We start from the raw sequence: 144,179 nt of genomic DNA, 5'->3' as shown, positions 1-144,179 counted from the left end.
TAGTGGATATTTTCACAAAAAAGTGAAATTTTCAAAAATTCAGAAAATTGGCTGAAAACGACTAAATATCAAGGACTCATCGGGCGAATCGCTCTGGAACTGAAATCGGAACCCTCACTGACATTTCCCCATTCTGAAAGTCTGATAAACACTGAAAAAATGCCGAAGTCCAAAAAAAAATTTTTTTAAACTTTTTTCAATTTTACCACCCTGGGATATATATTCTACCCACACACATTTGGAACTCTCCTGGCGTACCCTCACACATTTTATTCCCTCATTTAGTGGATATTTTCACAGAAAAATAAAATTTCAAAAATTCAGAAAATTGGCTGAAAACGACTAAATATGAAGGACTCATCGGGCGAATCGTTCTGAAACTGAAATTGGAACCCTTACTGACATTTCCCATTTCTGAAAGTCTGATAAACATCTGAAAAATGACTAAGTCCCCAAAAATTTTTTTTAAACTTTTTTCAATTTACCCCCGTGGGATATATATTCTACCCACACACATTTGGAACTCTCCTGGCGTACCCTCACACATTTTATTCCCTCATTTAGTGGATATTTTAATAAAAAAGTGAAATTTTCAAATATTCAGAAAATTGGCTGAAAACGACTAAATATCAAGGACTCATCGGGCGAATCGCTCTGGAACTGAAATCGGAACGCTCACTGACATTTCCCCTATCTGAAAGTCTGATAAACAACGGAAAAATGACTAAGACCAAAAAAAAATTTTATTAAACTTTTTTCATTTTTACCTCTGTAGAGTTCTACCCACACACATTTGGAACTCTCTTGGGGTACCCTCACACATATTATTCCCTCATTTAGTGGATATTTTCACAAAAAAGTTAAATTTTCAAAAATTCTGAAAATTGGCTGAAAACGACTAAATATCAAGGACTCATCGGGCGAATCGCTCTGGAACTGAAATCGGAACCCTCACTGACATTTCCCCTCTCTGAAAGTCTGATAAACGCTGAAAAAATGCCGAAGTCCAAAAAAAAATTTTTTTCAACTTTTTTCAATTTTACCACAGTGGGATATATATTCTACCCACACACATTTGGAACTCTCCTGGGGTACCCTCACACATATTATTCCCTCATTTAGTGGATATTTTCAGAAAAAAGTGAAATTTTCAAAAATTCTGAAAATTGGCTCAAAATGACTAAATTTGAAGGACTCATCGGGCGAATCGCTCTGGAACTGAAATCGGAACGTTCAATGACATTTCCCCTATCTGAAAGTCTGATAAACGCCGGAAAAATGACTAAGTCCAAAAAATTTTTTTTTCAATTTTAGCCCCGTGGGATATATATTCTACCCACACACATTTGGAACGCTCCTGGCATACCCTCACACATATTATTCCCTCATTTAGTGGATATTTTCACAAAAAAGTGAAATTTTCAAAAATTCAGAAAATTGGCTGAAAACGACTAAATTTGAAGGACTCATCGGGCGAATCGCTCTGGAACTGAAATCAGAACGATCACTGACATTTCCCCTATCTGAAAGTCTGATAAACGCCGGAAAAATGACTAAGTCCCAAAAAATTTTTTTTTCAATTTTAGCCCCGTGGGATATATATTCTAATCACGCACATGTGGAACTCTCCTGGGGTACCTTCACACATATTATTCCCTCATTTAGTGGATATTTTCACAAAAAAGTGAAATTTTCAAAAATTCAGAAAATTGGCTGAAAACGACTAAATTTGAAGGACTCATCGGGTGAATCGCTCTGGAACTGAAATCAGAACGCTCACTGACATTTCCCCTATCTGAAAGTCTGATAAACGCTGGAAAAATGACTAAGTCCAAAAAAAATTTTTTTTCAATTTTATCTCCGTGGGATATATATTCTACCCACAGACATTTGAAACTCTCCTGGGGTACCCTCACACATATTATTCCCTCACTTAGTGGATATTTTCACAAAAAAGTGAAATTTTCAAAAATTCAAAAAATTGGCTGAAAACGACTAAATATCAAGGTCTCATCGGGCGAATTGCTCTGGAACTGAAATCGGAACACTCACTGACATTTCCCCTATCTGAAAGTCTGATAAACGCCGGAAAAATGACTAAGTCCAAAAAAAAATTGTTTTCAACTTTTTTCAATTTTACCCCTGTGGGATTCTACCCACACACATTTGGAACACTCCTGGGGTACCCTCACACATATTCCCTCATTTAGTGGATATTTTCACAAAAAAGTGAAATTTTCAAAAATTCTGAAAATTGGCTGAAAACGACTAAATATGAAGGACTCATCGGGCGAATCGCTCTGGAACTGAAATCAGAACACTCACTGACATTTGCCCTATCTGAAAGTCTGATAAACGGCAGAAAAATGACTAAGTCTAAAAAAAATTTTTTTTCAATTTTACCCCCGTGGGATTCTACTCACACACATTTGGAAATCTCCTGGGGTACCCTGACACATACTATTCCCTCATTTAGTGGATATTTTCACAAAAAAGTGAAATTTTCAAAAATTCAGAAAATTGGCTGAAAACGACTAAACCTCAAGGACTCATCGGGCGAATCGCTCTGAAGCTGAAATCGGAACCCTCACTGACATTTCCCCTATCTGAAAGTCTGATAAACGGCAGAAAAATGACTAAGTCTAAAAAAAAATTTTTTTCAATTTTACCCCCGTGGGATATATATTCTACCCACACACATTAGAAACTCTCCTGGGGTACCCTCACACCCCTGGGGTACCCTCAATAATGCTCAATCATTTAGTGGATATTTTCACAAAAAAGTGAAATTTTCAAAATTTCAGAAAATTGGCTGAAAACGACTAAATATGAAGGACTCATCGGGCGATTCGTTCTGAAACTGAAATCGGAACCCTCACTGACATTTCCCCTTTCTGAATGTCTGATAAACGCCAGAAAAATGACTAAGTCTAAAAAAAAAATTTTTTCAACTTATTTCAATTTTCTCCCTGTGGGATATATATTCTACCCACACACATTTGGAACTCTCCTGGGGTACCCTCACACATATTATTCCCTCATTTAGTGGATATTTTCACAAAAAAGTGAAATTTTCAAAAATTCAGAAAATTGGCTGAAAACGACTAAAATTGAGGGACTTATCAGGTGAATTGCTCTGGAACTGAAATCAGAACGATCACTGACATTTCCCCTATCTGAAAGTCTGATAAACGCTGAAAAAATGACGAAGGCCAAAAAAAAATTTTTTTCAACTTTTTTCAATTTTACCCCCGTGGGATATATATTCTACCCACACACATTTGGAACTCTCCTGGCATACCGTCACACATTTTTTTCCCTCATTTAGTGGATATTTTCACAAAAAAGTGAAATTTTCAAAAATTCAGAAAATTGGCTGAAAACGACTAAAATTGAAGGACTCATCGGGCGAATCGCTCTGGAACTGAAATCAGAACGCTCATTGACATTTCCCCTATCTGAAAGTCTGATAAACGCCTGAAAAATGACTAAGTCCCCAAAAAAATTTTTTTCAACTTTTTTCAATTTTACCCCCGTGGGATTCTACCCACACACATTTGGAACTCTCCTGGGGTACCCTCACACATATTATTCCCTCATTTAGTGGATATTTTCACAAAAAAGGGACATTTTCAAAAATTCAAAAAATTGGTTGAAAACAACTAAATATCAAGGTCTCATCTGGTGAATCGCTCTGGAACTGAAATCGGAACGCTCACTGACATTTCCCCTATCTGAAAGTCTTATAAACGCCGGAAAAATGACTAAGTCCAAAAAAAATATTTTTCAACTTTTTTCAATTTTACCCCCGTGGGATTCTACCCACACACATTTGGAACTCTCCTGGGGTACCCTCACACATATTATTCCCTCATTTAGTGGATATTTTCACAAAAAAGTGAAATTTTCAAAAATTCAAAAAATAGGCTGAAAACTACTAAATATCATGGTCTCAACGGGCGAATCGCTCTGGAACTGAAATCGGAACGCTCACTGACATTTCCCCTATCTGAAAGTCTGATAAATGCCGGAAAAATGACTAAGTCCAAAAAAAAATTGTTTTCAACTTTTTTCAATTTTACCCCTGTGGGATTCTACCCACACACATTTGGAACTCTCCTGGCGTACCCTCACACATATTATTCCCTCATTTAGTGGATATTTTCACAAAAAAGTGAAATTTTCAAAAATTCAGAAAATTGGCTGAAAACGACTAAAATTGACGGACTCATCAGGTGAATCGTTCTGGAACTGAAATCGGAACGATCACTGACATTTCCCCTATCTGAAAGTCTGATAAACGCTGAAAAAATGCCGAAGTCCAAAAAAAATTTTTTTTAAACTTTTTTCAATTTTACCCCCGTGGGATATATATTCTACCCACACACATTTGGAACTCTCCTGGCGTACCGTCACACATTTTTTTCACTCATTTAGTGGATATTTTCACAAAATAGTGAAATTTTCAAAAATTCAGAAAATTGGCTGAAAACGACTAAAATTGAAGGAGTCATCGGGCGAATCGCTCTGGAACTGAAATCGGAACGCTCACTGACATTTCCCCTATCTGAAAGTCTGATAAACGCCTGAAAAATGACTAAGTCCAAAAAAAATTTTTTTTTAATTTTTTCAATTTTACCCCCGTGGGATTCTACCCACACACATTTGGAACTCTCCTGGGGTACCCTCACACATATTATTCCCTCATTTAGTGGATATTTTCACAAAAAAGTGAAATTTTCAAAAATTAAAAAAATTGGCTGAAAACGGCTAAATTTAAAGGACTCATCGGGCGAATCCCTCTGGAACTGAAATCGCAACGCTCACTGACATTTCACCTATGTGAAAGTCTGATAAACGCCGGAAAAATGACAGTCCAAAAAAAAATGTATTGCAACTTTTTTTCAATTTTACCCCCGTGGGATATATATTCTACCCACACACATTTGGAACTCTCCTGGGGTACCCTCACACATATTATTCCCTCATTTCATGTATATTTTCACAAAAAAGTGAAATTTTCAAAGATTCAGAAAATTGGCTGAAAACGACTAAATATGAAGGACTCATCGGGCGAATCGCTCTGGAAATGAAATTGGAACGCTCACTGACATTTCCCCTATCTGAAAGTCTGATAAACGCTTAAAAAATGACTAAGTCCCCCAAAAAATTTTTTTCAACTTTTTTCAATTCTACCCCCGTGGATATATATTCTACCCACACACATTTGGAACTCTCCTGGGGTACCCTCACACATATTATTCCCTCATTTAGTGGATATTTTCACAAAAAAGTGAAATTTTCAAAAATTCAGAAAATTGGCTGAAAACGACTAAATATGAAGGACTCATCGGGCAAATCGCTCTGGAACTGAAATCGCAAGGCTCACTGACATTTCACCTATCTGAAAGTCTGATAAACACTGAAAAAACGACTAAGTCCAAAAAAAAATTTTTTTCAACTTTTTTCAATTTTACCCCCGTGGGACATATATTCTATCCACACACATTTGGAACTCTCCTGGGGTACCCTCACACATATTATTCCCTCATTTAGTGGATATTTTCACAAAAAAGTGAAATTTTCAAAAATTCAGAAAATTGGCTGAAAACGACTAAATATGAAGGACTCATCGGGCGAATCGCTCTGGAACTGAAATCGCAACGCTCACTGACATTTCACCTATGTGAAAGTCTGATAAACGCCGGAAAAATGACAGTCCAAAAAAAAATGTATTGCAACTTTTTTTCAATTTTACCCCCGTGGGATATATATTCTACCCACACACATTTGGAACTCTCCTGGGGTACCCTCACACATATTATTCCCTCATTTCATGTATATTTTCACAAAAAAGTGAAATTTTCAAAGATTCAGAAAATTGGCTGAAAACGACTAAATATGAAGGACTCATCGGGCGAATCGCTCTGGAAATGAAATTGGAACGCTCACTGACATTTCCCCTATCTGAAAGTCTGATAAACGCTTAAAAAATGACTAAGTCCCCCAAAAAATTTTTTTCAACTTTTTTCAATTCTACCCCCGTGGATATATATTCTACCCACACACATTTGGAACTCTCCTGGGGTACCCTCACACATATTATTCCCTCATTTAGTGGATATTTTCACAAAAAAGTGAAATTTTCAAAAATTCAGAAAATTGGCTGAAAACGACTAAATATGAAGGACTCATCGGGCAAATCGCTCTGGAACTGAAATCGCAAGGCTCACTGACATTTCACCTATCTGAAAGTCTGATAAACACTGAAAAAACGACTAAGTCCAAAAAAAAATTTTTTTCAACTTTTTTCAATTTTACCCCCGTGGGACATATATTCTATCCACACACATTTGGAACTCTCCTGGGGTACCCTCACACATATTATTCCCTCATTTAGTGGATATTTTCACAAAAAAGTGAAATTTTCAAAAATTCAGAAAATTGGCTGAAAACGACTAAATATGAAGGACTCATCGGGCGAATCGCTCTGGAACTGAAATCGCAACGCTCACTGACATTTCACCTATGTGAAAGTCTGATAAACGCCGGAAAAATGCCTAAGTCCAAAAAAAAATTTTTTGCAACTTTTCTTCAATTTTACCCCCGTAGGATATATATACTACCCACACACATTTGGAACTCTCCTGGCGTACCCTCACACATATTATTCCCTCATTTAGTGGATATTTTCACAAAAAAGTGAAATTTTCAAAGATTCAGAAAATTGGCTGAAAACGACTAAATATGAAGGATTCATCGGGCGAATCGCTCTGGAAATGAAATTGGAACGCTCACTGACATTTCCCCTATCTGAAAGTCTGATAAACGCTGAAAAAATGACTAAGTCCCCAAAAAAATTTTTTCAACTTTTTTCAATTTTACCCCCGTGGGACATATATTCTACCCACACACATTTGGTACTCTCCTGGGGTGCCCTCACACATATTATTCCCTCATTTAGTGGATATTTTCACAAAAAAGTGAAATTTTCAAAAATTCAGAAAATTGGCTGAAAACGAGTAAATATGAAGGACTCATCGGGCGAATCGCTCTGGAACTGAAATCGGAACGCTCACTGACATTTCCCCTATCTGAAAGTCTGATAAACACTGAAAAAACGACTAAGTCCCAAAAAAAAATTTTTTCAACTTTTTTCAATTTTACCCCCGTGGGACATATATTCTACCCACACACATTTGGTACTCTCCTGGGGTACCCTCACACATATTATTCCCTCATTTAGTGGATATTTTCACAAAAAAGTGAAATTTTCAAAAATTCGGAAAATTGGCTGAAAACGACTAAATATGAAGGACTCATCGGGCAAATCGCTCTGGAACTGAAATCACAACGCTCACTGACATTTCCCCTATCTGAAAGTCTGATAAACAGTGAAAAATGACTAAGTCCCCAAAAAATTTTTTTCAACTTTTTTCAATTTTACCCCCGTGGGATATATATTCTACCCACACACATTTGAAACTCTCCTGGGGTACCCTCACACATATTATTCCCTCATTTAGTGGATATTTTCACAAAAAAGTGAAATTTTCAAAAATTCAGAAAATTGGCTGAAAACGACTAAATATGAAGGACTCATCGGGCGAATCCCTCTGGAACTGAAATCGCAATGCTCACTGACATTTCACCTATGTGAAAGTCTGATAAACGCCGGAAAAATGACAGTCCAAAAAAAAATGTATTGCAACTTTTTTTCAATTTTACCCCCGTGGGATATATATTCTACCCACACACATTTGGAACTCTCCTGGGGTACCCTCACACATATTATTCCCTCATTTAATGGATATTTTCACAAAAAAGTGAAATTTTCAAAGATTCAGAAAATTGGCTGAAAACGACTAAATATGAAGGACTCATCGGGCGAATCGCTCTGGAACTGAAATCGGAATGCTCACTGACATTTCCCCTACATGAAAGTCTGATAAACACTGAAAAAATTACTAAGTCCAAAAAAAAAATTTTTTCAATTTTACCCCCGTGGGACATATATTCTACCCACACACATTTGGAACTCTCCTGGGGTACCCTCACACATATTATTCCCTCATTTAGTGGATATTTTCACAAAAAAGTGAAATTTTCAAAAATTCAGAAAATTGGCTGAAAACGACTAAATATGAAGGACTCATCGGGCAAATCGCTCTGGAACTGAAATCGCAACGCTCACTGACATTTCACCTATGTGAAAGTCTGATAAACGCCGGAAAAATGCCTAAGTCCACAAAAAAATTTTTTCAACTTTTTTCAATTTTACCCCCATGGATATATATTCTACCTACACACATTTGGAACTCTCCTGGGGTGCCCTCACACATATTATTCCCTCATTTAGTGGATATTTTCACAAAAAAGTGAAATTTTCAAAAATTCAGAAAATTGGCTGAAAACGAGTAAATATGAAGGACTCATCGGGCGAATTGCTCTTTAACTGAAATCGGAACGCTCACTGACATTTCCCCTATCTGAAAGTCTGATAAACACTGAAAAAACGACTAAGTCCCAAAAAAAAATTTTTTCAACTTTTTTCAATTTTACCCCCGTGGGACATATATTCTACCCACACACATTTGGTACTCTCCTGGGGTACCCTCACACATATTATTCCCTCATTTAGTGGATATTTTCACAAAAAAGGGAAATTTTCAAAAATTCAGAAAATTGGCTGAAAACGACTAAATATGAAGGACTCATCGGGCGAATCGCTCTGGAAATGAAATTGGAACGCTCACTGACATTTCCCCTATCTGAAAGTCTGATAAACGCTTAAAAAATGACTAAGTCCCCCAAAAAATTTTTTTCAACTTTTTTCAATTCTACCCCCGTGGATATATATTCTACCCACACACATTTGGAACTCTCCTGGGGTACCCTCACACATATTATTCCCTCATTTAGTGGATATTTTCACAAAAAAGTGAAATTTTCAAAAATTCAGAAAATTGGCTGAAAACGACTAAATATGAAGGACTCATCGGGCAAATCGCTCTGGAACTGAAATCGCAAGGCTCACTGACATTTCACCTATCTGAAAGTCTGATAAACACTGAAAAAACGACTAAGTCCAAAAAAAAATTTTTTTCAACTTTTTTCAATTTTACCCCCGTGGGACATATATTCTATCCACACACATTTGGAACTCTCCTGGGGTACCCTCACACATATTATTCCCTCATTTAGTGGATATTTTCACAAAAAAGTGAAATTTTCAAAAATTCAGAAAATTGGCTGAAAACGACTAAATATGAAGGACTCATCGGGCGAATCGCTCTGGAACTGAAATCGCAACGCTCACTGACATTTCACCTATGTGAAAGTCTGATAAACGCCGGAAAAATGCCTAAGTCCAAAAAAAAATTTTTTGCAACTTTTCTTCAATTTTACCCCCGTAGGATATATATACTACCCACACACATTTGGAACTCTCCTGGCGTACCCTCACACATATTATTCCCTCATTTAGTGGATATTTTCACAAAAAAGTGAAATTTTCAAAGATTCAGAAAATTGGCTGAAAACGACTAAATATGAAGGATTCATCGGGCGAATCGCTCTGGAAATGAAATTGGAACGCTCACTGACATTTCCCCTATCTGAAAGTCTGATAAACGCTGAAAAAATGACTAAGTCCCCAAAAAAATTTTTTCAACTTTTTTCAATTTTACCCCCGTGGGACATATATTCTACCCACACACATTTGGTACTCTCCTGGGGTGCCCTCACACATATTATTCCCTCATTTAGTGGATATTTTCACAAAAAAGTGAAATTTTCAAAAATTCAGAAAATTGGCTGAAAACGAGTAAATATGAAGGACTCATCGGGCGAATCGCTCTGGAACTGAAATCGGAACGCTCACTGACATTTCCCCTATCTGAAAGTCTGATAAACACTGAAAAAACGACTAAGTCCCAAAAAAAAATTTTTTCAACTTTTTTCAATTTTACCCCCGTGGGACATATATTCTACCCACACACATTTGGTACTCTCCTGGGGTACCCTCACACATATTATTCCCTCATTTAGTGGATATTTTCACAAAAAAGTGAAATTTTCAAAAATTCGGAAAATTGGCTGAAAACGACTAAATATGAAGGACTCATCGGGCAAATCGCTCTGGAACTGAAATCACAACGCTCACTGACATTTCCCCTATCTGAAAGTCTGATAAACAGTGAAAAATGACTAAGTCCCCAAAAAATTTTTTTCAACTTTTTTCAATTTTACCCCCGTGGGATATATATTCTACCCACACACATTTGAAACTCTCCTGGGGTACCCTCACACATATTATTCCCTCATTTAGTGGATATTTTCACAAAAAAGTGAAATTTTCAAAAATTCAGAAAATTGGCTGAAAACGACTAAATATGAAGGACTCATCGGGCGAATCCCTCTGGAACTGAAATCGCAATGCTCACTGACATTTCACCTATGTGAAAGTCTGATAAACGCCGGAAAAATGACAGTCCAAAAAAAAATGTATTGCAACTTTTTTTCAATTTTACCCCCGTGGGATATATATTCTACCCACACACATTTGGAACTCTCCTGGGGTACCCTCACACATATTATTCCCTCATTTAATGGATATTTTCACAAAAAAGTGAAATTTTCAAAGATTCAGAAAATTGGCTGAAAACGACTAAATATGAAGGACTCATCGGGCGAATCGCTCTGGAACTGAAATCGGAATGCTCACTGACATTTCCCCTACATGAAAGTCTGATAAACACTGAAAAAATTACTAAGTCCAAAAAAAAAATTTTTTCAATTTTACCCCCGTGGGACATATATTCTACCCACACACATTTGGAACTCTCCTGGGGTACCCTCACACATATTATTCCCTCATTTAGTGGATATTTTCACAAAAAAGTGAAATTTTCAAAAATTCAGAAAATTGGCTGAAAACGACTAAATATGAAGGACTCATCGGGCAAATCGCTCTGGAACTGAAATCGCAACGCTCACTGACATTTCACCTATGTGAAAGTCTGATAAACGCCGGAAAAATGCCTAAGTCCACAAAAAAATTTTTTCAACTTTTTTCAATTTTACCCCCATGGATATATATTCTACCTACACACATTTGGAACTCTCCTGGGGTGCCCTCACACATATTATTCCCTCATTTAGTGGATATTTTCACAAAAAAGTGAAATTTTCAAAAATTCAGAAAATTGGCTGAAAACGAGTAAATATGAAGGACTCATCGGGCGAATTGCTCTTTAACTGAAATCGGAACGCTCACTGACATTTCCCCTATCTGAAAGTCTGATAAACACTGAAAAAACGACTAAGTCCCAAAAAAAAATTTTTTCAACTTTTTTCAATTTTACCCCCGTGGGACATATATTCTACCCACACACATTTGGTACTCTCCTGGGGTACCCTCACACATATTATTCCCTCATTTAGTGGATATTTTCACAAAAAAGGGAAATTTTCAAAAATTCAGAAAATTGGCTGAAAACGACTAAATATGAAGGACTCATCAGGCGAATCGCTCTGAAAATGAAATCAGAACGCTCACTGACATATCCCCTATCTGAAAGTCTGATAAACGCCGGAAAAATGACAGTCCAAAAAAAAATGTATTGCAACTTTTTTTCAATTTTACCCCCGTGGGATATATATTCTACCCACACACATTTGGAACTCTCCTGGGGTACCCTCACACATATTATTCCCTCATTTAATGGATATTTTCACAAAAAAGTGAAATTTTCAAAGATTCAGAAAATTGGCTGAAAACGACTAAATATGAAGGACTCATCGGGCGAATCGCTCTGGAAATGAAATTGGAACGCTCACTGACATTTCCCCTATCTGAAAGTCTGATAAACGCTTAAAAAATGACTAAGTCCCTCAAAAAAATTTTTTCAACTTTTTTCAATTCTACCCCCGTGGATATATATTCTACCCACACACATTTGGAACTCTCCTGGGGTACCCTCACACATATTATTCCCTCATTTAGTGGATATTTTCACAAAAAAGTGAAATTTTCAAAAATTCAGAAAATTGTCTGAAAACGACTAAATATGAAGGACTCATCGGGCAAATCGCTCTGGAACTGAAATCGCAACGCTCACTGACATTTCACCTATCTGAAAGTCTGATAAACACTGAAAAAACGACTAAATACAAAAAAAAATTTTTTTCAACTTTTTTCAATTTTACCCCCGTGGGACATATATTCTATCCACACACATTTGGAACTCTCCTGGGGTACCCTCACACATATTATTCCCTCATTTAGTGGATATTTTCACAAAAAAGTGAAATTTTCAAAAATTCAGAAAATTGGTTGAAAACGACTAAATATGAAGGGCTCATCGGGCAAATCGCTCTGGAACTGAAATCAGAACGCTCACTGACATTTCCCCTATCTGAAAGTCTGATAAACACTGAAAAAACGACTAAGTCCAAAAAAAAAATTTTTTCAACTTTTTTCAATTTTACCCCCGTGGGACATTTATTCTACCCACACACATTTGGAACACTCATGGGGTACCCTCACACATATTATTCCCTCATTTAGTGGATATTTTCACAAAAAAGTGAAATTTTCAAAATTCAGAAAATTGGCTGAAAACGACTAAATATGAAGGACTCATCAGGCGAATCGCTCTGGAACTGAAATCGGAACGCTCACTGATATTTCCCCTATCTGAAAGTCTGATAAACACTGAAAAAACGACTAAGTCCCCAAAAAAATTTTTTCAACTTTTTTCAATTTTACCCCCGTGGATATATATTCTACCTGCACACATTTGGAACTCTCCTGGGGTGCCCTCACACATATTATTCCCTCATTTAGTGGATATTTTCACAAAAAAGTGAAATTTTCAAAAATTCAGAAAATTGGCTGAAAACGAGTAAATATGAAGGACTCATCGGGCGAATTGCTCTTTAACTGAAATCGGAACGCTCACTGACATTTCCCCTATCTGAAAGTCTGATAAACACTGAAAAAACGACTAAGTCCAAAAAAAAAATTTTTTCAACTTTTTTCAATTTTACCCCCGTGGGACATTTATTCGACCCACACACATTTGGAACTCTCCTGGGGTACCTTCACACATATTATTCCCTCATTTAGTGGATATTTTCACAAAAAAGTGAAATTTTCAAAAATTCAGAAAATTGGCTGAAAACGACTAAATATGAAGGACTCATCGGGCGAATCGCTCTGGAACTGAAATTGGAACGCTCACTGACATTTCCCCTCTCTGAAAGTCTGATAAACGCTGAAAAAATGACTAAGTCCAAAAAAAAAATTTTTTCAACTTTTTTCAATTTTACCCCCGTGGATATATATTCTACCCACACACATTTGGAACTCTCCTGGGGTACCCTCACACATATTATTCCCTCATTTAGTGGATATTTTCACAAAAAAGTGAAATTTTCAAAAATTCAGAAAATTGGCTGAAAACGAGTAAATATGAAGGACTCATCGGGCGAATCGCTCTGGAACTGAAATCGGAACGCTCACTGATATTTCACCTATGTGAAAGTCTGATAAACTCCTGAAAAATGACTAAGTCCAAAAAAAAATTTTTTGCAACTTTTTTTCAATTTTACCCCGTGGGATATATATTCTGCCCACACACATTTGGAACTCTCCTGGGGTACCCTCACACATATTATTCCCTCATTTAGTGGATATTTTCACAAAAAAGTGACATTTTCAAAGATTCAGAAAATTGGCTGAAAACGACTAAATATGAAGGACTCATCGGGCGAATCGCTCCGGAAATGAAATTGGAACGCTCACTGACATTTCCCCTATCTGAAAGTCTGATAAACGCTGAAAAAATGACTAAGTCCACCAAAAAAATTTTTTCAACTTTTTTCAATTTTACCCCCGTGGATATATATTCTACCCACACACATTTGGAACTCTCCTGGGGTACCCTCACACATATTATTCCCTCATTTAGTGGATAATTTCACAAAAAAGTGAAATTTTCAAAAATTCAGAAAATTGGCTGAAAACGACTAAATATGAAGGACTCATCGGGCGAATCGCTCTGGAACTGAAATCAGAACGCTCACTGACATTTCCCCTATCTGAAAGTCTGATAAACACTGAAAAAGCGACTAAGTCCAAAAAAAAAAATTTTTTCAACTTTTTTCAATTTTACCCCCGTGGGACATTTATTCTACCCACACACATTTGGAACACTCCTGGGGTACCCTCACACATATTATTCCCTCATTTAGTGGATATTTTCACAAAAAAGTGAAATTTTCAAAGATTCAGAAAATTGGCTGAAAACGACTAAATATGAAGGACTCATCGGGCGAATCGCTCTGGAACTGAAATCGGAACGCTCACTCATATTTCCCCTATCTGAAAGTCTGATAAACACTGAAAAAACGACCAAGTCCAAAAAAAAAATGTTTTCAACTTTTTTCAATTTTACCCCGTGGGACATTTATTCTACCCACACACATTTGGAACTCTCCTGGGGTACCCTCACACATATTATTCCCTCATTTAGTGGATATTGTAACATACCTGGCGGCGTCCTTGCATAGTGGTCCATCTCCCACTGTGCAAGAGCGCGCACTTGATCTCCAATCCAGAATGTCTCTCTGGCTTCCCTCCATGCTGTCTGTTTGCTTCTGTGTGCTGCTGCTTAAGGGCGGCGCCCGATCGCTTCCTGCTTTTTATACCTGCTGCAGGCACACCCCTTGTGCGTCCTCAGCCTATTGCTGTCTGTCATCTGGTATTTAAACCAGCTGCTCCAATTAACCCATGCCTGAGCATTGTGTTTCATTCAGTGTGTGCTTTCACTCTGAATGTGCCAGGTCCCTTTCTGTGTTTGCTTGCCTTTCCTGTAGGCTGTATTTCCAGTCCTGTCTGAACATGCTCCTTGCCTGTTCGTTCCGCCCTCTAGGGGCCGCATACCTAGACCGGCTCTCGTATCTTGTCTGTCCTGTCTGAACACGCTCCTAGCCTGTTCCTCCCGCCCTCTAGGGGCTGCATACCTAGACCCGCTCCTGTATCTTGCTGCTGTGTCTGTTCTTGTCTGTATACTCTCCTAGCCTATTTTCCTGTGTTTCTCTATGTCCGTTCCTTTCCTTTTTCTGCAGAGTCTGAACTCGTACCTAACTCCTGCTTGTTGTCTCTGTACTCCCGTTTGTGAGTTTGTGGTCCACTCGCTACTTCACTGCAACTACCCTGTGGGTATCTGGCTCTGCCTTTCCCTTCCTGTCTGTTCCGTGTGAACAGAGCCTTGTCCCCCCTGCTCTACCTTGCTCACCGCTCCGGCGGTTCTAGCCTGCTCTGCCTTGCTCACCGCTCCGGCGGTTCTAGCCTGCTCTGCCTTGCTCACCGCTCCGGCGGTTCTAGCCTGCTCTGCCTTGCTCACCGCTCCGGTGGTTCTAGCCTCCTCTGCCTTGCTCACCGCTCCGGCGGTTCCAGCCTGCTCTGCCTTGCTCACCGCTCCGGCAGCCTTGCTCCGCTCTGACCCTTTTGCTCACTGCTCCGGCAGTCTCGCTCCGCTCTGACTCCTTTGCTCACTGCTCCGGCAGTCTCGCTCCGCTCTGACTCCTTTGCTCACTGCTCCGGCAGTCTCGCTCCTTTCGGACTCCTTGCTCACTGCTCCGGCAGTCTCGCTCAGCTCTGACCTCTTGCTCACTGCTCCAGACGGCCTTGTCCTGCTCTACTCTTGCTCACTCCCCCAGGTGGCCTTGTCCTGATCTACTCTTGCTCACCGCTCCAGGCGGTCTCGTCCTGCCCTGCTCTCGCTCACCTCTCTGGGCGGCCTCACTCTGCTGTGTTTGTCCACCACATCTGTGGTTCTGTTCCTGAGTCCCAGTGTGTACTGGGTCCTATCCCGCCTGTGTTCCTACCTGCTAGTGCCTCCCTGTCTGCACTCTAGCTGTGCTTGCCTGTACCCCCCTGCCTGCATACCCGCCTGCCTGCATACCAGTCGTGCCTGCCTATACCCACCAGTCTGTGTGCCAGCCTAACCAGTCTGTTCCTGTATTTCCCTGTGTGGGTCAACAGCCGTGTCAGGGGTCTGTCCTGGAGTAGCACCTGGTCCCTCTGCTCAGTTCCTCCTTGGTGCACTGGCGTCGTATGCCATCGTGCGACCCTGGTCGGATCGGGTGAATACCTAGTTACGCCCCTCCAGGCATTCACTGTCCGGCACGGTCCAGTGGAATCACACGCACACGCCGCTCAGCCCGGGCGTGTGCATTACAGCATGCTCAGGACATGGTTCCCGTTGAGCCCCACAGCCTTCGCTCTCTGAGACGTTTTCCAGTGAATACGTGCATTAAAAATAAATAAATAATATTTTTTTTCTCTAGCTGAGTTCCAGGCGAATTACGCACCCGTCCAGATGGATCTTTCTGCACTCGTTCCTGCGGATCCGCCACGGTACTATGGGGATCCAAGTCAGAGTCGTGCATTTGTGGAGCAATGCATGCTACACTTTAAGGCCTACCCTCTCTATTTTCCTTCCGATTGGGCTAAAGTGGCCTTTATGATTGACTACCTAGCGGGTGATGCCTTGAAATGGGTCACCCCCCTATGGGAAGCATGGGATCCTGTCATACTTGACCTGCAGGCCTTCCTGGTGGCCTTTTGTATGGTCTTTGAGGACCCTAACCCTGAAGTCCCTGCCGAAGCTTTTCTTCCCAGTATCCCGGAGCAGCCCCGACGGGTAATGTGCGTGGGTAGCGCAACAGTTCTCCTGCCCGAAGAGACTGCTTCCCACCCAGAATCCACACCGGAGGACCCCCTGTTGCCTCCTGAATTCCCCGGGATACCACTCGATGACAATTGGAGAGAGACTTCCCTATACTCTGCACCTGATACCTCGCCCGCTTCGTCCAGTGAGTCCGACCTAGTGTTCTCCGAAGCAGAGGTTACCCCCGAGTCTCCGCACCCCTCCGATCAGGCGGAGGATCTCCAGTTGTCTCCTGAACCCTTTGGGGTGCTGCCTGGTAGCGAATGGACAGAGACTTTCCTATACTCGGTACCTGATACCTCGGCTGCTCCATCCAGTGAGTCCGACCTAGTGTACTCCGAAGCAGAGGTTACCCATGAGTCTCTTCACCCCTCCTACCTGGCGGAGGACCTCCAGTTGTCTCCTGAGCCCTTCGGGGTGCTACCTGGTAGCGAAATGACAGAGACTCTCCTATACTCTGTGCCTGATACCTCGCTCGCTTCGTCCAGTGAGTCCAACCTAGTGTACTCCGAAGCAGAGGTTACTCCTGAGTCTCTACACCCCTCCGACTAGGCGGAGGACCTCCAGTTGTCTCCAGAGCACTTCGGGGTGCCGCCTGGTGGTGAATGGACAGAGACTTTCCTATACTCGGCACCCGATACCTCGCCTGCTTCGTCCAGAGAGTCCGACCTAGTGTACTCTGAAGCAGATGTTTTCCCCAAGCCTCTTCACTCTTCTGACCCGGCGGAGGACCTCCAGTTGTTTCCTGAATCCTCCGGGGTACCACCAGATAACAAAGAGACAGTGACTTTTCCTCACCCTGTACCTGATAACCCGTCTATTTCTTCCTGTGAGCTTGACAAGATGTACCTCGAAGCAGAGATTACCCCCAAGTCTCTGCTCCCCTCCAACCCGGTGGAGGACTTCCAGTTGTCTACTGTACCCTCTGGGGTGCCACCTGAAAATATATGGAGAGAGACTTCCTTGTGTGCTGTTCCTGGTACTCCACCCATTTCGTCTGTTGCTAAGGGTGGCTGGATGGGAGGTAGCATCCTAGCTACCCAGAGGAGACCAGTTTTTCCGGTGGACAGTGGAAGTGATCTCCTTGAAGTGAAGGATTGGCCCTCGAATTCCCTGTGGAACATTCTGGCAGGCCTGAAGAAGAGGGGGCGTAAGGGGGGGGGTACTGTAACATACCTGGCGGCGTCCTTGCATAGTGGTCCATCTACCACTGTGCAAGAGCGCGCACTTGATCTCCAATCCAGAATGTCTCTCTGGCTTCCCTCCATGCTGTCTGTTTGCTTCTGTGTGCTGCTGCTTAAGGGCGGCGCCCGATCACTTCCTGCTTTTTATACCTGCTGCAGGCACACCCCTTGTGCGTCCTCAGCCTATTGTTGTCTGTCATCTGGTATTTAAACCAGCTGCTCCAATTAACCCATGCCTGAGCATTGTGTTTCATTCAGTGTGTGCTTTCACTCTGAATGTACCAGGTCCCTTTCTGTGTTTGCTTGCCTTTCTTGTAGGCTGTATTTCCAGTCCTGTCTGAACACGCTCCTTGCCTGTTCGTTCCGCCCTCTAGGGGCCGCATACCTTGACCCGCTCCTGTATCTTGTCTGTCCTGTCTGAACATGCTCCTAGCCTGTTCCTCCCACCCTCTAGGGGCTGCATACCTAGACCCGCTCCTGTACCTTGCTGCTGTGTCTGTTCTTGTCTGTATACTCTCCTAGCCTGTTTTCCTGTGTTTCTCTATGTCCGTTCCTTTCCTTTTTCTGCAGAGTCTGAACTCGTACCTAACTCCTGCTTGTTGTCTCTGTACTCCCGTTTGTGAGTTTGTGGTCCACTCGCTACTTCACTGCAAGTACCCTGTGGGTATCTGGCTCTGCCTTTCCCTTCCTGTCTGTTCCGTGTGAACAGAGCCTTGTCGCCCCTGCTCTGCCTTACTCACTGCTCCGGCGGTTCTAGCCTGCTCTGCCTTGCTCACCGCTCCGGCGGTTGTAGCCTGCTCTGCCTTGCTCACCGCTCCGGCGGTTGTAGCCTGCTCTGCCTTGCTCACCGCTCCGGCGGTTCCAGCCTGCTCTGCCTTGCTCACCGCTCCGGCGGTTCTAGCCTGCTCTGCCTTGCTCACCGCTCCGGCGGTTCTAGCCTGCTCTGCCTTGCTCACTGCTCCGGCAGCCTTGCTCCGCTCTGACCCTTTTGCTCACTGCTCCGGCAGTCTCGCTCAGCTCTGACCTCTTGCTCACTGCTCCAGGCGGCCTTGTCCTGCTCTCCTCTTGCTCACCGCCCCAGGCGGCCTCGTCCTGCTCTACTCTTGCTCACCGATCCTGGCGGTCTCGTCCTGCCCTGCTCTCGCTCACCTCTCTGGGCGGCCTCACTCTGCTGTGTTTGTCTGCCACATCTGTGGTTCTGTTCCTGAGTCCCAGTGTGTACTGGGTCCTATTCCTCCTGCGTTCCTACCTGCTAGTGCCTCCCTGTCTGCAATCTAGCTGTGCTACGCTGTACCCCCCTGCCTGCATACCCACCTGCCTGCATACCAGTCATGCCTGCCTATACCCACCAGTCTGTGTGCCAGTCTAACCAGTCTGTTCCTGTATTCCCCTGTGGGGGTCAACATCTGTGTCCAGGGTCTGTCCTGGAGTAGCACCTGGTCCCTCTGCTCGGTTGCTCCTTGGTGCACTGGCGTCGTATGCCGTCGTGCGACCCTGGTCGGATCGGGTGAATACCTAGTTACACCCCTCCAGGCATTCACTCTCCGGCACGGTCCAGTGGAATCACACGCACACGCCGCTCAGCCCGGGCATGTGCATTACAGATATTTTCACAAAAAAAGTGAAATTTTCAAAAATTCAGAAAATTGGCTGAAAACGACTAAATATCAAGGACTCATCGGGCGAATCGCTCTGGAACTGAAATCGGAACGCTCACTGACATTTCCCCTATCTGAAAGTCTGATAAACACCGGAAAAATGACTAAGTCCAAAAAAAAAAATTTTCAACTTTTTTCAATTTTACCCCCGTGGGATATATATTCTACCCACACACATTTGGAACTTTCCTGGGGTACCCTGAGACATATTATTCCCTCATTTAGTGGATATTTTCGCAAAAAAGTGAAATTTTCAAAAATTCAGAAAATTGCCTGAAAACGAATAAATATGAAGGATTCATCGGGCGAATCGTTCTGGAACTGAAATCGGAACGCTCACTGACATTTCCCCTATATTAAAGTCTGATAAACGCTGAAAAAATGACTAAGACCAAAAAAATTTTTTTTTCAACTTTTTTCAATTTTACCACCATTGATATATATTCTACCCACACACATTTGGAACTCTCCTGGAGTACCCTCACATATATTATTCCCTCATTTAGTGGATATTTTCACAAAAAAGTGAAATTTTCAAAAATTCAGAAAATTGGCTGAAAACGACTAAATATGAAGGACTCATCGGGCGAATCGCTCTGGAACTGAAATCGGAACGCTCACTGACATTTCCCCTATCTGAAAGTCTGATAAACGCTGAAAAAATGACTAAGACCAAAAAAAAATTTTTTTCAATCTTACCCCCGTGGGATATATATTCTACCTACACACATTTGGAACTCTCCTGTTGTACCCTCACACATATTATTCCCTCATTTAGTGGATATTTTCACAAAAAAGGGAAATTTTCAAAAATTCAGAAAATTGGCTGAAAACGACTAAATATGAAGGACTCATCGGGCGAATCGCTCTGGAACTGAAATCGGAACGCTCACTGACATTTCCCCTATCGGAAAGTCTGATAAACGCCGGAAAAATGACTAAGCCCCCCCCAATTTTTTTTTCAACTTTTTTCAATTTTACCACCATTGATATATATTCTACCCACACACATTTGGAACTCTCCTGGGGTACCCTCACATATATTATTCCCTCATTTAGTGGATATTTTCTCAAAAAAGTGAAATTTTCAAAAATTCAGAAAATTGGCTGAAAACGACTAAATATCAAGGACTAGTGTTAAGCGATACCTTCCGATATCAGGAAATATCGTATCTGATTGGATCGGACCTATACTCAAAAAGTATCGGATATCGCCAATTCCGATACCGGAAACCAATGCAAGTCAATGGGACACTAATATCGGAATGAAAATACACCCTTTCTTTCCTTGTAGGTTAATTCTACATGAAGTAAAACAACTAAGAATAATGTAGAATGTATTATGCGAAAAGCCGGCAATTCATCAGCGGAATACACCGGTACCCGACAATTTACAACAGAAAGAATAGAGCTTCACACATAGATTAGATAGATAGAAACATGTCAGTCACATATATATGAAGTACAGTGACAGTGTTGCTTACTCTACTTGTCACTTAGTGTAAAGGATTTATTTAAAAAAATAATAGTGTTTTCATGCACCGTCTCTTTAAAAAAGCCGGCCGGCAATTCAGCAGCGGTACCCGACAATTTATAACAGACAGAATAGAGCTTCACACATAGATTAGATAGATAGAAACATGTCAGTCACATATATATGAAGTCCAGTGACAGTGTTGGTTACTGTACTTGTCATTTAGTGTAAAGGATATATTTAAAAAAATAATAGTGTTTTCATGCACCGTCTCTTTAAAAAAGCCGGCCGGCAATTCATCATCTGTACCCGACAATTTAGAATAGAAGGAATAGAGAATCATACATAGATTAGATAGATAGAAACATGTCAGTCACATATATATGAAGTACAGTGACAGTGTTGATTACTGTACTTGTCATTTAGTGTTAAAATAAAGGATTTATTTAAAAAAAAATTGGCGTGGGGTTCCCCTTAATTTTATTCTCTAGCGGAGGTTAAGCAGACGGCTGGGGCAGATGTTTGAAGCCTGGGAAGGGGGTAATACCCACGGAGCTTCCCAGGCTACTAATATCAGCCCCCAGCTGAATACATAGACTTTACTAGCTATTAAAATGGGGAACCCCACCAAAAAAATGACGTGGGGTCCCCCCTAATTTAATAACTAGCAAAGGCTAGGCAGATAGGTGGGGGCTGATATTAATAGCCCAGGAAGGGAACCATGAATATTAGCCCCCTCCCAGGCTAGAAACACCAGCCGTCAGACGCCCCAGAAATAACGCATCCATAGGATGCACCAATTCTGGCTCTTAGCCTCGCTCTTCCCATTGCCCTGTAGCGGTGGCAGTGGGGTAATAGGGTTGGGGTTGATGTCAGCTTATAATGCCAGCTGACATCAAGCCCAGGTTAGTAATGGAGAGGCGTCTATAAGACACCCCCATTACTAACCTCATAGTCAAAGTTAAAAAAAACACAAACACTCAGAATAAAGTCCTTTAATTGAAATAAACACACAATTCTTTATTGTTCTAAATTATACCATACTTACCGTCACGCCCATTCCAGCTGAAGCCAACGATCTCCTGCAATAAAAGAAAAATAATAAAGCAACCTCATCCTTACCTTTCCATGGTTCCCACGACGGCTCCAGCTCTGCTACATCGAGATGACAGGCTGGACCGCAGCAGAACGCTGCCATCCAGCCTGTCATCCCGCAGACACTGAGAAGCGCAGGCATGCTTGCGCTCCTCAGTGGCTCTCTGTGACGCCATCCAGACGAGCCGACAATGAACTCAGCTCACCTCATGCACGTCACTGACAGTGTGGGAGAATTCTCCTGCACTCAGTGCTTCAGCGTGAGAATTTTCCCACGCTGTCAGTGACATGCATGAGGCGAGGTAATGTCCAATGAACTCAGCTCACCTCATGCACTTCACTGACAGCGTGGGAGAATTCTCACGCTGAAGCGCTGAGTGCAGGAGAATTTTCCCACGCTGTCAGTGACGTGCATGAGGTGAGCCGAGTTCATTGGACATGACCTCACCTCATGCACGTCACTGACAGCGTGGGAAAATTCTGCACTGCTTCTATGAACGCGGCATTTTCCGGGGCGGCTGCGGACTGCAATTTGCAGCGGGTGGGGCCCAGAAAGCTTGGGTCTCCCTGCGCTGCAGATTCCAGCCCCCAGCTACCTAGTTGTACCTGGCTGGACACAAAAATAGGGCGAAGCTCCACGAATTTTTTTTTTTTAATTATTTCATGTAATTCATGAAATAATTAAGAAAAAAAGGGCTTCCCTATATTGTTGTGTCCGGCCAGGTACAAATAGGCAGCTGGTGGTTGGGGGCAGCCCGTTCCTGCCTGCTGTACCTGGCTGGACACAAATATAGGGCGAAGCCCCACATCAATTTTTTTTTAATTATTTCATGAATTTCCTGAAATAATTTAAAAAAAAAATACGTGGGGCTTCTCCCTATTTTTGTGTCCAGGCAGGTACAACTAGGCAGCTGGGGGATGGAATCTGCAGCGCAGGGAGGCCCAAGCTTTCTGGGCCCCCCTCGCTGCAAATTGCAGTCCGCAGCCACCCCGGAAAATGGCACGTTCATAGAAGCTGGATGCTGTACCTGGCTGGCATACAAAAATATGGCAAAGCCCACGTCAAAATTTTTGGGAAAAATTACTTAAAAAATAAATAATAATTTAGGGACTGCATCTTTATTAACTCCTCAAATGTCATTTAGTGTTAAAATAAAGGATTTATTTAAAAAGAAAATTGGCGTGGGATCCCCCATAATTTTAGTCTCTAGCGGAGGTTAAGCAGACGGCTGGGGCAGATGTTTGAAGCCTGGGAAGGGGGTAATACCCACGGAGCGTCCCAGACTACTAATATCAGCCCCCAGCTGAATACCTAGCCTTTACTAGCTATTAAAATGGGGGACCCCCCCAAAAAAATGATGTGGGGTCCCCCCTATTTTAATAGCTAGCAAAGGCTAGGCAGACAGCTGGGGGCTGATATTAATAGCCCAGGAAGGGTGCCATGAATATTGGCCCCCTCCCAGGCTAGAAACACCAGCCGACAGCCGCCCCAGAAATGGCGCATCCACAGGATGCGCCAATTCTGGCACTTAGCCTCGCTCTTCCACTCTGCCTTGGTGCGGTGGCAGGGGGTAATAGGGCTGGGGTTCATGTGAGCGCCAGCTGCCAAGAAGCCCAGGTTAGTAATGATGGGCGTCTATAAGACACCCCCATTACTAACCTACAAAGTGTTAAAAAGAAAAAACACACACTACACCCAGAAAAAAATAATTTATTTGAAATAAAACACACCATTTTATTTAATTCTTAGTTTACTAAAAAAAAATAGTTACCTGTCCACGTTCCTGCGCTGATCTCCCATGCACAGCTGTCACATCTGGAGATGGTGACAGCTGTGCATGGCTGCTATAAGCTCACGCTGCCGGGAACACGTCCGCTCCCGGCAGCGTGAGCCCCTGACTGAGGTCACCGGAGTGCATTCAGTCAGCGCAGCTCCGGAGACCTCCTTTACGGCACTGCTGTACCGTGGGAATTTCTCACGATACAGCAGGGCCGTAAAGGAGCTAACCGGAGCAGCGCTGCCTGAACTCTGGCGAACCCGCTTATGCAATGATTGGGGCTGCTTTACGGCTCCATCATTCTAGCGGCAGCAGCGGTTTAGAGCGGTCACATTCTATGTGGCTGCTCTGAACTGGAGATCTTCGTATGACACTCGTGGACTACTACGGAGGGGTAAGGATAAGGTTGTGGTTTATTATTTTATATTTTATTACAGGAGATCGATGGCTTCGGGGAAATAGGTGTCTAGGTGAGTATAGGTGTAGTTTTTTATTTTTTACTTTATTTTAGGTGGCGATCGGCGGGGACAGGTAATGTATGAACTAATTTATTGTAGGTAACCACTGGCCACCAATGACATGTATTTAAAATTTATTGGGGACACAGTAGGGCAATTTAAATAGCAGGATCAGGCTGATTGGAACTACTGCTCCCATCGAGCTGATCCTGCTGGCACGAGTGGACGGGGGACAGACATAGGCCGATGGGAGGAGTAGTGTCACATCGGCCTATGTCTGCCTGCACGCACACACCCCCAGACATCGCACAGACACCGCACGCACACACCCACAGACACCGCGCACACACCAATCATGACCGGTCTGATGGTCTGGGAGGTGAGGCTGAACTGTGCGGCCGTGGGAAAGTTCATGTGAGTTTATGCAATGCAGTCAAGCATGAACTCACATGAACCCTCTGAGGGCACCGGGGCGATATCAAATGAACAGTTGATCGGCATCACCTGATACCTCAGCTGTTCATTTGAAATAACCGGCGGGAAAGCGCAGCACAGAACGGGAAAGCCGGCGGTGAAGTCTTTTCACTGCCGGCTTCCCCGCCCGGGTCCTTTGCTCCCCGCTCCATGGTGCTGCGCTCCCCGCCCGGTCCTAACTTACGATCAGGATGGGAGGTGGCGAGGGGAGCGGAGGATCGGGGTGGGAGGCTGCGGGGAACCAGTATGGGGCTGTGTGATTGTTTAAAAGCCGGCGGCTTTTCACCGCCCGCCGGCTTTTAAACAATCAGGAGAATTCTCTCAAGCTAGGATGGCATTCTGATGACAGGCTGGATCTCAGCTGAGCGCTGTCATCCAGCTTGTCATCCTTCATAGACACTGCAGAGCGCAGGCATTATGGGAACTTCCAATTCCGGTATTCGATATGGTAAAAGTATCGGAATTAAGTATCGGAATTCCGATACCGCGAATATCGGCCGATACCCGATATTTCAGTATCGGAATGCTCAACACTATCAAGGACTCATCGGGCGAATCGCTCTGGAACTGAAATCGGAACGCTCACTGACATTTCCCATATCTGAAAGTCTGATAAACGCTGAAAAAATGACTAAGTCCAAAAAAAAATTATTTTCAACTTTTTTCAATTTTACCCCAGTGGGATATATATTCTACCCACACACATTTGGAACTCTCCTGGGGTACTCTCACACATATTATTCCCTCATTTAGTGGATATTTTCACAAAAAAGTGAAATTTTCAAAAATTCACAAAATTGGCTGAAAACGACTAAATATGAAGGACTCATCGGGCTAATAGCTATGGAACTGAAATCGGAACGCTAACTGACATTTCCCCTATCTGAAAGTCTGATAAACGCCTGAAAAATGACTAAGTCCAAAAAAAATTTTTTTTCAATTTTACCCCCGTGGGATATATATTCTACCTACACACATTTGGAACTCTCCTGGGGTACCCTAACACATATTATTCCCTCATTTAGTGGATATTTTCACAAAAAAGTGAAATTTTCAAAAATTCAGAAAATTGGCTGAAAACGACTAAATATCAAGGACTCATCGGGCAAATCGTTCTGGAACTGAAATCGGAATGCTCACTGACATTTCCCCTATCGGAAAGTCTGATAAACGCCGGAAAGATGACCAAGTCCAAAAAAAAATTTTTTCAACTTTTTTCAATTTTACCCCCGTGGGATATATATTCTACCCACACACATTTGTAACTCTCCTGGGGTACCCTCACACATATTATTCCCTCATTTAGTGGATATTTTCACAAAAAAGTGAAATTTTCAAAAATTCAGAAAATTGGCTGAAAACGACTATATATGAAGGACTCATCGTTCGAATCGCTCTGGAACTGAAATCGGAACGCTCACTGACATTTCCCCTATCTGAAAGTCTGATAAACGCTAAAAAAATGACTAAGACCAAAAAAAAATTTTTTTTTAACTTTTTTCAATTTTACCCCCGTGGATATATATTCTACCCAAACACATTTGGAACTCTCCTGGGGTACCCTCACACATATTATTCCCTCATTTAGTGGATATTTTCACAAAAAAGTGAAATTTTCAAAAATTCAGAAAATCAGCTGAAAACGACTAAATATCAAGGACTCATCGGGCGAATCGCTCTGGAACTGAAATCGGAATGATCAATGACATTTCCCCTATCTGAAAGTCTGATAAACACCTGAAAAAATGACTAAGTCCCTAAAAAAAAATTTTTCAACTTTTTTTAATTTTACCCCCGTGGATATATATTCTACCCACACACATTTGGAACTCTCCTGGGGTACCCTCAAACATATTATTCTCACATTTAGCGGATATTTTCTCAAAATAGTGAATTTTTCAAAAAGTCAGAAAATTGGCTGAAAACGACTAAATATCAAGGACTCAACGGGCGAATCGCTCTGGAACTGAAATCGGAACGCTCACTGACATTTCCCCTCTCTGAAAGTCTGACAAACGCCGGAAAAAAGACTAAGTCCAAAAAATTTTTTTTTCAACTCTTTTTCAATTTTACCCCCGTGGGATATATAATCTGCCCACACACATTTGGAACTCTCCTGGGGTACCCTCAAACATATTGTTCCCTCATTTAGCGGATACTTTTACAAAAAATTGAAATTTTCAAAAATTCGGAAAATTGGCTGAAAACGACTAAATATCAAGGACTCATTGGGCCAATCGCTCTGGAACTGAAATCGGAACGCTCACTGACATCTCCCCTCTCTGAAAGTCTGACAAATGGCGGAAAAATGACTGAATCCCCCAAAATTTTTTTTTTCAACTTTTTTCAATTTTAGCCCCATGGGATATTAAATCTAACCACACACATTTGAACTCTCCTGGGGTACACTCACACATATTATTGCCTCATGTAGTGGATATTTTCACAAAAAAGTGAAATTTTCAAAAAGTCAGAAAATTGGCTGAAAACGACTAAATATCAAGGACTCAACAGGTGAATCGCTCTGGAACTGAAATCGGAAGGCTCATTGACATTTCCCCTCTCTGAAAGTCTGACAAACACAGGAAAAATGACTTAGTCCAAAAAAATTTTATTTTCAACTATTTTTCAATTTTACACCCATGGGATATATATTCTACCAACACACATTTGGAACTCTCCTGGGGTACCCTAACACATATTATTCCCTCATTTAGTGGATATTTTTACAAAAAAGTGAAATTTTCAAAAAATCAGAAAATTGACTGAAAACGACTAAATATCAAGGACACAACGGGCGAATCGCTCTGGAACTGAAATCGGAACGCTCACTGATATTTCCCCTCTCTGAAAGTCTGACAAACGCCGGAAAAATGACAGTCAAGAAAAAATAATTTTTCAACTTTTTTCAATTTTACCCCCGTGGGATATATATTCTACCCACACACATTTGGAACTCTCCTTGGTTACCCTCACATATATTATTCCCTCATTTGTGGATATTTTCACAAAAAAGTGAAATTTCCAAAAAGTCAGAAAATTAGCTGAAAACGACTAAATATCAAGGTCTCATTGAGCCAATCGCTCTGGAACTGAAATCGGTACTCTCACTGACATTTCCTGTCTCTGAAAGTCTAATAAACGCTGGAAAAACGACTAAGTCCAAAAATAAAATGTTTTTAACTTTTTTTCAAATTTACCCCCCCCCCGTGGGATATATATTCTACCCACACATTTAGAACTCTCCTGGTTTACCCTCACACATATTATTCCCTCATTTAGCGGATATTTTCACAAAGAAGTGAAATTTTCAAAAATTCAGAAAATTGGCTGAAAATAACTAAATATCAACGACTCAACGGGCGAATCGCTCTGGAACTGAAATCGGAACACTCACTGACATTTCCCCTCTCTGAAAGTCTGACAAACGCAGGAAAAATGACTAATTCGAAAAAAAAAATTTTTTTACTTTTTTTCAAATTTACCCCCGTGGGATTTATATTCTACCCAAACATTTGGAAGTCTCCTGGGGTACCCTTACACATATTATACCCTCATTTAGTGGATATTTTCACAAAAAATTGAAATTTTCAAAAAGTCAGAAAATTGGCTGAAAACGACTAAATATCAAGGACTCAACGGGCGAATTGCTCTGGATCTAAAATTGGAACGCTCACTGACATTTCCCCTCTCTCAAAGTCTGAAAAACGCCGAAAAAATGACAAAGTCAAAAAAAATATATTTTTTCAACTTTTTTCAAATTTACCCCCAAGGGATATATATTCTACCCACACATTTGGAACGCTCCTGGTTTACCCCTCACACATATTATTCCCTCATTTAGTGGATATTTTCACAAAAAAGTGAAATTTTCAAAAAGTCACAAAAAAAAGTTGAAATAAATTTTTTTTTGGACTTAGTCATTTTTCCGGCGTTTGTCAGAGTTTCAGAGAGGGGAAATGTCAGTGAACGTTCCGATTTCAGTTCCAGAGCGATTCGCCCGGTGAGTTCTTGATATTTAGTCATTTTCAGCCAATTCTCTGAGTTTTTGAAAATTTCACTTTTTTGTTAAAATATCCGCTAAATGAGGGAATAATATGAGTGAGGGTACCCCAGGAGAGTTCCAAATGTGTTCGCAGAATATATATTCCACGTGGGGAAAATTGAAATTTTCAGACTGTCATTTTTCCGACGTTTGTCAGACTTACAGAGAGGGAAAATGTCAGTGAGGCATTCCGATTTCAGTTACAGAGTGATTCGCTCGATGAGTCCCTGAAATTTAGTCACTTTCAGTCAATTTTCTGACTTTTTCAAAATTTCCCTTTTTTGTGAAAATATTCACTTAATGAGGGAATAATATGTTTGAGGGTACCCCAGAAGAATTCCAAATGTGTGTGGGTAGAATATATATCTCAAGGGGGTAAAATTGAAAAAATTTTAAAAATTTTTTTTTTGGGACTTAGTCATTTTTCCAGCGTTTGTCTGACTTTCAGAGAGAGGAATTGTCAGTGAGGCATTCCGATTTCAGTTCCAGAGCATTTCGACTGATGAGTCCTTGATATTTAGACATTTTCATGAACTTTTCAGAAATTTGAAAATTTTCCTTTTTTGTGAAAATATCAGCTAAATGAGTGTATTACATGTGTGACGATACCCCAGGAGAGTTCCAAATGTGTGTGGGTAGAATATATATCCCACCGGAGTACAATTGAAAAAAAGTTGAAAAAAAACATTTTTTGGACTTAGTCATTTTTCCGGCGTTGGTCTGACTTTCAGAGAGGGGAAATGTCAGTGAGCGTTACGATTTCAGTTCCAGAGTGATTCGCCCATTGAGTCATTGATATTTAGTCGTTTTCAGACAATTTTCGAAAATTTCTCTTTTTTGTGAAAATATCCGCTAAATGAGGAAATAATATGTGTAAGGGAACTCCAGGAGAGTTCCAAATGTATGTGGATATAAAATATATCCCACCGGGGTACAATTGAAAAAAAGTTGAAAAAAAAAATGTGGCGGACTTAGTCATTTTCCGGCGTTTGTCAGAATTTCAGAAAGGGGAAATGTCAGTGAGCATTTCTATTTCAGTTCCAGAGCGATCCGCCTGATAAGTCCATGATATTTCTTCGTTTTCAGCCAATTTTCTAAATTTTTGAAAATTTCAATTTTTTGTGAAAACATCCGCTAAATGAGGGAATAATATGTGTGAGGGTACCCCAGGAGAGTTCCAAGTTTGTGTGGGTAGAATATATATCCCTCCGGGGTACAATTGAAAAAAATTTGAAAAAAAATATTTTTGGGGACTTAGTCATTTTTGGGCGTTTGTCAGACTTTCAGAGAGGGGAAATGTCAGTGAGCGTTCCGACTTCAGTTCCAGAGAGATTCGCCAGTTGAGTCATTGATATTTAGTCGTTTTCAGCCAATTTTCTGAATTTTTGAAAATTTTACTTTTTTGAGAAAATATCCGCTAAATAAGGGAATAATATGTGTGAGGGTACCCCAGAAGAGTTCCAAATGTGTGTGGGTAGAATACACACCCCTCGGGGTAAAATTGAAAAAAGTTGAAATTTTTTTTTTTTTCGACTAAGTTATTTTTCAGGCGTTTGTCAGGCTTTCAGAGAGGGGAAATGTCAGTGAGCATTCCGATTTCAGTTCCAGAGCGATACGCCCGATGTGTCCTTGATATTTCGTCGTTTTCAACCAATTTTCTGAATTTTTGAAAATTTCACTTTTTTGTGAAAATATCCGGTAAAGGAGGGAATCATATGTGTGAGGGTACCCCAGGAGAGTTCCAAATTTGTGTGGGTAGAATATATATCCCACGGGGCAAAATTGAAAAAAAAAAAAATTGAAAAAAATAAAAATAAAAAAATTGGGGGGACTTATTCATTTTTCCGGCGTTTGTCAGAATTTCAGAGAGGGGAACTGTCAGTGAGCATTCCGATTTCAGTTCCAGAGCCATTCGCCTGATGAGTCCTTCATATTTTGACGTTTTCAGCCAATTTTCAGAATTTTGGAAAATTTCACTTTTTTGTGAAAATATCCGCTAAATGAGGGAATAACATGTGTGAGGGTACCCCTGGAGAGTTCCAAATGTGTGTGGGTAGAATATAAATCCCACGGGGGTAAAATGTAAAAAAGTTGAAAAAAAAATATTTTTTTTGACTTAGTCATTTTTCCGGCGTTTGTCAGACTTTCAGACAGTGGAAATGTCAGTGAGCGTTCCGATTTCAGTTCCAGAGAGATTCGCCCATTGAGACATTGATATTTAGTCGTTTTCAGCCAATTTTCTGAATTTTTGAAAATTTTACTTTTTTGTGAAAATATCCGCTAAATGAGGGAATAATATGTGTAAGGGTACCCACGGAGTTTTCCAAATGTGTGTGAGTAGAATCTATATCCAACGGGTGTAAAATAGAAAAAAAGGTGAAAAAAACAATTTTGGGGACTAAGTCATTTTTCCGGCGTTTGTCAGAGTTTCAGAGAGTGGAAATTTCAGTGAGCATTCCGATTTCATTTCCAGAGTGATTCGCCCGATGAATCTTTGATATTTTGTCGTTTTCAGCCAATTTTCAGAATTTTGGAAAATTTCACTTTTTTGTGAAAATATCCGCTAAATGAGGGAATAATATGTGTGAGGGTACCCCAGGAGAGTTCCAAATGTGTGGGTAGAATATATATCCCACGGGGGGTAAAATTGAAAAAAAGTTAAAAAAATTTTTTTTGGACTTAGTCATTTTTCCGGCGTTTGTCACACTTTCAGAGAGGGTAAATGTCTTCGTTTTCAGGCAATTTTCTAACTTTTTGAAAATTCAGTTTTTGTGAAAATATCCCCTAAATAGGGAATAATATGTGTAAGGGTACCCCAGGAGAGTTCCAAATGTGTGTGGGAAGAAAATATATCCCACCGGGGTAAAATTGAAAAACAGTTGAAAAAAAAATATTTTTTGGACTTTGGCGTTTGTCTGACTTTCAGAGATGGGAGATGTCAGTGAGCATTCCGATTTCAGTTCCAGAGCGATTCACCCGTTAAGTCCTTGATATTTAGTCGTTTTCAGCCAATTTTCAGAATTTTTGAAAATTTCACTTTTTTGTGAAAATATCCACTAAATGAGGGAATAACATGTTTGATGGTACCCCAGGAGAGTTCCAAATGTGTGTGGGTAGAATATATATCCCACGGGGGAAAAATTGAAAAAAGTTGAAAAAAAATTTTGGACGGACTTAGTTATTTTTCCGGCGTTTGTCAGACTTTCAGAGAGGGGAAATGTCAGAGAGCATTCCAATTTCAGTTCCAGAGCGATTCGCCCGTTGAGTTATTGATATTTAGTCGTTTTCAGCCAATTTTCTGAATTTTTGAAAATGTCACTTTTTTGTGAAAATATCCGCTAAATGAGGGAATAATATGTGTAAGGGTATCACAGGAGAGTTCCAAATGTGTGTGGGTAGAATATATATCCCACCTGGGTAAAATTGAAAAAAGTTGAAAAAAAAAATTTTTTGGACTTAGTCATTTTTCCGGCTTTTGTCTGACTTTCAGAGATCGGAAATGTCAGTGAGCTTTCCGATTTCAGTTCCAGAGCGATTCGCCCATTGAGTCATTGATATTTAGTCGTTTTCAGCCAATTTTCTGACTTTTTGAAAATTTCACTTTTTTGCGAAAATATCCGCTAAATGAGATAATAACAAGAGATGAGCGGTGTTCGACTCGAACTGTTCGCCAATCTCAAATTCGAGCTGTTTTGGGCGGTGTTCGAGCCGTTTGGCGAACACGAACGATTTGAAAATAATTCGGCTGTTCGAGGTTATGTTCGACAACTGCTCATGCACCAAAATCATAACTGGATTTTTTCTCAGTAATGCTGAAAATTAATGTTAATACGCAGTTTGAGTATACAGCGAGGCGGGGGGAGGGGCAGGGGATGGATCTCTGCAGGAATAATGAAGATCTCCATTTTTTTTTCTCTTTCCCGTATTTACAGTGTTGAGGTGCAGTCTGTCAGCCTATCAGCAGTAGAGATGAGCGTTGTTCTACTCGAACTGTTCGCCAATCTCAAATTCGAGCTGTTTTGGGCGGTGTTCGAGCCGGTCGGCGAACACGAACAATTTGAGAAAAATTCGGCTGTTCGAGGTTATGTTCGATAACTGTTCGTGCACCAAAATCATAACTGGATTTTTTCTCAGTAATGATGAAAATTAATGTTAATACGCAGTTTGAGTGTACAGCGGGGCGGGGGGAGGGGCAGGGGATGGATCTCTGCAGGAACAATGAAGATCTCCATTTTTTTTTCTCTTTCCCGCATTTGCAGTGGGGAGGTGCAATCTGTCAGCCTATCAGCAGCGCACACACGGAGCGAAGTGCTTTTTTTCGCACAAGCAAGGGCATGTGTGATTGGCAGTGTATGTCACATGTCCTTGCCCTATAAGACCAAGCCATTTTCCCCGTCGCCACCATTTTCTCACTGCTGCAGCTGCGTGTTAGACGGCACCGCTGTTGCTGTGTGCGCTATACCTTGTTAATTTCAAGCCAATTTTCGCACAAATATACAGATAGCTTGGGAGTAGGGAATAGTTGTGATTGCAGTCCTTTTAAGGACTAGGTTACAGCATTTCCTACGACTTTTATCAGGCAGGTCTGTGCTCTTAAATAGATAGATTGTGGGAGTAAAGACTAATTGTAATTGGAGTCCTTTTCAGGACTAGGTTACATCAGTTCCTATCAGTTTTTGCCAGGCAGGTCTGTGCCAGTGCTGTGCAAGTTTTTTTCACAGCATTTGGCTGAATCTAGCAAAGCTAATCCTTTTTGGCCTATTGCAGAGTGTGTTAGTCAGTGGAGTAGCCTATCTGTGTTGCAAGATATACCACCTGTGTATAGAATACCAATTTTTTTACTGCACCTAGTGAAGTAAAATCTTTTGGGCATAGCATCATTCTATTAGTCCATCTATACTGACCTCCATCAGGTTGCAAACTGAATATAATTTTTTTCTGCATCTAGCTCTGAAAAAATATTTGGGCTTCTAGCAGTGTGTGGGACTTGGTCTATTAGTCCATCTATACTGACCTCCATCAGGTTGCAAATTAAAAATAATTTTTTTCTTCATTTAGCTCTGAAAAAATATTTGGGCTTCTAGCAGTGTGTGGGACTTGTTCTATTAGTCCTTCTATACTGACCTCCAGCAGGTTGCAAATTGAATATAATTTTTTTCTGCATCTAGCTCTGAAAAAATATTTGGGCTTCTAGCGGTGTGTGGGACTTGGTCTATTAGTCCATCTATACTGACCTCCATCAGGTTGCAAATTAAAAATAATTTTTTACTGCATCTAGCTCTGAAAAAATATTTGGGCTTCTAGCAGTGTGTGGGACTTGGTCTATTAGTCCATCTATACTGACCTCCATCAGGTTGCAAATTAAAAATAATTTTTTCTTCATTTATCTCTGAAAAAATATTTGGGCTTCTAGCAGCGTGTGGGACTTGTTCTATTAGTCCATCTATACTGACCTCCATCAGGTTGCAAATTAAAAATAATTTTTTTCTGCATCTAGCTCTGAAAAAATATTTGGGCTTCTAGCAGTGTGTGGGACTTGGTCTATTAGTCCATCTATACTGACCTCCATCAGGTTGCAAATTAAAAATAATTTTTTTCTGCATCTAGCTCTTAAAAAATATTTGGGCTTCTAGCAGTGTGTGGGACTTGGTCTATTAGTCCATCTATACTGACCTCCATCAGGTTGCAAATTGAATAAAAAAAATTTCTGCATCTAGCTCTGAAAAAATATTTGGGCTTCTAGCGGTGTGTGGGACTTGGTCTATTAGTCCATCTATACTGACCTCCATCAGGTTGCAAATTAAAAATAATTTTTTTCTGCATCTAGCTCTGAAAAAATATTTGGGCTTCTAGCGGTGTGTGGGACTTGGTCTATTAGTCCATCTATACTGACCTCCATCAGGTTGCAAATTAAAAATAATTTTTTTCTGCATCTAACCCAGCCAATAGTTTTGGCCTAATACCACAGTTTGGCCACTCAGCTCTGCTCGGTTACCATCCATTGTTTTTTTGTGCAAACAACTCCAGAGTTGTGAATTAGTTAACCACCAAAATGAGTGGAAAAAGGCCTGCTGCTGGTGGAAAGGGGAATAGGCGTGTTGGGAAGGGGAAAAAAGGTTGTGTCCGTGGGGTAGGTGCAGAAGAAAGACCATCTTCCAGCCAAACTAAAATGTCTACTTCTTTTAGCGGACAATGTGATAAGATCCCTTTCTTACGGCCACGCCAATCGCTACAAATTCCAGATGAGGCACAAAAACAGCAGGTGCTTCAACGGATATCAAGTGCTCCTTTAAGTGGGCTCTCCTCCACATCAACTTCAACATCACAAATACTCCAGTCCTCAAAGGTGTCACCCAAATCGCACTTGCTTCCTCACAGCTCCCAAATCTCCAGCTGCCCGTCTGAGTATGAGGTAGAACAGATGGTTGAGTCTGCAGAGCTGTTTACTCATACTATAGCCTGGGAATCAGAGGTCGACTCCAGCGCTTCTGTGAATCCAGACGAGGAAATGATCTGCACTGATGCCCAGAATCTTTATGAGTCGGATCCAGGACCAGACGCAGAAGGTTCTGACCATAATGTAGACCCTCATTCCCAAACTGTAACTCCTGTTGGTGGAGACAATGAGGAAGACGATGATAAGACTCAAATACCTGATTGGAGCGACAACTTTAGTTTTTTGTCAGGGCAGGAACAGGTTGGCTCTGAGGACGACGGGTGTGATAACGCACAGGGTGATGATGATGAGGTCGGAGATCCCACTTACTGTCAACCCACAGTCAGCCAAGAGATGAGGTCAGCAGAGGAGGTGGAGGAAGATGCTAGTGACGACGAGGTCAGGTTGCGCCTTCCTGGACAGAGACGTAGTACTGGAAGCACGTCAACAACTGCATCCTCAAACACAACTCTGCCTCTCACCACAAGTCGTGGTGGCTCTTCAGGTCGCATGGGTGCTAAGCCTTGCATAGCCTGGGCATTTTTTCAGATCGATAAAGATGACCCAACTCGTGTTATCTGTAACATTTGTCAGCAAAAGCTAAGTAGAGACCAAAAAATACATAGTTTGAGTACTTCATGCATGAACCGGCACATGGACATGAAGCATAAGTTGCAGTGGGAAGCTCAGTGTGCTACAATGCGGTCTAGCCGGCCGGGCCAACCACCGTCTGCCATATCTTGTGCATCCGCGGCCTCTTCATCCTCTGTGACTGGGGGGACAGCAGTCACACCTGTTTGGGGCGCAGACCTGCCACCTCTTTACCCGCAACAGCCAGCGTGATTGGCAGGTCATCATTTTCTTTGGAGGTGGTAACACCAGCTGGTCTTGAGCGCTGTCCGACATCGATAGCACCACCTTTGGATCAAGGCAACCTAACATGTCCGCCTGCATCTTCCTCACAGACCGGCAGTTTGCCGGGGACACCCTTATCAACCCCGTCTAAGCACAATAGCCAGCCCTCGGTCCCTCAGATGTGGAAAAGTAAAAGACCATTTCCTCCTAGCCATGAGAAAGCTAAGAGGTTGAATTTCACCATCTGCAAGCTCTTGGCTACAGAAATGCTGCCTTTCCGCATGGTGGACACAGAGGATTTTCGAGACCTTATGTCCGTCGCAGTGCCCCAGTACCAGATGCCCAGTCGGCACTACTTCTCAAAGAAAGGTGTGCCTGCGCTCCACCAGCATGTCGCACACAACATCACCGCTTCTTTGAGAAACTCTGTGTGTGACAGGGTGCATTTCACCACAGACACTTGGACGAGTAGGCATGGACAGGGGCGTTACATGTCGCTGACTGGGCACTGGGTAACTATGGTGACAGCAGGACAAGGGGCTGCTGTCCAAGTCTTGCCGTCCCCACGAGTTGTGCGTCAATCCTCTTTATGTCATTTTTCCTCCACTGCTTCTGCCTCCTCAACCTCCTCTCGGTCTTCCACCTGCACCCAAAGCCTGTCTGGTCATGCCACAAGCTTTCTAACTGCGCAGAAGGGATCCTGCACACCTCCTTACTATGCTGGCAGTAGGGCTCAACGTCATCAGGCGGTTTTTACATTGAAATGTCTGGGAAATGTGAGTCACACAGCTGAGGAGTTGTGGTCAGCTCTGGAGAACCAATTTCATGAATGGTTGTCTCCACTGGACCTGAAACCAGGGAAGGCCGTGTGCGACAATGCTGCAAACCTGGGTGCGGCCCTTCGCCGGGGCAATGTCACACATGTGCCTTGTATGGCTCACGTGTTGAACCTGGTTGTCCAGCAATTTTTAGCCCACTATCCCAGACTAGATGGCCTTCTGCAGAGGGCACGGTCGCTGTGTGCTCACTTCCGCCGTTCGCATCCCGCAGCTCAGCGACTTACATCTCTACAGAAGTCGTTGGGCCTGCCACTTCACCGGCTAAAATGCGATGTGCCTACCCGGTGGAATTCAACTCTGCACATGTTGCAGCGACTGTGGCAGCACCGACAAGTCCTGGTGCAATACGTTCTGACGTATAGCCTGGGCCAACGAGATTCAGAGGTGGGGCAAATCACGCTGGAGGAGTGGTCTCAGATCAGGGACCTATGCACCCTTCTGCACAGTTTTGAAATGGCGACGAAGATGTTTAGTGCTGACGATGCCATTATCAGCATGACTATTCCGGTGATTTACATGCTGGAGCACATGTTAAACAGAATTCGGAGTCAGGTGGTGGCACAAGAGGAGGTAGAGGAAGTAGAGGAGGAGGAGTTGTATGCGGAAGGGCTAACATCTGCAAGGTCCAGACGGTCGGCAGCACCAAGGCGGCAGGCATGTGAGGGTGGGGGAGATGATTTTACCAGGGCGCATGGTAGCAGCCAAACTAGTGAGGAAGGTGCAGGAGCCCAGGAAGAAGTGGAGGACGAACTGATGGAAGACTCATCAGATGAGGGAGACCTTGATCACATTTCTGTTGTGCGAGGTTGGGGGGAGAGGACAGAGGAAGGAAGCATGATTGCTACCTCGCCACCAACACAACAGGGACTTGGTGCTCCTGGATGCGCAACACACATGAGCGCCTTCTTGCTGCACTACCTGCAACATGACCCTCGAATTGTGAGAATTAGAAATAATCCTGACTACTGGGTTGCCACACTGTTAGATCCCCGGTACAAAAGTAAATTTGCAGAAATTATTCCTGCCATAGAAAGGGATGCACGCATGCAGGAGTATCAGCAGAGACTGTTGCAGAATCTTACATGTGCTTTTCCACAAAATACCAGTGGTGCACGTAGTGAATCTCACAGTTCCAACTTGCCAACCGTGGGACCGTCAAGTGTTCAGCACTCAAACCGTAACAGAACCACAGTATCTGCTGGTAACATCAATTTTGCGGAATCATTTCACCACTTTTTTAGCCCATCCTTTGCAAGGCCACAGGAGACAAGAAGTCTGACACATAGTCAACGCCTAGAGACGATGGTACAGGAGTATCTCCAAGTAAACATTGAAGCCACGACTGTGTCACTGGACCCTTGCTCTTTTTGGGCTTCCAATCTGGATAAATGGCCGGAGCTAGCCACTTACGCCTTGGAGATCTTGTCATGCCCCGCAGCCAGCGTTCTGTCTGAACGTGTGTTCAGCGCTGCTGGTGGTGTGCTGACAGATAAGCGCACGCGGCTCTCCACTGATAATGTAGACAGACTCACGATCATAAAGATGAACAAATCATGGATCCGAAACGACTTTTCTACCCCTGTGTCATCCTGGGGAGAGTAAAAGCTTGATGATTGGTTAAAATCACCCTACCAACCGTTTTAAGCTTTCAAATTACTAATCATGTTTATCTGTATCTTGACTGGAAAATAATTTGGGCTTTGTAGCAGTGTGCAGCACTGATCCTATTAGGCCATCTATAATAAGCTTCACCAGATTTAAAATTAAAAATAATTTTTAGCTGCATCTAGCCCGGAAAATAATTTTGGGGCTCCGAGATGCGCAAGACACATAAGTGCCTTCTTGCTGCACTACCTGCAGCATGACCCTCATATTGTCAGAATTCGAAGTAATCATGACTACTGGGTTGCCACACTCTTAGATCCCCCAAACTTTTCGATCAACCTTTTCATTTTAATAAAGACCAAAAAAATGGTCATTTTTGAAATTATAAGCATTAGCAGGTTGTTAGAAACTGAAATCAAACAGTTTTCAACTCAAAACTTTATTCTAGGTGATGTTACATTTTCACATAGGACCCCTTGTTCGAAAGGAGCTTCTGAACTCTCTCGTCCATTGAATTTGTCAGGTTTTGGATGGTTTCTGCTTCAATTGTTTTGCATGAGGACAGAATACCCTCCCAGAGCTGTTGCTTAGATGTGAAGTGCCTCCCGCCATCATAGACACTCCTTTTAATGATGCTCCAAAGGTTCTGAATGGGGTAGAGGTCAGGGGAGCATGGGGGTCACACCATAAGTTTGTCCCCTTTTATGCCCATATCAGCCAGAGATGCAGATGTTTTATGTGCAGCATGAGATGGTGCATTATCATGCAGAAAAATGATCTTGCTGTGAAATACACGGTTCTTCTTCTTGAACCATGGCAGGAAGTGCTGTTTGAGAAAATCCACATACATTATGGAGTTCATCTTTAGCGCCTTCAGGGATCCTAAAGGGGCCGACAATCTCTCTCCCCATGATTCCAGCCCAAAACATTACTCCACCTCCTCCTTGTTGGCGCTGTAGCCGTGTTTGCGTGGGGTGTCCATCAACCAGCCATCCTCCACTCCATTCATCTGGACCATCGAGCGCTGCACGGCACTCATCCGTGAACAAAACAGTTTTGAAATCAGTCTTCATGTAATGTTTGGCCCACTGGAGCCGTTTCTGCTTGTGTGAAGTGGATAGAGGAGGTCGACAGGATGGCATATGCACAGCTGCAAACCTCTGAAGGACCCTGCATCTTGTTGTTCGGGGGACGTTGGAGGCACAAGCAGCTTCAAAAACTTGTCTGCTGCTATGACAAGGCTTTTTTGCCGCTGCTGTTTCAACCTGACGTAATTGCCTGTAGGAAAGAGTCCTCAATTTGCCCTTATCAGCACGCACACGTGTGTACTGTGAATCAGCTACATACTTCTTGATTGCCAAGACACTTCATCCTGATCATCGCACAATGTTGATTGTAGTCATGCCTTGACCTAAACACTCCACAATTTGTTGCTTCTCAGCAGCTGACACATCCTTTTTCTTTCCCATTTTGGCAGAAAATGTAGGCTGCTTAATAATGTGAGAGAGCCTTCTTAAGTAGTCTTGCCTTTCATTGGACACACCTGCCAAACTAATTAGCACAGGTGTCTGCAATTGCTTACAGTGATATAAAGAGCCCTGACACACATCACCATCAATGAGTTTAACTGACAAACAAACAAATTCTTCCCTTATCACTCCTAAACACTTTTTGCATAATAATTTGGAACGCGGTGTACATGTGCTTTTCCACAAAACACCAGTGGTTCACGTAGTGAATCTTACAGTTCTAACTTGCCAACCGTGGTCTGTATGGAATTGTTCAATAAAGGGCCCAAAATTAAGATAACATAGATGGGAGAGGTCTCTATGAATAGGAATTCCTAAGTATTTGATACCCTGTGAGGGCCAGGCAAAGGGAAAGTTGGACTGGATGGAATCCTATATGGATTTAGGGAGGGAGACATCGAGGGCCTCAGACTTCGCTGCATTGATTTTAAAATTTTACCATGTAACAAAGTGATCTATTTCAGCCATAACAGCAGGGATGGATATATGTGATTGAGTGATATATACTAGGACATCATCAGCAAATAGCGAGCACTTGTACTCGGTGCCTCCCACCTCAATCCACCTAATATTGGGGTTATGGCGAATTGATGAGAGCAGGTGCTCCGTCACTAGGATGTATAAGAGAGGGGACAGAGGACATCCCTGCCTTGTCCCATTGGTGATTGTGAAAGGTGATGAAAATGTTCTGACGCACCCCCTGGGCCTTAGGACACCCGGAGCCGGACCCTTTTTGGTGGATGCTGGTGGTTGTAGTCTTCGTGGCGGCGATCCGGTTCCGTGGCTCAGGGCGGTCAAACCAGTGGCGGAACTATTTATGTGGTTTTGATGTTTAAATGTCCGACTACGCCACCCGTGGATTGCGGTCAGAGTGAACCGCCGCTACAGGGCAGACCACTAAGGCTGGTGTTGTGGGTGCAGCAGAGCGTAGCATAACTCCCCACGGGAGGAGTATAGCCTCAGGGCAGTGTATGCGGAGGATGGGGGTGATGGTGCAGGGCAGCAGCAGTAACGACACGGAGTCAGTGATGCAGTTCAGGGCCTTTACTCACAGTTCTTATTATCCAGACCACGTCTGCAGGTAACGGCTGCCCACGTCGTACTGTGCTCACCAGGTGAGGGGCTCAGACAACTCCCAGATAACTTTGGAGCGCTTCACAGGACCCCCTTTGTGAGTCCTTTGTCTGGCCTTTCTTACCAACACTTCTGTCCGGCTGCCTCGGGCCTCCTCTTGGTAAACTTGGCGCCAGTTTCCCTGACCCTATGTGGTGCCTTCCTAGCGGGTGGAGCAAGGGGCTGCGCCACATAAAATGTCAGAGCCTCCGGTTTCTAGCTGAGGGTCGTTTCCTGCCTCCACTAGTTCGGGGACCGGTCTCCCCCTTTGGCCTGACCCCTCCACGCAGGTGGATTCGGGCGTGCGGTGGCGACTCGCCCGTCCGCACCCCTGGGATCCCTTCATTCCTCGTTCCTGGAGCCTTCTCCGCTCCTCTTCCTTCCTTCTCCCTCTTGCAGGCCTGGGCCTCTGTTACTAGGCCCGCCTCCGGAGCAGAGCTCATGCAGAGCCCCTGCTCCCTGCCACTTCTGCTCAGACTTCTCTGCACTGAACTAAGATGGTGCCCACCTTTTATACTCCCTTCTCAATGCACCCAGGAACTGCTTCCTCCCTGCTCCTGCACTGCAGGGTTCCCCTTCCTCAGTGTTCCCTCCCCCCACTCCAGCCAGGGACAGGGACTGTCGTGCCCATCTCAGGGGCATATTGGTCGCCCTGCCCCACGGCAATGTGGTGTAATGCATGCAGGTGTCGGGTCCTGATCCACACTCCATCCTTATCTGAGAGTGAGATATCACACCTCTGGGTGAGGTGCAATACGTCTGTAGCAACCGAGCCCTCGGTGCTACAGTTCCATTTATCTTCAGCCTAGGTGACGTATTGTGATACAGGGCCGTGATTTTGGCTATTAAAGGGTCCCCTAGACCCCTACCCCAAGCTTTTTAAGAGAATCATATATGGCGTGCCAGGAGACTCTATGGAATGCTTTCTCAGCATCCAACGAGAGTATCTACTTACAAATTTTTAACTGCATCTAGCCCAGGAAATACTTTGTGCCTAGTAGCAGTGTCTGCTAGTCAGCAGATTATCCCGGCTGTTAAGCAAGCTACACCACCTGTAGTTTGGACACTTAATTTTTTCAAAGGAAATGCTTCGGGACCACGGGATACTTAGTGAAGAGCATCAGGAGGCACCCCAAGGCATAGGGGCTGGGACTGGCACTAGGATGCCTTGCGGTGGACAGCCGAGCTCGATCCTTATAAAAGCTTTTTAACTGCAGCAGCTTTAGTGGACGCTACTGGAGCTGGAATTACGCGGCTGCTGGCATGAGACTTGCCCTCCAATAGATCCTTGTAAATGGATTTAAAGTGTATTCATTCAAATTAGAGGGACAATTTAAATTAAAAAGCTTAGAGCTGCCTCCACCACAGGGGGGCTCTCTCGACCCACCAGCGGACAGGCACCAGTATTGGGAGAGGGGGGCTGGCCGTCAGGGTTCACCGCGGCTCTGGCACAAACCCGGCGACACGGAGGTGGCACGGGCAGGAGCGGACTGGCCGTCTCGGCTTCTCACTTTTTGGATTTTAGAAGGGCATGACATGCCTATATCTGTGTCTCCCCCTCCTTTTACTCCTCCACCTCTTTTCTTTTCGCATGACTATATGTACTTGTCACTTTTCCATGTGTTAGTTGTGTCTTCTGAGCAGTTTGTCAGCTTTTGGACACCTTTGAAGGTGTTTTCTATGTGTTTCTATGTGTTTTTGTTTGCCTGCCATTGGTTTTAACGGTGTTCGAAGGTGTTCGACGAACAGTTCGACGAACAGTTCGGCGAACACACGGGTGTTCGACGAACCGAACCGAACTCGAACACTACGGGGGTGGCTCAACACTAATCAGCAGCGCATACATGGAGTAAACTGCTTTTTTTCACACAAGCAAGTTCATGTGTCATTGGCATTGTATGCCACATGTCCTTGCCCTATAAGACCCAGCCATTTTTCCCATTCCCACCATTTTCTCACTGCTGCAGCTGTGTGTTAGACGGCACTGCTGTTGCTGTGTGCGCTATACTTTGTTAATTTCAAGCCAATTTTCACACAAATCTACAAATAGCTTGGGAGTAGGGAAAGGGTTGTGATTGCAGTCCTTTTAAGGACTAGGTTACATCTTTTCCTACGACTTTTATCAGGCAGGTCTGTGCTCTTAAATAGATAGGTTGTGGGAGTAAAGACTAATTGTAATTGCAGTTCTTTTAAGGGCTAGGTTACATCAGTTCCTCTCACTTTTTGCCTGGCAGGTCTGTACCAGTGCTGTGCAAGTTTTTTTCACAGCATTTGGCTAAATCTAGCAAAGCAAATCCTTTTTGGCCTATTGCAGAGTGTGTTAGTCAGTGGAGTAGCCTATCTGTGTTGCAAGCTACACCATGTGTGCATAGAATACAAATTTTTTTACTGCAACTAGTGAAGTAAAACCTTTTGGGCATAGCATCATTCTATTAGTCCATCTATACTAACCTCCACCAGGTTGCAAATTCAATATAATTTTTTTCTGCATCGAGCTCTGAAAAAATATTTAGGCATCTAGCAATGTGTGGGACTTGTTCTATTAGTCCATCTATACTAACCTCCATCAGGTTCGAAATTCAATAGAATTTTTTCCTGCATCTAGCTCTGAAAAAGTATTTCAGTTTCTAGCAGTGTGTGGTAATGGTTCTATTAGTCCATCTATACTGACCTCCATCAGGTTGCAAATTCTATCTAATTGTTTACTGCATCTAGCTCTGAAAAAATATTTCAGCTTGTAGCAGTGTGTGGGACTTGTTCTATTAGTCCAACTATACTGACCTCCATCAGGTTGCAAATTCAATCTAATTTTTTTCTGCATCTAGCTCTGAAAATATTTAGGTTTCAAGCAGTGTGTGGGACTTGTTCTATTAGTACGTCTATACAGACCTCCATCAGGTTGCAAATTCAATCTAATTTTTTTCAGCATCTAGCTCTGAAAATATTTAGGCTTCTAGCAGTGTGTGGGACTTGGTCTATTAGTCCATCTATACTGACCTCCATAAGGTGGCAAATTCAATCTAATTTTTTTCTGCATCTAGCTCTGAAAATATTTAGGCTTCTAGCAGTGTGTGGGACTTGGTCTATTAGTCCACCTAAACTAAGCTCCACCAGGTTGCAAATTAAAAATAATTTTTATCTGCATCTAGCTCTGAAAATATATAGGCTTCTAGCAGTGTGTGGGACTTGGTCTATTAGTCCATCTATACTGACCTCCATCAGGTTGCAAATTCAATCTAATTTTTTTCTGCATCTAGCTCTGAAAAAATATTTAGGCTTCTAGCAGTGTGTGGGACTTGGTCTATTAGTCCATCTATACTGACCTCCATCAGGTTGCAAATTCAATTAAATTTTTTTCAGCATCTAGCTCTGAAAATATTTAGGCTTCTAGCAGTGTGTGGGACTTGGTCTATTAGTCCATCTATACTGACTTCCATCAGGTTGCAAATTCAATCTAATTTTTTTCTGCATCTAGCTCTGAAAATATTTAGGCTTCTAGCAGTGTGTGGGACTTGGTCTATTAGTCCATCTATACTGACCTCCATCAGGTTGCAAATTCAATCTAATTTTTTTCTGCATCTAGCTCTGAAAATATTTAGGCTTCTAGCAGTGTGTGGGACTTGGTCTATTAGTCCATCTATACTGACCTCCATCAGGTTGCAAATTCAATCTAATTTTTTTCTGCCTCTAATTCTGAAAATATTTAGGCTTCTAGCAGTGTGTGAGACTTGTTCTCTTAGTCCATCTATACTGACCTCCATCAGGTTGCAAATTCAATATAATTTTTTTCTGCATCTAGCTCTGAAAAAATATTTCAGCTTGAAGCAGTATGTGGGAATTGTTCTATTAGTCCATCTATACTGACCTCCATCAGGTTGCAAATTCAATCAAATTTTTTTCTGCATCTAGCTCTGAAAAAATATTTAGGCTTATAGCAGTGTGTGGGACTTGTTCTATTAGTCCATCTATACTGACCTCCATCAGGTTGCAAATTCAATCTCATTTTTTTCTGCATCTAGCTCTGAAAATATTTAGGCTTCTAGCAGTGTGTGGGACTTGGTCTATTAGTCCATCTATACTGACCTCCATCAGGTTGCAAATTCAATCTAATTTTTTTCAGCATCTAGCTCTGAAAATATTTAGGCTTCTAGCAGTGTGTGGGACTTGGTCTATTGGTCCATCTATACTGACCTCCATCAGGTGGCAAATTCAATCAAATTTTTTTCTGCATCTAGCTCTGAAAATATTTAGGCTTCTAGCAGTGTGTGGGACTTGGTCTATTAGTCCACCTATACTAAGCTCCACCAGGTTGCAAATTAAAAATAATTTTGATCTGCATCTAGCTCTGAAAATGTTTCAGCTTGTAGCAGTGTGTGGGACTTGTTCTATTAGTCCATCTATACTGACCTCCATCAGGTTGCAAATTCAATCTAATTTTTTTCTGCATCTAGCTCTGAAAATATTTAAGCTTCTAGCAGTGTGTGGGACTTGGTCTATTAGTCCATCTATACTGACCTCCATCAGGTTGCAAATTCAATCAAATTTTTTTCTGCATCTAGCTCTGAAAATATTTAGGCTTCTAGCAGTGTGTGGGACTTGGTCTATTAGTCCATCTATATTGACTTCCATCAGGTTGCAAATTCAATCTAATTTTTTTCTGCATCGAGCTCTGAAAAAATATTTCAGCTTGTAGCAGTATGTGGGACTTGTTCTATTAGTCCATCTATACTGACCTCCATCAGGTTGCAAATTCAATATAATTTTTTTCTGCATCTAGCTCTGAAAAAATATTTCAGCTTGAAGCAGTATGTGGGACTTGTTCTATTAGTCCATCTATACTGACCTCCATCAGGTTGCAAATTCAATCAAATTTTTTTCTGCATCTAGCTCTGAAAAAATATTTAGGCTTATAGCAGTGTGTGGGACTTGTTCTATTAGTCCATCTATACTGACCTCCATCAGGTTGCAAATTCAATCTAATTTTTTTCTGCATCTAGCTCTGAAAATACTTAGGCTTCTAGCAGTGTGTGGGACTTGGTCTATTAGTCCATCTATACTGACCTCCATCAGGTTGCAAATTCAATCTATTTTTTTTCTGCATCTAGCTCTGAAAAAATATTTCAGCTAGTAGTAGTGTGTGGGACTTGTTCTATTAGTCCATCTATACTGACCTCCATCAGGTTGCAAATTCAATCAAATTATTTTCTGCATCTAGCTCTGAAAAAATATTTCAGCTTGTAGCAGTGTGTGGGACTTGTTCTATTAGTCCATCTATACTGACCTCCATCAGGTTGCAAATTCAATCTAATTTTTTTCTGCATCTAGCTCTGAAAAAATATTTAGGCTTCTAGCAGTGTGTGGGGCTTGTTCTATTAGTCCATCTATACTGACCTCCATCAGGTTGCAAATTCAATCTCATTTTTTTCTGCATCTAGCTCTGAAAATATTTAGGCTTCTAGCAGTGTGTGGGACTTGGTCTATTAGTCCATCTATACTGACCTCCATCAGGTTGCAAATTCAATCTAATTTTTTTCAGCATCTAGCTCTGAAAATATTTAGGCTTCTAGCAGTGTGTGGGACTTGGTCTATTGGTCCATCTATACTGACCTCCATCAGGTGGCAAATTCAATCAAATTTTTTTCTGCATCTAGCTCTGAAAATATTTAGGCTTCTAGCAGTGTGTGGGACTTGGTCTATTAGTCCACCTATACTAAGCTCCACCAGGTTGCAAATTAAAAATAATTTTTATCTGCATCTAGCTCTGAAAATGTTTCAGCTTGTAGCAGTGTGTGGGACTTGTTCTATTAGTCCATCTATACTGACCTCCATCAGGTTGCAAATTCAATCTAATTTTTTTCTGCATCTAGCTCTGAAAATATTTAAGCTTCTAGCAGTGTGTGGGACTTGGCCTATTAGTCCATCTATACTGACCTCCATCAGGTTGCAAATTCAATCTAATTTTTTTCTGCATCTAGCTCTGAAAATATTTAGGCTTCTAGCAGTGTGTGGGACTTGGTCTATTAGTCCATCTATACAGACCTCCATCAGGTTGCAAATTCAATCTAATTTTTTTCAGCATCTAGCTCTGAAAATATTTAGGCTTCTAGCAGTGTGTGGGACTTGGTCTATTGGTCCATCTATACTGACCTCCATCAGGTGGCAAATTCAATCAAATTTTTTTCTGCATCTATCTCTGAAAATATTTAGGCTTCTAGCAGTGTGTGGGACTTGGTCTATTAGTCCATCTATACTGACCTCCATCAGGTGGCAAATTCAATCTAATTTTTTTCTGCATCTAGCTCTGAAAATATTTAGGCTTCTAGCAGTGTGTGGGACTTGGTCTATTAGTCCACCTATACTAAGCTCCACCAGGTTGCACATTAAAAATAATTTTTATCTGCATCTAGCTCTGAAAATATTTAGGCTTCTAGCAGTGTGTGGGACTTGGTCTATTAGTCCATCTATACTGACCTCCATCAGGTTGCAAATTCAATCTAATTTTTTTCAGCATCTAGCTCTGAAAATATTTAGGCTTCTAGCAGTGTGTGGGACTTGGTCTATTGGTCCATCTATACTGACCTCCATCAGGTGGCAAATTCAATCAAATTTTTTTCTGCATCTAGCTCTGAAAATATTTAGGCTTCTAGCAGTGTGTGGGACTTGGTCTATTAGTCCACCTATACTAAGCTCCACCAGGTTGCAAATTAAAAAATTTTTTTATCTGCATCTAGCTCTGAAAATATTTCAGCTTGTAGCAGTGTGTGGGACTTGTTCTATTAGTCCATCTATACTGACCTCCATCAGGTTGCAAATTCAATCTAATTTTTTTCTGCATCTAGCTCTGAAAATATTTAGGCTTCTAGCAGTGTGTGGGACTTGGTCTATTGGTCCATCTATACTGACCTCCATCAGGTGGCAAATTCAATCAAATTTTTTTCTGCATCTATCTCTGAAAATATTTAGGCTTCTAGCAGTGTGTGGGACTTGGTCTATTAGTCCATCTAAACTGACCTCCATCAGGTTGCAAATTCAATCTAATTTTTTTCTGCATCTAGCTCTGAAAATATTTAGGCTTCTAGCAGTGTGTGGGACTTGGTCTATTAGTCCACCTATACTAAGCTCCACCAGGTTGCACATTAAAAATAATTTTTATCTGCATCTAGCTCTGAAAATATTTAGGCTTCTAGCAGTGTGTGGGACTTGGTCTATTAGTCCATCTATACTGACCTCCATCAGGTTGCAAATTCAATCTAATTTTTTTCTGCATCTAGCTCTGAAAAAATATTTAGGCTTCTAGCAGTGTGTGGGACTTGGTCTATTAGTCCATCTATACTGACCTCCACCAGGTTGCAAATTCAATCTAATTTTTTTCTGCATCTAGCTCTGAAAATATTTAGGCTTCTAGCAGTGTGTGGGACTTGGTCTATTATTCCATCTATACTGACCTCCATCAGGTTGCAAATTTAATATAATTTTTATCTGCATCTAACCCAGCCAATACTTTTGGCCTAATACCACAGTTTGGCTACTCAGCTCTGCTCGATTCCCATCCATTGTTTTTTTGTGCAACAGCTCCAGAGTTGTGAATTAGTTAACCACTAAAATGAGTGGAAAAAGGCCTGCTGCTGGTGGAAAGGGGAATAGGCGTGTTGGGAAGGGGAAAAAAGGTTGTGTCCGTGGGGTAGGTGTTAAAGCAACAGTAACATCTGCAGAAGAAAGACCATCTTCCAGCCAAACTAAAATGTCTACTTCTTTTAGCGGACAATGTGATAAGATCCCTTTCTTATGACCACGCCAATCGCTACAAATTCCAGATGAGGCACAAAAACACAGGTGCTTCAACGGATATCAAGTGCTCCTTTAAGTGTGCTCTCCTCCACCTCAACTTCAACATCACAAATACTCCAGTCCTCAGAGGTGTCACCCCAATCGCACTTGCTTCCTTACAGCTCCCAAGTCTCCAGCTGCCCATCTGAGTATGGGGTAGAACAGATGGTTGAGTCTGCAGAGCTGTTTACTCATACTGTAGCCTGGGAATCAGAGGTCGGCTCCAGAGCTTCTGTGAATCCAGACGAGGAAATGTTCTGCACTGATGCCCAGAATCTTTATGAGTCGGATCCAGGACCAGACGCAGAAGGTTCTGACCATAATGTAGACCCTCGTTCCCAAACTGTAACTCCTGTTGGTGGAGACAATGAGGAAGACGATGATGAGACTCAAATACCTGATTGGAGCGACAACTTTAGTTTTTTGTCAGGGCAGGAACAGGTTGGCTCTGAGGACGACAGGTGTGATAACACACAGGGTGATGATGATGAGGTTGGAGAACCCACTTACTGTCAACCCACAGTCAGCCAAGAGATGAGGTCAGCAGAGGAGGTGGAGGAGGATGCTAGTGACGACGAGGTCAGGTTGCGCCTTCCTGGACAGAGACGTAGTACTGGAAGCACGTCAACAACTGCATCCTCAAACACAACTCTGCCTCTGACCACAAGTCGTGGTGGCTCTTCAGGTCGCATGGGTGCTAAGCCTTGCATAGCCTGGGCATTTTTTCAGATCGATAAAGCTGACCCAACTCGTGTTTTCTGTAACATTTGTCAGCAAAAGCTAAGTAGAGGCCAAAAAATACATAGTTTGAGTACTTCATGCATGAACCGGCACATGGACATGAAGCATAAGTTGCAGTGGGAAGCTCGCTGTGCTACAATGCGGCCTAGCCGGCCGGGCCAACCACCGTCTGCCCCATCTTGTGCATCTGTGGCCTCTTCATCCTCTGTGACTGGGGGGGGACAGCAGTCACACCTGTTTTGGGACGCAGAACTGCCAACTCTTTACCCGCAACAGCCAGCGTGATTGGCAGGTCATCATTTTCTTTGGAGGTGGTAACACCAGCTGGTGTTGAGCGCTATCTGACATCGATAGCACCACCTTTGGATTAAGGCAACCTAACATGTCCGCCTGCATCTTCCTCACAGACCGGAAGTTTGCCGGGGACACCCTTCTCAACCCCGTCTAAGCACAACAGCCAGCCCTCTGTCCCTCAGATGTGGACAAGTAAAAGACCATTTCCTCCTAGCCATGAGAAAGCTAAGAGGTGGAATTTCACCATCTGCAAGCTCTTGGCTACAGAAATGCTTCCTTTCCGCCTGGTGGACACAGAGGATTTTCGAGACCTTATGTCCGTTGCAGTGCCCCAGTACCAGATGCCCAGTCGGCACTACTTCTCAAAGAAAGGTGTGCCTGCGCTCCACCAGCATGTCACAAACATCACCGCTTCTTTGAGAAACTCTGTGTGTGACAGGGTGCATTTCACCACAGACACTAGGACGAGTAGGCATGGACAGTGGCGTTACATGTCGCTGACTGGGCACTGGATAACTATTGTGACAGCAGGACAAGGGGCTGCTGTCCAAGTCTTGCCGCCCCCACGAGTTGTGCGTCAATCCTCTTTATCTCAAAGTTCCTCCACTGCTTCTACCTCCTCAACCTCCTCTCGGTCCTCCACCTGCACCCAAAGCCTGTCTGGTCATGCCACAAGCTTTCTAATTGCGCAGAAGGGATCCTGCACACCTCCTTACTATGCTGGCAGCAGGGCTCAACGTCATCAGGCGGTTTTTACTTTGAAATGTCTGGGAAATGTGAGTCACACAGCTGAGGAGTTGTGGTCAGCTCTGGAGAACCAGTTTCATGAACGGTTGTCTCCACTGGACCTGAAACCAGGGAAGGCCGTGTGCGACAATGCTGCAAACCTGGGTGCGGCCCTTTGCCGGGGCCTTGTATGGCTCACGTGTTGAACCTGGTTGTCCAGCAATTTTTAGCCCACTATCCCGGACTAGATGGCCTTCTGCAGAGGGCACGGTCGCTGTGTGCTCACTTCCGCCGTTCGCATTGCGCAGCTCAGCGACTTACATCTCTACAGAAGTTGTTGGGCCTGCCACTTCTCCGGCTAAAATGCGATGTGCCTACCCGGTGGAATTCAACTCTGCACATGTTGCAGCGACTGTGGCAGCACCGACATGCCCTGGTGCAATACGTTCTGACGTATAGCCTGGGCCTACGAGATCCAGAGGTGGGGCAAATCACGCTGGAGGAGTGGTCTCAGATCAGCGACCTATGCACCCTTCTGCACAGTTTTGAAAAGGCGATGAAGATGTTTAGTGCTGACGATGCCATTATCAGCATGACTATTCCGGTGATTTACATGCTGGAGCACATGTTAAACAGAATTTGGAGTCAGGTGGTGGCACAAGAGGAGGTGGAGGAAGTAGAGGAAGAGGAGTTGTATGCAGAAGGGCTAACATCTGCAAGGTCCAGACGGTCGGCAGCACCAAGGCGGCAGGCATGTGAGGGTGGGGGAGATGGTTTTACCAGGGTGCATGGTAGCAGCCAAACTAGTGAGGAAGGTGCAGCAGCCCAGGAAGAAGTGGAGGACGAACTGATGGAAGACTCATCAGATGAGGGAGACCTTGATCACATTTCTGTTGTGCGAGGTTGGGGGGAGAGGACAGAGGAAGGAAGCATGATTGTTACCTCGCCACCAACACAACAGGGACTTGTGCTCCTGGATGCGCAAGACACATGAGTGCCTTCCTTCTGCACTACCTGCAACATGACCCTCGAATTGTGAGAATTAGAAATAATCCTGACTACTGGGTTGCCACACTGTTAGATACCCGGTACAAAAGTAAATTTGCAGAAATTATTCCTGCCATAGAAAGGGATGCACGCATGCAGGAGTATCAGCAGAGACTGTTGCAGAATCTTTCATGTGCTTTTCCACAAAACACCAGTGGTGCACGTAGTGAATCTCACAGTTCCAACTTGCCAACCGTGGGACCGTCGGGTGTTCAGCACTCAAACCGTAACAGAAACACAGTATCTGCTGGTAACATCAATTTTGTGGAATCATTTCACCACTTTTTTAGCCCATCCTTTGCAAGGCCACAGGAGACAAGAAGTCTGACACATAGTCAACGCCTAGAGACGATGGTACAGGAGTATCTCCAAGTAAACAGTGAAGCCTTGATTGTGTCACTAGACCCTTGCTCTTTTTGGGTTTCCAATCTGGTTAAATGGCCGGAGATCGCCACTTACGCCTTGGAGATCTTGTCATGCCCCGCAGCCAGCGTTCTGTCTGAACGTGTGTTCAGCGCTGCTGGTGGTGTGCTGACAGATAAGCGCACGCGGCTCTCCACTGATAATGTAGACAGACTCACGTTCATAAAGATGAACAAATCATGGATCCGAAATGACTTTTCTACCCCTGTGTCATCCTGGGGAGAGTAAAAGCTTGATGATTTGTTAAAATCACCTCACCAGCCATTTTAAGCTTTCAAATTACTAACCATGTTTATCTGTATCTTGGCTGGAAAATAATTTGGGCTTTGCAGCAGTGTGCAGTACTGATTCTATTAGGCCATCTATACTAAGCTCCACCTGATTTAAAATTACTAATCATGTTTATCTGTATCTTGGCTGGAAAATAATTTGGGCTCTGTAGCAGTGTGCAGTACTGATTCTATTAGGCCATCTATACTAAGCTCCACCAGCTTTCAAATTAATAATAATTTTTAGCTGCATCTAGTCCGGAAAATAATTTTGGGTCTCCTAGATGCGCAGGACACATGAGTGCCTTCTTGCTGCACTACCTGCAACATGACCCTCAGATTGTCACAATTCGAAGTAATCCTGACTACTGGGTTGCCACACTCTTAGATTCCCCACACTCTTCGATTAACCTTTTCATTTTAATAAAGAACAAAAAAATGGTCATTTTTGAAATTATAAGCATTAGCAGGTTATTACAAACTGAAATCAAACAGTTTTCAACTCAAAACTTTATTCTAGGTGATGTTACGTTTGCACATAGGACCCCTTGTTCGAAAGGAGCTTCTGAACTCTCTCATCCATTGAATTTGTCAGGTTTTGGATGGTTTCTGCTGCAATTGTTTTGCATGAGGACAGAATACTCTCCCAGAGCTGTTGCTTAGATGTGAACTGCCTCCCGCCATCATAGACACTCCTTTTGATGATGCTCCAGAGGTTCTGAATGGGGTTGAGGTCAGGGGAGCATGGGGGTCACACCATAAGTTTGTCCCCTTTTATGCCCATATCAGCCAGAGATGCCGATGTGTTATTTGCAGCATGAGACGGTGCATTATCATGCATGAAAATGATCTTGCTGTGGAATACACGGTTCTTCTTCTTGAACCATGGCAGGAAGTGCTGTTTGAGAAACTCCACATACATTATGGAGTTCATCTTTACCCCTTCAGGGATCCTAAAGGGGCCGACAATCTCTCTCCCCATGATTCCAGCCCAAAATATTACTCCACCTCCTCCTTGTTGGCGCTGTAGCCATGTTTGCTTGGGGTGTCCATCAACAAGCCATCCTCCACTCCATCCATCTGGACCATCGAGCGTTGCACGGCACTCATCGGTGAACAAAACAGTTTTGAAGTCAGTCTTCATGTATTGTTTGGCCCACTGGAGCCGTTTCTGATTGTGTACAGTGGATAGAGGAGGTCGACAGGATGGCTTACGCACAGCTGCAAACCTCTGATGGACCCTGCATCTTGTTGTTCGGGGGACGTTGGAGGCACCAGCAGCTTCAAAAACTTGTCTGCTGCTATGACAAGGCTTTTTTGCCGCTGCTCTTTTAACCTGACGTAATTGACTGCAGGAAAGAGTCCTCAATTTTCCCTTATCAGCACACACACGTGTGTACTGTGAATCAGCTACATACTTCTTGATTGTGCGATGATCAGGATGAAGTGTCTTGGTAATGCTGATTGTAGTCATGCCTTGACCTAAACACTCCACAATTTGTTGCTTCTTAGCAGCCGACACATCCTTTTTCTTTCCCATTTTGGCAGAAAATGTAGGCTGCTTAAAAATGTGGGACAGCCTTCTTAAGTAGTCTTGCCTTTCATTGGACACACCTGCCAAACTAATTAGCACAGGAGTCTGCAATTGCTTACAGTGATATAAAGAGCCCTGACACACATCACCATCAATGAGTTTAACTGACAAACAAACAAATTCTTCCCTTATCACTCCTAAACACTTTTTGCATAATAATTTGGTACACAGTGTACATGTGTTTTTCCACAAAGCACCAGTGGTTCACGTAGTGAATCTTACAGTTCTAACTTGCCAACCGTGGTCTGTATGGAGTTGTTCAATAAAGGGCCCTAAATTAAGATAACATAGACGAGAGAGGTCTCTATGAATAGGAATTCCTAAGTATTTGATACCCTGTGAGGGCCAGGCAAAGGGAAAGTTGGACTGGATGGAATCCTGTATGGATTTGGGGAGGGAGACATCGAGGGCCTCAGACTTCGCTGTATTGATTTTAAAATTTGACCATGTAACAAAGTGATCTATCCATAACAGCAGGGATGGATATATGTGATTGAGTGATATATACTAGGACATCATCAGCAAATGCAGAGCACTTGTACTCGGTGCCTCCCACCTCAATCCACCTAATATTGGGGTTATGGTGAATTGATGAGAGCAGGTGCTCCATCTCTAAGATGTATAAGAGAGGGGACAGAGCACATCCCTGCCTTGTCCCATTGGTGATTATGAAAGGTGATGAAAATGTTATGACTTGCCCCCTGGGCCTTCTGACACCCGGAGCCGGACCCTTTTTGTTGGATGCTGGTGGTTGTAGTCTCCGTGGCGGCGACCCGGTTCCGTGGCTCAGGGCGGTCAAACCAGTGGCGGAACTATTTATGTGGTTTTGATGTTTAAATGTCTGACTACCCCACCCGTGGATTGCGGTCAGAGTGAACCGCTGCTGCAGGGCAGACCGCAGAGGCTGGTGTTGTATAACTCCCCACGGGAGGAGTATAGCCTCAGGGCAGTGTATGCGGAGGATGGGGGTGATGGTGCAGGGCAGCAGCAGTAACGACACGGAGTCAGTGATGCAGTGCAGGGCCTTTACTCACAGTTCTTAACATCCAGACCACTTCTGCAGGTAATGGCTGCCCACGTCGTACTGTGCTCACCAGGTGAGGGGCTCAGACAACTCCCAGATAACTTTGGAGGTCTTCACAGGACCCCCTTTGTGTATCCTTTGTCTGGCCTTTCTTACCAACGCTTCTGTCCAGCTGCCTCGGGCCTCCTCTTGGTAAACTTGGCGCCAGTTTCCCTGACCCTATGTGGTGCCTTCCTAGTGGGTGTAGCGAGGGGCTGCGCCACATAAAATGTCACAGCCTCCGGTTTCTAGCTGAGGGTCATTTCCCGCCTCCACTAGTTTCGGGGACCAGTCTCCCCATTTGCCCTGACCCCTCCACGCAGGTGGATTCGGTCGTGCGGTGGCGACTCGCCTGTCCGCACCCATGGGATCCCTTCGTTCCTCATTCCTGGAGCCTTCTCCGCTCCTCTTCCTTCCTTCTCCCTCTTCCAGGCCTGGGCCTCTGTTACTAATCCCGCCTCCGGTGCAGAGCTCATACAGAGCCCCTGCTCCCTGTCACTTCTGCTCAGACTTCTCTGCACTGAACTAAGATGGTGCCCACATTTTATACTCCCTTCTCAATGCACCCAGGAACTGCTTCCTCCCTGCTCCTGCACTACAGGGTTCCCCTTCCTCGGTGTTCCCTCCCCCCACTCCAGCCAGGGACAAGGACTGTCGTGCCCATCTCAGGGGCATATTGGTCACCCTGCCCCACGGCAATGTGGTGTAATGCATGCATGTGTCGTGGTCCTGATCCACACTCCATCCTTACCTGAGAGTGAGATATCACTCCTCTGGGTGAGGTGCAATACCTCTGTAGCAACCAAGCCCTCGGGGTGCTACAGTTCCATTTATCTTCAGCCTAGGTGACGTATTGCGATACAGGGCCGTGATTTTGGCTATAAAAGGGTCCCCTAGACACCTACCCCAAGCTTTTTAAGAGAATAATATATAGCGTGCCAGGAGACTCTATGGAATGCTTTCTCAGCATCCAACGAGATTATCTAATTACAAATTTTTAACTGCATCTAGCCCAGGAAATACTTTGTGCCTAGTAGCAGTGTCTGCTAGTCAGCGGATTATCCCAGCTGTTAAGCAAGCTACACCACCTGTAGTTTGGACACTTAATTTTTTCAAAGGAAATGCTTCGGGACCCCGTAATACTCAGTGAAGAGCATCAGGAGGCACCCCAAGGCATAAGGGCTGGGACTGGGGTAGGACGCCTTGCAGTGGACCGCCAAACTCGATCCTTATAAAAGCTTTTTAACTGCAGCAGCTTTAGTGGATGCTAATGGAGCTGGAATTACGTGGCTGCTGGCATGAGACTTGCCATCCAATAGATCCTTGTAAAAGGATTTAAAGTGTATTCATTCAAATTAGAGAGACAATTTAAATTAAAAATCTTAGACCTGCCTCCACCACAGGGGGGATCGCTCGACCCACCAGCGGACAGGCACCAGTATTGGGAGAGGGGAGCTGGCCTGCCCGGCGACACGGAGGTCGCACGGGCAGGAACAGACTGGCCGTGTCGGCTTCGCACTTTTTTGGTTTTAGAAGGGCATGACATGCCTATATCTGTGTCTCCCGCTCCTTTTACTCCTCCACCTCTTTTCTTTTCGCATGACTATATGTACTTGTCACTTTTCCATATGTTAGTTGTGTATTCTGAGCAGTTTGTCAGCTTTTGGACACCTTTGAAGGTGTTTTCTATAGGTTTCTATGTGTTTTTGTTTGCCTGCCATTGGTTTAAAAGGTGTTCGAAGGTGTTCGACGAACATACTGGTGTTCGACGAACCGAACTGAACTCGAACACTATGGGGGTGGCTCAAAACTAGGAATAACATGTGTGAAGGTACCCCAGGAGAGTTCCAAATGTGTGTGGGTAGAATATATATCCCAACGGGGTAAAATTGAAAAAAAGTTAAAAAAAATAATTTTTTGGACTTAGTCATTTTTCCGGCGTTTGTCTGACTTTCAGGGAGGGGAAATGTCAGTGAGCGATCAGATTTCAGTTCCAGAGCGATTCGCCCAATGAGTCCTTGATATTTAGTCGTTTTCAGCCAATTTTCTAAATTTTTCAAAATTTCACTTTTTTGTGATAATATCAGCTAAATGAGGGAATAATATGTGTAAGGGTACCCCAGGAGAGTTCCAAATGTGTGTGGGTAGAATATATATCCCACCGGGGTAAAATTGAAAAAAAGTTGAAAAAAATTTTTTGGGGGACTTAGTCATTTTTCCGGCGTTTGTCAGACTTTCAGAGAGGGGAAATGTCAGTGAGCATTCCGATTTCAGTTCCAGAGCGATTCACCCAATGAGTCCTTGATATTTAGTCGTTTTCAGCCAATTTTCTGACTTTTTGAAAATTTCACTTTTTTGTGAAAATATCCGCTTAATGAGGGAATAATATGTGTGATGGTACCCCAGGAGACTTCCCAATGTGTCTGGGTAGAATATATATCCCAACGGGGTAAAATTGAAAAAAAGTAAAAAAAAATAATTTTTTGGACTTAGTCATTTTTCCGGCGTTTGTCTGACTTTCAGAGAGGGGAAATGTCAGTGAGCGATCCGATTTCAGTTCCAGAGCGATTCGCCAGTTGAGTCATTGATATTTAGTCGTTTTCAGCCAATTTTCTAAATTTTTCAAAATTTCACTTTTTTGTGATAATATCCGCTAAATGAGGGAATAATATGTGTGAGGGTACCCCAGGAGACTTCCAAATGTGTGTGGGTAGAATATACATCCCACGGGGGTAAAATTGAAAAAAGTTGAAAAAAAAAATTTTTGGGGGGACTTAGTCATTTTTCCGGCATTTGTCTGACTTTCAGGGAGGGGAAATGTCAGGGAGCATTCCGATTTCAGTTCCAGAGCGATTCGCCCATTGATTCATTGATATTTAGTTGTTGTCAGCCAATTTTCAGAATTTTTGAAAATTTCACTTTTTTGTGAAAATATCCACTAAATGAGGGAATAATATTTGTATGGGTACCCCAGGAGAGTTCCAAATGTGTGTGGGTAGAATATATCAAGAAAGAAGGAATTCTGCGGTGTTAGTGAAGAGCTAGAACAACTAGACAGTGGATTAGGTTATAACACACAAACCTTTTATTGTTTAGTACGCTCTCTAATGCCACGACGCGTTTCGATAGCAGACGCTATCTTCCTCAGGTGAATCTACCTGAGGAAGATAGCGTCTGCTATCGAAACGCGTCGTGGCGTTAGAGAGCGTACTAAACAATAAAAGGTTTGTGTGTTATAACCTAATCCACTGTCTAGTTGTTCTAGCACTTCACTAACACAGCAGAATTCCTTCTTTCTTGATTGCTAATCTCCCTTGTGGAGAGCAGTGGAAGCTGCTCTGTTTACAACTAGCCTACTTCAGGACCTGCCGTGATGTCATTGTGGAATGCCCACTTCGGTCACACGGTCCTGGTCATGTGACCGCTGAAGCAGACAGAAGCTCCCTACAACAGTTCCTGCCAAGTTGTGATCATCTTACAGACTCCCACCTGGAAGCGTTTTCCCTTGTTGTGCGGGGCTCCTTTGCACAAGAGGACCAGGTGAGTGGTCACAACATGTCCCCCTTCATTTCCCCAACCCCAAACCTCAGGCTCTTCACCAATGGCACTCCTACTGTTTTTGTTTTCCATGGGTAGAATATATATCCCACAGGGGTAAAATAGGTAAAAAGTTGAAAAAAAAATTTTTTGGGACTTATTCATTTTTCCGGCGTTTGTCAGACTTTCAGAGAGGGGAAATGTCAGTGAGCTTTCCGATTTCAGCTCCAGAGCATTCGCCCATTGAGTCCTTGATATATAGTCATTTTCAGCCAATTTTATGAATTTTTGAAAATTTCACTTTTTTGTGAAAATATTTGCTAACTGAGGGAATAATATGTGTAAGGGTACCCCAGGAGAGTTTCAAATGTGTGTGGGTAGAATACATATCCCACCGGGGTAAAATAGGTAAAAAGTTGAAAAATAAATTTTTTTGAACTTAGTCATTTTTCCGGCGTTTGTCAGACTTTTAGAGAGGGGAAATGTCAGTGAGCATTCCGATTTCAGTTAAAGAGCAATTTGCCCATTGAGTACTTGATATTTCGGCGTTTTCACCCAATTTTCTGAATTTTTGAAAATTTCACTTTTTTTGTGAAAATATCCGCTAAATGAGGGAATAACAATTGAGAGGGTACCCCAGAAGAGTTCCAAATGTGTGTGTGTAGAATATATATCCCACAGGGGTAAAATTGGGAAAAGTTTAAAAAAAAATTTTTTTTGCACTTAGTCATTTTTCCGGCGTTTGTCACACTTTCAGTGAGGGGAAATGTCAGTGAGCATTCCGATTTCAGTTCCAGAGCGATTCGCCCGTTGATTCATTAATATTTAGTCTTTTTCAGCCAATTTTCAGAATTTTTTAAATTGTCACTTTTTTTGTGAAAATATCCACTAAATGAGGGAATAATATTTGTAAGGGTACCCCAGAAGAGTTGCAAATGTGTGTGGGTAGAATATATATCCCACAGGGGTAAAATTGGTAAAAAGTTGAAAAAAAACATTTTTTTGGACTTAGTCATTTTTCCGGCGTTTGTCTGACTTTCAGAGAGGGGAAATGTCAGTGAGCATTCCGATTTCAGCTCCAGAGCAATTCGCCCATTGAGTCCTTGATATTTAGTCGTTTTCAGCCAGTTTTATGAATTTTTGAAAATTTAACTTTTTTGTGAAAATATTTGCTAAATGAGGGAATAATATGTGTAAGGGTACCCCAGGAGAGTTCCAAATGTGTGTGGGTAGAATATATATCCCACGGGGGTAAAATTGCTAAAAAGTTGAAAAAAAAAATTTTTTGGACTTAGTCATTTATCAGGCGTTTGTCAGACTTTCAGAGAGGGGAAATGTCAGTGAGCGTTCCGATTTCAGTTCCAGAGCAATTCGCCCGTTGAGTACTTGATATTTCGTCGTTTTCAGCCAATTTTCTGAATTTTTTAAAATTCCCTTTTTTGTGAAAATATCCGCTAAATGAGGGAATAATATGTGTAAGGGTAACCCAGGAGAGTTCCAAATGTGTGTGGGTAGAATATATATCCCACGGGGGTAAAATTGAAAAAAAAAAATTTTTCGACTTAGTCATTTTTCTGGCGTTTGTCAGACTTTCAGAGAGATGAAATGTCAGTGAGCTTTCCAATTTCAGTTCCAGAGCGATTCGCCCGATGAGTCCTAGATATTTAGTCCTTTTCAGCCAATTTTCTGAATTTTTTAAAATTCCCTTTTTTGTGAAAATATCCGCTAAATGAGGGAATAATATGTGTAAGGGTACCCCCGGAGAGTTCCAAATGTGTGTGGGTAGAATATATATCCCAGTGGGGTAAAATTGAAAAAGAGTTGAAAAAAATTTTTTGGATTTAGTCATTTTTTCAGCGTTTATCAGACTTTCAGATAGGGGAAATGTCAGTGAGCATTCCGATTTCAGTTCCAGAGCGATTCAACCGATGAATCCTTCATATTCAGTCGTTTTCAGCCAATTTACTGAATTTTTGAAAATTTCACTTTTTTGTGAAATTTTCCACTAAATGAGGGAATAATATGTGTGAGGGTACCCCAGGAGAGTTCCAAATGTGTTTGGGTAGAATATATATCCCACGGAGGTAAAATTAAAAAAAAAGTTGAAAGAACAATATTTTTGGACTGTCATTTTTCCGGCGTTTGTCTGACTTTCAGAGAGGGGAAATGTCAGTGAGTGTTTCGATTTCAGTTCCACAGCGATTCACCCGTTGAGCCATTGATATTTAGTAATTTTCAGCCAATTTTCAGAATTTTTGAAAATTTCACTTTTTTGTGAAAATATCCACTAAATGAGGGAATAATATGTGTGAGGGTACCCCAGGAGAGTTCCAAATGTGTGTGGGAAGAATGTATATCTCACGGGGGTAAAATTGAAAAAGAGTTGAAAGAAATTTTTTTTGGACATACTCATTTTTGCGGCGTTTATCAGACTTTCAGATAGGGGAAATGTCAGTGAGCATTCCGATTTCAGTTCCCGAGCGATTCGTCCGATGAGTCCTTCATATTTAGTCGTTTTCAGCCAATTATCAGAAATTTTGAAAACTTGGCTTTCTTGTGAAAATATCCACTAAATGAGGGAATAATTTGTGTGAGGGTACCCCAGGAGAGTTCCAAATGTGTGTGGGTAGAATATATATCCCACGGGGGCAAAATTGAAAAAAGTTGAAAAAAATAAAGTTTGGCCTTAGTCATTTTTCTGGCGTTTATCAGACTTTCAGATAGGGGAAATGTCAGTGAGTGTTCTGATTTCAGTTCCAGAGCGATTCGCCCGATGAGTCCTTCATATTTAGTCGTTTTCAGCCAATTTTCAGAATTTTTGAAAATTTCACTTTTTTGTGAAAATATCCATTAAATGAGGGAATAATATGTGTGAGGGTACGCCAGGAGAGTTCGAAATGTGTGTGGGTAGAATATATATCCACGGGGGTAAAATTGAAAAAATTTGAAAAAAATTTTTTTGGGGGACTTAGTCATTTTTCCGGCGTTTATCAGACTTTCAGATAGGGGAAATGTCAGTGAGCATTCCTATTTCAGTTCCAGAGCGATTCGCCAGATGAGTCCTTCATATTTAGTCGTTTTCAGCCAATTTTATGAATTTTTGAAACTTTCACTTTTTTGTGAAAATATCCACTAAATGAGGGAATAATATGTGTGAGGGTACCCCCGGAGAATTCCAAATGTGTGTGGGTAGAATATATATCCCACGGGGGTAAAATTGAAAAATTTAAAAAATTTTTTTTTGGGGCTTAGTCATTTTTCCAGCGTTTATCAGACTCTCAGATAGGGGAAATGTCAGTGAGCGTTCCGATTTCAGTTCCAGAGCAATTCGCCTGATGAATCCTTCATATTTAGTCGTTTTCAGCCAATTTTCAGAATTTTTGAAAATGTCACTTTTTTGTGAAAATATCCACTAAATGAGGGAATAATATGTGTGAGGGTACGCCAGGAGAATTCCAAATGTGTTTGGGTAGAATATATATCCCACGGGGGTAAAATTGAAAAAACAAATTTTTTGGACTTAGTAATTTTTCCGGCGTTTATCAGACTTTCAGTTAGGGGAAATGTCAGTAAGCGTTCCGATTTCAGTTCCAGAGCGATTCGTCCGATGATTCCTTCATATTTAGTCGTTTTCAGCCAATTTTCAGAATTTTTGAAAATTTCCCTTTTATGTGAAAATATCCACTAAATGAGGGAATAATATGTGTGAGGGTACCCCAGGAGAGTTAAAATTTGTGTGTGGGTAGAATATATATCTCACGGGGGCAAAATTGAAAAAAGCTTTATAAATATTTTTTGGGGACTTAGTCCTTTTTCAGGCGTTTATCAGACTTTCAGATAGGGGAAATGTCAGTGAGCGTTCCAATTTCAGTTCCCGAGCGATTCGTCCTATGAGTCCTTCATATTTAGTCATTTTCAGCCAATTTTCAGAATTTTTGAAAATTTCACTTTTTTGTGAAAATATCCACTAAATGAGGGAATAATACGTGTGAGGGTACCCCAGGAGAGTTCCAAATGTGTGTGGGTAGAATATATATCCCACGGGGGTAACATTGAAAAAAGTTGAAAAAAAATTTTTTTTGGACTTACTCATTTTTCCGCCGTTCATCAGACTTTCAGATAGGGGAAATGTCAGTGAGCGTTCCGATTTCAGTTCCCGAGCGATTCGTCCGATGAGTCCTTCATGTTTAGTCGTTTTCAGCCAATTATCAGAATTTTTGAAAACTTGGCTTTTTTGTGAAAATATCCACTAAATGAGGGAATAATATGTGTGAGGGGACGCCAGGAGAGTTCCAAATGTGTGTGGGTGGAATATATATCCCACGGGGTTAAAATTGAATAAAGTTGAAAAAATTTTTTGTTTGGACTTAGTCATTTTTCCGGCGTTTATCAGGCTTTCAGATAGGGGAAATGTCAGTGAGCGTTCCTATTTCAGTTCCAGAGCAATTCGCCTGATGAATCCTTCATATTTAGTCGTTTTCAGCCAATTTTCAGAATTTTTGAAAATGTCACTTTTTTGTGAAAATATCCACTAAATGAGGGAATAATATGTGTGAGGGTACGCCAGGAGAATTCCAAATGTGTGTGGGTAGAATATATATCCCACGGGGGTAAAATTGAAAAAAGTTTAAAAAATTTTTATTGGGGACTTAGTCTTTTTTCCGGCGTTTATCAGACTTTCAGATAGGGGAAATATCAGTGAGTGTTCCGATTTCAGTTCCAGAGCGATCGGCCCGATGAGTCCTTCATATTTAGTCGTTTTCAGCTAATTTTCAAAATTTTTGAAAATTTCACTTTTTTGTGAAAATATCCACTAAATGAGGGAATAATATGTGTGAGCATACCCCAGGAGAGTTCCAAATGTGTGTGGGTAGAATATACATCCCACGGGGGTAAAATTGAAAAAAGTTGAAATTTTTTTTTTTTTTAGCTTAGTCATTTTTCAGGCGTTTATCAGACTTTCAGATAGGGGAAATGTCAGTGAGCGTTCCGATTTCAGTTCCAGAGCGATTCGTCTGATGATTCCTTCATATTTAGTCGCTTTCAGCCAATTTTCAGAATTTTTGAAAATTTCCCTTTTTTGTGAAAATATCCACTAAATGAGGGAATAATATATGTGAGGGTACCCCAGGAGAGTTCCAAATGTGTGTGGGTACAATATATATCCCACGGGGGTAAAATTGAAAAAAGTAGAAAAAAATTTTTTTTTGGATTTAGTCTTTTTTTCCGCCGTTTATCAGACTTTCAGATAGGGGAAATGTCAGTGAGCGTTCCGATTTCAGTTCCAGAGCGATTCGCCCGATGAGTCCTTCATATTTAATCGTTTTCAGCCAATTTTCAGAATTTTTGAAAATTTCACTTTTTGTGAAAATATCCACTAAATGAGGGAATAATATGTGTGAGGGTACCCCAGGAGAGTTCCAAATGTGTGTGGGTACAATATATATCCCACGGTGGTAAAATTGAAAAAAGTTGAAAAAATTTTTTTTTGGACTTAGTAATTTTTCCCGCGTTTATCAGACTTTCAGCGGAAATGTCAGTGAGAGTTCTGATTTCAGTTCCAGAGCGATTCGCCCGATGAGTCCATTATATTTAGTCGTTTTCAGCCAATTTTCTGTATTTTTGAAAATTTCACTTTTTTGTGAAAATATCCACTAAAGGAGGGAATAATATGTATGAGGGTAACCCAGGAGAGTTCCAAATGTGTGTGGGTAGAGTATACACCTTACGAAGACTGGAAAACTTGTATTTGGAAGTCGCCTTGCTACACTCATCAGGAGAGCTTTAAACTAGAACAATGTGGGAAGGGAAGCAAAAGGCCAGAAAAGGCCATACAACTGACAAATACTATTGAGATCTCTGCTACTGGAAGTGGAAAGGAAGAACAAAGACAAAACAATTTAAATAATAAAAATATGGGAGGAAGAGAAACCAATCACAAACTAAAATGTTTTTATACAAATGCACAAAGCATGGGCAACAAACAAGGAGAATTGGAACTACTAATGCAGGAAAAGAAATATGATGTCATTGGAATCACTGAAACTTGGTGGGACGATACACATGATTGGAATAAAAGGCTAAAAGGATACAACTTATTTGCAAGAAACAGACTTGATAAACGAGGAGGAGGTGTCGCATTGTATGTTAGAAAAGCGTATATCTGCACAGAGATTGAAGCTTCAGAGACTGGGAGTTCTGTGGAAACTGTTTGGGTAAGAATACAAGGAGAGAACAACGGAAAGGACACCATTGTAGGCATTTACTACAGGCCACCTGGGCAAGCTGAAGATATGGATGAACTCTTTATGTATCAAATGACCAAGTTCTCCAAAAAATATGACGTAGTGGTCATGGGAGATTTCAACTATCCAGACATTTGTTGGGAATCTCTCTCAAGTAAAACTAACAGGTCAAGCAAATTCTTATCCTCTCTTGCTGACAACTTTATCTTCCAAAAGGTAGGGGAGAAAAGAAGGGGATCTGCTACTTTGGATCTAATCCTTATAAACAGGGAGGAAATGGTTGAGGAGGTAAAGGTGGCTGGGACCCTAGGAGGCAGCGATCATGCTATTATAGAATTTTGGATAACTAGAGGAGGAAGACATGTGAAGACTCAAACTTCAAGGTTAGATTTTAGAAAGGCAGATTTTAAGAGACTCAGAAAGAGAATAGGAGGGATCCAATGGCTGGATGTCCTTAAGGACAAAAATGTCCAGGAAGGATGGGAAATTTTTAAAAATGAGATTCTCAAAGCACAATCGTTAACAATACCGAAAAGTAGGAAGAATGGGAAGCATTTAAGGAAACCAGGATGGATGAACACAGAACTTAAATACATGCTGAAAAGAAAGAAAGAAATGTTTATTAAATGGAAAGAGGGAGGCATATCTAAAGAAGATTATAATGCAGTCTGCAGATCCTGCAGGGCATGTATCAGGATAGCTAAAGCTGACAATGAATTAAGGCTTGCAAGAGATGTCAAAAGCAATAAAAAAGGATTTTGGGGGTATGTCAAAAGTAAAAGAAAAATCAAAGATGCTATAGGATTTTTACAGGATGAAAATGGAGAAATGGTAAGAGAGGATGTTGAGAAGGCCGAACTTTTTAATTCCTATTTTGCATCTGTTTTCTCTCAGAAAAAAAATGTAACATCAACTGATCTTCACTGTCCTTTTAAAGGAATAGAGGAATCCAAGTTATCTGTAAACAGAAAGATTGTGAGGGAATATTTAGCTAACATAAATGAGTTCAAGTCTCCAGGTCCAGATGAATTACACCCCAGAGTACTGAAGGAGATCGTAGAAGAAATTTTAGAACCACTCTCCATAATCTTTGAAAATTCTTGGAGAACAGGAGAAGTCCCAGAAGACTGGAGAAGAGCAAATGTTGTACCTATCTTCAAAAAGGGGAAGAAGGTGGACCCAGGGAACTATAGGCTGGTGAGTCTGACTTCTATACCAGGAAAGATCTTTGAACAAATTATTAAACATGTATGTAAGTACATGGATAAGAATGAAGTGATTAACCAGAGTCAGCATAGGTTTGTAACTAACAAATCATGTCAGACTAACTTAATTTCCTTCTATGACAGAATCACTGACTGGGTGGATCAGGGAAATGCTGTAGATATAGTATATCTTGACTTCAGCAAAGCATTTGACAAAGTATCTCACACCATCCTTATTGAAAAAATGACCAAGTATGCAATGGACCAGGCAACTGTTAGGTGGATTCATAACTGGCTTAGTGATCGGACTCAAAGGGTGGTTGTAAATGGCTTCACATCCAGCTGGATGAATGTCTCAAGTGGGGTACCACAGGGCTCCGTCCTGGGACCTGTATTGTTCAACATCTTTATCAATGATTTAGATGAAGGAATTGAGGGTAAACTGATTAAATTTGCTGATGACACAAAGCTAGGAGGGATAGCTAATATTAGAGAAGAGAGAGAGAGGATTCAAAAAGACCTAAATAAACTGGAGCAGTGGGCAGCAACCAACAGAATGGTTTCTAACAGGGAAAAATGCAAAGTACTACATCTGGGCAATAAAAATGAAAAAAGCATATACAGAATGGGAGGAATAGAGCTAAGCAACAGTACATGTGAAAAAGACTTAGGTATACTAATAGATCATAGACTGAACATGAGTCAACAGTGTGATGCAGCAGCAAAAAAGGCAAATACAATTCTGGGATGTATTAACAGAAGCATACAGTCTAGATCACGTGAAGTCATTATCGGTCTTTACTCCTCTTTGGTCAGACCTCATCTGGAATACTGTGTACAGTTTTGGTCACCACATTTTAAAAAAGACATAGACAAACTGGAGCAAGTTCAGAGAAGAGCGACCAGAATGGTGACTGGTCTGCAAACCATGTCCTATGAGGAACAGTTGCAGGATTTGGGAATGTTTAGCTTGCAAAAAAGAAGACTGAGAGGAGACTTAATAGCTGTCTACAAATATGTCAAGGGCTGTCACATTGTAGAAGGATCATCTTTATTCTCATTTGCACAAGGAAAGACTAAAAGCAATGGGATGAAACTAAATGGGAGGAGACACAGATTAGATATTAGAAAACACTTTTTGACAGTTAGGGTGATTAATGAGTGGAACAGGCTGCCACGAGAGGTGGTGAGTTCCCCTTCAATGGACGTCTTCAAACAGAGGCTGGACAGACATCTGTCTGAGATGATTTAGTGAATCCTGCTTTGAGCAGGGGGTTGGACCAGATGACCCAAGAGGTCCCCTCCAACTCTACCATTCCATGATTGTATGATTCTATGATCTCACGGGGGGTAAAATTGAAAAAGTTGAAAAAAATTTTTTTGGGGACTTAGTAATTTTTCCGCCGTTTATCAGACTTTCAGATAGGGGAAATGTCAGTGAGCGATCCGATTTCAGTTCCAGAGCGATTTGTCCGATGAGACCTTCATATTTAGTCGTTTTCAGCCAAATTTCAGAATTTTTGAAAATTTCCCTTTTATGTGAAAATATCCACTAAATGAGGGAATAATATGTGTGAGGGTACCCCAGGAGAGTTCCAAATGTGTGTGGATAGAATATATATCCCACAGGTGTAAAATTGAAAAAAGTTGAAAAATTTTTTTATTTTTAACTTAGTCATTTTCCAGGCGTTTATCAGACTTTCAGATAGGGGAAATGTCAGTGAGCGTTCCGATTTCAGTTCCAGAGCGATTTTTCCGATGAGTCCTTCATATTTATTCGTTTTGAGCCAATTTTCAGAATTTTTTAAAATTTCCCTTTTTTGTGAAAATATCCACTAAATGAGGGAATAATGTATGTGAGGGTACCCCAGGAGAGTTCCAAATGTGTGTGGGTAGAATATATATCCCACGGGGGTAAAATTGAAAAAAGTTGAAAAAAATTTTTTTTGGGACTTAGTCATTTTTCAGGAATTTATCAGATTTTCAGATAGTGAAAATGTCAGTGAGCATTCCGATTTCAATTCCAGAGCGATTTGCCCGATGAGTCCTTCATATTTAGTCATTTTGAGCCAATTTTCAGAATTTTTGAAAGTTTCACTTTTTTGTGAAAATATCCACTAAATGAGGGAATAATATGTGTGAGGGTACCCCAGGAGAGTTCCAAATGTGTTTGGGTAGAATATATGTCCCACGGGGGTAAAATTGAAAAAAGTTGAAAAATTTTTTTTTTTAACTTAGTCATTTTTCCGGCGTTTATCAGACTTTCAGATAGGGGAAATGTCAATGAGCATTCTGATTTCAGTTCCAGAGTGATTTGCCCGATGAGTCCTTCATATTTAGTCGTTTTCAGCCAATTTTCAGAACTTATGAAAATTTCCCTTTTTTGTGAAAATATCCACTAAATGAGGGATTAATATATGTGAGGGTACCCCAGGAGAGTTCCAAATGTGTGTGGATAGAATATATATCCCACGGGGGTAAAATTGAAAAAAGTTGAAAAAATTTTTTTTTGGACTTAGTCATTTTTCAGGCATTTATCAGACTTTCAGATAGGGGAAATGTCAGTGAGCGTTCCGATTTCAATTAAAGAGCGATTTGCCCGGTGAGTCCTTGATATTTAGTCGTTTTGAGCCAATTTTCAGAACTTTGGAAACTTTCACTTTTTTGTGAAAATATCCACTAAATGAGGGAATAATACGTGTGAGGGTACCCCAGGAGAGTTCCAAATGTGTGTGGATAGAATATATATCCCACGGGTGTAAAATTGAAAAAAGTTGAAAAAAATTTTTTTTTGGACTAAGTCATTTTTCAGGCGTTTATCAGACTTTCAGATAGGGGAAATGTCAGTGAGCATTCCGATTTCAGTTCCAGAGTGATTCGCCCAATGAGTCCTTCATATTTAGTCGTTTTCAGCCAATTTTCAGAATTTTTGAAAATTTCCCTTTTTTGTGAAAATATCCACTAAATGAGGGAATAATATGTGTGAGGGTACCCCAGGAGAATACCAAATGTGTGTGGGTAGAATATATATCCCACAGGGGTAAAATTGAAAAAAGTTGAAAAAAAATTTTTTTTGGACTTAGTCATTTTTCAGGCGTTTATCAGACTTTCAGATAGGGGAAATGTCAGTGAGCGTTCCGATTTCAGTTCCAGAGTGATTCGCCCGATGAGTCCTTCATATTTAGTCGTTTTCAGCAAATTTTCAGAATTTTTGAAAATTTCACTTTTTTGTGAAAATATCCACTAAATGAGGGAATAATATGTGTGAGGGTACCCCAGGAGAGTTCCAAATGTGTGTGGATAGAATATATATCCCACGGGGGTAAAATTGAAAAAAGTTGAAAACATTTTTTTTTTGGACGTAGTCATTTTCAGGCGTTTATCAGACTTTCAGATAGGTGAAATGTCAGTGAGCGTTCCGATTTCAGTTCCAGAGCGATTCGCCCGATGAGTCCTTCATATTTCGTCGTTTTGAGCCAATTTTCAGAATTTTTGAAAGTTTCACTTTTTTGTGAAAATATCCACTAAATGAGGGAATAATATGTGTGAGGGTACCCCAGGAGAGTTGCAAATGTGCTTGGGTAGAATATATATCCCACGGGTGTAAAATTGAAAAAAGTTTAAAAACATTTTTTTTTTAACTTAGTCATTTTTCCGGCGTTTATCAGACTTTCAGATAGGGAAAATTTCAGTGAGCGTTCCGATTTCAATTCCAGAGCGATTCGCCCGGTGAGTCCTTGATATTTAGTCATTTTCAAGCCAATTTTCTGAATTTTTTAAAATTTCACTTTTTTGTGAAAATATCCACGAAATGAGGAAATAATATATGTGAGGGTACCCCAGGAGATTTCCAAATGTGTGTGGGTAGAATATATATCCCAAGGGATTAAAATTGAAAAAAGTTGAAAACATTTTTTTTTTGGACTTAGTCATTTTTCCGGCGTTTATCAGACTTTCAGATAGGGGAAATGTCAGTGAGCGTTCCGATTTCAGTTCCAGAGTGATTCGACCGATGAGTCCTTCATATTTAGTCGTTTTCAGCCAATTTTCAGAATTTTTGAAAATTTCCCTTTTTTGTGAAAATATCCACTAAATGAGGGAATAATATGTGTGAGGGTACCCCAGGAGAGTTCCAAATGTGTGTGGATAGAATATATATCCCACGGGGGTAAAATTGAAAAAAGTTGAAAAAAAATTTTTTTTGGACTCAGTCATTTTTCAGGCATTTATCAGACATTCAGATAGGGGAAATGTCAGTGAGCGCTCTGATTTCAGTTCCAGAGTGATTCGCCCAATGAGTCCTTCATATTTAGTCGTTTTCAGCCAATTTTCAGAATTTTTGAAAATTTCCCTTTTTTGTGAAAATATCCACTAAATGAGGGAATAATATGTGTGAGGGTACCCCAGGAGAATACCAAATGTGTGTGGGTAGAATATATATCCCACGGGTGTAAAATTGAAAAAAGTTGAAAAAATTTTCCCGGCGTTTATCAGACTTTCAGATAGGGGAAATGTCAGTGAGCGTTCCAATTTCAGTTCCAGAGTGATTCGCCCGATGAGTCCTTCATATTTAGTCGTTTTCAGCCAATTTTCTGAATTTTTTAAAATTTCCCTTTTTGTGAAAATATCCACTAAATGAAGGAATAATATTTGTGAAGGTACCCCAGGAGAGTTCCAAATGTGTGTGGGTTGAATATATATCCCACGGGGGTAAAATTGAAAAAAGTTGAAAACATTTTTTTTTGGACGTAGTCATTTTCAGGCGTTTATCAGACTTTCAGATAGGGGAAATGTCAGTGAGCGTTCCGATTTCAATTCCAGAGCGATTCGCACGATGAGTCCTTCATTTTTAGTCGTTTGGAGCCAATTTTCAGAATTTTTGAAAGTTTCACTTTTTTGTGAAAATATTCACTAAATGAGGGAATAATATGTGTGAGGGTACCCCAGGAGAGTTCCAAATGTGTTTGGGTAGAATATATATCCCACGGGTGTAAAATTGAAAAAAGTTTAAAAACATTTTTTTTTTAACTTAGTCATTTTTCCGGCGTTTATCAGACTTTCAGATAGGGGAAATGTCAGTGAGCGTTCCGATTTCAGTTCCAGAGTCATTCGCCCGATGAGTCCTTCATATTTAGTCGTTTTCAGCCAATTTTCAGAATTTTTTTAAAATTTCACTTTTTTGTGAAAATATCCACTAAATGAGGTAATAATATGTGTGAGGGTACCCCAGGAGAGTTCCAAATGTGTGTGGGTAGAACATATATCCCAAGGGGGTAAAATTGAAAAAAGTTGAAAACATTTTTTTTTTGGACTTAGTCATTTTTCCGGCGTTTATCAGACTTTCAGATAGGGAAAATTTCAGTGAGCGTTCCGATTTCAATTCCAGAGCGATTCGCCCGGTGAGTCCTTGATATTTAGTCATTTTCAAGCCAATTTGTTGAATTTTTTAAAATTTCACTTTTTTGTGAAAATATCCACTAAATGAGGAAATAATATGTGTGAGGGTACCCCAGGAGAGTTCCAAATGTGTGTGGATAGAATATATATCCCACGGGGGTAAAATTGAAAAAAGTTGAAAAAAAATTTTTTTTTGACTCAGTCATTTTTCAGGCATTTATCAGACATTCAGATAGGGGAAATGTCAGTGAGCGCTCCGATTTCAGTTCCAGAGTGATTCGCCCAAAGAGTCCTTCATATTTAGTCGTTTTCAGCCAATTTTCAGAATTTTTGAAAATTTCCCTTTTTTGTGAAAATATCCACTAAATGAGGGAATAATATGTGTGAGGGTACCCCAGGAGAATACCAAATGTGTGTGGGTAGAATATATATCCCACAGGGGTAAAATTGAAAAAAGTTGAAAAAAATTTTTTTTTGGACTTAGTCATTTTTCAGGCATTTATCAGACTTTCAGATAGGGGAAATGTCAGTGAGCGTTCCGATTTCAATTAAAGAGCGATTTGCCCGGTGAGTCCTTGATATTTAGTCGTTTTGAGCCAATTTTCAGAACTTTGGAAACTTTCACTTTTTTGTGAAAATATCCACTAAATGAGGGAATAATACGTGTGAGGGTACCCCAGGAGAGTTCCAAATGTGTGTGGATAGAATATATATCCCACGGGTGTAAAATTGAAAAAAGTTGAAAAAAATTTTTTTTTGGACTGTCATTTTTCAGGCGTTTATCAGACTTTCAGATAGGGGAAATGTCAGTGAGCATTCCGATTTCAGTTCCAGAGTGATTCGCCCAATGAGTCCTTCATATTTAGTCGTTTTCAGCCAATTTTCAGAATTTTTGAAAATTTCCCTTTTTTGTGAAAATATCCACTAAATGAGGGAATAATATGTGTGAGGGTACCCCAGGAGAATACCAAATGTGTGTGGGTAGAATATATATCCCACAGGGGTAAAATTGAAAAAAGTTGAAAAAAAATTTTTTTTGGACTTAGTCATTTTTCAGGCGTTTATCAGACTTTCAGATAGGGGAAATGTCAGTGAGCGTTCCGATTTCAGTTCCAGAGTGATTCGCCCGATGAGTCCTTCATATTTAGTCGTTTTCAGCAAATTTTCAGAATTTTTGAAAATTTCACTTTTTTGTGAAAATATCCACTAAATGAGGGAATAATATGTGTGAGGGTACCCCAGGAGAGTTCCAAATGTGTGTGGATAGAATATATATCCCACGGGGGTAAAATTGAAAAAAGTTGAAAACATTTTTTTTTTGGACGTAGTCATTTTCAGGCGTTTATCAGACTTTCAGATAGGTGAAATGTCAGTGAGCGTTCCGATTTCAGTTCCAGAGCGATTCGCCCGATGAGTCCTTCATATTTCGTCGTTTTGAGCCAATTTTCAGAATTTTTGAAAGTTTCACTTTTTTGTGAAAATATCCACTAAATGAGGGAATAATATGTGTGAGGGTACCCCAGGAGAGTTGCAAATGTGCTTGGGTAGAATATATATCCCACGGGTGTAAAATTGAAAAAAGTTTAAAAACATTTTTTTTTTAACTTAGTCATTTTTCCGGCGTTTATCAGACTTTCAGATAGGGAAAATTTCAGTGAGCGTTCCGATTTCAATTCCAGAGCGATTCGCCCGGTGAGTCCTTGATATTTAGTCATTTTCAAGCCAATTTTCTGAATTTTTTAAAATTTCACTTTTTTGTGAAAATATCCACGAAATGAGGAAATAATATGTGTGAGGGTACCCCAGGAGAGTTCCAAATGTGTGTGGATAGAATATATATCCCACGGGGGTAAAATTGAAAAAAGTTGAAAAAAAATTTTTTTTGGACTCAGTCATTTTTCAGGCATTTATCAGACATTCAGATAGGGGAAATGTCAGTGAGCGCTCCGATTTCAGTTCCAGAGTGATTCGCCCAATGAGTCCTTCATATTTAGTCGTTTTCAGCCAATTTTCAGAATTTTTGAAAATTTCCCTTTTTTGTGAAAATATCCACTAAATGAGGGAATAATATGTGTGAGGGTACCCCAGGAGAATACCAAATGTGTGTGGGTAGAATATATATCCCACGGGTGTAAAATTGAAAAAAGTTGAAAAAATTTTCCCGGCGTTTATCAGACTTTCAGATAGGGGAAATGTCAGTGAGCGTTCCAATTTCAGTTCCAGAGTGATTCGCCCGATGAGTCCTTCATATTTAGTCGTTTTCAGCCAATTTTCTGAATTTTTTAAAATTTCCCTTTTTGTGAAAATATCCACTAAATGAAGGAATAATATTTGTGAAGGTACCCCAGGAGAGTTCCAAATGTGTGTGGGTTGAATATATATCCCACGGGGGTAAAATTGAAAAAAGTTGAAAACATTTTTTTTTGGACGTAGTCATTTTCAGGCGTTTATCAGACTTTCAGATAGGGGAAATGTCAGTGAGCGTTCCGATTTCAATTCCAGAGCGATTCGCACGATGAGTCCTTCATTTTTAGTCGTTTGGAGCCAATTTTCAGAATTTTTGAAAGTTTCACTTTTTTGTGAAAATATTCACTAAATGAGGGAATAATATGTGTGAGGGTACCCCAGGAGAGTTCCAAATGTGTTTGGGTAGAATATATATCCCACGGGTGTAAAATTGAAAAAAGTTTAAAAACATTTTTTTTTTAACTTAGTCATTTTTCCGGCGTTTATCAGACTTTCAGATAGGGGAAATGTCAGTGAGCGTTCCGATTTCAGTTCCAGAGTCATTCGCCCGATGAGTCCTTCATATTTAGTCGTTATCAGCCAATTTTCAGAATTTTTTTAAAATTTCACTTTTTTGTGAAAATATCCACTAAATGAGGTAATAATATGTGTGAGGGTACCCCAGGAGAGTTCCAAATGTGTGTGGGTAGAACATATATCCCAAGGGGGTAAAATTGAAAAAAGTTGAAAACATTTTTTTTTTGGACTTAGTCATTTTTCCGGCGTTTATCAGACTTTCAGATAGGGAAAATTTCAGTGAGCGTTCCGATTTCAATTCCAGAGCGATTCGCCCGGTGAGTCCTTGATATTTAGTCATTTTCAAGCCAATTTGTTGAATTTTTTAAAATTTCACTTTTTTGTGAAAATATCCACTAAATGAGGAAATAATATGTGTGAGGGTACCCCAGGAGAGTTCCAAATGTGTGTGGATAGAATATATATCCCACGGGGGTAAAATTGAAAAAAGTTGAAAAAAAATTTTTTTTGGACTCAGTCATTTTTCAGGCATTTATCAGACATTCAGATAGGGGAAATGTCAGTGAGCGCTCCGATTTCAGTTCCAGAGTGATTCGCCCAATGAGTCCTTCATATTTAGTCGTTTTCAGCCAATTTTCAGAATTTTTGAAAATTTCCCTTTTTTGTGAAAATATCCACTAAATGAGGGAATAATATGTGTGAGGGTACCCCAGGAGAATACCAAATGTGTGTGGGTAGAATATATATCCCACAGGGGTAAAATTGAAAAAAGTTGAAAAAAAATTTTTTTTGGACTTAGTCATTTTTCAGGCGTTTATCAGACTTTCAGATAGGTGAAATGTCAGTGAGCGTTCCGATTTCAGTTCCAGAGTGATTCGCCCGATGAGTCCTTCATATTTCGTCGTTTTGAGCCAATTTTCAGAATTTTTGAAAGTTTCACTTTTTTGTGAAAATATCCACTAAATGAGGGAATAATATGTGTGAGGGTACCCCAGGAGAGTTGCAAATGTGCTTGGGTAGAATATATATCCCACGGGTGTAAAATTGAAAAAAGTTGAAAAAAATTTCCCGGCGTTTATCAGACTTTCAGATAGGGGAAATGTCAGTGAGCGTTCCAATTTCAGTTCCAGAGTGATTCGCCCGATGAGTCCTTCATATTTAGTCGTTTTCAGCCAATTTTCTGAATTTTTTAAAATTTCCCTTTTTGTGAAAATATCCACTAAATGAAGGAATAATATGTGTGAAGGTACCCCAGGAGAGTTCCAAATGTGTGTGGGTTGAATATATATCCCACGGGGGTAAAATTGAAAAAAGTTGAAAACATTTTTTTTTGGACGTAGTCATTTTCAGGCGTTTATCAGACTTTCAGATAGGGGAAATGTCAGTGAGCGTTCCGATTTCAATTCCAGAGCGATTCGGCCGATGAGTCCTTCATTTTTAGTCGTTTGGAGCCAATTTTCAGAATTTTTGAAAGTTTCACTTTTTTGTGAAAATATTCACTAAATGAGGGAATAATATGTGTGAGGGTACCCCAGGAGAGTTCCAAACGTGTTTGGGTAGAATATAAATCCCACGGGTGTAAAATTGAAAAAAGTTTAAAAACATTTTTTTTTTAACTTAGTCATTTTTCCGGCGTTTATCAGACTTTCAGATAGGGGAAATGTCAGTGAGCGTTCCGATTTCAGTTCCAGAGTGATTCGCTCGATGAGTCCTTCATATTTAGTCGTTTTCAGCAAATTTTCTGAATTTTTGAAAATTTCACTTTTTTGTGAAAATATCCACTAAATGAGGGAATAATATGTGTGAGGGTACCCCAGGAGAATACCAAATGTGTGTGGGTAGAATATATATCCCACAGGGGTAAAATTGAAAAAAGTTGAAAAAAATTTTTTTTTGGACTTAGTCATTTTTCAGGCGTTTATCAGACTTTCAGATAGGGGAAATGTCAGTGAGCGTTCCGATTTCAATTCCAGAGCGATTCGCCCGATGAGTCCTTCATTTTTAGTCGTTTGTAGCCAATTTTCAGAATTTTTGAAAGTTTCACTTTTTTGTGAAAATATCCACTAAATGAGGGAATAATATGTGTGAGGGTACCCCAGGAGAGTTGCAAATGTGTTTGGGTAGAATATATATCCCACGGGTGTAAAATTGAAAAAAGTTTAAAAACATTTTTTTTTTAACTTAGTCATTTTTCCGGCGTTTATCAGACTTTCAGATAGGGGAAATGTCAGTGAGCGTTCCGATTTCAGTTCCAGAGTCATTCGCCCGATGAGTCCTTCATATTTAGTCGTTTTCAGCCAATTTTCAGAATTTTTGAAAATTTCACTTTTTTGTGAAAATATCCACTAAATGAGGTAATAATATGTGTGAGGGTACCCCAGGAGAGTTCCAAATGTGTGTGGGTAGAACATATATCCCAAGGGGGTAAAATTGAAAAAAGTTGAAAACATTTTTTTTTTGGACTTAGTCATTTTTCCGGCATTTATCAGACTTTCAGATAGGGAAAATTTCAGTGAGCGTTCCGATTTCAGTTCCAGAGCGATTCGCCCGATGAGTACTTCATATTTAGTCGTTTTCAGCCAATTTTCAGAATTTTTGAAAATTTCCCTTTTTTGTGAAAATATCCACTAAATGAGGTAATAATATGTGTGAGGGTACCCCAGGAGAGTTCCAAATGTGTGTGGATAGAATATATATCCCACGGGTGTAAAATTGAAAAAAGTTTAAAATTTTTTTTTTTTTAACTTAGTCATTTTTCCGGCGTTTATCAGACTTTCAGATAGGGGAAATGTCAGTGAGCATTCCGATTTCGGTTCCAGAGTGATTCACCCGATGAGTCCTTCATATTTAGTCGTTTTCAGCAAATTTTCAGAATTTTTAAAAATTTCACTTTTTTGTGAAAATATCCACTAAATGAGGGAATAATATATGTGAGGGTACCCCAGGAGAGTTCCAAATGTGTGTGGATAGAATATATATCCCACGGGGGTAAAATTGAAAAAAGTTGAAAATTTTTTTTTTTTTTCGACTTAGTCATTTTTCAGGCATTTATCAGACTTTCAGATAGGGGAAATGTCAGTGAGCGTTCCGATTTCAATTTCAGAGCGAATCGCCCGATGAGTCCTTCATATTTAGTCGTTTTGAGCCAATTTTCAGAATTTTTGAAACTTTCACTTTTTTGTGAAAATATCCACTAAATGAGGGAATAATATGTGTGAGGGTACCCCAGGAGAGTTCCAAATGTCTTTGGGTAGAATATATATCCCACGGGTGTAAAATTGAAAGAAGTTGAAAAATTATTTTTTTTTAACTTAGTCATTTTTCCGGCATTTATCAGACTTTCAGATAGGCGAAATGTCAGTGAGCATTCCGATTTCAGCTCCAGAGTGATTCGCCCGATGAGTCCTTCATATTTAGTCGTTTTCAGCCAATTTTCAGAATTTTTGAAAATTTCCCTTTTTTGTGAAAATATTCACTAAATGAGGGAATAATATGTGTGAGGGTACCCCAGGAGAGTTCCAAATGTGTTTGGGTAGAATATATATCCCACGGGTGTAAAATTGAAAAAAGTTTAAAAACATTTTTTTTTTAACTTAGTCTTTTTTCAGGCATTTATCAGACTTTCAGATAGGGGAAATGTCAGTGAGCGTTCCGATTTCGGTTCCAGAGTGATTCACCCGATGAGTCCTTCATATTTAGTCGTTTTCAGCAAATTTTCAGAATTTTTAAAAATTTCACTTTTTTGTGAAAATATCCACTAAATGAGGGAATAATATATGTGAGGGTACCCCAGGAGAGTTCCAAATGTGTGTGGATAGAATATATATCCCACGGGGGTAAAATTGAAAAAAAATTTTTTTTGGACTTAGTCATTTTTTAGGCGTTTATCAGACTTTCAGATAGGGGAAATATCAGTGAGCGTTCCGATTTCAGTTCCAGAGTGATTCGCCCGATGAGTCCTTCATATTTAGCCGTTTTCAGCCAATTTTCAGAATTTTTGAAAATTTCCCTTTTTTGTGAAAATATCCACTAAATGAGGGAATAATATGTGTGAGGGTACCCCAGGAGAGTTCCAAATGTGTGTGGATAGAATACATATCCCACGGGGGTAAAATTGAAAATATTTTTTTTTGGACTTAGTCATTTTTCAGGCGTTTATCAGACTTTCAGATAGGGGAAATGTCAGTGAGCGTTCCGATTTCAATTCCAGAGCGATTCTCGCGGTGAGTCCTTGATATTTAGTCATTTTCAAGCCAATTTATTGAATTTTTGAAAATTTCACTTTTTTGTGAAAATATCCACTAAATGAGGAAATAATATGTGTGAGGGTACCCCAGGAGATTTCCAAATGTGTTTGGGTAGAATATATATCCCATGGGGGTAAAATTGAAAAAAGTTGAAAAAAATTTTTTTTTTGGACTTAGTCATTTTTCAGGCATTTATCAGACTTTCAGATAGGGGAAATGTCAGTGAGCGTTCCGATTTCAATTCCAGAGCGATTCGCCCTATGAGTCCTTCATATTTATTCGTTTTGAGCCAATTTTCAGAATTTTTGAAAATTTCCCTTTTTTGAGAAAATATCCACTAAATAAGGGAATAATATGTGTGAGGGTACCCCAGGAGAGTTCCAAATGTGTGTGGATAGAATATATATCCCACGGGGGTAAAATTGAAAAAAGTTGAAAAAAAATTTTTTTGGGCTCAGTCATTTTTCAGGCATTTATCAGACTTTCAGATAGGGGAAATGTCAGTGAGCATTCCGATTTCAATTCCAGAGCGATTCGCCCGATGAGTCCTTCATATTTAGTCGTTTTGAGCCAATTTTCAGAATTTTGGAAACTTTCACTTTTTTGTGAAAATATCCACTAAATGAGGGAATAATATGTGTGAGGGTACCCCAGGAGAGTTCCAAATGTGTTTTGGTAGAAAATATATCCCACGGGTGTAAAATTGAAAAAAGTTTAAAAACATTTTTTTTTAACTTAGTCATTTTTCCGGCGTTTATCAGACTTTAAGATAGGGGAAATGTCAGTGAGCGTTCCGATTTCAGTTCCAGAGTGATTCGCCCGATGAGTGCTTCATATTTAGTCGTTTTCAGCCAATTTTCAGAATTTTTGAAAGTTTCAGTTTTTTGTGAAAATATCCACTAAATGAGGGAATAATATGTGTGAGGGTACCCCAGGAGAGTTCCAAATGTGTGTGGATAGAATATATATCCCACGGGGGTAAAATTGAAAAAAGTTGAAAAAAAATTTTTTTTTGACTCAGGCATTTATCAGACTTTCAGATAGGGGAAATGTCAGTGAGCGTTCCGATTTCAGTTCCAGAGCGATTTGTCCGATGAGTCCTTCATATTTAGTCGTTTTCAGCCAATTTTCAGAATTTTTGAAAATTTCCCTGTTATGTGAAAATATCCACTAATTGAGGGAATAATATGTGTGAGGATACCCCAGGAGAGTTCCAAATATGTGTGGGTAAAATATATATCCCACGGGGGTAAAATTGAAAAAAGTTGAAAAAAATATTTTTTTGGACTTACTCATTTTTCAGGCGTTTATGAGACTTTCAGATAGGTGAAATGTCAGTGAGCGTTCCGATTTCAGTTCCAGAGCGATTCTTCCGATGAGTCCTTCATATTTAGTCGTTTTCAGCCAATTTTCAGAATTTTTGAAAATTTCCCTTTTTTGTGAAAATATCCACTAAATCAGGGAATAATATGCGTGATGGTACCCCAGGAGAGTTCCAAATGTCTTAGGGTAGAATATATATCCCACGGGGGTAAAATTGAAAAAAGTTGAATTTTTTTTTTTTTTTAACTTAGTCATTTTTCCGGTTTTATCACACTTTCAGATAGGGGAAATGTTAGTGAGCGTTTCGATTTCAGTTCCAGAGTGATTCGCCCGATGAGTCCTTCATATTTAGTCGTTTTCAGCAAATTTTCAGAATTTTTGAAAATTTCCCTTTTTTGTGAAAATTTCCACTAAATGAGGGAATAATATGTGTGAGGGTACCCCAGGAGAGTACCAAATGTGTGTGGGTAAAATATATATTCCACGGGGGTAAAATTGAAAAAAGTTGAAAAAAATTTTTTTTGGGACTTAGTCATTTTTCAGGCGTTTATCAGACTTTCAGATAGGGGAAATGTCAGTGAGCGTTCCGATTTCAGTTCCAGAGTGATTTGTCCGATGAGTCCTTCATATTTAGTCGTTTTCAGCCAATTTTCAGAATTTTTGAAAATTTCCCTTTTATGTGAAAATATCCACTAATTGAGGGAATAACATGTGTGAGGGTACCCCAGGAGAGTTCCAAATGTGTGTGGGTAAAATATATATCCCACGGGGGTAAAATTGAAAAAAGTTTAAAAAAATTTTTTTGGACTTAGTCATTTTTCAGGCGTTTATCAGACTTTCAGATAGGGGAAATGTCAGTGAGCATACCGATTTCAGTTCCAGAGCAATTCGCCCGATGAGTCCTTCATATTTAGTCGTTTTCAGCCAATTTTCAGAATTTTTGAAAATTTCACTTTTTTGTGAAAATATCCACTAAATGAGGGAATAATATGTGTGAGGGTACCCCAGGAGAGTTCCAAATGTGTGTGGGTAGAATATTTATCCCACGGGGGTAAAATTAAAAAAAAGTTGAAAAATTTTTTTTTTTTGGACTTAGTCATTTTTTTGACGTTTATCAGACTTTCAGATAGGGGAAATGTCAGTGAGCATTCCGATTTCAGTTCCAGAGCGATTCGCCAGATTAGTCCTTCATATTTAGTCTTTTTCAGCCAATTTTCAGAATTTTTGAAAATTTCACTTTTTTGTGAAAATATCCACTAAAATGAGGGAACAATATGTGTGAGGGTACCCCAGGAGAGTTCCAAATGTGTGTGGGTATAATATTTATCCCACGTGGGTAAAATTGAAAAAGTTGAAAAAAATTTTTTTTTCGACTTAGTCATTTTTCCGGCGTTGATCAGACTTTCAGATAGGGGAAATGTCAGTGAGCGTTCCGATTTCAGTTCCAGAGCGATTCGCACGATGAGTCCTTCATATTTAGTCGTTTTCAGCCAATTTTCAGAATTTTTGAAAATTTCACTTTTTTGTGAAAATATCCACTAAAATGTGGGAATAATTTGTGGGAGGGTACCCCAGGAGCATTCCAAATGTGTGTGGGTAGAATATTTATCCCACGTGGGTAAAATTGAAAAAAGTTGAAAAAAATTTTTTGGGGGACTTAGTCATTTTTCCGGCGTTTATCAGACTTTCAGTTCCAGAGCGATTCGCCCGACGAGTCTTTGATATTTAGTCGTTTTCAGCCAATTTTCAGAATTTTTGAAAATTTCACTTTTTTGTGAAAATATCTACTAAATGAGGGAATAATATGTGTGAGGGTACCCCAGGAGAGTTCCAAATGTGTGTGGGTAGAATATTTATCCCACGTGGGTAAAATTTAAAAAAGTTGAAAAAATTTTTTTTTTGGACTAAGTCATTTTTCCGACGTTTATCAGACTTTAAAATAGGGGAAATGTCAGTGAGCGTTCCGATTTCAGTTCCAGAGCGATTCGCCCGATCAGTCCTTGATATTTAGTCGTTTTCAGCCAATTTTCATAATTTTTGAAAATTTCACTTTTTTGTGAAAATATCCACTAAATGAGGGACTAATATGTGTGAGGGTATCCCAGGAGAGTTCCAAATATGTGTGGGTAGAATATATATCCCACGGGGGAAAATTGAAAAAAGTTGAAAAAAACTTTTTTTTGGAAATGATATTGGAAATGTCAGTGAGCGTTCCGATTACAGTTCCAGAGCGAGTCGCCCGATGAGTCCATGATATTTAGGCGTTTTCAGTAGTGTTAAGCGAGCACTAAAATGCTCGGGTGCTCGAAGCTCGAGCCGAGCTCACTGTGATACTCGGGTGCTCGACCCGAGCAACGAGCCCAATGTTAGTCTATGGGAGACCCGAACATTTTTGCGACGGCTCCCCCGGCAGTCTGTAGAAAGCCTAAAAAGTGCCCAAAATGATAGTGACAGTGCTCAAATGACATGGGGACAGCATGGGGATCACCCCTGGAAGCATTTCTGACCCCCAGGTCACTGCTGTCAACAACGTGGTCAGATGTATTAAGCCACTTTTGCGGGCTCACAATAAAACGTTCAAAAACGAAACTGAAACGGTTTTCCTGTGAAATATGTTAAGGAGTTTCCTTTCCAGGGTAAAAACTTGTGTATAAGGTAAAATAAATAACCAAAAACAAAAATACTCCTCCACACCTTGGGCTATGTTCACAAGTAGCATTTTTCATGCGTTTTTGCACTTTTGTATTGCTTTCAACCGTGACAAATGCGTTCACCGGGAAATGTCATTTTAACATTTTACAACCTTATCTGGCCATGTGCTGTGTGACACATGCATACAGTGCTGAAAAGACAAGGGATCAGCATGGGGAAGACCCCTGGAAGCATCTCTGACCCCCAGGTCACTGTCTAAAAGTGTGCCCATCAGAAGTGATCCTTGCCGCATCAGAAGATGCAGACTTGCAACTATCCCCGTGCAAGTCCTTGTCCCAGGGCAGTGTTCTATTGTACCTCCCCCATTCCTTGCAATGCAAGCAAAAATATGCAGCCAACCACCCACCCACCCGCAGGCTGCAATACCATACTGCTAGCTTTCACTTGAAATGGGGCCTTTTAGTTTGGAGGAGGCCGAAGTTGGCCACTACCTCATGGCCGCTTCGGCAGCGAGGTATCCATACTCTGTCCCCAGCCGCCCGGCGGCCGGGTGTCCACGCTCGGTCCCCAGCCGCCAGGTGGCGGCCAGGTGTACATACTCGGTCCCCAGCCACCCTGATTTCTCCTGTCACCTTCCCCCACACTTTTCTTAGCCTGGCCTGCTTTAGGGCAGCATTGGACGAGCCCACCAGAGAACCAGACTCCTCCGGTGGGCCCTGGCTTCTCTATCAGGGGAGTTGAGAGTGCCTCGGTGAGGAGCATGATGATGATGATAGAAGTTAGCATCTGCTTTGTGTTCTTGGAATGCAAACTCATGTATGTAGTAGCGGCTAGGCCTGAGGTGGTCCGCGTTTTGGCGCATATCCTACCTCCTCCGAGGATTGCTGGATGTTTTCCTGCTACTATCCCAGTTCTATGTCTCCCGTTAAAACAAAGCTTCAGGTGATAAATGATGGATGAGGTGGTGGCAAAGGAGAAAGAGCAGGAGGAACAGGGACCATTCACATCAATATCAGGCCAGTCAACCAGATATGTCTTGTAGGATATGTTTCTGTAACAAAAGGAGCGGTTCGGCTACACAGTTATAGGGCATACAGTGAGTGCAATGCCTACCAAAAATTTCGAGCCACTCCAATGCCCCTTGGAAATGACATGGAGGTCAGAGGGCGTTAGCTAAACCTTTTTTTCGATTTATAGCAACTGGGTCTCCCGTGCACTGTTGGCCTCAGCAGTGAATGGAAGGTTTTCCAAAAATTATGAGGAACTGCAATGCCCCTTACAAGAGCCATGTGTGGCACCCCAGGGGTCTGGTCACCACAGTAATAGAGATATTACGTCGGAGAGCAAGTGGGAGGTTTCCTGGTCAGGATCCCTTAAACATGCAACATCCTCCTGCCCCAGTCCTGGGAGGAGAGAATTCTGCCCTTATAAACTGGATCTGGGGCGTGGTTGAGTGAGTCAGAGAACAGTCAGAGTCAGAGTGAGAGCAAGGAAAAGTAACAGCAAGGAGCTCTGTAGGAGCTAGGAGCCAAAGACCAGGGGCTGGAAGCTGAGCAGAGCTCACCCTGGCATAAGACAATAGGAACCGGACACAGGAGTCCGAAGCTGTGAGGACTTATATATCCAGCAGCAGAAACCAGCCGGCAGGGGATTTCAGGTCCTCTGGCCATAGAAGCCCGGAGGCTCAGTCACAAGCAAGGGACCAGCACCGCCGTCGTGGAGTGGAGGCTAACAGAAGGCCCCAAGTCACCAGCCATACGGGTGAGCACTACACGGCACACTCAGGGACGTGGGCTACTTCTTCCCGCTTACAGCAAGGTAGCCAGGAAGAGTGCAGACAGACGGGGAGGCCTACAACTCCACCTGGCCAGGGGAACTCCTGCTTGCTCACAGACTGACCAGGCCTCTTATGCTAGCCAGTACTCCCGGGAGGGTCTACCTTATAGTCATCAGTAAAGACCCTGAACTGCACTGCAAAGACTCTGAGTCGTTCCTGCTGCGCTCATGCACCATCACCCCCATCATCCACACTCACTGCCCTGAGGCTATACTCCTCCCAAGGGGAGTTATCCCATTCTATGCTGCGCACACAACACCAGCCTCAGCGGTCTGCCTCGCAGCGGTGGTACTCCCTGACCGCAATCCATGGGTGGCGCAGTCGGACAATTAACCTCAAAACCTAAGAAAGACTGGCACTGGTTTGACCAGCCTGAGCCACGGGACCAGGTCACTGCCACGGAGACTACAGACCCCAGAGACCTGGCACAAGGTATCCCACACACGTGTACACACGGCCCAGGGGGCGCGTCACATGCAGTACAGCATATTACAAACATAAGTCCCATTATTGGGGAGTGGGTGTCCCATAGTATTTGCTTATGCCTTGCAAGCAAAAGCTGCCAAAAATTAGGACAGAGCAAATTGCAATGCCCCTTACAAGAGCCATGCAGTACAGCATATTACAAACATAAGTCCCATTATTGGGGAGTGGGTCTCCCATAGTATTTGCTTATGCTTTCCCAGCAAAAGCTGCCAAAAATTAGGACGGAGCAACTTGCAATGCCCCTTACAAGAGCCATGCAGTATAGCATATTACAAACATAAGTCCCATTATTGGGGAGTGGGTCTCCCATAGTGTTTGCTTATGCTTTCCCAGCAAAAGCTGCCAAAAATTAGGATGGAGCAACTTGCAATGCCCCTTACAAGAGCCATGCAGTACAGCATATTACAAACATAAGTCCCATTATTGGGGAGTGGGTCTCCCATAGTATTTGCTTATGCTTTCCCAGCAAAAGCTGCCAAAAATAAGGACGGAGCAACTTGCAATGCCCCTTACAAGAGCCATGCAGTACAGCATATTACAAACATAAGTCCCACTATTGGGGAGTGGGTCTCCCATAGTATTTGCTTATGCCTTGCAAGCAAAAGCTGCCAAAAATTAGGACGGAGCAACTTGCAATGCCCCTTACAAGAGCCATGCAGTACAGCATATTACAAACATAAGTCCCATTATTGGGGAGTGGGTCTCCCATAGTATTTGCTTATGCTTTCCCAGCAAAAGCTGCCAAAAATTAGGACGGAGCAACTTGCAATGCCCTTTACAAGAGCCATGCAGTACAGAATATTAGAAACATAAGTCCCATTATTGGGGAGTGGGTGTCCCATAGTATTTGCTTATGCCTTGCAAGCAAAAGCTGCCAAAAATTAGGACGGAGCAACTTGCAATGCCCCTTACAAGAGCCATGCAGTACAGCATATTACAAACATAAGTCCCATTATTGGGGAGTGGGTCTCCCATAGTATTTGCTTATGCCTTGCAAGCAAAAGCTGCCAAAAATTAGGACGGAGCAACTTGCAATGCCCCTTACAAGAGCCATGCAGTACAGCATATTACAAACATAAGTCCCATTATTGGGGAGTGGGTGTCCCATAGTATTTGCTTAGGCCTTGCAAGCAAAAGCTGCCAAAAATTAGGACGGAGCAACTTGCAATGCCCCTTACAAGAGCCATGCAGTACAGCATATTACAAACATAAGTCCCATTATTGGGGAGTGGGTGTCCCATGGTATTTGCTTATGCTTTCCCAGCAAAAGCTGCCAAAAATTAGGACGGAGGAACTTGCAATGCTGGCACCCTGGTGGTATAGTGGTGGTGGAGGCTGAGGATAAGGAGAAGAAGATTAAACAGCCGAAACGAGGAAGCGTATACCCATGTGTGGGTGAGAAGAGGTGCATGTGAATACACCTCCCGAAATAACACAGTGGATTTGACTTTATGTTACTCTGCTGTCATTTGGTGGTGATGAGAAGTCTGGCCCAATCCAGCCCTTGTTCATTTTGATAAGGGTCAGCTTGTCAGCATTGTCAGTTGACAGGCGAGTGCGCTTTTCAGTTATAATTCCCCCAGCGGCACTAAAAACAGGCTCCGATAACACGCTAGCGGCAGGGCAGGCCAGGACCTCCAAGGTGTACAGAGCGAGTTCATTCCAAGTGTTCAGCTTGGATACCCAATAATTAAAAGGCACAGAGGAATCACGGAGGACGCTGGTATGATCGGCAAGGTACTCCCTCACCATCTTTTGAAACTTTCCACTCCTTGTGAGAGTACCCCGCGCCTCAGGGCCTGTAAGCTGGGCGGGTGTCAGAAAACTGTCCCAGAACGTTGACAGTGTTCCCCTGCCTCTGCTGGATTGGAGTTGCATCTCTCTCGCCTGTACTCCTTGGTTGGGCAACGAACTGTGACCTCTGCCGCTAGCGTGTTCAGATGGGAATTTTTTTAAGAGTTCTGCAGCAAGGGCCTTCTGGTATTGCCCCATTTTTGTAGACCTCTCCCCCTCAGGAATAACAGAGTGAAAGTTCTCCTTGCAGTGGGGGTCTACAAGTGTCACCAACCAGTAATGACTGTCACCCAACATTTTGACAATGCGAGGGTCACGGTTAAGGCAGCGTAACATAAAGTCAGCCATGCGTGCCAGACTAGTAGCGGGCAAGATTTCCGTGTCCTCACCAAGATGACGACTGACCATGCTCTCCTCCTCCTCCTCCTCCTCCTCTTCCTCCTCCCCCCTGTCCTCAGGCCACCCACGCTGAACCGACGGTATGACACTTGTACAGGTACTACCGTCTACAATGTATGATAGCAGCTCCTGTTCTTCCTCCTCCTCCTTCTCCTCCTCCTCTCCCTCATTGTCCCCCAATGCATATTGGAATGAGATGAGGCTGGGCTGTGTGTAATCGCCCGCTACGGCTTCTTGATCCATCTCATCATACTCTGGTTGCAATGCCTCCTCTTTAATTCTCTGCAGAGAGCGTTGCAAAAGACAGACAAGTGCGATGCTGACACTAATGATGGCGTCATCGCCACTCACCATCTTGGTGGCCTCCTCAAAGTTTGTCAGGATGGTACATATGTCAGACATCCAGGTCCACTCCTGAGGTCTTATGTGTGGAGTCTGACCTGAATATCGACGGCCGTGTTGCAGCTGGTACTCCACAACTGCTCTCTTCTGCTCACAAATCCTTTGCAACATGTGGAGGGTAGAGTTCCAACGTGTGGGGTCAGCACACACCAGTCGGTGTGCAGGAAGCTGCAAACGCTGCTGCAACACAGCAAGGGCGGCGGAAGCTGTAGCCGACTTGCGAAAATGAGCTGACAGGCGGCGTACTTTCACGAGCAGATCTGACAACTCGGGGTACGATTTAAGAAACGCTGAACCACGAGGTTAAGCACATGAGCCAGGCATGGTATGTGTGTGATCTCACCTCGCCTCAGAGCCGCCACCAGGTTACGGCCATTGTCACACACGACCATGTGGGGATGTAGGTTCAGCGGTCTCAGCCACAGATCTGCCTGCTCTTTCACAGCTGTCCACAACTCACAAGCAGTGTGAGGTTTATCACCTAAGCTTATGAGTTTCAGCACAGCCTGTTGACGCTTGGCGGAGGCAGTACTGCAATGCTTCCAGCTTGTAACTGATGTGGTGATATCTGAGATGGAGGCTGAACATGAGGAGGAGGAGGAGGATGCGCAGGAGCTGTACACTGTGGGGGCAACTCTGACTGACATAGGGCCCGCAATCCTCGGTGTGGGGAGGATGTGTTCCGTTCCAAGGTCCGACTGGGTCCCGGCTTCCACTATGTTTACACAGTGTGCCGTCAGAGAGATGTACGTCCCTGGCCACAAGCACTTGTCCACGTGTCCGTTGTCAGGTGGACTCTCCCAGTAACTGCGTTGTTGAGGGCACGGCAGATGCTTTGGGACACGTGCTTGTGTAGTGCGGGGATGGCACACCGGGCAAAATAGTGTCGGCTGGGGACTGAGTACCGAGGGACGGCCACCGCCATAAGATTGCAGAAGGATACCGTCTCCACCAGCCTAAAAGGCAGCATTTCCAATGCAAGCAGTCGTGAAATGAGCGAATTTAGGACTGTGGCCTGTGGGGCGTTAGCTACGAATTTCCGCTTTTGTTCAAAGGTCTGGGATATGGACAATTGAACGCTGTGGTGGGACGTGGACGTGGACGTTGATGCTGTTTCTTGAGAAACTGCCATAACAAGTGAAGACTGAGAGGAGGGGGCATCTTTACATGCAGTATAGACAGGGGATTGCCTTGCACACACAACAGGGGGTTCTATTGCACGCACAACAGTGGAAGAAGCAGTGGTGACACCCGCTGACACTGGTCGTGGACCCTGGGTTTCGCCCCACAAAGTCGGGTGCTTTGCTGCCATGTGCCTGATCATGCTGGTGGTGGCCAGGCTGGTAGTTTTGTCACCCCTGCTGATGCTGGCATGGCAGGTGGAACATATGACCTTTTTGGGGTTATCAGCAGAGTCTTTAAAAAAATTCCAGACTCTGGAAGACGTACCGCTTGTACTGGCAACGTCCCTCGTGTTGGTGTTACGGGTAACGGTTGCCTGCCTTCTGTCTGCGGCCACCACACTGCTTCTTCCTGCCTGTTGGGGTACTCTGCCTCCCTCCCCCTGTGTGCTGCTGGCCTCACTCTGCATGTCCTCCTTCCACGTTGGGTCAGTTACTAGATCATCCACCACCTCCTCCTCTTCCACTTGCGCACCACGATCCTCCTCCTCACTTCCTGGCAATTGTGTCTCGTCATCATCCACCTCTTGTGACAGATTGCCAACGTCGACTTCCTATGGCCGTGGCTGTTCAAATATTTGGGCATCGCAACATGGGATCTCCTCTTCCACCACTTCAAGCGTATCAGGCGAGTGGCCCAAATATGGAAATGGACCAGTGAACAGCTCTTCAGAGTGTCCAAGTGTGGGATCACTTGCTGTCTGACGACACTCGGCATGGTGGGAGGAAGGAGCATCAGGGTGAGGAGGAGTATGCGGTCGAGACTCACGGCTACTAAGAGTTGACCGTGTGGAAGACAGACCGGAGGTGGTGGTGCCCAGGTAACTGAAAGTATTGTCTGCTATCCAATTAATAACCTGTTCACACTGATCAGTTCTCAATACTGGTGTTGTGTGCTTCCCTAGTAATTCGGTCAAGAAGTGGGAGAGAGAAGATGTGGCTGTTGGTTGCGACACACTTTCGCCTTGGCCACGGCCCCGTCCTCTGCACGAACCATCACCTGAACGTCCACTTCCACGTCCCTTGCCACGCGCCTTGCCCATTGTAAATGAAGTAAAATAGCTTACACTTGCACTATCAATGGAAAAAGGGTAATAAAGAGTAGATTAGAACCGTGGAAGAGGAAAACCACAGTTATTGTTTACTGGGGTGTACCACACTTTTTTAAATAGAGATATTTGCGGCTGAACAGTGAGCGACACACTCAAACTGCTTTTTTTTAGATACCAAAGGCCCAAAACTGGATAGTACAGCGATTTGACCCATGGAACTGCGAAACCACACTGGGATGTCGGGCCTACACAAGACTATTTTCAACAGATATATTTTTGTGTCACAACAGTCAGGAGACACTACTGTTTCTCTTTACGGAAAAAACTACCAAAACCTGAATAATAGAGATTTTTTACCGTGGGATGGCAAAACCACAGTTATTGTTTACTGGGGTATACCACACTTTTTTAAATAGAGATATTTGCGGCTGAACAGTGAGCGACACACTCAAACTGTTTTTTTTAGATACAAATGGCCCAAAAGAGGATAATACAGAGGTTTGTACCGTGGAACTGCAAAACCACACTTGTATTTCTCGGGCCTACACCAGACTATTTTCAACAGATATATTTGTGTCTGAAAAATCAGGGAGACACTATTATTTATTTTTTTTACAGCAAAAAATGCAAAAATCAGGATAATAGAGATTTTTTACCGTGGAACAGCAAAAGCACACTTCTGTCTACACCAGACTATTTTCAACAGATATATTTGTGTCTGAACTATCAGGAGACACGATTTATTTTTTACGGCAAAAAATGCCAAAAGCAGGATAATAGAGATTTTTTACTGTGGAACCGCAAAACCACAGTTATAATTTACTGGTGTATACCAGGCTTTTTAAAATATATATATATATTTGCGGCTGAACAGCGAGCGACACACTCAAACTGTTTTTTTTAGATACAAATGGCCCAAAAGTGGATAATACAGAGATTTGTACCGTGGAACTGCAAAACCACACTTGTATTTCTCGGGCCTACACCAGACTATTTTCAACAGATATATTTGTGTCTGAACAATTAGGAGACACTATTTATTTTTACGGCAAAAAATGCCAAAAGCAGGATAATAGAGATGTTTTACCGTGGAACAGCAAAACCACAGTTATAATTTACTGGTGTATACCAGACTTTTTTGAATATATATATATTTGCAGCTGAACAGTGAGCGACACACTCAAACTGTTTTTTTTAGATGCAAATGGCCCAAAAGTGAATAATACAGAGGTTTGAACCGTGGAACTGCAAAACCACACTTGTATTTCTCGGGCCTACACCAGACTATTTTCAACAGATATATTTGTGTCTGAACAATCAGGAGACACTATTTATTTTTTACGGCAAAAAATGCCAAAAGCAGGATAATAGAGATTTTTTACTGTGGAATAGCAAAACCACAGTTATAATTTACTGGTGTATACCAGGCTTTTTAAAATATATATATATTTGCGGCTGAACAGTGAGCGACACACTCAAACTGTTTTTTTTAGATACAAATGGCCCAAAAGTGCATAATACAGAGGTTTGAACCGTTGAACTGCAAAACCACACTTGTATTTCTCGGGCCTACACCAGACTATTTTCAACAGATATATTTGTGTCTGAACAATTAGGAGACACTATTTATTTTTTACGGCAAAAAATGCCAAAAGCAGGATAATAGAGATGTTTTACCGTGGAACAGCAAAACCACAGTTATAATTTACTGGTGTATACCAGACTTTTTTGAATATATATATATTTGCAGCTGAACAGTGAGCGACACACTCAAACTGTTTTTTTTAGATGCAAATGGCCCAAAAGTGGATAATACAGAGGTTTGAACCGTGGAACTGCAAAACCACACTTGTATTTCTCGGGCCTACACCAGACTATTTTCAACAGATATATTTGTGTCTGAACAATCAGGAGACACTATTTATTTTTTACGGCAAAAAATGGTAAAAGCAGGATAATAGAGATTTTTTACTGTGGAACAGCAAAACCACAGTTATAATTTACTGGTGTATACCAGGCTTTTTAAAATATATATATATTTGCGGCTGAACAGTGAGCGACACACTCAAACTGTTTTTTTTAGATACAAATGGCCCAAAAGTGCATAATACAGAGGTTTGAACCGTGGAACTGCAAAACCACACTTGTATTTCTCGGGCCTACACCAGACTATTTTCAACAGATATATTTGTGTCTGAACAATTAGGAGACACTATTTATTTTTTACGGCAAAAAATGCCAAAAGCAGGATAATAGAGATGTTTTACCGTGGAACAGCAAAACCACAGTTATAATTTACTGGTGTATACCAGACTTTTTTGAATATATATATATTTGCAGCTGAACAGTGAGCGACACACTCAAACTGTTTTTTTTTAGATGCAAATGGCCCAAAAGTGGATAATACAGAGGTTTGAACGTGGAACTGCAAAACCACACTTGTATTTCTCGGGCCTACACCAGACTATTTTCAACAGATATATTTGTGTCTGAACAATCAGGAGACACTATTTATTTTTTACGGCAAAAAATGGCAAAAGCAGGATAATAGAGATTTTTTACTGTGGAACAGCAAAACCACAGTTATAATTTACTGGTGTATACCAGGCTTTTTAAAATATATATATATTTGCGGCTGAACAGTGAGCGACACACTCAAACTGTTTTTTTTAGATACAAATGGCCCAAAAGTGGATAATACAGAGGTTTGAACCGTGGAACTGCAAAACCACACTTGTATTTCTCGGGCCTACACCAGACTATTTTCAACAGATATATTTGTGTCTGAACAATTAGGAGACACTATTTATTTTTTACGGCAAAAAATGCCAAAAGCAGGATAATAGAGATGTTTTACCGTGGAACAGCAAAACCACAGTTATAATTTACTGGTGTATACCAGACTTTTTTGAATATATATATATTTGCAGCTGAACAGTGAGCGACACACTCAAACTGTTTTTTTTAGATGCAAATGGCCCAAAAGTGGATAATACAGAGGTTTGAACCGTGGAACTGCAAAACCACACTTGTATTTCTCGGGCCTACACCAGACTATTTTCAACAGATATATTTGTGTCTGAACAATCAGGAGACACTATTTATTTTTTACGGCAAAAAATGGTAAAAGCAGGATAATAGAGATTTTTTACTGTGGAACAGCAAAACCACAGTTATAATTTACTGGTGTATACCAGGCTTTTTAAAATATATATATATTTGCGGCTGAACAATGAGCGACACACTCAAACTGTTTTTTTTAGATACAAATGGCCCAAAAGTGCATAATACAGAGGTTTGAACCGTGGAACTGCAAAACCACACTTGTATTTCTCGGGCCTACACCAGACTATTTTCAACAGATATATTTGTGTCTGAACAATTAGGAGACACTATTTATTTTTTACGGCAAAAAATGCCAAAAGCAGGATAATAGAGATGTTTTACCGTGGAACAGCAAAACCACAGTTATAATTTACTGGTGTATACCAGACTTTTTTGAATATATATATATTTGCAGCTGAACAGTGAGCGACACACTCAAACTGTTTTTTTTTAGATGCAAATGGCCCAAAAGTGGATAATACAGAGGTTTGAACGTGGAACTGCAAAACCACACTTGTATTTCTCGGGCCTACACCAGACTATTTTCAACAGATATATTTGTGTCTGAACAATCAGGAGACACTATTTATTTTTTACGGCAAAAAATGGCAAAAGCAGGATAATAGAGATTTTTTACTGTGGAACAGCAAAACCACAGTTATAATTTACTGGTGTATACCAGGCTTTTTAAAATATATATATATTTGCGGCTGAACAGTGAGCGACACACTCAAACTGTTTTTTTTAGATACAAATGGCCCAAAAGTGGATAATACAGAGGTTTGAACCGTGGAACTGCAAAACCACACTTGTATTTCTCGGGCCTACACCAGACTATTTTCAACAGATATATTTGTGTCTGAACAATTAGGAGACACTATTTATTTTTTACGGCAAAAAATGCCAAAAGCAGGATAATAGAGATGTTTTACCGTGGAACAGCAAAACCACAGTTATAATTTACTGGTGTATACCAGACTTTTTTGAATATATATATATTTGCAGCTGAACAGTGAGCGACACACTCAAACTGTTTTTTTTAGATGCAAATGGCCCAAAAGTGGATAATACAGAGGTTTGAACCGTGGAACTGCAAAACCACACTTGTATTTCTCGGGCCTACACCAGACTATTTTCAACAGATATATTTGTGTCTGAACAATCAGGAGACACTATTTATTTTTTACGGCAAAAAATGGTAAAAGCAGGATAATAGAGATTTTTTACTGTGGAACAGCAAAACCACAGTTATAATTTACTGGTGTATACCAGGCTTTTTAAAATATATATATATTTGCGGCTGAACAATGAGCGACACACTCAAACTGTTTTTTTTAGATACAAATGGCCCAAAAGTGCATAATACAGAGGTTTGAACCGTGGAACTGCAAAACCACACTTGTATTTCTCGGGCCTACACCAGACTATTTTCAACAGATATATTTGTGTCTGAACAATTAGGAGACACTATTTATTTTTTACGGCAAAAAATGCCAAAAGCAGGATAATAGAGATGTTTTACCGTGGAACAGCAAAACCACAGTTATAATTTACTGGTGTATACCAGACTTTTTTGAATATATATATATTTGCAGCTGAACAGTGAGCGACACACTCAAACTGTTTTTTTTTAGATGCAAATGGCCCAAAAGTGGATAATACAGAGGTTTGAACGTGGAACTGCAAAACCACACTTGTATTTCTCGGGCCTACACCAGACTATTTTCAACAGATATATTTGTGTCTGAACAATCAGGAGACACTATTTATTTTTTACGGCAAAAAATGGCAAAAGCAGGATAATAGAGATTTTTTACTGTGGAACAGCAAAACCACAGTTATAATTTACTGGTGTATACCAGGCTTTTTAAAATATATATATATTTGCGGCTGAACAGTGAGCGACACACTCAAACTGTTTTTTTTAGATACAAATGGCCCAAAAGTGGATAATACAGAGGTTTGAACCGTGGAACTGCAAAACCACACTTGTATTTCTCGGGCCTACACCAGACTATTTTCAACAGATATATTTGTGTCTGAACTATCAGGAGACACTATTTTTTTTTACAGCAAAAAATGCCAAAAGCAGGATAATAGAGATTTTTTACCGTGGAACAGCAAAACCACAGTTATAATTTACTGGTGTATACCAGGCTTTTTAAAATATATATATATTTGCGGCTGAACAGTGAGCGACACACTCAAACTGTTTTTTTTAGATGCAAATGGCCCAAAAGTGGATAATACAGAGGTTTGAACCGTGGAACTGCAAAACCACACTTGTATTTCTCGGGCCTACACCAGACTATTTTCAACAGATATATTTGTGTCTGAACAATCAGGAGACACTATTTATTTTTTACGGCAAAAAATGGCAAAAGCAGGATAATAGAGATTTTTTACTGTGGAACAGCAAAACCACAGTTATAATTTACTGGTGTATACCAGGCTTTTTAAAATATATATATATTTGCGGCTGAACAGTGAGCGACACACTCAAACTGTTTTTTTTAGATGCAAATGGCCCAAAAGTGGATAATACAGAGGTTTGAACCGTGGAACTGCAAAACCACACTTGTATTTCTCGGGCCTACACCAGACTATTTTCAACAGATATATTTGTGTCTGAACAATCAGGAGACACTATTTATTTTTTACGGCAAAAAATGCCAAAAGCAGGATAATAGAGATTTTTTACCGTGGAACAGCAAAACCACAGTTATAATTTACTGGTGTATACCAGGCTTTTTAAAATATATATATATTTGCGGCTGAACAGTGAGCGACACACTCAAACTGTTTTTTTTAGATGCAAATGGCCCAAAAGTGGATAATACAGAGGTTTGAACCGTGGAACTGCAAAACCACACTTGTATTTCTCGGGCCTACACCAGACTATTTTCAACAGATATATTTGTGTCTGAACAATCAGGAGACACTATTTATTTTTTGCGGCAAAAAATGCCAAAAGCAGGATAATAGAGATTTTTTACTGTGGAACAGCAAAACCACAGTTATAATTTACTGGTGTATACCAGGCTTTTTAAAATATATATATATTTGCGGCTGAACAGTGAGCGACACACTCAAACTGTTTTTTTTAGATACAAATGGCCCATAAAACTGCAAAACCACACTTCTATTTCTCGGGCCTACATCAGACTATTTTCAACAGATATATTTGTGTCTAAAAAATCAGAGGCACACTTTTTTTGGGGGGGGGGGCACCAAAAGGTTAATAAGATGTGTATTTTCACATTGTGAAGGAGGAGAAAAAAAAGAGGATTTAGATTAAAAAAAAGGATTTTTCCTGGCCCCCGGGACCTGGAGCTAAGTCCTGCAATTTCAGCAACAGGAGCAGCACACAGGACTGTATTGCAGCGTTTGCTGGTATAACCACTGCATCTCCTATACAGCCTGCCTGCCTGCCTGATATACCTGGGATGGATATTAGTCCTGAGAAGGACTGTTTGTTTGATCTGGCAGCCTTTACAGACCCTACACTAACTATTTTGCAGGATATATCTCTCCCTAAATCAGCAGCGCTGTCCCTACACTGTCTGATCCGGAGCGACTGTGTCCAAGATGGCAGCGCCCGGTTTTAAATACTCGAGGTGACGCTGTGCGGCCAGCCAATCACTGTAATGCCCACAAACAACATGGCTGCGGCATTACAGTGACTGGCTGGCAATCCCTGCATGTTCATTGGCTCTGTAAAGAGCGCCAAACATGGAGGGCGGAGACCCGAGCTCCTGCCCGAGTAACCCGGAAATGCTCGGTGCTCGCTGAACATCCCGAGTAGCGTCATGCTCGGGAGAGTACCGAGCAGTGTCGAGCATGTTCGCTCAACACTAGTTTTCAGTCAATTTTCAGAATTTTTGAAAATTTCCCTTTTTTGTGAAAATATCCACTAAATGAGGGAATAATATCTGTGAGGGTACCCCAGGAGAGTTCCAAATGTGTGTGGGTAGAATATTTATCCCACGAGGGTAAAATTGAAAAAAGTTGAAAAAAATTTTTTTTGGACTTAGTCATTTTTCCGGCGTTTATCAGACTTTCAGATAGGGGAAATGTCAATGAGCATTGCGATTGCTGTTCCAGAGCGATTCGCCCGATGAGTCCTTCATATTTAGGCGTTTTCAGCCAATTTTCTGAATTTTTGAAAATTTCATGTTTTTGTGAAAATATCCACTAAATGAGGGAATAATATGTGTGAGGGTACCCCAGGAGAGTTCCAAATGTGTGTTCGTAGAATATTTATCCCACGAGGGTAAAATTGAAAAAAGTTGATAAAAAATTTTTTTTGGACTTAGTCATTTTTTCCGGCGTTTATCAGACTTTCAGATAGTGGTAATGTCAGTGAGCATTCCAATTTCAGTTCCAGAGCGATTCGCCCGATGAGTCCTTCATACTTAGGCGTTTTCAGCCAATTTTCTGAATTTTTGAAAATTTCATGTTTTTGTGAAAATATCCACTAAATGAGGGAATAATATGTGTGAGGGTACCCCAGGAGAGTTCCAAATGTGTGTGGGTATAATATATATCCCACGGGGATAAAATGTAAAAAAGTTGAAAAAAATATTTTTTTGGAATTAGTCATTTTTCCGGCGTTTATCAGACTTTCAGATAGGGGAAATGTCAGTGAGCGTTCCGATTTCAGTTCCACACCGATTCGCCCGATGAGCCCTTCATATTTAGGAGTTTTCAGCCAATTTTCAGAATTTTTGAAAATTTCCCTTTTATGTGTAAATATCCACTAAATGAGGGAATAATATGTGTGAGGGTACCCCAGGAGAGTTCCAAATGTGTGTGGGTAGAATATTTATCCCACGAGGGTAAAATTGAAAAAAGTTGAAAAAAATTTTTTTTGGACTTAGTCATTTTTCCGGCGTTTATCAGACTTTCAGATAGGGGAAATGTCAATGAGCATTGCGATTGCAGTTCCAGAGCGATTCGCCCGATGAGTCCTTCATATTTAGGCGTTTTCAGACAATTTTCAGAATTTTTGAAAATTTCATGTTTTTGTGAAAATATCCACTAAATGAGGGAATAATATGTGTGAGGGTACCCCAGAAGAGTTCCAAATGTCTGTGTTTGGATTATTTATCCCAAGGGGGTAAAATTGAAAAAAGTCGATAAAAATTTTTTTTTGGACTTAGTCATTTTTTCCGGCTTTTATCAGACTTTCAGATAGTGGTAATGTCAGTGAGCATTCCAATTTCAGTTCCAGAGCGATTCGCCCGATGAGTCCTTCATATTTATGCGTTTTCAGACAATTTTCAGAATTTTTGAAAATTTCACTTTTTTGTTAAAATATCCACTAAATGAGGGAATAATATATGTGAGGGTACCCCAGGAGTGTTCCAAATGTGTGTGGGTAGAATATTTAGCCCACGGGGGTAAAATGTAAAAAAGTTGAAAACATTTTTTTTTGGACTTATTCATTTTTCCGGCGTTTATCAGACTTTCAGATAGGGGAAATGTCAGTGAGCGTTCCGATTTCAGTTCCAGAGCGATTCGCCCGATGAGTCCTTTATATTTAGTCGTTTTCAGCCAATTTTCAGAATTTTTGAAAATTTCACTTTTTTGTGAAATTATCCACTAAATGAGGGAATAATATGTGTGAGGTGTAGCGTCGGCATCCCTGGCTCCTGCTAGGCAGGGACGCTGTTCCCCTCACCTCTCCGCTCCGAGCCCGGTGCCTTCCTTCCGCTCTGCTGGCAGCGCGCGCTCCTTCCCGGCCACGGTGCTTAGGGCGCGCGCTCCCCCCCTCTTAAAGGGGCCGCGCGCACCGTCCTAAGCAGTCCCCGGCCAATGGCCGGAGGACTTCACCATATATAAGGCACCTCCTCCAAAATGGAGGTGCCCGAGCAATGTTGTTGCACTGTTCACTACTCTGCTTCAGCCCTCAGGTCCCGTTTCCAGTTACTTGCCAGTTACCTGCCAGTTTCCTGCCAGTTTGCTGTCTGATTCCTGCCTGTTATCCGCTTACCTGCTTGCTAGCCTGAGGTCTGACGGTCTGCCTTCCGACATCTGTCAGTCTGTCTATGGACCAGCTTGCCCGCTCACCTGGGAGCGCTCACCTGCTACCTGTCTGCTAGCCTACCTGGATGCTCCGCCGTCACGTGCTGTGACCACCTGCCAGTCCAGAGACTCTTGCCCGCTCACCTGGGAGCGCTCATCTGCTACCTGCCTGTTAGCCTACCTGGAGGCTCCGCCGTCACATGCTGTGACCACCTGCTTATCCAGAGATTCTCGCCTGCTCACCTGGGAGCACACATCTGCCATCTGCCTGCTAGCCTACCTGGAGGCTCAGCCGTCACAGGTCGTACCTACCCTTTATCCAGAGACTGTCCCAGTCACTTGCCGTGACCTCCTGCCCGTTCACCCAGAGCCTGTCCCGGTCACTTGCTGTGACCTCCTGCCCGTTTACCCAGAGACTGTCCCGGTCACTTGCCGTGACCTCCTGCCCATTTACCCAGAGACTGTCCCCGTCACCTGCTGTGACTACCTGCCTGTCTTCCCTGGCCGCCACCCGCTTCCTTACAAGGACCGCCCCCTTGTATAAGTTGCTCAGAGGTTCCGCCTCCCAGACCCATTACAGTTTGCTCGGGCCATGGAACCCGGTGGCACCCAAGCTCCCTTGCTCTCGGACCTATGTCATGAACTGTCCCGTCAGAGGTCCCAACAGGAGTCCATCCTGAGTCACCTGCGGAATGTCAACTCCCGCCTGGACACACTGACTGCTCCACCAGCAACCACCGCTAGTGTCATGACTCGCAACCCGGCAGCGCCGCTGCCCACCAACACCATGGTATCCTGCTCCGGACCCCGGCTTTCTGCACCTCCTCGCTTCGGAGGCGACTCCGCTCAGGCTCGGGGCTTCATAAACCAGTGCACCCTGCACTTTGAACTTCTGTCTCACCAGTTTAACTCCGACCGGGTCAAAGTAGCCTTCATCATGTCCCATCTCACGGGGGAGGCACTGGCTTGGCTAAATCCTCTATGGGAGAGAGGAGACCCCCTGGTGTCCGACTTGCCTGCCTTTCTCACGGCTTTCCGGAAAGTCTTCGACGAACCCGGACGGAAAACCTCATCCGCATCGTCTCTGCTACGCCTCCGTCAGGGAAGTCTCACCGTGGGCCAATGTGCCATACGGTTCCGTACCCTTGCCTCGGAGCTGGCCTGGGATAACGACGCTCTGGTATCTGTCTTCTGGGAGGGTCTGTCCGGCCGTATTAAAGATGAACTCGCCGGTCGGGACATTCCTACCACTCTCGGTGACTTAATAACTCTTGCCACCCAGATTGACCTACGGTTCCAGGAGCGTGCCAAAGAGGTCAACCGTGAGAGGAGGTTTCCACGTCTAGCTCCTACCTTCCAGAAACCCGTCACTCCCTCCGTTTCTCCCCAGGTACACTCTCCTGAGCCTATGCAGGTCGACCAGTCCAAGATGGTTAAAACCCGTCAGGACTTACGCCGTGCCGAGGGGAGCTGCTTCTACTGTGGCAGCAAGGAACACCAGGTCCGTACCTACCCGGAGAGGTCGGGAAACGCCTGTGTCTAGGTTCGCTCAGAGAGGTCGACCTAGACAAGAATAAATCCTCTCCATCTCTGCTGCTGTCAGTCTCAATTATCTGCGGGGAGAACTGTTATTTCGAACTAGCCCAACTTGACTCTGGAGCAGCCGGGAATCTTATTTCACAGTCCCTGGTAGAAAAACACCGCATTCCCACCAAACCTCTGGCTGTACCCTTATCTGTCACTGCCGTGGATGGGGGCCTCTTACCACGTCCCATCCAACTCATCACCGAATCCATTACTCTGCAGGTGGGAATGCTGCATTCTGAGAGCATCTCTTTTCATGTTCTGCCTGGACTCTCTCACGCCCTCTTACTAGGCCTACCTTGGCTCCAGAGACATGCACCCATGCTTGACTGGAAGACCGGAGAAGTCCTTCGCTGGGGACAGGACTGCCATAAGACTTGTTTGGTTCCCGTTCATCCCGTCCGTCCTTCTCCTACCCCAACTAATCTACCTGGACTTCCGATTCCTTATTGGTCATTTGCTGATGTCTTTAATAAAAAGGAGGCAGAGACATTACCCCCTCATAGACCATACGACTGTCCTATCGACCTGCTACCCGGTACTACGCCTCCCCGTGGGCGTATTTACCCATTGTCCGCTGCTGAGACCCGGTCGATGTCCGAATATATTGAGGAGAATCTGGCCCGGGGATTCATCCGGAAATCTACCTCCCCGGCGGGAGCAGGCTTCTTTTTCGTTAAAAAGAAGGGCGGCTCTCTCCGTCCCTGTTTAGACTGTAGAGGCCTTAACCAGAATACGGTGAAAAATAAGTACCCCCTTCCGCTCATTCCGGAATTATTTGATCATCTGAGGGGGGGCTAGAATCTTCACCAAACTGGACCTCCGTGGGGCGTACAACCTGGTCCGTATCCGTCAGAGGGATGAATGGAAGACTGCATTCAACACCCGGGACGGCCACTATGAATATCTGGTAATGCCCTTTGGTCTCTGTAACGATCCTGCCGTCTTTCAAGAGTTGGTCAATGACATCTTCCGGGAGCTTCTCTACTCCTGCGTAGTGGTGTACCTGGACGACATATTGGTCTTCTCTCCGGATCTCCAGACTCACCGGAGGGATGTTCGTCAGGTCCTGCTCAGGCTCAGGCAGAATCACCTCTTCGCTAAATATGAGAAGTGCCTCTTTGAGCAGACCTCGCTTCCGTTTTTGGGCTACATTATTTCTCACACCGGCCTCCGAATGGATCCAGAGAAACTGTCTGCCATCGAGAAATGGCCTCGACCGGAGGGGTTGAAGGCTATTCAGCGGTTCCTGGGCTTCGCCAACTACTACAGCCTCTTCATACCGCACTTCTCTTCCCGGACTGCCCCAATTTCCGCGCTCACCCGTAAGGGCACTAATCCCAGAGAGTGGCCGCCCGAAGCAGAGGAGGCCTTTCTTTCTTTAAAACAGGCCTTCTCTTCCGCCCCGGTGCTGCATCGCCCGGACGGCAACAAGCAGTTCTTCCTGGAAGTTGACGCCTCCTCCTCTGGAGCCGGTGCGGTACTTACCCAAAAATCGTCTTCCGGGAGAATGGTAACTTGTGGCTTCTTCTCCAAACTCTTCTCCTCTTCTGAGAGCAACTATTCCATAGGAGACCGAGAGTTATTGGCCATCAAGCTGGCATTGGAGGAGTGGCGTTACCTACTCGAGGGGGCTCTTCACCCGGTAATAATTTACACTGACCACAAGAACTTGGCTTACCTCCAGCATGCCCAGAGACTTAACCCGCGCCAAGCCCGGTGGTCCTTGTTTTTTGCTCGCTTTGATTTTGTTCTTCATTTTCGCCCGGCTGACAAAAACATCAAAGCGGACGCCTTGTCCCGATCCTTTCTGGTGTCTGACCTCGAGGAAGAACCTAAACATATCATCGATCCCGCCAGAGTAATGCAGGTGGCTCCCGTGAGTCTAAATCGTCTCCCTCCCGGTAAGACGTTCGTATCGGTACCTGATCGGGAGAAGATCCTACACTGGGGTCATTCGTCTAAACTAGCTGGCCACGCCGGTCAGAAAAAGACCCTCCAGCTTATTACCCGGCACTACTGGTGGCCTACCCTGCACAAGGACGTAATAGACTTTGTTTCTGCCCGTGTGTCCTGCGCCCGCAACAAAGTTCCGAGACACCTGCCAGCCAGTCGCCTCCTTCCGCTTCCTGTACCTGCTGCCCCCTGGCAGCATATAGCTATGGATTTCATAACTGATCTCCCCGTCTCTGCCGGTTGTACGGTCATTTGGGTGGTCTCTGACCGCTTTTCCAAGATGGCTCACTTTATTCCCCTGCCAGGCCTCCCGTCTGCACCCGAGCTGGCTAAAGACTTTATCCGCCACATCTTCCGTCTTCATGGCCTGCCCCTCCACATCGTGTCGGATCGTGGGATACAGTTCACCTCACGTTTCTGGAGAGCCACTTGTAAATTGCTAGACGTCACCCTGGACTTCTCCTCCGCTTACCATCCACAGTCTAATGGTCAAGTGGAACGGATCAATCAGATCCTGACCAGTTACCTCCGGCACTTCGTTAATGCCCACCATTCTGACTGGGTGGATCTGCTGCCATGGGCAGAATTCTCTTACAACAATCACGAGAGCGAATCTTCCTCCAAATCCCCGTTTTTTGTAGTCTTCGGTCAGCATCCTCGGATCCCATTTCCCGTCTCCACCTCGGTGGATAATCCGGCTGCGGAATCTCTTGTTAACAAATTTTCCTCCATGTGGGAGAGTACCCGGTCCGCACTCCTTCAGTCGTCCGAGCGTATGAAAAGACATGCTGACAAAAAACGTCTGGATCCTCCTCAATTCCGTCCAGGGGATAAGGTCTGGCTCTCGTCCAAGTATGTCCGGCTCAAGATTCCTTCCTATAAGTTAGGGCCTCGGTTCATCGGTCCTCTGGAGATCATCAGTCAGATCAACCCGGTGGCCTATAAATTGAAACTCCCGGCCAACTTGCGGATCCTTAACTCCTTCCATGTATCTCTCCTCAAACCCGTGGTACTTAATTCTTTTTCCAAGTCTACAGGTACGCCTCCTGCTCCGGTTTCCGCTGAAAACGAGTTTGAGGTAGAGAATATTCTGGCCACAAAAAGGGTAAGAGGAAAGACCTTTTTTCTAGTAGATTGGAAGGGGTTTGTTCCTGAGGAGAGAACGTGGGAGCCCCGGGAGAACATCCATGCCCCTCTCATCCTTGCTAAATTTCTGTCTGGCCTAAAAAAGGGGGGGCCTAAAGGGGGGGGGGTACTGTAGCGTCGGCGTCCCTGCCTCCTGCTAGGCAGGGACGCTGTTCCCCTCACCTCTCCGCTCCGAGCCCGGCGCCCTCCTCCCGCTCTACTGGTAGCACGCGCTCCTTCCCGGCCACGGTGCTTAGGGCGTGGGCGCGCGCGCTCCCCCCCCTCTTAAAGGGGCCGCGCACGCCGTCCTAAGGAGTCCCCGGCCAATGGCCGGAGGACTTCACCATATATAAGGCACCTCCTCCAAAATGGAGGTGCCCGAGCAATGTTGTTGCACTGTTCACTACTCTGCTTCAGCCCTCAGGTCCCGTTTCCAGTTACCTGCCAGTTACCTGCCAGTTTCCTGCCAGTTTGCTGTCTGATTCCTGCCTGTTATCCGCTTACCTGCTTGCTAGCCTGAGGTCTGACGGTCTGCCTTCCGACATCTGTCAGTCTGTCTATGGACCAGCTTGCCCGCTCACCTGGGAGCGCTCACCTGCTACCTGTCTGCTAGCCTACCTGGAGGCTCCGCCGTCACGTGCTGTGACCACCTGCCAGTCCAGAGACTCTTGCCCGCTCACCTGGGAGCGCTCATCTGCTACCTGCCTGTTAGCCTACCTGGAGGCTCCGCCGTCACGTGCTGTGACCACCTGCCAGTCCAGAGACTCTTGCCCGCTCACCTAGGAGCGCTCATCTGCTACCTGCCTGTTAGCCTACCTGGAGGCTCCACCGTCACATGCTGTGACCACCTGCTTATCCAGAGACTCTCGCCTGCTCACCTGGGAGCACACATCTGCCATCTGCCTGCTAGCCTACCTGGAGGCTCAGCCGTCACAGGTCGTACCTACCCTTTACCCAGAGACTGTCCCGTTCACTTGCCGTGACCTCCTGCCCGTTCACCCAGAGACTGCCCCGGTCACTTGCTGTGACCTCCTGCCCGTTTACCCAGAGACTGTCCCGGTCACCTGCTGTGACTACCTGCCTGTCTTCCCTGGTCGCCACCCGCTTCCTTACAAGGACCGCCCCCTTGTATAAGTTGCTCAGAGGTTCCGCCTCCCAGACCCGTTACATGAGGGTACCCCAGGAGAGTTCCAAATGTGTGTGGGTAGAATATTTAGCCCACGGGGGTAAACTTTAGGAGTTGAAAAAAAATTTTTTTTTGGACTTAGTCATTTTTCGGGCGTTTATCAGACTTTCAGATAGGGGAAATGTCAGTGAGCATTACAATTTCAGTTCCAGAGCGATTCGCCCGATGAGTCTTTGATATTTAGTCTTTTTCAGCCAATTTTCAGAATTTTTGAAAATTTCACTTTTTTATGAAAATATCCACTAAATGAGGGAATAATATGTGTGAGGGTACCCCAGGAGAGTTCCAAATGTGTGTGGGTAGAATATATATCCCACGGGGGTAAAATTGAAAAAAGGTGAAAAACATTTTTTTTTTGGACTTATTCATTTTTCCGGCGTTTATCAGACTTTCAGAAAGGGGAAATGTCAGTGAGCGTTCCGATTTCAGTTCCAGAGCGATTCGCCCGATGAGTCCTTCATATTTAGTCGTTTTCAGCCAATTTTCAGAATTTTTGAAAATTTCACTTTTTTGTGAAAATATCCACTAAATGAGGGAATAATATGTGTGAGGGTACCCCAGGAGAGTTCCAAATGTGTGTGGGTAGAATATATATCCCACGGGGGTAAAATTGAAAAAAGTTGAAAAAAATTTTTTTTTGGACTTACTCATTTTTCCGGTGTTTATCAGACTTTCAGATAGGGGAAATGTCAGTGAGCATTCCGATTTCAGTTCCAGAGCGATTCGCCCGATTAGTCCTTGATATTTAGTCGTTTATAGCCAATTTTCAGAATTTTTGAAAATTTCCCTTTTTTGTGAAAATATCCACTAAATGAGGTAATAATATGTGTGAGGGTACCCCAGGAGAGTTCCAAATGTGTGTGGGTAGAATATATATCCCACGGGGGTAAAATTGAAAAAAATTTTTTTTTGGACTTACTCATTTTTCCGGTGTTTTTCAGACTTTCAGATAGGGGAAGTGTCAGTGAGCGTTCCGATTTCAGTTCCAGAGCGATTCGCCGGATGAGTCCTTCATATTTAGTCGTTTTCAGCCAATTTTCAGAATTTTTGTAAATTTCACTTTTTTGTGAAAATATCCACTAAATGAGGGAATAATATGTGTGAGGGTACCCCAGGAGAGTTCCAAATGTGTGTGGGTAGAATATATATCCCAAAGGGGAAAAATTGAAAAAGTTGAAAACAATTTTTTTTTGGACTTATTCATTTTTCCGGCATTTATCAGACTTTCAGATAGGGGAGATGTCAGTGAGCATTCCAATTTTAGTTCCACAGCGATTCGCCAGATGCGTCTTTGATATTTAGTCGTTTTCAGCCAATTTTCAGAATTTTTGAAAATTTCACTTTTTTGTGAAAATAATCCACTAAATGAGGGAATAATATGTTTGAGGGTACCCCAGGAGAGTTCCAAATGTGTGTGGGTAGATTATTTATCCCACGTGGGTAAAATTGAAAAAAGTTGATAAAAAATTTTTTTTGGACTTATTAATTTTTCCGACGTTTATCAGACTTTCAGATAGGGGAAATGTCAGTGAGCGTTCCGATTTCAGTTCCAGAGCGATTCGCCCGATGAGTCCTTCATATTTAGGCGTTTTCAGCCAATTTTCTGAATTTTTGTAAATTTCACTTTTTTGTGAAAATATCCACTAAATGAGGGAATAATATGTGTGAGGGTACCCCAGAAGAGTTCCAAATGTGTGTGGGTAGAATATTTAGCCCACGGGGGTAAAATTGAAAAAAGTTGAAAAAAAATTTTTTTTAGACTTTGTCATTTTTCCGGCGTTTATCAGACTTTCAGATAGGGGAAATGTCAGTGAGCGTTCCGATTTCAGTTGCAGAGCGATTCGCCCGATGAGTCCTTCATATTTAGGCGTTTTCAGCTAATTTTCAGAATTTTTGTAAATTTCACTTTTTTGTGAAAATATCCACTAAATGAGGGAATAATATGTGTGAGGATACCCCAGGAGAGTTCCAAATGTGTGTGGGTAGAATATTTAGCCCACGGGGGTAAAATTGAAAAAAGTTAAAAAAAATTTTTTTGGAGCTTATTCATTTTTCCGGCGTTTATCAGACTTTCAGATAGAGGAAATCTCAGTGAGCGTTCCGATTTCAGTTCCAGAGCGATTCGCCCGATGAGTCCTTCATATTTAGGCGTTTTCAGCCAATTTTCAGAATTTTTGTAAATTTCACTTTTTTGTGAAAATATCCACTAAATGAGGGAATAATATGTGTGAGGGTACCCCAGGAGAGTTCCAAATGTGTGAGGGTAGAATATATATCCCAAAGGGGTAAAATTGAAAAAAGTTGAAAAAAATTTTTTTTTGGACTCATTCATTTTTCCGGCATTTATCACACTTTCAGATAGGGGAACTGTCAGAGAGCATTCCAATTTTTGTTCCAGAGCGATTCGCCCGATGCGTCTTTGATATTTAGTCGTTTTCAGCCAATTTTCAGAATTTTTGAAAATTTCACTTTTTTGTGAAAATATCCACTAAATGAGGGAATAATATGTTTGAGGGTACCCCAAGAGAGTTCCAAATGTGTGTGGGTAGATTATTTATCCCACGTGGGAAAAAATTGAAAAAAGTTGATAAAAAATTTTTTTTGGACTTATTCATTTTTCCGACGTTTATCAGACTTTCAGATAGGGGTAATGTCAGTGAGCGTTCCGATTTCAGTTCCAGAGCGATTCGCCCGATGAGTCCTTCATATTTAGGCGTTTTCAGCCAATTTTCAGAATTTTTGTAAATTTCACTTTTTTGTGAAAATATCCACTAAATGAGGGAATAATATGTGTGAGGGTACCCCAGGAGAGTTCCAAATGTGTGTGGGTAGAATATTTAGCCCACGGGGGTAAAATTGAAAAAAGTTTAAAAAAATTTTTTTTGGATTCAGTCATTTTTCTGGCGTTTATCAGGCTTTCAGATAGGGGAAATGTCAGTGAGCATTCCGATTTCAGTTTCAGAGCGATTCGCCCGATGAGTCTTTGATATTTAGTCATTTTCAGGCAATTTTCAGAATTTTTGAAAATTTCCCTTTTTTGTGAAAATATCCACTAAATGAGGGAATAATATGTGTGAGGGTACCCCAGGAGAGTTCCAAATGTGTGTGAGTAGAATATTTATCCCACGTGGGTAAAATTTAAAAAAGTAAAAAAACATTTTTTTTTGGACTTAGTCATTTTTCCGGTGTTTATCAGACTTTCAGATAGGGGAAATGTCAGTGAGCGTTCCGATTTCAGTTCCAGAGCGATTCGACCGATGCGTCCTTCATATTTAGTCGTTTTCAGCCAATTTTCAGAATTTTTGAAAATTTCACTTTTTTGTGAAAATATCCACTAAATGAGGGAATAATATGTGTGAGGGTACCCCAGGAGAGTTCCAAATGTGTATGGGTAGAATATTTATCCCACGGGGGTAAAATTTAAAAAAGTAAAAAAAAAATTTTTTTTGGACTTAGTCATTTTTCCGACGTTTATCAGACTTTCAGATTGGGGAAATGTCAGTGAGCGTTCCGATTTCAGTTCCAGAGCGATTCGCCCGATGAGTCCTTCATATTTAGCCGTTTTCAGCCAATTTTCAGAATTTTTGAAAATTTCACTTTTTTGTGAAAATATCCACTAAATTAGGGAATAATATGTGTGAGGGTACCCCAGGAGAGTTCCAAATGTGTGTGGGTAGAATATTTATCCCACAAGGGTAACATTTAAAAAAGTTAAAAACATTTTTTTTTGGACTTAGTCATTTTTCCAGCGTTTTTCAGACTTTCAGATAGGGGAAATGTCAGTGAGCGTTCCGATTTCAGTTCCAGAGTGATTCGCCCGATGAGTCCTTCATATTTAGGCGTTTTCAGCCAATTTTCAGAATTTTCGAGAATTTCACTTTTTTGTGAAAATATCCACTAAATTAGGGAATAATATGTGTGAGGGTACCCCAGGAGAGTTCCAAATGTGTGTGGGTAGAATATTTAGCCCACGGGGGTAAAATTGAAAAAAGTTGAAAAAAAATTTTTTTTGTACTCACTCATTTTTCCGATGTTTATCAGACTTTCAGAGAGGGGAAATGTCAGTGAGCATTGCGATTTCAGTTCCAGAGCGATTCGCTCGATTAGTCCTTGATATTTAGTCGTTTTCAGCCAATTTTCAGAATGTTTGAAAATTTCACTTTTTTGTGAAAATATCCACTAAATGAGGGAATAATATGTGTGAGGGTACCCCAGGAGAGTTCCAAATGTGTGTGGGTAGAATATATATCCCATGGGGGTAAAATTCAAAAAAGTTAAAAAAAATTTTTTTTTGGACTTAGTCATTTTTCCGGCGTTTATTAGACTTTCAGATAGGGGAAATGTCAGTGAGCGTTCCGATTTCAGTTCCAGAGCCATTCGCCCCATGAGTCCTTCATATTTAGTCGTTTTCAGCCAATTTTTAGAATTTTTGAAAATTTCATTTTTTTGTGAAAATATCCACTAAATGAGGGAATAATATGTGTGAGGGTACCCCAGGAGAGTTCCAAATGTGTGTGGGTATAATATAAATCCCATGGAGGTAAAATTGAAAAAAGTTGAAAAATTCTTTTTTTTGAACTTAGTCATTTTTCCGGCGTTTATCAGACTTTCAGATAGGGGAAATGTCAGTGAGCATTCCGATTTCAGTTCCAGTGCGATTCGCCCGATGAGTCCTTCATATTTAGTCGTTTTCAGCCAATTTTCTGAATTTTTGAAAATTTTACTTTTTTTCTGAAAATATCCATTAAATGAGGGAATAATATGTGTGAGGGTACCCCAGGAGAGTTCCAAATGTGTGTGGGTAGAATATATATCCCACGGGGGTAAAATTGAAAAAAGTTGAAAAATATTTTTTTTTAAACTTAGTCATTTTTCCGGCGTTTATCAGACTTTCAGATAGGGGAAATGTCAGTGAGCATTCCGTTCTCAGTTCCAGAGCGATTCGACCGATTAGTCCATGATATTTAGTCGTTTTCAGCCAATTTTCGAAAATTTCACTTTTTTGTGAAAATATCCACTAAATGAGGGAATAATATGTGTGAGGGTACCCCAGGAGAGTTCCAAATGTGTGTGGGTAGAACATATATCCCACGGTAGTAAAATTGAAAAAAGTTGAAAAATTATTTTTTTTGGACTTAGTCATTTTTCCGACGTTTATCAGACTTTCAGATAGGGGAAATGTCAGTGAGCATTCCGATTTCAGCTCCAGAGCAATTCGCCCAATGAGTCTTTGATATTTAGTCGTTTTCAGCCAATTTTCTGAATTTTTGAAAATTTCACTTTTTTGTGAAAATATCCACTAAATGAGGGAATAATATGTGTGAGGGTACCCCAGGAGAGTTCCAAATGTGTGTGGGTAGAATATATATCCCACTGGGGTAAAATTGAAAAAAGTTGAAAAATATTTTTTTTTAAACTTAGTCATTTTTCCGGCGTTTATCAGACTTTCAGATAGGGGAAATGTCAGTGAGCATTCCGATTTCAGTTCCAGAGCGATTCGCCCGATGAGTCTTTGATATTTAGTCGTTTTCAGCCAATTTTCTGAATTTTTGAAAATTTTACTTTTTTTGTGAAAATATCCACTAAATGAGGGAATAATATGTGTAAGGGTACCCCAGGAAAGCTCCAAATGTGTGTGGGTAGAATATTTATCCCACGGGGGTAAAATTTAAAAAAGTAGAAAAAATTTTTTTTTTAGACTTACTCATTTTTCCGGTGTTTATCAGACTTTCAGATAGGGGAAATGTCAGTGAGCACTCCGATTTCAGTTCCAGAGCGATTCGCCCGATGAGTCTTTGATATTTAGTCGTTTTCAGCCAATTTTCTGAATTTTTGAAAATTTTACTTTTTTTGTGAAAATATCCACTAAATGAGGGAATAATATGTGTGAGGGTACCCCAGGAGAGTTCCAAATGTGTGTGGGTAGAATATATATCCCATGGTGGTAAAATTGAAAAAAGTTGAAAAATTTTTTTTTTTGAACTTAGTCATTTTTCCAGCGTTTATCAGACTTTCAGATAGAGGAAATGTCAGTGAGCATTCCGATTTCAGTTCCAGAGCAATGCGCCCGATTAGTCCATGATATTTAGTCGTGTTCAACCAATTTTCAGAATTTTTGAAAATTTCACTTTTTTGTGAAAATATCCACTAAATGAGGGAATAATATGTGTAAGGGTACCCCAGGAAAGCTCCAAATGTGTGTGGGTAGAATATTTATCACACGGGGTAAAATTTAAAAAAGTAGAAAATTTTTTTTTTTTTATACTTAGTCATTTTTCCGGCGTTTATCAGACTTTCAGATAGGGGAAATGTCAGTGAGCATTCCGTTCTCAGTTCCAGAGCGATTCGACCGATTAGTCCATGACATTTAGTCGTTTTCAGCCAATTTTCAGAATTTTTGAAAATTTCACTTTTTTGTGAAAATATCCACTAAATGAGGGAATAATATGTGTGAGGGTACCCCAGGAGAGTTCCAAATGTGTGTGGGTAGAACATATATCCCACGGTAGTAAAATTGAAAAAAGTTGAAAAATTATTTTTTTTGGACTTAGTCATTTTTCCGACGTTTATCAGACTTTCAGATAGGGGAAATGTCAGTGAGCATTCCGATTTCAGCTCCAGAGCAATTCGCCCGATGAGTCTTTGATATTTAGTCGTTTTCAGCCAATTTTCTGAATTTTTGAAAATTTCACTTTTTTGTGAAAATATCCACTAAATGAGGGAATAATATGTGTGAGGGTACCCCAGGAGAGTTCCAAATGTGTGTGGGTAGAATATATATCCCACTGGGGTAAAATTGAAAAAAGTTGAAAAATATTTTTTTTTAAACTTAGTCATTTTTCCGGCGTTTATCAGACTTTCAGATAGAGGAAATGTCAGTGAGCATTCCGATTTCAGTTCCAGAGCAATGCGCCCGATTAGTCCATGATATTTAGTCGTTTTCAGCCAATTTTCAGAATTTTTGAAAATTTCACTTTTTTGTGAAAATATCCACTAAATGAGGGAATAATATGTGTAAGGGTACCCCAGGAAAGCTCCAAATGTGTGTGGGTAGAATATATATTTCACGGGGGTAAAATTGAAAAAAGTTGAAAAATATTTTTTTTTAAACTTATTCATTTTTCCGGCATTTATCAGACTTTCAGATAGGGGAAATGTCAGTGAGCATTCTGATTTCAGTTCCAGAGCGATTCGCCCGATTAGTCCATGATATTTAGTCGTTTTCAGCCAATTTTCAGAATTTTTGAAAATGTCACTTTTTTGTGAAAATATCCACTAAATGAGGGAATAATATGTGTGAGGGTACCCCAGGAGAGTTCCAAATGTGTGTGGGTAGAATATATATCCCACGGGGGTAAAATTGAAAAAAGTTGAAAAATAATTTTTTTTAAACATAGTCATTTTTCCGGCGTTTATCAGACTTTCAGATAGAGGAAATGTCAGTGAGCATTCTGATTTCAGTTCCAGAGCAATGCGCCCGATTAGTCCATGATATTTATTCGTTTTCAGCCAATTTTCAGAATTTTTGAAAATTTCACTTTTTTGTGAAAATATCCACTAAATGAGGGAATAATATGTGTGAGGGTACCCCAGGAGAGTTCCAAATGTGTGTGGGTAGAATATATATCCCATGGTGGTAAAATTGAAAAAAGTTGAAAAATTCTTTTTTTTGAACTTAGTCATTTTTCCGGCGTTTATCAGACTTTCAGATAGGGGAAATGTCAGTGAGCATTCCGATTTCAGTTCCAAAGCGATTCGCCCGATGAGTCCTTCATATTTAGTCGTTTTCAGCCAATTTTCAGAATTTTTGAAAATTTCACTTTTTTGTGAAAATATCCACTAAATGAGGGAATAATATGTGTGAGGGTACCCCAGGAAAGCTCCAAATTTGTGTGGGTAGAATATTTATCACACGGGGTAAAATTTAAAAAAGTAGAAAAATTTTTTTTTTTTATACTTAGTCATTTTTCCGGCGTTTATCAGACTTTCAGATAGGGGAAATGTCAGTGAGCTCAGTTCCAGAGCGATTCGACCGATTAGTCCATGATATTTAGTCGTTTTCAGCCAATTTTCAGAATTTTTGAAAATTTCACTTTTTTGTGAAAATATCCACTAAATGAGGGAATAATATGTGTGAGGGTACCCCAGGAATGCTCCAAATGTGTGTGGGTAGAATATTTATCCCACGGGGTAAAATTTAAAAAAGTTGAAAAAAATTTTTTGGGGACTTAGTCGTTTTTCCGGCGTTTATCAGACTTTCAGATAGGGGAAATGTCAGTGAGCATTCCGATTTCAGTTCCAGAGTGAATCGCCCGATTAATCCATGATATTTAGTCGTTTTCAGCCAATTTTGAGAATTTTTGAAAATTTCACTTTTTTGTGAAAATATCTACTAAATGAGGGAATAATATGTGTGAGGGTACCCCAGGAGAGTTCCAAATGTGTGTGGGTAGAATATATATCCCACGGGGGCAAAATTGAAAAAAGTTGAAAAATTATTTTTTTTGGACTTTGTCATTTTTCCGGCGTTTATCAGGCTTTCAGATAGGGGAAATGTCAGTGAGCGTTCCGATTTCAGTTCCAGAGCGATTTGCCCGATTAGTCCTTGATATTTAGTCGTTTATAGCCAATTTTCAGAATTTTTGAAAATTTCCCTTTTTTGTGAAAATATCCACTAAATGAGGTAATAATATGTGTGAGGGTACCCCAGGAGAGTTCCAAATGTGTGTGGGTAGAATATATATCCCACGGGGGTAAAATTGAAAAAAATTTTTTTTTGGACTTACTCATTTTTCCGGTGTTTATCAGACTTTCAGATAGGGGAAATGTCAGTGAGCATTCCGATTTCAGTTCCAGAGCGATTCGCCCGATTAGTCCTTGATATTTAGTCGTTTTCAGCCAATTTTCAGAATTTTTGAAAATTTCATTTTTTGTGAAAATATCCACTAAATGAGGGAATAATATGTTTGAGGGTACCCCAGGAGAGTTCCAAATGTGTGTGGGTAGATTATTTATCCCACGTGGGTAAAATTGAAAAAAGTTGATAAAAATTTTTTTTTGGACTTATTCATTTTTCCGACGTTTATCAGACTTTCAGATAGGGGAAGTGTCAGTGAGCGTTCCGATTTCAGTTCCAGAGCGATTCGCCCGATGAGTCCTTCATATTTAGTCGTTTTCAGCCAATTTTCAGAATTTTTGTAAATTTCACTTTTTTGTGAAAATATCCACTAAATGAGGGAATAATATGTGTGAGGGTACCCCAGGAGAGTTCCAAATGTGTGTGGGTAGAATATATATCCCAAAGGGGTAAAATTGAAAAAGTTGAAAACAATTTTTTTTTGGACTCATTCATTTTTCCGGCATTTATCAGACTTTCAGATAGGGGAAATGTCAGTGAGCATTCCAATTTTAGTTCCAGAGCGATTCGCCAGATGCGTCTTTGATATTTAGTCGTTTTCAGCCAATTTTCAGAATTTTTGAAAATTTCACTTTTTTGTGAAAATAATCCACTAAATGAGGGAATAATATGTTTGAGGGTACCCCAGGAGAGTTCCAAATGTGTGTGGGTAGATTATTTATCCCACGTGGGTAAAATTGAAAAAAGTTGATAAAAAATTTTTTTTGGACTTATTAATTTTTCCGACGTTTATCAGACTTTCAGATAGGGGAAATGTCAGTGAGCGTTCCGATTTCAGTTCCAGAGCGATTCGCCCGATGAGTCCTTCATATTTAGGCGTTTTCAGCCAATTTTCTGAATTTTTGTAAATTTCACTTTTTTGTGAAAATATCCACTAAATGAGGGAATAATATGTGTGAGGGTACCCCAGAAGAGTTCCAAATGTGTGTGGGTAGAATATTTAGCCCACGGGGGTAAAATTGAAAAAAGTTGAAAAAAATTTTTTTGGAGCTTATTCATTTTTCCGGCGTTTATCAGACTTTCAGATAGAGGAAATCTCAGTGAGCGTTCCGATTTCAGTTCCAGAGCGATTCGCCCGATGAGTCCTTCATATTTAGGCGTTTTCAGCCAATTTTCAGAATTTTTGTAAATTTCACTTTTTTGTGAAAATATCCACTAAATGAGGGAATAATATGTGTGAGGGTACCCCAGGAGAGTTCCAAATGTGTGTGGGTAGAATACTTAGCCCAGGGGGTAAAATTTGAAAAAAGTTTAAAAAAATTTTTTTTGGACTTAGTCATTTTTCCGGCGTTTATCAGACTTTCAGATAGGGGAAATGTCAGTGAGCATTACGATTTCAGTTCCAGAGCGATTCGCCCGATGAGTCCTTCATATTTAGGCATTTTCAGCCAATTTTCAGAATTTTTGAAAATTTCACTTTTTTGTGAAAATATCCACTAAATGAGGGAATAATATGTGTGAGGGTACCCCAGGAGAGTTCCAAATGTGTGTGGGTAGAATATATATCCCAAAGGGGTAAAATTGAAAAAAGTTGAAAAAAATTTTTTTTGGATTCAGTCATTTTTCAGGCGTTTATCAGGCTTTCAGATAGGGGAAATGTCAGTGAGCATTCCGATTTCAGTTTCAGAGCGATTCGCCCGATGAGTCTTTGATATTTAGTCATTTTCAGGCAATTTTCAGAATTTTTGAAAATTTCCCTTTTTTGTGAAAATATCCACTAAATGAGGGAATAATATGTGTGAGGTACCCCAGGAGAGTTCCAAATGTGTGTGAGTAGAATATTTATCCCACGTGGGTAAAATTTAAAAAAGTAAAAAAACATTTTTTTTTGGACTTAGTCATTTTTCCGGTGTTTATCAGACTTTCAGATAGGGGAAATGTCAGTGAGCGTTCCGATTTCAGTTCCAGAGCGATTCGACTGATGCGTCCTTCATATTTAGGCGTTTTCAGCCAATTTTCAGAATTTTTGAAAATTTCACTTTTTTGTGAAATTATCCACTAAATTAGGGAATAATATGTGTGAGGGTACCCCAGGAGAGTTCCAAATGTGTATGGGTAGAATATTTATCCCACGGGGGTAAAATTTAAAAAAGGAAAAAAATTTTTTTTTTTGGACTTTGTCATTTTTCCGGCGTTTATCAGACTTTCAGATAGGGGAAATGTCAGTGAGCATTCCGATTTCAGTTCCAGAGCGATTCGCCCAATTAGTCCTTGATATTTAGTCGTTTTCAGCCAATTTTCAGAATTTTTGAAAATTTCACTTTTTTGTGAAAATATCCACTAAATGAGGGAATAATATGTGTGAGGGTACCCCAGGAGAGTTCCAAATGTGTATGGGTAGAATATTTATCCCACGGGGGTAAAATTTAAAAAAGTAAAAAAAAAATTTTTTTTGGACTTAGTCATTTTTCCGACGTTTATCAGACTTTCAGATTGGGGAAATGCCAGTGAGCGTTCCGATTTCAGTTCCAGAGCGATTCGCCCGATGAGTCCTTCATATTTAGGCGTTTTCAGCCAATTTTCAGAATTTTTGAAAATTTCACTTTTTTGTGAAAATATCCACTAAATTAGGGAATAATATGTGTGAGGGTACCCCAGGAGAGTTCCAAATGTGTGTGGGTAGAATATTTATCCCACAAGGGTAAAATTTAAAAAAGTTAAAAACATTTTTTTTTGGACTTAGTCATTTTTCCAGCATTTATCAGACTTTCAGATAGGGGAAATGTCAGTGAGCGTTCCGATTTCAGTTCCAGAGTGATTCGCCCGATGAGTCCTTCATATTTAGGCGTTTTCAGCCAATTTTCAGAATTTTGGAGAATTTCACTTCTTTGTGAAAATATCCACTAAATTAGGGAATAATATGTGTGAGGGTACCCCAGGAGAGTTCCAAATGTGTGTGGGTAGAATATTTAGCCCACGGGGGTAAAATTGAAAAAAGTTGAAAAAAAATTTTTTTTGTACTCACTCATTTTTCCGATGTTTATCAGACTTTCAGAGAGGGGAAATGTCAGTGAGCATTCCGATTTCAGTTCCAGAGCGATTCGCCCGATTAGTCCTTGATATTTAGTCGTTTTCAGCCAATTTTCTGAATTTTTGAAAATTTCACTTTTTTGTGAAAATATCCACTAAATGAGGGAATAATATGTGAGGGTACCCCAGGAGAGTTCCAAATGTGTGTGGGTAGAGTATATATCCCAAGGGGGTAAAATTGAAAAAAGTTGAAAAAAATATTTTTTTGGACTTAATCATTTTTCCGGCGTTTATCAGACTTTCAGATAGGGAAAATGTCAGTGAGCGTTCCGAATTCAGTTCCAGAGTGATTCGCCTGATGAGTCCTTCATATTTAGTCATTTTCAGACAATTTTCAGAATTTTTGAAAATTTCACTTTTTTGTGAAAATATCCACTAAATGAGGGAATAATATGTGTGAGGGTACCCCAGGAGAGTTCCAAATGTGTGTGAGTAGAATATTTATCCCACGTGGGTAAAATTAAAAAAAAGTTAAAAAAATTTTTTTTTTGGACTTAGTCATTTTTCCGGCGTTTATCAGACTTTCAGATAGGGGAAATGTCAGTGAGCATTCCGATTTCAGTTCCAGAACGATTCGCCCGATGAATCCTTCATATTTAGGCGTTTTCAGCCAATTTTCAGAATTTTTGAAAATTTCACTTTTTTGTGAAAATATCCACTAAATTAGGGAATAATATGTGAGGGTACCCCAGGAGAGTTCCAAATGTGTCTGGGTAGAATATTTATGCCACAAGGGTAAAATTTAAAAAAGTTAAAAAAAATTTTTTTTGGACTTGGTCATTTTTCCGACGTTTATCAGATTTTCAGATAGGGGAAATGTCAGTGAGCATCCCAATTTCAGTTCCAGAGCGATTCGCTCGATTAGTCCTTGATATTTAGTCGTTTTCAGCCAATTTTCAGAATGTTTGAAAATTTCACTTTTTTGTGAAAATATCCACTAAATGAGGGAATAATATGTGTGAGGGTACCCCAGGAGAGTTCCAAATGTGTGTGGGTAGAGTATATATCCCACGGGGGTAAAATTGAAAAAAGTTGAAAAAAATTTTTTTTTGGACTTAGTCATTTTTCCGGCGTTTATCAGACTTTCAGATAGTGGACATGTCAGTGAGCATTGCGATTTCAGTTCCAGAGCGATTCGCTCGATTAGTCCTTGATATTTAGTCGTTTTCAGCCAATTTTCAGAATGTTTGAAAATTTCACTTTTTTGTGAAAATATCCACTAAATGAGGGAATAATATGTGTGAGGGTACCCCAGGAGAGTTCCAAATGTGTGTGGGTAGAATATATATCCCATGGGGGTAAAATTGAAAAAAGTTGAAATTTTTTTTTATTGGGAGTTAGTCATTCTTCCGGTTTTTATCAGACTTTCAGATAGGGGAAATGTCAGTGAGCTTTCCAATTTTAGTTCCAGAGCGATTCGCCTGATGAATTTTTGATATTTAGTCGTTTTCAGCCAATTTTCAGAATTTTTGAAAATTTCACTTTTTTGTGAAAATATCCACTAAATGAGGGAATAATATGTGTGAGGGTACCCAAGGAGAGTTCCAAATGTGTGTAATTAGAATATATATCCCACGGGGGTAAAATTCAAAAAAGTTAAAAAAAATTTTTTTTTGGACTTAGTCATTTTTCCGGCGTTTATTAGACTTTCAGATAGGGGAAATGTCAGTGAGCGTTCCGATTTCAGTTCCAGAGCCATTCGCCCCATGAGTCCTTCATATTTAGTCGTTTTCAGCCAATTTTTAGAATTTTTGAAAATTTCATTTTTTTGTGAAAATATTCACTAAATGAGGGAATAATATGTGTGAGGGTACCCAAGGAGAGTTCCAAATATGTGTAGGTAGAATATATATCCCACGGGGGTAAAATTGAAAAAAGGTAAAAAAAATTTTTTTTGGACTTAGTCATTTTTCCTGCGTTTATCAGACTTTCAGATAGGGGAAATGTCAGGGAGCACTACGAATTCAGTTCCAAAGCGATTCACACTATGAGTATTTCATATTTAGTCGTTTTCAGCATTTTTGAAAATTTCACTTTTTTGTGAAAATATCCACTGAATGAGGGAATAATATGTGTGAGGGTACCCCAGGAGAGTTCCAAATGTGTGTGGGTAGAATATTTATCCCACGGGGGTAAAATTGAAAAAAGTTTAAAAAATGTTTTTTTGTGACTTAGTCATTTTTCCGTAGTTTATCAGACTTTCAGATAAGGCAAATGTCGGTGAGCGTTCCGATTTCAGTTCCAGAGCGATTCGCCCGATGAGTCTTTGATATTTAGTCGTTTTCAGCCAATTTTCAGAATTTTTGAAAATTTCACTTTTTTGTGAAAATATCCACTAAATGAGGGAATAATATGTGTGAGGGTACCCCAGGAGAGTTCCAAATGTGTGTGGGTATAATATAAATCCCATGGAGGTAAAATTGAAAAAAGTTGAAAAATTTTTTTTTTGGGAGTTAGTCATTCTTTCGGTTTTTATCAGACTTTCAGATAGGGGATATGTCAGTGAGCGTTTCGATTTCAGTTCCAGAGCGATACGCCCGATTAGTCCTTGATATTTAGTCGTTTTCAGCCAATTTTCAGAAATTTTGAAAATTTCATTTTTTTGTGAAAATATCCACAAAATGAGGGAATAATATGTGTGAGGGTACCCCAGGAAAGTTCCAAATGTGTGTGCGTAGAATATATATCCCACGGGGTTAAAATTGAAAAAAGTTGAAAAATATTTTTTTTTGGACTTAGTCATTTTTCGGGCGTTTATCAGACTTTCAGATAAGGGAAATGTCAGTGAGCGTTCCGATTTCAGTTCCAGAGCAATTCGCCCGATGAGTCTTTGATATTTAGTCGTTTTCAGCCAATTTTCTGAATTTTTGAAAATTTCACTTTTTTGTGAAAATATCCACTAAATGAGGGAATAATATGTGTGAGGGTACCCCAGGAGAGTTCCAAATGTGTGTGGGTAGAACATATATCCCACGGTATTAAAATTGAAAAAAGTTGAAAAATTATTTTTTTTGGACTTAAGTCATTTTTCCGACGTTTATCAGACTTTCAGATAGGGGAAATGTCAGTGAGCATTCCGATTTCAGCTCCAGAGCAATTCGCCCGATGAGTCTTTGATATTTAGTCGTTTTCAGCCAATTTTCTGAATTTTTGAAAATTTCACTTTTTTGTGAAAATATCCACTAAATGAGGGAATAATATGTGTGAGGGTACCCCAGGAGAGTTCCAAATGTGTGTGGGTAGAATATATATCCCACTGGGGTAAAATTGAAAAAAGTTGAAAAATATTTTTTTTTAAACTTAGTCATTTTTCCGGCGTTTATCAGACTTTCAGATAGAGGAAATGTGAGTGAGCATTCCGATTTCAGTTCCAGAGCAATGCGCCCGATTAGTCCATGATATTTAGTCGTTTTCAGCCAATTGTCAGAATTTTTGAAAATTTCACTTTTTTGTGAAAATATCCACTAAATGAGGGAATAATATGTGTGAGGGTACCCCAGGAAAGCTCCAAATGTGTGTGGGTAGAATATTTATCCCACGGGGGAAAAATTTAAAAAAGTAGAAAAAATTTTTTTTTTAGACTTACTCATTTTTCCGGTGTTTATCAGACTTTCAGATAGGGGAAATGTCAGTGAGCATTCCGATTTCAGTTCCAGAGCGATTCGCCCGATGAGTCTTTGATATTTAGTCGTTTTCAGCCAATTTTCTGAATTTTTGAAAATTTTACTTTTTTTGTGAAAATATCCACTAAATGAGGGAATAATATGTGTGAGGGTACCCCAGGAGAGTTCCAAATGTGTGAGGGTAGAATATATATCCCATGGGGGTAAAATTGAAAAAAGTTGAAATATTTTTTTTTTGAACTTAGTCATTTTTCCGGCGTTTATCAGACTTTCAGATAGGGGAAATGTCAGTGAGCATTCCGATTTCAGTTCCAGAGCGATTCGCCCGATGAGTCGTTCATATTTAGTCGTTTTCAGCCAATTTTCTGAATTTTTGAAAATTTTACTTTTTTTCTGAAAATATCCATTAAATGAGGGAATAATATGTGTGAGGGTACCCCAGGAGAGTTCCAAATGTGTGTGGGTAGAATATATATCCCACGGGGGTAAAATTGAAAAAAGTTGAAAAATAATTTTTTTTAAACATAGTCATTTTTCCGGCGTTTATCAGACTTTCAGATAGAGGAAATGTCAGTGAGCATTCTGATTTCAGTTCCAGAGCAATGCGCCCGATTAGTCCATGATATTTAGTCGTTTTCAGCCAATTTTCAGAATTTTTGAAAATTTCACTTTTTTGTGAAAATATCCACTAAATGAGGGAATAATATGTGTGAGGGTACCCCAGGAGAGTTCCAAATGTGTGTGGGTAGAATATATATCCCATGGTGGTAAAATTGAAAAAAGTTGAAAAATTCTTTTTTTTGAACTTAGTCATTTTTCCGGCGTTTATCAGACTTTCAGATAGGGGAAATGTCAGTGAGCATTCCGATTTCAGTTCCAGAGCGATTCGCCCGATGAGTCCTTCATATTTAGTCGTTTTCAGCCAATTTTGTGAATTTTTGAAAATTTTACTTTTTTTCTGAAAATATCCATTAAATGAGGGAATAATATGTGTGAGGGTACCCCAGGAGAGTTCCAAATGTGTGTGGGTAGAATATATATCCCACGGGGGTAAAATTGAAAAAAGTTGAAAAAAAATTTTTTTTGGACTTAGTCATTTTGCCGCCGTTTATCAGACTTTCAGATAGGGGAAATGTCAGTGAGCGTTCCGATTTCAGTTCCAGAGCAATACGCCCGATGAGTCTTTGATATTTAGTCGTTTTCAGCCAATTTTCTGAATTTTTGAAAATATCACTTTTTTGTGAAAATATCCACTAAATGAGGGAATAATATGTGTGAGGGTACCCCAGGAGAGTTCCAAATGTGTGTGGGTAGAATATATATTTCACGGGGGTAAAATTGAAAAAAGTTGAAAAATAATTTTTTTTTAAACTTATTCATTTTTCCGGCATTTATCAGACTTTCAGATAGGGGAAATGTCAGTGAGCATTCTGATTTCAGTTCCAGAGCGATTCGCCCGATTAGTCCATGATATTTAGTCGTTTTCAGCCAATTTTCAGAATTTTTGAAAATTTTACTTTTTTGTGAAAATATCCACTAAATGAGGGAATAATATGTGTGAGGGTACCCCAGGAATGCTCCAAATGTGTGTGGGTAGAATATTTATCCCACGGGGTAAAATTTAAAAAAGTTGAAAAAAATTTTTTGGGGACTTAGTCGTTTTTCCGGCGTTTATCAGACTTTCAGATAGGGGAAATGTCAGTGAGCATTCCGATTTCAGTTCCAGAGTGAATCGCCCGATTAATCCATGATATTTAGTCGTTTTCAGCCAATTTTTGAGAATTTTTGAAAATTTCACTTTTTTGTGAAAATATCCACTAAATGAGGAAATAATATGTGTGAGGGTACCCCAGGAGAGTTCCAAATGTGTGTGGGTAGAATATATATCCCACGGGGGCAAAATTGAAAAAAGTTGAAAAATTATTTTTTTTGAACTTAGTCGTTTTTCCGGCGTTTATCAGGCTTTCAGATAGGGGAAATGTCAGTGAGCGTTCCGATTTCAGTTCCAGAGCGATTTGCCCGATGAGTCTTTGATATTTAGTCGTTTTCAGCCAATTTTATTATTATTATTATTATTATTATTTATTATTATAGCGCCATTTATTCCATGGCGCTTTACATGTGAAAATGGGGGTATAATACAAGAACAATTTCAATAATCTTGAACACAATGTGACAGCGACTGGTACAGGCGGAGCGAGGACCCTGCCCGCAAGGGCTCACAATCTACGAGGGATGGGTGAGGATACAGTAGGTGAGGGTACAGCTGGTCGTGCAGCTGTATGGTGAAGCGGTGGTTACTGCAGGTTGTAGGCTTGTCGGAAGAGGTGGGTCTTCAGGTTCCTTTTGAAGGTTTCCACGGTAAGCGAGAGTCTGATACGTTGGGGTAGAGAGTTCCAGAGTAGGGCGGAAGCACGGGAGAAATCTTGTATACGGTTTTGGGAGGAGGAGATAAGAGGGGAGTAGAGCAGGAGATCTTGTGAGGATCGGAGGTTGCGTGCAAGTATGTAACGGGAGACTAGGTCGGAGATATATGGAGGAGACAGGTTGTGAATGGCTTTGTATGTCATGGTTAGGGTTTTGAACTTGAGTCTCTGAGAAATGGGGAGCCAGTGAAGAGATTGACAGAGAGGAGAGGCCGGGGAATAGCGGGGGGACAGGTTGATTAGTCGAGCAGCAGAGTTTATGATAGATTGGAGGGGTGCGAGAGTGTTAGAGGGGAGGCCACAGAGCAGGAGGTTGCAGTAGTCAAGGCGTGAGATGATGAGGGCGTGCACTAGTGTTTTTGCAGATTCATGGTTTAGGAATGTGCGGATCCGGGAGATATTTTTAAGTTGGAGTCGGCAGGAAGTGGAAAGGGCTTGGATATGTGGTTTGAAGGAGAGTTCCGAGTCCAGGGTTACCCCGAGGCAGCGAGCTTGAGGGACTGGGGAGAGTAGGCATCCATTGACTATGATGGATAGGTCAGTTGGGAGGGTTGAATGAGATGGCGGAAAGATGATGAATTCTGTTTTGTCCATGTTAAGTTTTAGAAATCTAGCAGAGAAGAAGGATGAAATAGCAGACAGACATTGTGGGATTTTGGTTAATACGGAGGTGATATCGGGTCCAGAGAGGTAGATCTGTGTGTCATCAGCATAGAGGTGATAATGAAAGCCATGAGACTCTATGAGCTGTCCCAGGCCTAAGGTGTAGATGCAGAAGAGCAGGGGTCCTAGAACTGAACCTTGGGGGACACCAACAGATAGGGGGTGAGATGAAGAGGTGGTGTGTGAGTGGGAGACACTGAATGTCCGGTCTGTTAGGTATGAGGAGATCCAAGATAGGGCCAAGTCTGTGATGCCGAGAGATGAGAGAGTCTGTAGTAAGAGGGAATGGTCCACTGTGTCAAAGGCAGATGACAGGTCTAGGAGGAGGAGGACAGAGTAGTGTCGCTTAGATTTGGCGGTTAGTAGGTCGTTTGTGACTTTAGTCAGTGCAGTTTCAGTAGAATGGTGTGGTCGGAAACCAGATTGTAGGCGGTCAAAGAGGGAGCAGGAGGAGAGGTGGGAGGACAGTTCAGAATGGACATGTTGTTCCAGTAGTTTTGAGGCATAGGTGAGAAGTGATATGGGGCGATAGCTAGATACAGAGGATGGGTCAAGGGAGGGCTTTTTGAGGATGGGTGTGATTGAGGCATGTTTGAAACATGAGGGGAAGACACCAGTTGTTAGTGACAGGTTGAAGAGGTGGGCTAGGGCTGAGATGAAGATAGTGGTAAGGTTTGGGATGAGGTGGGACGGGATAGGGTCAAGTTTACAGGTGGTGAGGTGTGATTTGGAGAGTAAGGAGGAAAGTTGATCTTCAGAAATGGTGGAGAATGTAGTTTTGGAGGAGGAGGGTTGAGTAGGTGTGGGGAGGGGCTGTGGGGGCTTTAGGCAAAAGCTTTGTCTGATGGTGTCAATCTTCTGCTTGAAGAATGAGGCAAAGTCTTCGGCTGAAATAAGAGGAGAGGGAGGAGGCACTGGGGGACGGAGGAGAGAATTGAAGGTGTTGAATAGTTGTTTGGGGTTGTGGGACAGGGAGGATATGAGAGATGTGAAGTATGTTTGTTTTGCTGCAGTGAGTGTGGACTTGAAGGTAGTGAGGGACTGTTTGAATGCGATGAAGTGCTCATGGGAGTGGGACCTTTTCCAGAATTTTCAGAATTTTTGAAAATTTCACTTTTTTGTGAAAATATCCACTAAATGAGGGAACAATATGTGTGAGGGTACCCCAGGAGAGTTCCAAATGTGTGTGGGTAGAATATATATCCCACGGGGTGTAAACTTGAAAAAAGTTGAAAAATTATTTTTTTTTGGACTTAGTCATTTTTCCGGCGTTTATCAGACTTTCAGATAGGGGAAATGTCAGTGAGCGTTCCGATTTCAGTTCCAGAGCAATACGCCCGATGAGTCTTTGATATTTCGTCGTTTTCAGCCAATTTTCTGAATTTTTGAAAATTTTACTTTTTTTCTGAAAATATCCATTAAATGAGGGAATAATATGTGTGAGGGTACCCCAGGAGAGTTCCAAATGTGTGTGGGTAGAATATATATCCCACGGGGGTAAAATTGAAAAAAGTTGAAAAAAAATTTTTTTTGGACTTAGTCATTTTGCCGCCGTTTATCAGACTTTCAGATAGGGGAAATGTCAGTGAGCGTTCCGATTTCAGTTCCAGAGCAATACGCCCGATGAGTCTTTGATATTTAGTCGTTTTCAGCCAATTTTCTGAATTTTTGAAAATATCACTTTTTTGTGAAAATATCCACTAAATGAGGGAATAATATGTGTGAGGGTACCCCAGGAGAGTTCCAAATGTGTGTGGGTAGAATATATATTTCACGGGGGTAAAATTGAAAAAAGTTGAAAAATAATTTTTTTTAAACTTATTCATTTTTCCGGCATTTATCAGACTTTCAGATAGGGGAAATGTCAGTGAGCATTCTGATTTCAGTTCCAGAGCGATTCGCCCGATTAGTCCATGATATTTAGTCGTTTTCAGCCAATTTTCAGAATTTTTGAAAATTTCACTGTTTTGTGAAAATATCCACTAAATGAGGGAATAATATGTGTGAGGGTACCCCAGGAATGCTCCAAATGTGTGTGGGTAGAATATTTATCCCACGGGGTAAAATTTAAAAAAGTTGAAAAAAATTTTTTGGGGACTTAGTCGTTTTTCCGGCGTTTATCAGACTTTCAGATAGGGGAAATGTCAGTGAGCATTCCGATTTCAGTTCCAGAGTGAATCGCCCGATTAATCCATGATATTTAGTCGTTTTCAGCCAATTTTGAGAATTTTTGAAAATTTCACTTTTTTGTGAAAATATCCACTAAATGAGGGAATAATATGTGTGAGGGTACCCCAGGAGAGTTCCAAATGTGTGTGGGTAGAATATATATCCCACGGGGGCAAAATTGAAAAAAGTTGAAAAATTATTTTTTTTGGACTTTGTCATTTTTCCGGCGTTTATCAGTCTTTCAGATAGGGGAAATGTCAGTGAGCGTTCCGATTTCAGTTCCAGAGCGATTTGCCCGATGAGTCTTTGATATTTAGTCGTTTTCAGCCAATTTTATTATTATTATTATTATTATTATTTATTATTATAGCGCCATTTATTCCATGGCGCTTTACATGTGAAAATGGGGGTATAATACAAGAACAATTTCAATAATCTTGAACACAATGTGACAGCGACTGGTACAGGCGGAGCGAGGACCCTGCCCGCAAGGGCTCACAATCTACGAGGGATGGGTGAGGATACAGTAGGTGAGGGTACAGCTGGTCGTGCAGCTGTATGGTGAAGCGGTGGTTACTGCAGGTTGTAGGCTTGTCAGAAGAGGTGGGTCTTCAGGTTCCTTTTGAAGGTTTCCACGGTAAGCGAGAGTCTGATACGTTGGGGTAGAGAGTTCCAGAGTAGGGCGGAAGCACGGGAGAAATCTTGTATACGGTTTTGGGAGGAGGAGATAAGAGGGGAGTAGAGCAGGAGATCTTGTGAGGATCGGAGGTTGCGTGCAAGTATGTAACGGGAGACTAGGTCGGAGATATATGGAGGAGACAGGTTGTGAATGGCTTTGTATGTCATGGTTAGGGTTTTGAACTTGAGTCTCTGAGAAATGGGGAGCCAGTGAAGAGATTGACAGAGAGGAGAGGCTGGGGAATAGCGGGGGGACAGGTTGATTAGTCGAGCAGCAGAGTTTATGATAGATTGGAGGGGTGCGAGAGTGTTAGAGGGGAGGCCACAGAGCAGGAGGTTGCAGTAGTCAAGGCGGGAGATGATGAGGGCGTGCACTAGTGTTTTTGCAGATTCATGGTTTAGGAATGTGCGGATCCGGGAGATATTTTTAAGTTGGAGTCGGCAGGAAGTGGAAAGGGCTTGGATATGTGGTTTGAAGGAGAGTTCCGAGTCCAGGGTTACCCCGAGGCAGCGAGCTTGAGGGACTGGGGAGAGTGGGCATCCATTGACTATGATGGATAGGTCAGTTGGGAGGGTTGAATGAGATGGCGGAAAGATGATGAATTCTGTTTTGTCCATGTTAAGTTTTAGAAATCTAGCAGAGAAGAAGGATGAAATAGCAGACAGACATTGTGGGATTTTGGTTAATACGGAGGTGATATCGGGTCCAGAGAGGTAGATCTGTGTGTCATCAGCATAGAGGTGATAATGAAAGCCATGAGACTCTATGAGCTGTCCCAGGCCTAAGGTGTAGATGGAGAAGAGCAGGGGTCCTAGAACTGAACCTTGGGGGACACCAACAGATAGGGGGTGAGATGAAGAGGTGGTGTGTGAGTGGGAGACACTGAATGTCCGGTCTGTTAGGTATGAGGAGATCCAAGATAGGGCCAAGTCTGTGATGCCGAGAGATGAGAGAGTCTGTAGTAAGAGGGAATGGTCCACTGTGTCAAAGGCAGATGACAGGTCTAGGAGGAGGAGGACAGAGTAGTGTCGCTTAGATTTGGCGGTTAGTAGGTCGTTTGTGACTTTAGTCAGTGCAGTTTCAGTAGAATGGTGTGGTCGGAAACCAGATTGTAGGCGGTCAAAGAGGGAGCAGGAGGAGAGGTGGGAGGACAGTTCAGAATGGACATGTTGTTCCAGTAGTTTTGAGGCATAGGTGAGAAGTGATATGGGGCGATAGCTAGATACAGAGGATGGGTCAAGGGAGGGCTTTTTGAGGATGGGTGTGATTGAGGCATGTTTGAAACATGAGGGGAAGACACCAGTTGTTAGTGACAGGTTGAAGAGGTGGGCTAGGGCTGAGATGAAGATAGTGGTAAGGTTTGGGATGAGGTGGGACGGGATAGGGTCAAGTTTACAGGTGGTGAGGTGTGATTTGGAGAGTAAGGAGGAAAGTTGATCTTCAGAAATGGTGGAGAATGTAGTTTTGGAGGAGGAGGGTTGAGTAGGTGTGGGGAGGGGCTGTGGGGGCTTTAGGCAAAAGCTTTGTCTGATGGTGTCAATCTTCTGCTTGAAGAATGAGGCAAAGTCTTCGGCTGAAATAAGAGGAGAGGGAGGAGGCACTGGGGGACGGAGGAGAGAATTGAAGGTGTTGAATAGTTGTTTGGGGTTGTGGGACAGGGAGGATATGAGAGATGTGAAGTATGTTTGTTTTGCTGCAGTGAGTGTGGACTTGAAGGTAGTGAGGGACTGTTTGAATGCGATGAAGTGCTCATGGGAGTGGGACCTTTTCCAGAATTTTCAGAATTTTTGAAAATTTCACTTTTTTGTGAAAATATCCACTAAATGAGGGAACAATATGTGTGAGGGTACCCCAGGAGAGTTCCAAATGTGTGTGGGTAGAATATATATCCCACGGGGTGTAAACTTGAAAAAAGTTGAAAAATTATTTTTTTTTGGACTTAGTCATTTTTCCGGCGTTTATCAGACTTTCAGATAGGGGAAATGTCAGTGAGCGTTCTGATTTCAGTTCCAGAGCAATACGCCCGATGAGTCTTTGATATTTCGTCGTTTTCAGCCAATTTTCTGAATTTTTGAAAATTTTACTTTTTTTCTGAAAATATCCATTAAATGAGGGAATAATATGTGTGAGGGTACCCCAGGAGAGTTCCAAATGTGTGTGGGTAGAATATATATCCCACGGGGGTAAAATTGAAAAAAGTTGAAAAAAAATTTTATTTGGACTTAGTCATTTTGCCGCCGTTTATCAGACTTTCAGATAGGGGAAATGTCAGTGAGCGTTCCGATTTCAGTTCCAGAGCAATACGCCCGATGAGTCTTTGATATTTAGTCGTTTTCAGCCAATTTTCTGAATTTTTGAAAATATCACTTTTTTGTGAAAATATCCACTAAATGAGGGAATAATATGTGTGAGGGTACCCCAGGAGAGTTCCAAATGTGTGTGGGTAGAATATATATTTCACGGGGGTAAAATTGAAAAAAGTTGAAAAATAATTTTTTTTAAACTTATTCATTTTTCCGGCATTTATCAGACTTTCAGATAGGGGAAATGTCAGTGAGCATTCTGATTTCAGTTCCAGAGCGATTCGCCCGATTAGTCCATGATATTTAGTCGTTTTCAGCCAATTTTCTGAATTTTTGAAAATTTCACTTTTTTGTGAAAATATCCACTAAATGAGGGAATAATATGTGTGAGGGCACCCCAGGAATGCTCCAAATGTGTGTGGGTAGAATATTTATCCCACGGGGTAAAATTTAAAAAAGTTGAAAAAAATTTTTTGGGGACTTAGTCGTTTTTCCGGCGTTTATCAGACTTTCAGATAGGGGAAATGTCAGTGAGCATTCCGATTTCAGTTCCAGAGTGAATCGCCCGATTAATCCATGATATTTAGTAGTTTTCAGCCAATTTTGAGAATTTTTGAAAATTTCACTTTTTTGTGAAAATATCCACTAAATGAGGGAATAATATGTGTGAGGGTACCCCAGGAGAGTTCCAAATGTGTGTGGGTAGAATATATATCCCACGGGGGCAAAATTGAAAAAAGTTGAAAAATTATTTTTTTTGGACTTTGTCATTTTTCCGGCGTTTATCAGGCTTTCAGATAGGGGAAATGTCAGTGAGCGTTCCGATTTCAGTTCCAGAGCGATTTGCCCGATGAGTCTTTGATATTTAGTCGTTTTCAGCCAATTTTATTATTATTATTATTATTATTATTTATTATTATAGCGCCATTTATTCCATGGCGCTTTACATGTGAAAATGGGGGTATAATACAAGAACAATTTCAATAATCTTGAACACAATGTGACAGCGACTGGTACAGGCGGAGCGAGGACCCTGCCCGCAAGGGCTCACAATCTACGAGGGATGGGTGAGGATACAGTAGGTGAGGGTACAGCTGGTCGTGCAGCTTTATGGTGAAGCGGTGGTTACTGCAGGTTGTAGGCTTGTCAGAAGAGGTGGGTCTTCAGGTTCCTTTTGAAGGTTTCCACGGTAAGCGAGACTCTGATACGTTGGGGTAGAGAGTTCCAGAGTAGGGCGGAAGCACGGGAGAAATCTTGTATACGGTTTTGGGAGGAGGAGATAAGAGGGGAGTAGAGCAGGAGATCTTGTGAGGATCGGAGGTTGCGTGCAAGTATGTAACGGGAGACTAGGTCGGAGATATATGGAGGAGACAGGTTGTGAATGGCTTTGTATGTCATGGTTAGGGTTTTGAACTTGAGTCTCTGAGAAATGGGGAGCCAGTGAAGAGATTGACAGAGAGGAGAGGCCGGGGAATAGCGGGGGGACAGGTTGATTAGTCGAGCAGCAGAGTTTATGATAGATTGGAGGGGTGCGAGAGTGTTAGAGGGGAGGCCACAGAGCAGGAGGTTGCAGTAGTCAAGGCGGGAGATGATGAGGGCGTGCACTAGTGTTTTTGCAGATTCATGGTTTAGGAATGTGCGGATCCGGGAGATATTTTTAAGTTGGAGTCGGCAGGAAGTGGAAAGGGCTTGGATATGTGGTTTGAAGGAGAGTTCCGAGTCCAGGGTTACCCCGAGGCAGCGAGCTTGAGGGACTGGGGAGAGTGGGCATCCATTGACTATGATGGATAGGTCAGTTGGGAGGGTTGAATGAGATGGCGGAAAGATGATGAATTCTGTTTTGTCCATGTTAAGTTTTAGAAATCTAGCAGAGAAGAAGGATGAAATAGCAGACAGACATTGTGGGATTTTGGTTAATACGGAGGTGATATCGGGTCCAGAGAGGTAGATCTGTGTGTCATCAGCATAGAGGTGATAATGAAAGCCATGAGACTCTATGAGCTGTCCCAGGCCTAAGGTGTAGATGGAGAAGATCAGGGGTCCTAGAACTGAACCTTGGGGGACACCAACAGATAGGGGGTGAGATGAAGAGGTGGTGTGTGAGTGGGAGACACTGAATGTCCGGTCTGTTAGGTATGAGGAGATCCAAGATAGGGCCAAGTCTGTGATGCCGAGAGATGAGAGAGTCTGTAGTAAGAGGGAATGGTCCACTGTGTCAAAGGCAGATGACAGGTCTAGGAGGAGGAGGACAGAGTAGTGTCGCTTAGATTTGGCGGTTAGTAGGTCGTTTGTGACTTTAGTCAGTGCAGTTTCAGTAGAATGGTGTGGTCGGAAACCAGATTGTAGGCGGTCAAAGAGGGAGCAGGAGGAGAGGTGGGAGGACAGTTCAGAATGGACATGTTGTTCCAGTAGTTTTGAGGCATAGGTGAGAAGTGATATGGGGCGATAGCTAGATACAGAGGATGGGTCAAGGGAGGGCTTTTTGAGGATGGGTGTGATTGAGGCATGTTTGAAACATGAGGGGAAGACACCAGTTGTTAGTGACAGGTTGAAGAGGTGGGCTAGGGCTGAGATGAAGATAGTGGTAAGGTTTGGGATGAGGTGGGACGGGATAGGGTCAAGTTTACAGGTGGTGAGGTGTGATTTGGAGAGTAAGGAGGAAAGTTGATCTTCAGAAATGGTGGAGAATGTAGTTTTGGAGGAGGAGGGTTGAGTAGGTGTGGGGAGGGGCTGTGGGGGCTTTAGGCAAAAGCTTTGTCTGATGGTGTCAATCTTCTGCTTGAAGAATGAGGCAAAGTCTTCGGCTGAAATAAGAGGAGAGGGAGGAGGCACTGGGGGACGGAGGAGAGAATTGAAGGTGTTGAATAGTTGTTTGGGGTTGTGGGACAGGGAGGATATGAGAGATGTGAAGTATGTTTGTTTTGCTGCAGTGAGTGTGGACTTGAAGGTAGTGAGGGACTGTTTGAATGCGATGAAGTGCTCATGGGAGTGGGACCTTTTCCAGAATTTTCAGAATTTTTGAAAATTTCACTTTTTTGTGAAAATATCCACTAAATGAGGGAACAATATGTGTGAGGGTACCCCAGGAGAGTTCCAAATGTGTGTGGGTAGAATATATATCCCACGGGGTGTAAACTTGAAAAAAGTTGAAAAATTATTTTTTTTTGGACTTAGTCATTTTTCCGGCGTTTATCAGACTTTCAGATAGGGGAAATGTCAGTGAGCGTTCCGATTTCAGTTCCAGAGCAATACGCCCGATGAGTCTTTGATATTTCGTCGTTTTCAGCCAATTTTCTGAATTTTTGAAAATTTTACTTTTTTTCTGAAAATATCCATTAAATGAGGGAATAATATGTGTGAGGGTACCCCAGGAGAGTTCCAAATGTGTGTGGGTAGAATATATGTCCCACGGGGGTAAAATTGAAAAAAGTTGAAAAATTATTTGTTTTGGACTTAGTCATTTTTCCGGCGTATATCAGAAATTCAGATAGGGGAAATGTCAGTGAGCGTTCCGATTTCAGTTCCAGAGCGATTCGCCCGATGAGTCCTTCATATTTAGTCGTTTTCAGCCAATTTTCTGAATTTTTGAAAATTTTACTTTTTTGTGAAAATATCCATTAAATGAGGGAATAATATGTGTGAGGGTACCCCAGGAGAGTTCCAAATGTGTGTGGGTAGAATATATATCCCACGGGCGTAAACTTGAAAAAAGTTGAAAAATTATTTGTTTTGGACTTAGTCATTTTTCCGGCGTTTATCAGACTTTCAGATAGGGGAAATGTCAGTGAGCATTCCGATTTCAGTTACAGAGCTATTCGCCCGATTTGTCCATTATATTCAGTCGTTTTCAGCCAATTTTCAGAATTTTTGAAAATTTCACTTTTTTGTGAAAATATCCACTAAATGAGGGAATAATATGTGTGGGGGTACCCCAGGAGAGTTCCAAATGTGTGTGGGTAGAATATTTATCCCACGTGGGTAAAATAGAAAAAAGTTTAAAAAAAATTTTTTGGGACTTAATCGTTTTTCCAGGGTTTATCAGACTTTCAGATAGGGGAAATGTCAGTGAGCGTTCCGATTTCAGTTCCAGAGCGATTCGCCCGATGAGTCCTTCATATTTAGTCGTTTTCAGCCAATTTTCTGAATTTTTGAAAATTTTACTTTTTTGTGAAAATATCCATTAAATGAGGGAATAATATGTGTGAGGGTACCCCAGGAGAGTTCCAAATGTGTGTGGGCAGAATATATATCCCACGGGGGTAAAATTGAAAAAAGTTGAAAAATTATTTTTTTTGGACTTTGTCATTTTTCCGGCGTTTATCAGGCTTTCAGATATGGGAAGTGTCAGTGAGCATTCCGATTTCAGTTCCAGAGCGATTCGCCCGATGAGTCTTTGACATTTAGTCGTTTTCAGCCAATTTTCTGAAGTTTTGAAAATTTCACTTTTTTGTGAAAATATCCACTAAATGAGGGAATAATATGTGTGAGGGTACCCCAGGAGAGTTCCAAATGTGTGTGGGTAGAATATATGTCCCACGGGGGTAAAATTGAAAAAAGTTGAAAAATTATTTTTTTTAAACTTAGTCATTTTTCCGGCGTTTATCAGACTTTCAGATAGGGGAAATGTCAGTGAGCATTGCGATTTCAGTTCCAGAGCGATTCGCCCGATGAGTCCTTCATATTTAGGCGTTTTCAGCTAATTTTCAGAATTTTTGAATATTTCACTTTTTTTGTGAAAATATCCACTAAATGAGGGAATAATATGTGTGGGGGTACCCCAGGAGAGTTCCAAATGTGTGTGGGTAGAATATTTATCCCACGTGGGTAAAATATAAAAAAGTTTAAAAAAAATTTTTTGGGACTTAGTCGTTTTTCCGGGGTTTATCAGACTTTCAGATAGGGGAAATGTCAGTGAGCGTTCTGATTTCATTTCCAGAGCAATACGCCCGATGAGACTTTGATATTTCGTCGTTTTCAGCCAATTTTCTGAATTTTTGAAAATTTTACTTTTTTTCTGAAAATATCCATTAAATGAGGGAATAATATGTGTGAGGGTACCCCAGGAGAGTTCCAAATGTGTGTGGGCAGAATATATATCCCACGGGGGTAAAATTGAAAAAAGTTGAAAAATTATTTTTTTTGGACATTGTCATTTTTCCGGCATTTATCAGACTTTCAGATAGGGGAAATGTCAGTGAGCGTTCCGATTTCAGTTCCAGAGCGATTCGCCCGATGAGTCCTTCATATTTAGGCGTTTTCAGCCAATTTTCTGAATTTTTGAAAATTTAACTTTTTTGTGAAAATATCCATTAAATGAGGGAATAATATGTGTGACGGTACCCCAGGAGAGTTCCAAATGTGTGTGGGTAGAATATATATCCCACGGGCGTAAAATTGAAAAAAAATTTTTTTTGGACTTAGTCATTTTTCCGGCGTTTATCAGACTTTCTGATAGGGGAAATGTCAGTGAGCATTCCGATTTCAGTTACAGAGCTTTTCACCCGATTTGTCCATTATATTCAGTCATTTTCAGCCAATTTTCAGAATTTTTGAAAATTTCACTTTTTTGTGAAAATATCCACTAAATGAGGGAATAATATGTGTGGGGGTACCCCAGGAGAGTTCCAAATGTGTGTGGGTAGAATATTTATCCCACGTGGGTAAAATAGAAAAAAGTTTAAAAAAATTTTTTTGGGACTTAGTCGTTTTTCCAGGGTTTATCAGACTTTCAGATAGGGGAAATGTCAGTGAGCGTTCCGATTTCAGTTCCAGAGCAATACCCCCGATGAGTCTTTGATATTTAGTCGTTTTCAGCCAATTTTCAGAATTTTTGAAAATTTCTCTTTTTTGTGAAAATATCCACTAAATGAGGGAATAATATGTGTGAGGGTACCCCAGGAGAGTTCCAAATGTGTGTGGGTAGAATATATATCCCAAGGGGGTAAAATTGAAAAAGGTTGAAAAATTATTTTTTTGGGACTTAGTCATTTTTCCGGCGTTTATCAGACTTTCAGATAGGGGAAGTGTCAGTGAGCGTTCCGATTTCAGTTCCAGAGCGATTCGCCCGATGAGTCATTGATATTTAGTCGTTTTAAGCCAATTTTCAGAATTTTTGAAAATTTCACTTTTTTGTGAAAATATCCACTAAATGAGGGAATAATATGTGTGAGTGTACCCCAGGAGAGTTCCAAATGTGTGTGGGTAGAATGTATATTTCACGGGGGTAAAATTGAAAAAAGTTGAAAAATAATTTTTTTTAAACTTAGTCATTTTTCCGGCCTTTATCAGACTTTCAGATAGGGGAAATGTCAGTGAGCATTCCGATTTCAGTTCCAGATCGATTCGCCCGATTAGTCCATGATATTTAGACGTTTTCAGCCAATTTTCAGAATTTTTCAAAATTTCACTTTTTTGTGAAAATATCCACTAAATGAGGGAATAATATGTGTGAGGGTACCCCAGGAAAGCTCCAAATGTGTGTGGGTAGAATATTTATCCCACGGGGTAAAATTTAAAAAAGTTGAAAAAAATTTTTTTTTGGACTTAGTCATTTTTCCCACGTTTATCAGACTTTCAGATAGGGGAAATGTCAGTGAGCATTCCGATTTCAGTTCCAGAGCGATTCGCCCGATGTGTCTTTGATATTTAGTCGTTTTCAGCCAATTTTCAGAATTTTTGATAATTTCTCTTTTTTGTGAAAATATCCACTAAATGAGGGAATAATATTTGTGAGGGTACCCCAGGAAAGTTCCAAATGTGTGTGGGTAGAATATATATCCCACGGGGGGTAAAATTGTAAAAAGTTTAAAAAAAATTTTTTTTGGACTTAGTCATTTTTCCGGCGTTTATCAAACTTTCAGATAGGGGAAATGTCAGTGAGCGTTCCGATTTCAGTTCCAGAGCGATTCGCCCGATGAATCTCTGATATTTAGTCGTTTTCAGCCAATTTTCTGAATTTTTGAAAATTTCACTTTTTTGTGAAAATATCCACTAAATGAGGGAATAATATGTGTGAGGTTACCGCAGGAGAGTTCCAAATGTGTGTGGGTAGAATATATGTCCCACGTGGGTAAAATTGAAAAAAGTTGAAAAATAATTTTTTTTAAACTTGGTCATTTTTCCGGCGTTGATCAGACTTTCAGATAGGGGAAATGTCAGTGAGCATTCCGATTTCAGTTACAGAGCGATTCGCCCGATTTGTCCATTATATTCAGTCGTTTTCAGCCAATTTTCAGAATTTTTGAAAATTTCACTTTTTTGTGAAAATATCCACTAAATGAGGGAATAATATGTGTGGGGGTACCCCAGGAGAGTTCCAAATGTGTGTGGGTAGAATATTTATCCCACGTGGGTAAAATAGAAAAAAGTTTAAAAAAATTTTTTTGGTACTTAGTCGTTTTTCCGGGGTTTATCAGACTTTCAGATAGGGGAAATGTCAGTGAGTGTTCTGATTTCAGTTCCAGAGCGATTTGCCCGATGAGTCCTTCATATTTAGGCGTTTTCAGCCAATTTTCAGAATTTTTGAAAATTTCACTTTTTTGTGAAAATATCCACTAAATAAGGGAATAATATGTGTGAGGTTACCGCAGGAGAGTTCCAAATGTGTGTGGGTAGAATATATATCCCACGGGGGTAATATTGAAAAAAGTTAAAAAATTATTTTTTTTGGACTTAGTCATTTTTCAGGCGTTTATCAGACTTTCAGATACTGGAAATGTCAGTGAGGATTCCGTTTTCTGTTCCAGAGCGATTCGCCCGATGAGTCCTTGATATTTAGTCGTTTTCAGCCAATTTTCTGAATTTTTGAAAATTTTACTTTTTTTTCTGAAAATATCCATTAAATGAGGGAATAATATGTGTGAGGGTACCCCAGGAGAGTTCCAAATGTGTGTGGGTAGAATATATATCCCACGGGGGTAAAATTGAAAAAGGTTGAAAAAATATTTTTTTTCGACTTAGTCATTTTTCCGGCGTTTATCAGACTTTCAGATAGGGGAAATGTCAGTGAGCATTCCGATTTCAGTTCCAGAGCGATTCGCCCGATTGGTCCATGATATTTAGTCGTTTTCAGCCAATTTTCAGAATTTTTGAAAATTTCACTTTTTTGTGAAAATATCCACTAAATGAGGGAAGAATATGTGTGAGGGTACCCCAGGAAAGCTCCAAATGTGTGTGGGTAGAATATTTATCCCACGGGGTAAAATTTAAAAAAGTTGAAAAAAATTTTTTTTTGGACTTAAACGTCGGAAAAATGGCTATCAGACTTTCAGATAGGGGAAATGTCAGTGAGCATTCCGATTTCAGTTCCAGAGCGATTCGCCCGATGAGTCTTTGATATTTAGTCGTTTTCAGCCAATTTTCAGAATTTTTGAAAATTTCACTTTTTTGTGAAAATATCCACTAAATGAGGGAATAATATGTGTCAGGGTACCCCAGGAGAGTTCCAAATGCGTGTGGGTAGAATATATATCCCACGGGGGTAAAATTGAAAAAAGTTGCAAAAAATTTTTTTTTTGGACTTAGTCATTTTGCCGCCGTTTATCAGACTTTCAGATAGGGGAAATGTCAGTGAGCATTCCGATTTCAGTTCCAGAGCAATACGCCCGATGAATCCTTGATATTTAGTCGTTTTCAGCCAATTTTCTGAATTTTTGAAAATATCACTTTTTTGTGAAAATATCTACTAAATAAGGGAATAATATGTGTGAGGGTACCCCAGGAGAGATCCAAATGTGTGTGGGTAGAATATATGTACCACGGGGGTAAAATTGAAAAAAGTTGAAAAATTATTTTTTTTAAACTTAGTCATTTTTCCGGCGTTTATCAGACTTTCAGATAGGGGAAATGTCAGTGAGCGTTCTGATTTCAGTTCCAGAGCGATTTGCCCGATGAGTCCTTCATATTTAGGCGTTTTCAGCCAATTTTCAGAATTTTTGAAAATTTTACTTTTTTTCTGAAAATATCCATTAAATGAGGGAATAATATATGTGAGGGTACCCCAGTAGAGTTACAAATGTGTGTGGGTAGAATATATATCCCACGGGGGTAAAATTGAAAAAAGTTGAAAAAATTTTTTTTTGGGACTTAGTCATTCTTCCGGCGTTTATCAGACTTTCAGATAGGGGAAATGTCAGTGAGCGTTCCCATTTCAGTTCCAGAGACATTCGCCCCATGAGTCCTTCATATTTAGTCGTTCTCAGCCAATTTTCCGAATTTTTGAAAATTTCACTTTTTTGTGAAAATATCCACTAAATGAGGGAATAATATGTGTGAGGCTACCCAAGGAGAGTTCCAAATGTGTGTAGGTAGAATATATATCCCATAGGGGTAAAATTGAAAAAAGTTGAAAATTTTTTTTTTTGGGAGTTAGTCATTCTTCCAGTTTTTATCAGACTTTCAGATAGGGGAAATGTCAGTGAGCGTTCCGATTTCAGTTCCAGAGCAATTCGCCCGATGAGTCCTTCATATTTAGTCGTTGTTATGATCTGCTACAGGTACTAAGGAAAGACAGGGGATCTGTCCCTACAATAGAACTAAACTAGATCCCTACGATGTAACGGGGAACCTGATCCTGCGATCAGACCCGCTAAAGTCCTTGGCTAGTCTGTACGAAGACGTATAGAAGTGAGGGAGGGATCCCTACAAGAACTAGGGACTGGGATAAGTTGGACACCTCCTAGCAGAAATAGTAGCAGTCAAAGACAAACACACAACAAAAAGCATAGAGGTCTGAAGACCTAGCAAAACTAACAGAGAACGGCAACAGAGCACCAAGCTAGCTCAAGAGTAGTAAATACAATGAAGTCCAGCAAGACCAGGAGGGCGGAGCCGGATTAAATAGGCAAAAATGGTCATGTGACCAGCAATCTAAAAAAAACCTAACAGGAGAGTTCTAAGAGTACCCCCTCTTCTAAGAGGATCCTCCGGATCCCCTAGGCCCAGGCTTACCAGGAAACCTCCTGTGAAATGCTCTGACAAGTCTGGAAGCAGAAACATCATCCGCCCTCACCCATGAATTATCCTCAGGTCCGAAACCCTTCCAAGCGACGAGATACTGCAAACTCCCTCTATACCGTCTAGAATTTAGGATGCGGGAAATTTCATATTCCCCGTCCTCCACCACCGGAGGAACAGTGGCAGAGGCGTCACCATCCGACACATCAACTTTTTTCAACAGAGAAACATGAAACACCGGGTTAATCTTCCAGGACGTAGGAACCTCCAACCTAACAGCAGATTGGTTAACTATCTGAAGCACCTTAAAGGGCCCTACGAACTTGGGACCCAATTATTTAGAAGGAATCCTCAATCACAGATTCTTAGAGGACAACCAAACCATGTCACCAACAGCAAACAAAACCTCTTGCCGTTTCCTATCAAAGTACCTCTTAGATTTTTTGTTAGCCTCCTGAAGATTACCACGCACATCCGTCCAAACTCTCTCCAAATCACCGGAAAAACTCTCCTCCTCAGGCACAGCCGAAACCAATTTGGAGAATGACCCAAAAGACGGATGTCTCCCAGAACAACAAAAAAATGGCGAACACCCAGCAGAAGAGGATGTATGGTTGTTAAGAGCAAATTCAGCAAGTGGCAGAAACTCAGACCACCCCTCTTGATTGTCTGGCACAAAACAATGCAAGAACTGCTCAACATCCTGGTTCTTCCTTTCTGTCTGGCCATTAGACTCAGGATGATATCCGGATGAAAACGACAAATGAACTCCCAACCTGTCACAAAAGGCACGCCAAAAACGAGTCACGAACTGAGGTCCCCTATCAGAAACAATGTCAGTAGGAACACCATGTAGTCTGACAATTTCCTTGACAAAGGCCTTAGCGAGTGTCTTAGCGCAAGGCAGTTTGATGAAGGGAACCAAGTGACACATCTTGCTAAAACGGTCCACGACCACCCAGATGACCGTGAAACCTTCAGAGGGGGGAAGGTCAGTAATAAAATCCATAGCCAGATGTGTCCAATGTGCACTAGGAACCTCCAGAGGGCAAAGCAACACCGCAGCAGGAGCATGCGAAGACTTGGATCTAGCACACACAGTACATTGGCGCACCCACTTAATGACTTCCTTCTGCCATCCAGGCCACCAAAAACTGCGACCCACAAGTCTCTTGGTCTCTGAAATTCCTGGATGACCTGCCAACCGAGACTCATGACACTCAACAAGCAAATCTCTCCTAAAGGTCCTAGGCACAAACAACCTCCCATGGGGAGTGTTAGATGGGGCATTCTCCTGAGCTTTAAGAATCTCATCCTCCAAAATGGAGTCCAAAGCAGCAATCACAACACCTTCTTGTAAAATGCTCTCCTCTTCCTCCTCAACACCGACCATGGGAGAAAAGCTGCGAGACAAAGCATCAGCTTTAACATTCTTGGTACCCGGGATGTAAGTAACGGAAAAATTAAACCGCGAGAAAAAAAGTGCCCACCTAGCCTGACAGGCATTCAAGCACTTGGCAGCATCAAGATAGATCAGATTTTTATGATCAGTGAAAACCTGAATGGGAAATTCAGCACCTTCCAAGAGGTGACGCCAGTGTTCAAATGCGAGTTTCATCGCCAGCAATTCCCGATTACCAATATCGTAATTAAGTTCAGTCTCAGAAAATTTTTTTGAAAAAAAGGCACAGGGATGTACTCCATCCTTGTTTTCCTGAGACAACACCGCACCGACCTCCACCGAAGAAGCATCAACCTCAACCAAAAACGGCTTAGTCACATCAGGCTGCATAAGGATGGGAGCAGAGGTGAACCTCTCCTTTAGAAACACAAAAGCTTCAATGGCCTCAGAAGTCCACTGAACCGCATTAGCACCTTTCCTGGTGAGATCGGTCAGCGGTTTGACAATAATAGAAAATTTTTTTATGAATTTTCTGTAATAATTGGCGAAATCCAAAACCTCTGTATCGATTTCAAACCAATAGGCCTAGGCCATTCCTGCACAGCTTGAACTTTAATCGGGTCCATCTCAAAACCTTCACTGGAGATAATGTAGCCCAAAAAACTAATTCTCTGAACAGCGAACTCACATTTCTCCAGCTTAGCAAAAAGTGAATTGTCCATTAATAACTGTAATACCTCACGTACGCTCCGCCAATGAGACTCCAGATCAGGCGAATAAATCAGAATGTCATCCAAATACACAACCACATTTTTGCCGATTAAAGGTCTAAGGATGTCATTAATAAGATTCTGAAAAAATGCTGGAGCATTGGTAAGACCAAAAGGCATCACCAGATTCCAAAATGACCCACAGGAGTGTTAAAAGCAGTCTTCCATTCATCACCCTCCTTCATGCGCAATAAATTGTATGCCCCCCGGAGATCAATTTTAGAGAACCACTTGGCCCCCACTAACTGGTTAAATAAATCAGGAATCAATGGCAGTGGGTAAGGATTGCGTACAGTAATTTTATTAATCTCACGAAAGTCCAGACAAGGACGTAAACCGCCATCTTTTTTTTTTACAAAAAAAAATCCAACAGCCACAGGAGACTTGGAAGGCCTAATGTGACCGGCGGCCAAGCTTGTCTGTATGTATTCCTCCAAAGCCTTTCTCTCAGGAATAGTAAGATTAAATAAACGACTTTTAGGAAGAGTCGCTCCAGGGACAAATTCAATGGTACAATCATAGTCTCTATGGGGAGGCAAAATTTGTGACTCCTCCTCAGAAAAAAACTCTCCAAAAATCCTGAATAGGTACAGGTAATTCCCCTTTTTCCACCGCAGCAATACGTCCGTTATAACATTTGTCATAACACTTAGGGCTCCAGGACTTAATTTCATTGGTAGACCAATCCAGTACAGGATTGTGCAATTTTAACCAGGGTAACCCCAATATTACTGGAGAAGGCAAATTATCCAATACCACCAAATCCAAATTCTCTTGATGAATACCATTAATAGTGAGGGGAAATTCACAGACCTTATGAGTAACACTCTTCGAGGGAGAGCCATCAACAGAAACCACAGCAATAGGGGATGACAAAGTTTTAGGTTCTAATCTAAGTTTTTCCAAGAATCCCCCATCAATCAGAAAAAGCCATACAACTGACAAATACTATTGAGATCTCTGCTACTGGAAGTGGAAAAGAAGAACAAAGACAAAAAAATCTAAATAATAAAAATATGGGAGGAAGAGAAACCAATCACAAACTAAAATGTTTTTATACAAATGCACAAAGCATGGGCAACAAACAAGGAGAATTGGAACTACTAATGCAGGAAAAGGAATATGATGTCATTGGAATCACTGAAACTTGGTGGGACGATACACATGATTGGAATAAAAGGCTAAAAGGATACAACTTATTTGCAAGAAACAGACTTGATAAACGAGGAGGAGGTGTTGCATTGTATGTTAGAAAAGCGTATATCTGCACAGAGATTGAAGCTTCAGAGACTGGGAGTTCTGTGGAAACTGTTTGGGTAAGAATACAAGGAGAGAACAACGGAAAGGACACCATTGTAGGCATTTACTACTGGCCACCTGGCAAGCTGAAGATATGGATGAACTCTTTATGTATCAAATGACCAAGTTCTCCAAAAAATATGACGTAGTGGTCATGGGAGATTTCAACTATCCAGACATTTGTTGGGAATCTCTCTCAAGTAAAACTAACAGGTCAAGCAAATTCTTATCCTCTCTTGCTGACAACTTTATCTTCCAAAAGGTAGGGGAGAAAACAAGGGGATCTGCTACTTTGGATCTAATCCTTATAAACAGGGAGGAAATGGTTGAGGAGGTAAAGGTGGCTGGGACCCTAGGAGGCAGCGATCATGCTATTATAGAATTTTGGATAACTAGAGGAGGGAGACATGTGAAGACTCAAACTTCAAGGTTAGATTTTAGAAAGGCAGATTTTAAGAGACTCAGAAAGAGAATAGGAGGGATCCAATGGCTGGATGTCCTTAAGAACAAAAATGTCCAGGAAGGATGGGAAATTTTTAAAAGTGAGATTCTCAAAGCACAATCGTTAACAATCCCGAAAAGTAGGAAGAATGGGAAGCATTTAAGGAAACCAGGATGGATGAACACAGAACTTAAACACATGCTAAAAAGAAAGAAAGAAATGTTTATTAAATGGAAAGAGGGAGGCATATCTAAAGAAGATTATAATGCAGTCTGCAGATCCTGCAGGGCACGTATCAGGTTAGCTAAAGCTGACAATGAATTAAGGCTTGCAAGAGATGTCAAAAGCAATAAAAAAGGATTTTGGGGGTATGTCAAAAGTAAAAGAAAAGTCAAAGATGCTATAGGATTTTTACAGGATGAAAATGGAGAAATGGTAAGAGAGGATGTTGAGAAGGCCGAACTTTTTAATTCCTATTTTGCATCTGTTTTCTCTCAGAAAGAAAATGTAACATCAACTGATCTTCACTGTCCTTTTAAAGGAATAGAGGAATCCAAGTTATCTGTAAACAGAAAGATTGTGAGGGAATATTTAGCTAACATAAATGAGTTCAAGTCTCCAGGTCCAGATGAATTACACCCCAGAGAACTGAAGGAGATCGTGGAAGAAATTTTAGAACCACTCTCCATAATCTTTGAAAATTCTTGGAGAACAGGAGAAGTCCCAGAAGACTGGAGAAGAGCAAATGTTGTTCCTATCTTCAAAAAGGGGAAGAAGGTGGACCCAGGGAACTATAGGCCGGTGAGTCTGACTTCTATACCAGGAAAGATCTTTGAACAAATTATTAAACAACATGTATGTAAGTACATGGATAAGAATGAAGTGATTAACCAGAGTCAGCATGGGTTTGTAACTAACAAGTCATGTCAGACTAACTTAATTTCCTTCTATGACAGAATCACTGACTGGGTGGATCAGGGAAATGCTGTAGATATAGTATATCTTGACTTCAGCAAAGCATTTGACAAAGTATCTCACACCATCCTTATTGAAAAAATGACCAAGTATGCAATGGACCAGGCAACTGTTAGGTGGATTCATAACTGGCTTAGTGATCGGACTCAAAGGGTGGTTGTAAATGGCTTCACATCCAGCTGGATGAATGTCTCAAGTGGGGTACCACAGGGCTCCGTCCTGGGACCTGTATTGTTCAACATCTTTATCAATGATTTAGATGAAGGAATTGAGGGTAAACTGATTAAATTTGCTGATGACACAAAGCTAGGAGGGATAGCTAATACTAGAGAAGAGAGAGAGAGGATTCAAAAAGACCTAAATAAACTGGAGCAGTGGGCAGCAACCAACAGAATGGTTTTTAACAGGGAAAAATGCAAAGTACTACATCTGGGCAATAAAAATAAAAAAAGCATATACAGAATGGGAGGAATAGAGCTAAGCAACAGTACATGTGAAAAAGACTTAGGTATACTAATAGATCATAGACTGAACATGAGTCAATAGTGTGATGCAGCAGCAAAAAAGGCAAATACAATTCTGGGATGTATTAACAGAAGCATACAGTCTAGATCACGTGAAGTCATTATCGGTCTTTACTCCTCTTTGGTCAGACCTCATCTGGAATACTGTGTACAGTTTTGGGCACCACATTTTAAAAAAGACATAGACAAACTGGAGCAAGTTCAGAGAAGAGCGTCCAGAATGGTGACTGG

Source organism: Phyllobates terribilis, unplaced genomic scaffold (genome assembly GCF_046119375.1).
Source record: "Phyllobates terribilis strain yellow unplaced genomic scaffold, ASM4611937v1 Scaffold_8__6_contigs__length_399053987, whole genome shotgun sequence".
NCBI lineage: Eukaryota > Metazoa > Chordata > Amphibia > Anura > Dendrobatidae > Phyllobates > Phyllobates terribilis.
The sequence above is the reverse complement of the archived record's forward strand: the minus strand, read 5'-3'. Positions refer to the sequence as shown.